This window comes from Pan troglodytes, chromosome 2, assembly GCF_028858775.2.
Source record: "Pan troglodytes isolate AG18354 chromosome 2, NHGRI_mPanTro3-v2.0_pri, whole genome shotgun sequence".
NCBI lineage: Eukaryota > Metazoa > Chordata > Mammalia > Primates > Hominidae > Pan > Pan troglodytes.
Window position 1 is genome coordinate 164,373,583 of NC_086015.1, and position 114,017 is coordinate 164,487,599.

General features: G+C 38.2%; 1 protein-coding gene and 1 long non-coding RNA gene across 6 annotated transcripts; both read left to right on the forward strand.

Moving 5' to 3' along the window:
* The first annotated feature begins 17,184 nt into the window (after nt 1–17,184).
* On the forward strand, nt 17,185–48,271 carry NMD3 (NMD3 ribosome export adaptor). 4 transcript variants are annotated; one of them, XM_516854.8, is made up of 16 exons: nt 17,185–17,357; nt 17,934–17,997; nt 20,868–21,002; nt 23,186–23,282; nt 29,357–29,437; nt 30,674–30,802; nt 31,069–31,159; nt 34,062–34,140; nt 34,679–34,775; nt 36,991–37,108; nt 38,449–38,594; nt 42,292–42,404; nt 43,215–43,287; nt 45,418–45,524; nt 46,220–46,290; nt 46,744–48,271. In XM_516854.8, the coding sequence occupies exons 2-16, from the start codon at nt 17,954–17,956 to the stop codon at nt 46,872–46,874; spliced, it is 1,512 nt and encodes a 503-aa protein (XP_516854.3). In that variant the 5' UTR covers nt 17,185–17,357; nt 17,934–17,953; the 3' UTR covers nt 46,875–48,271. The 4 variants fall into 4 exon arrangements, with proteins under 4 accessions (XP_516854.3, XP_009445049.2, XP_009445051.2 ...); XM_009446774.5 differs by having other exon boundaries at nt 17,185–17,279; XM_009446775.5 differs by having other exon boundaries at nt 17,263–17,671.
* A 17,483-nt stretch (nt 48,272–65,754) lies between these two features.
* On the forward strand, nt 65,755–93,691 carry LOC134809618 (uncharacterized). 2 transcript variants are annotated; one of them, XR_010155853.1, is made up of 4 exons: nt 65,755–65,850; nt 80,506–80,714; nt 80,878–81,025; nt 93,345–93,691. It is a non-coding gene; the product is annotated as an uncharacterized LOC134809618 (long non-coding RNA). The 2 variants fall into 2 exon arrangements; XR_010155852.1 differs by lacking the exon at nt 93,345–93,691 and having other exon boundaries at nt 80,878–82,452.
* Nucleotides 93,692–114,017: the final 20,326 nt, after the last annotated feature.

The following is a 114,017-nucleotide window of genomic DNA, read 5'->3' on the forward strand; positions in this document are numbered from 1 at the left end:
GGACTCAAGTGATCTTCCTGCCTTGACATCCCAAACTGTTGGGATTATAGGCATGAGCCACAGTACCCAGACTGCCAGTTGATTCTTAAAGATGTTTTTGTTGATTTTTGCTGAACCCTTGTGTCTGTATCTAAGGTTGCAATTCAACCATGCTTTTACAAATTTTTATTTATGCTAGCCACAACATATCAACTACAAACATGGCACTTTAGAGTTTAATCTGCATTATTAACATTTTCTGTATCACTTTCTTAAGTCTGCATAAATCAACAAAATAATAAATTAAGCCTTGAAATTAGTAGCATTTCATAGTTTCCGTGGTGTAAATACTCCATTGTGGCCATTGTCAAGTTAGCCACGTGACATTGCTGGAGGGATGCAGAACAGCACACCGTGGTGTGGCATTTCCACAACACAGACATGGTTGATGTAAGTAACCTTAAGAGCACAGATAATAGACAAATATAGCATGGAGGCGATGAATTTCAAATACTTATTACCTTTGTAATATATAATATATAATATAAATAAGTTGTATTATATATTATTTAACAAATATATTGTATATATATTTTGTGTATATCTATATTATATATAGTAACATATAATATATAATATAACTTATTTAAATTTATATAATTTAATTTTTAATAATGTGTTTAACAACCAGCTCACAGAATTCCTGAAAATGTAAGCATTGGTTCCTTAGGGCCAGTATGAGCCAACTCTCACACACCATTAAACCTACCAAAATGGAAAGATAGCCCATACTAAGTGAGGCCATATGACCTGACAATTCAATTCCTAGATATATATCCAACAGAAACATACAAATATATTCACCAACAATGTGTACAAGAATGTTCATAGCAGCACTATTTGTAATAGCCTTGAAATGCAAGCAACCCAGAAGTTCATCAATAATAGAATAAAGTATGATGTACTCAAAACAAGAATGAACAAACTATTGTCACATGTACCAATATGGATGAGTATCATAAACATAATGTTGAGCGAAATAAGTCAGACCCAAAGATATACATGATGTATGTTTGTATTTATATAAAGTTCAAAATAGGCAAAAGTAATCTATAGTATGAAAGTCAGGATAGCAGCTCCTCTTGGGGTCAGAGTCCAAGGGGGCATCCAGTGTCCTGGTTATGTTCATTTTCTTATTTTGGTAGTTACAAGTATTTCTAGTTTGTGAAAAATTATTAAACTGTAAAATTTAAGATCCGTGCACTTTTCCGTGGTTGTTACATTTCAATGGTTCACTTTAAAACACTTAAAGCACCACTGCTTAAATTTAAAAAAATAAAACTGACCTAGGCCGGGCACGGTGGCTCATGCCTGTAATCCCAGCACTTTGGGAGGCCGAGGCAGGCGAATCACGAGGTCAGGAGATCAAGACCATCCTGGCTAACACGGTGAAACCCCGTCTCTACTAAAAATACAAAAAATTAGCCGGGCATGATGGTGGGCGCCTGTAGTCCCAGGTACTCGGGAGGCTGAGGCAGGAGAATGGTGTGAACCCAGGAGGCGGAGCTTGCAGTGAGGCAAGATCGCGTCGCTGCACTCCAGCCTGGGTGACAGAGCGAGACTCCATCTCAACAAATAATAACAAAATAAAATAAAACTGACCTAAATGACAATTCCAAGCTTTTAGCTTGGAATGTTACTTTTTAAGCAAGTAAGCTAATTTAATTATATCTGAAGGAGTAGAAGAGTAGAAACCAGTAGGTTAAGTAACGGGGTACCATTATTTCACTGTGAGACCCAGTACAAAAAATTTTATTCCTTTCGTGACTCAGTCTTTTCTAACACAAAACAGCAGTATTGGTGGGCTATACAAACCAGAAAATGGTTGAAAGAAAAATCTTACCAAATATCTTCATTAATCTTAAAAATTTCAGTATAGAATTAATGACAGATAAAAAGAAAATAAAAGAAAAAATGAATCCAAAAACAGCTAAACTTTTCATGCATCTAAATTACATCAGAAAATAATGTATCTAATACAATTCTACATTTTCCACATACGAAATTAATGATAAGAATGAAATAGCTTTTTAAAAAGTTTTCAAAGACATAATGTCTTCATTTTTTTTCTTTCGGCCTGAAGCCACAGAGAGAAAACAGCTGCAAGCTAATAAAATGGCGAGGAAAGGAGTGCTTCTTAGTAAAAGTTATGGGTAAATGGTGAAATGAACGGTAGAAATGGAGTGAGGAACCCATCAACCATAAACTCAGTAGAAGGGAAGGAGTAGCTTTCTGCTGAGTAGGAGTGAATTTAACATTATATATTGCAGATAAAAATATTTTCCCGAGATTATTAATTCCCCTAGATCTAGACCTAGGTTTTCAAGTTAGTAACAATTTACTTCTGAAGGATTTCTCCCTTCATATAGAGCACACCAAAATATTACATACAAAAGGACATTAGCCACTGTTACCACACAAAGATCTCCTCTTCTAGAAGCTTTCTGCTACAGCATATTTCACATTTCATATATTTTATGCCTGTTTTGCCCTAGACATTCCATCCTATGTGAGTTACTTGGCAGAATTTAGTTTAAGGATATGTGGAAATGTCTAAAACAGTAATCATGTTAGATGGATGTGTAAGAAAGAAAGCCTTTCTTCAGGGTTAGCCTTGCATTTTGGTCAAGGATGAGAACCATTGCTGGACATCAGCTTGTCAATAAATCTACCTATCTCCTTTGAAAGGAGTCTTTAATCAGCAATCAAAGGTCATAGAATTATGGTAGATATTTGACTCAGCACATATAACATTTTGACAAATATAAAAAATTGGTTCAAATTGACTGAACGGCCAAAGACATTACTTGGGTAAATCAAACAAGGTTTACATATCTGAATGTGCAGCATGAAGTCAGAGCAGTTAGGATATGTAGCAAAGAGATCAGCTCTTAATCTTTATTAACAGACAGAAGTGCTTACACTCGAGAATCACTCCGATGGGCCACATCAGCAGATACACAACTGAGGATAGTAAGTTTGAGCAAGTGACGCTCACATTAGACCTTTTGAAGGTCAACTGCCCCTTCAGACCTAGTCTTACATGCATGATGCTAAAGACTGCGCCCTAGCCAGGTGTATCTAATTCATTGCAGAGTATACATGATATACAGTACACGTGCAGGAATAGGTAACAGAGTACTTGTATGCCTAAATAAACTTCTTAGTCTTTACTCTCAACCTCTCCAAGCTAAAGCAGCTTGGGCCAGATATGACCCTCAATACCATGCTATGAAGTTAGAACAAGCACCTATTCCCCAGATGGCCCTGGGAGTCATGGTTATGCACCCTTGGACCAGCTCTAAGACCTAATCTGCAGGCCTAGATTTACTCATTTTGGCAACAAATATGTATGAGAATCATGAGTTAGAAGAAGAACAAAAAAAGGTTGTGCAAAATATCTTCCCCAGTCATTGACTGTCCAATTACATAGTCACTTAGCATAAAAAGACAATTCTATATCATTATTTTGTATGCTGTTTTGTTGTGTTTGTTTTTACCTTCTAAATCTATGCATTGAGATATGAAGAGATTTATATCTAGCCATCTTTCATCACTTTAAGGCATCCTTTCATCAGGTGAAATGCTTATTTGCTTTGGACATGTCCTGCCTTTCAACCCAGTTTTGAATGATTGGATGCCAAGTTGTAGTGTCTCAGTGGAATCTCAACACTTCGGGCCTAACAATGGATTAATTCATAATATCTGAGCCTGCATAATAATGCTAGAAGTTACACATTTCTGCCTAAAGCTTAGCCTACCTTAACTACTCTTTCATGATGAAACTCTTCTGCATCCGGGGTCACTCTGCTGAGGCAGAGAGCTGATTTGGATAAGGAGACAGGCTCAAACCCTGGCTCTACCACCTGCTAGCTTTGTAATCTCTTTTAAGTCCCATAGACTTTGAGCTTTGCTTCTTTCATCAGTAAAATGGGATTGAATCTACCTCATAAGTTTATAGGACAGTTGAGATGTTTGTAAACTTGTGAAGAACAGTGCCTGACACATAGTCTATGTTCAATAACTATCAATTGAGTCTAAATCTGACAGATGTAGTCTGTTGAAATTTACCATGTGTAAACATTTATTGTCTATAATCTTTACTGCCAATGATGGCTTTCATTTAAAAAATCTCTAAATTTCAGCAATAAATTAATTGCTAGAATTTTAGAGGATGGGTTTGTTGTATCCTGAATAGAAATAAAAATTCTTGCAGCTAAAAGCATTTCCTTGTATGTGAAATTAAGGCTTGTGACTACATGCCAAGCAATTCACAAATAAGTATCTTATTCTGGGCTGCCACTTACTCTCTTGGAAGCTTTCTGAGAAAATTAATGAGTTTACCCCCAAATTTGTGGAATTCAAGTAAATTTTCACGGGGCTGTTTGATTGCTCACTCTGTTGGGTGGATTATAGTTTATTGGAGGGGGGCCATAGTTGACAGTGCAGCTGATGTACCAAGAAACAGGGAAAGAAAATCACCCCAAATAGGTATTAAGATTTTAATTGGTTTCACAAGGCACTCAGCAGACTCTATTCAGTAGCTAATGATGAATTTTAAAGAAATACCAGAAGAATGCCATCATAACCATTTAGGGATTTCTATTTTACATTCATAAATATTAATTGGACCCATTACCACTGTCTAAAAATGGTCTGATAAATATTTACGAAGAACAGCCGGCTATTAGATGTCTTAACCTAGTGCTTCCAACTGTGTTAATTTTGGCAATGAATGTGCAAATTACTAAGATTGTTTGGGGATTCTAAACTTCGAAAAGCAACGGTGGGGGAGTAGGAGGACATTATTTAAAAATTAGCAAGAAAGGGAGAGGCCAGCAGAAAGCACTGGCTCAACTCTTTCTTCATCGCTAGTTACTGCCCGTTCTCCTTCAACTGCTCATATGATCTAGGCCCTGCTGACTAGATCTGCATGCCTTGAACTTCTGAGCTAATGATGCAAAGAAGCAAGGACGGGGCACCATACAGTGGCCATATAGTGGCCCCAGTGGAGCAAGGGATGTTGTGCTAGCAGCAGTAGATGATGCCCGTGGTGCATGCAGTCTGTAGCATGTATCCTGCAAGGGTGATGTCTGCGTGGCCTTGACTGGATGACTTGGCTCTGCTGTGTGATTTTGGGTGCTATTCCTGGCTGCAAGCCCCTGAGTCTTGTTGTTCAACCCTTCTTAGGATTATGAGGGCTACCAAAAGCATATTTATGAATTCCTTCAGCTAAATAAGCCAGAATCAGTTTCTCTTGCTTTAACTAAGAACATTATGTGATAGAATGATTAACTAAACTTTTAAAAAGCGAACTGTTAGGCTTAAAAAATTCCCATGGATTGGATTTGATGCATGGTGCACCAAATTTGAAACCTCCCTGATAAATTATAAGTTCCTTCATATATAAAGTGGGAGAAGAGAAAATATAAACAGAGCCCATACTAATTAGGTTTCTTCATTTTTTTCTCCTACTTATCAAAGTATTACATCATTTTATCTTTTAAAAATGGTAATTTTAGCAGAGGAATTTTAATAAAGTAATTCTTTAACAGTATTATAGGTTCAGGGAAAAGGTAGGGATCAAGGGTGGAATGGCTAGTGCATAGGGCACATCTAGTTTGCCTTAGATCTTGACACACCATAGTACCTGTAACAAGCTGGCTGGAAAATGCATATTTCATAGTACCTAAGACAATAGCTCTCCTGGGGAGAAAGAGCAATGTCTTTCCTTCAGACACAAAGGAACCTTTTTCCTTTCCTTCTTTTAATACTCATACCAATCAGTAAATTTCTACTTTGGACAAAACATTGTGCCAGCAGTCTGGAGAAAATTAAAGAAGTGTGAGTCACCTGACTGACCTTAAAGAAAATACATTTGTTCATTCATTCATTCATTCATTTATTTTTCAAATGTTTATTACATTCTACTAGACCCTACAGATTGAAAGATGTACAAGGTATGTCCTTGTCCTCTGGGGCTTATGGTTAATAGGTATTATTACAATTTACCTGACTAAAGACCTATGTGGCCTCATGATACACAGGAGCCTATAAGATATGTTTATTAGATTATTTATTTACTTTTAGTTAACATTTTAAGCATGTACAAACAATCACCATAAACTATTGGATTTTTTTTTCTTAAAAAAATTAGTATTCACTTTTGTGTCTTGAGCCCACAGATATAAGCAGTATATAATCAGAAAGTTATAAATAAACTCAGATTATATAGGAAAAGGTGTGCTCCTAAAAATGACACATACATTAATTAAAAGGATGCATCTAAAATTATGACCAAACTATTTTTAGAAGGCAGAAATGTAAAATTATACCTTTAAAAATGAAGACATCATTTATATACTTCAAAAATAAAATGTGATATAGCAGAGATGAATGATCGCTATAGGATTGTATTGGTTTAAGAGAACACGATTTCTAAAAAAAAAATTATCATTGAAAATATATTACCTGTAAGAATGTGAAAGAAATCTAGTAAGAATTTAGGGGAAAAATTATGAAGTCAAAAGCCAATTACCTTAATATTTTTCTTATTCCTAAACAATAAGAACAACATTAAAGGAAAACTATCTTGCATTTTAATTGTCTATCTGGCATTAAGGAAGTTCTGCAAAAATGTAATACAACTGAAAGGCTTCAATTCCAAATTAAAAATCTTCTAGGCTCAGATGAAAATGTGGACTGTTCCATATGAAAAATAATAAAGATGTAATTGGCTTATTGGATAGAGTAAAAACTTTCTTTGAAGTTTGGAATGACTAAATTCAATTTCTCTGAATATTTCTTTGTATTGTTTTCTCCCAGTGATGCAAATTATATTAAATATAATAGCTTACAAAGTTATTGTCTATAAAACACTTGTATCTTTTGTAATTCAGATACAAAGAAAACCACCTTGTGTTAATGATATATGCATTTTCACTAACATTTAACATGACAGATATCTCATCACTTTTCCACTAAAATCAGTATAATATTTTTGTTCTATCAGTACTGAATTTAAAAAATCTTGGCTGGGCGCCGTGGCTCACACCTGTAATCCCAGCACTTTGGGAGGCCTAGGAGGGCAGATCACGAGGTCAGGAGGTCGAGACCAGCCTGGCTAATATGGTGAAACCCCGTCTCTACTAAAAATACAAAAATTAGCCGGTCGTGGTGGTGTGTGCCTGTAGTCCCAGCTACTCAGGAGGCTGAGCAGAAGAATCGCTTGAACCCGGGAGGCAGAAGTTGCAATGAGCTGAGATCAGGCCACTGCACTCCAGCCTGAGTGACAGAGCAAGACTCTGTCCCCAAAAAAAAAAAAAATATATATATATATATATAAAAAATAAAAATAATGACATTAGAAACAAAGAACCATGATTTTATTTAGTGATTCAATATATTTTAAACCTCTTACAAAAGAGAAGGCCTATGAACAGAATGTAGAATTTCTTGAAGTTTAAATGTTGAAGAACTCCAAAAAGTAAATCCAAGCAACTAATTTAGCAGCCTGGGAGGAGGTTAAAGACGCTTAACTATGTTAAGACCTGAGTCAGAATCTGGGCTTCCCTTTTTTCTAGGTACTTTACCTTTACTAAGTAACAACTTCTCTGAGCTTTTTCCTTTTTTGAGATGGAGTCTCACTGTGTCACCCAGACTGGAGTGCAGTGGAGTGATCTTGGCTCGCTGCAACCTCTACCTCCCAGGCTCAAGTGATCCTCCCACCTCAGCCTCCCCACCGAGTAGCTGGGACCACAGGCGTGCCCACCACACCTGGCTAATTTTTTGTATTTTTGGTAGAGACAGAGTTTCACCATGTTGCCAAGGCTGGTCTCGAACTCCTGAGCTCAAGCCATCCGCCCACCTCAGCCTCCCAAAATGCTGGGATTACAGGCATAAGCCACTGTGCCCAGCCTTCTCTGAGCTTTAGTTATTTCACCTGTCAAGTGGGGACTAATACCCACTTCCAGAATTGTTGTGAAAATTCAGTCATGTGTGTAAGGTGTCTGGCATGCAGTAAGTAACTGAACAAAACTTATTTCTTATCTCTTTTTTTCACTTTTTGAGCTCTAGTTGGGAAGATAAGCTATAAACCTATGAAAAGGTAATGAAAAATCCAAGCGTTAAGTCACAATTCACAGGCACTGAGGTGGCTGGAGAAGATGATCTCTAAAGCCCGTTGCAGCTCTAAACATTGATTATTCTATGACAGCTGTATGAGAAGCGTCAGGGGGCAGTGGATGATGAATTGGCAATTGGAAGGTGTGGACAGTAAGTGCTCTTAGGTCAAAGAGGGGAGCCACTGCCTTGGGCTGGAATGGTTTAGGAAAACCATTAAAAAAAATTCTGAGCTGTCTGAACTACAACAAAAACTCAATTCAATTAGGAGAGTGACTGGCAAGAGTCTGATTAGAATACAAATTCAGACCAAGCTAAGGAGAATAAGAAACAAAATACTGGTGAGAAAGGAAAAGGCAGAATCAGCAATTTGGTTTCTGAAACAGACAAAGACTATTAAGTAGCTATCATGCTTCTCACCCTTATAACAGTCTTAAAAGGCGGGCAAAGTATATTAGCCCTGCTGGAATCTCCTTTGAGTGTCAGCATCTGTTAGCAACAAATAATAGAAAACCTGGCCATCAGTGGCTTAAACAAAGTCTTTTTTTTTTTCCTTAACTAGAAAAAACCTAAAGGTAAACAGTCCAGAGTTGGTGCCTCTGCATAATGACACTGTCAAGGCTCTTTCTTGCTCTTTCTAGCTAGGCTCTTTCTGGGTCTCTGTCTCACCATTGTTAGAATGATGGCATTTGCACTTATATTTTTGTTGCCTTATGCTCATTTGATGGCTGGTATACCTCTGGGTTTGTACCCCATACTGAAAAGAGACAGAAGGGCAAAGGAGCAGAGAGTGTGGGCAGGTGGCATACCCATGAGTCTGAGCCTTTTTATTAAGAGAGTTAAAGCTTTCCTGGAAAGTTGCCCGGGAATTGCAAGACTTTCTCTTGAAATTTTCCTCTGGCCAAAATTGTGTCTCATGGCTGCCCACAGTGGGAGAAAGGGGATGTGGATAGGATTAATCAGCCAACCCACACTGGAGACAAAATTGCTGAGGCCTTGTAAAATAATTAGTACAAAAGATAAAACCAGGGAATTGTCTTCCTTAATCAGGAATTTTCAACTCATTTAAAAAATTAAACTTTTTAAAAATTTTGAAATAATTTTAGATTCAAATGCAATTGTAGAAAATAATATGGAGAGATCATTTTCCTCTAATAATAACATCTTACAAACTACAGTACAATGTAACTACTGAGATATTGACATGGACAGAGCTAAAATACAGAACATTTCCATCACCATAAAGATTCCTCATATTACCCATTCATAGATATAGCTCTCATACCTCCGTCCCTTCTTAATTTCTGGCAACCACTAATCCATCCCCCTTTTCTATGAATTTGTCTATTCAATAACTTTATATAGGCCAGGCACAGTGGCTCACCCCTGTAATCCCAGCACTTTGGGAGGCTGACGAGGGTGGATCTCTTGAGTCCAAGAGCTTGAGACCAGCCTGGACAACATGGCGAAACCCATATCTACAAAAAAAATACAAAAATTAGCTGGGCATGGTATTGCATGCCCGTAGTTCCAGCTACTTGGGAGGACTAGGTGGGAGAGTCACTTGAGCCCAGGAGGTGAGGTTGTAGTGAGCGGAGATTGCATTCCTGCACTCCAGTATGGGTGACAGAGTGAGGACTTGCCTAAACAAACAAACAAACAAACAAACAAAAGAATTCGTGGTAGGGATGTACTGCAGTTTGTTTAACCATTCACCCACTGAAGGATATCTGAGTTGTTTCCAAGTTGTTTCCAGCTTTTGACTATAATGGATAAAGCTGCCACCCTCTTCATGTACAGTTTTTTATGTGCAAGTTTTCATCTCACTGGGATAAATACCTAGGGGTATAATTGCTAGGTCATATGGTAGTTGCATGTTTAATTTTATAAGAAACTGCCAAATTTTTTCTAGAGTTGCTCTACCATTTTACATTTTTGCCAGCAGTGAATGAGTGATCCAGTTCTCTGCATTCTTGCCATTTGGTGTTATCAGTATTTTTTATTTTAGCCATTCCAATAGAGGCAGTGATATTTTATTGTGTTTTTAATCTGTATACCTCTCATGACTAATACTGTTGAACATCTTCATGTATGCTTGACTTCTATATACATTCTTCAGTGGAATGTTGTCATGTCTTTTGCCAATTTTCTAATTGGGCTGCTTGATTTTCTGTTAAATTTTGAGAGTTCTTTATATCTATTTTATTAATAGATACTAGTTCTTTGTTGAATACAGTTTGCACATATTTCTGCTACTCTTTAGCTTGTCTTTTTATCTTCTTAACAGGGCCTTTAACAGAGCAAAAGTTTTTAATTTTAATGAACTCCAACTTGTCAGTTTTTCTTTTGTGGATCTTGTTTCCGAAGTCAGGGCTTAGCACTCTTTGCCTAGTTCTAGATTGTAAAAATGTTCTTTTTTTTTTTTCTAAAAGTTTTCTAGTTTTACATTTTGCTTTAAATTCATGATCCATTTTGAGTTAATTTTTATCTAAGATGTGAGACTTAGGTTGAAGTTTATTATTTTGCCTCTGTATGTCCACTGGCTATAGTTGAAAAGGCTATCTTTACTTACTTGGCTTGGCAGTTTTGTCAAAATCCGTTGAACATGTTTTTGGAGGGTCTTTTTCTGGGTTCCCTATTCTCTTCCACTGATGTGTGTCTATCCTTTCACCAATTCCAAACAATCTTGATTACTGTAGTCCCATAATAAGTCTTAAAACTAAGTTGACTAATTTTTCCCACTTTCTTTTTTTTTAATTGTTTTAGGTGTTCTAGTTCCATTACTTTCCCATATAAATTTTAGAATAATCTTCTGTACATTTACAAAAAACTCTTGCTAGAATTTTGATAGGAATTGCATTAAAATGACATCAAATTTAGGAGAATTGACATCTGTGATGGTTGATATTAGGTATGAACTTGATTGGATGGAAGGATGTGTAGATGGCTGGTGAAGTATTGCTTCTGGGTGTGTCTGTGAGGGTGTTGCCAGAAGAGACTGACATTTGAGTCAGTGGCCTGGGAGAGGGGAAGAACAACCTTCAGAGTGGGTAGGAACCATGCAATCTGCTGCCAGTGGCTGGAACATAGACAGAAGAGGGATGAGTAGCTCGCTTGCTGAGTCTGCTTGGGCTCTCTCTCTCCCGCTGTGTGGTGCTGGACACTTGACTTCCTCTCCTCCTGCCCTTGGACATCAGACTCAACCTTCAGACTCTGAGACTTGCACAACAAGTGTCATTATAATCCTCCAGCACGAATGTCAACACAGACCTTAACTCTGATAAGAAACATGTACAATCTATTCTCTCTAAAGCCTGCTACTTGGACGCCTCATCTCCCTGGTAAAACCTAGGTCTCCACAACACCTTATTGTAATCCAGATATTCCTTTCTATTGATAAAAACTTTTTCAACCAATTGCCAATCAGAATATGTTTAAATCTACCTATGACCTGGAACCCCCCGCCACTGCCACCACCCTGCTCCCCACGACCTCTCTTCAAGTTGTCCTGCCTTACCAAATGGAACCAATGTAAATCTCACATGTGTTGATTGATGTATTATGTTTTTCTAAAATGTATAAAAGCAGGCTGTTCACCTTGTGAACATGTCATCAGGACTTCCTGAGGCTGTGTCATAGGTGCGTCCTTAACCTTGGCAAAATAAACTTTCTAAATTGAGACTTGTCTCAGATACTTTTTGGTTTAAAACTTACTGATTGAGAATCCAAAATCTGAAAACCCCAAATCTGAAATGCTTCAATGAGCATTTCCTTTGAGTGTCATGTTAGAGTTCAAAAAATTTCAGATTTTGAAGCATATTGGATTTTGGATTTTTGGATTATGGATTAGGGATACTCAACCTATACGTAGTGTTATTCTCCCCCATCACTAACATGTAAAAGTTAGAGGTTGTTCAGTGATTACATCTTTTAAAAATTATAATAAAATATTATAAATTCAGTCTCATATTTTGGAATTTGTAATAATGGAGAAATTGTACAAGTATTATTATCGTAATTTTATTTCATCTTTTCTATTGTATTTGCTGGGATTCTATGTTAACATATTATTTGTACTTTTAAAACTTTTTGTTGAAGGAAATACACAGGCAGAAATAGGCACAGATTATAATGTATAGCTGAATGAATCTGTTACAGTGGTAATTAGGCAAGAGCTGGACAGGAGAGGGCTTCCCCTACCCACCAGGAATGTCAGGCAACCATCAGGTGACGGTCTGGCAGTTGTCATATCACCTTTCTAAAAATAATAATTGGTTGCAGGCACCAGGGAGAGGCAATTTCCCAATGGATAAAAACACTTGAAATTGGTAATCAACAACTTCCAATAAAATCTCAGGAATTGGGCGAGTGGGCTTGAGTATGTACATTGAAAGGTAAAATGGCAGACTTTAAGTGGTTATATGACCTTCAGGGGGCATTCCACCGGAAAAGGGAAAAAAGCCTCAGGTGGCCATGCATACAACTTCTTAAACACACTGCACCTGCTCATCTCTCAAGCGCAAGGACAGCATCATGCATGTGGGCTGCCCACTCTAAGGGAAGAATCATGAAAAAAGGAATGCAGAGACACCCGAAATATGCCAATATATAAAATCCCAAGTCAAAAGGTCAAACACCACATTTGACCTCCACAGTTCTTGCCTGGGTCTCTTCCAAGTGTACTTTCCTTTCTTTCCTGCTCTAAAGCTTTAAAATAAACTTCTACTCCTGCTCTGAAACTTGCTTCAGTCTCTTTTTCTGCCTTATGCCCCTCAGTCAAATTCTTTCTGCCGAGAAGGCAAGAATTGAGGTTGCTGCAGACCCGTATCTATTTGCCACCAGTAACTCAGATATTCACTACTCCTAACAAATTTTACAAAGTGAACACTAAATTTTTATTTCATTTACTAAATGATGTCTTTATATTGTAAATTAAGGGTGAAGCAGAATCGCAGGTGTAATGTTTCAAATTTGATACATTGGCTGTTTCAGATACAAACCATTTCTTATTGCTTCACTCAATTCCTATTAAGGATCTTCACCAGAGAATAACAGGGCCTACAATCATTATAGTATTTTGCAGTTTACTAAACACTTCTATGTACCTTATCTCAGTCAATCCTCATAACAATTTTCTGAGGTAGGGATTATTACATAGTTTTAGAAAGGAGGAAAGGAGCTTTTAGAAAGGCTCAGAGTGGTAAAGCAAATCCTTAGGGTCACAGAATCTATCAGTCACAAATCTCAGACTTGAAACAAGGACTTTAGAGTCCATGTCTTCCACCGACTCTCCTAGGCATACTGCTTTCTACATGGCGCATGCTGTGGCTGTGAGGTACTGCCCAGATCCCCCTCAAGGAATGAAGTACTTATCCCACAACAGCAGGGAGTGCTGCTGGCAGAAAGCCCTCAGTTTCATCTACTTCTGGGACTGCCTTGGCTGAAGAGAGAAATATCACCCAATGCTATGTCCTTTTCCTGGGACAGTCACATCCAATGACTCATTGATGAGCAAAGTCCCCCTCGGGAAAACTCAGAATGGTCATTTCACCTTCAGAGCTTCCCACAGGGTTAGCTGAGGCTTCCACTAGACTGCACGGCAGCACAGCTCCCTTCTGCCCAATGGTGTTTCTGCCCTTCTATTCCACAGGTGTTGATTCTAAGAGGATACCCTAATACACCTCCCCTGCACTAATCTCCAATATTATCTTGATATCCCCAAATGTGCTATCACATTTGATAGTGTGAAAAATATCACAGTATGCATTTGAAAGTTCTGTGTAGAATTTCATTATTTCAATGATTAGCAGATTTTTTTTTTTTTTTTGAGACAGGGTCTCCCTTTTTCACCCAGGCTGGAGTGCAGTAGTGCAATCTTGGCTCACTGTAGCCTTGACCTCCTAAGCTCAAGTGATCCTTCTGCCTCAGTGTCCTGAGTAGCTACGACTACAGGTGCATACCACCATGCCTGGCTAATTTGATTGTTTTATATTTATTTTTTATTTTTTAGAGGTGGGGGTCTCAACATGTTGTCCAGGATAACCTGGCCTCAGTCGATCCTCCCACCTTGGCCATCCAAAGTGTTGGGATTACAGGCATGAGCCATCATGTTCGGCCAGGAATTCCATTTTAATACCATGGTTAAACACATAGAAATGAAGTTTGTAAACATATACTAAGGCTTAGATTTGAATACAGATAGATATCCTCAGTGCAAGGACTATGGGAGCTGAAAATAATCTCACCTATTATTTTCAGGTGAGATTTGAGGTTAAATAAAAAGTGCAAAGTGAGTTTCCCTCTGGTATTGTTTGCCAATATTATCCCACTCAGTCCAATCCTAGCAAGCTCATTCAGGCTCCTGAGAGAGGTAGTTGAAATCAAGAACTTAATTTTGACATCTGGAAATCTTAGTGGTGGGGGCTGGGAGATGAAGAGAGAAATATAGGTGCCTTCTACTACAGAAGTATTTCATTTATCAAAAGGTTGTGGATAGGAATAGACGGCCTCAGCCTCAGAAGGGGAGGTAGGCTGCTATGGTGAGGGTCTGGGTTCAGAAACAAACTGTATTTCACGTCGCAGTTCTATCACTTATTTGCTATAGGACTTTCAACAAATTGCCTAATCTAATCCAGCCTCATCTGTAATATGTAAGGTCCATGAGGGCAGGGACCATATCTGTGCTGTTATTATCATACATCAAGTGCTTAAGAAGCCTGGTATTCAGAGCCAAATCAAATAATTGTAGAAGGAATGTGTTAAAAAATGAGCAGCCTTTGACATTTAGAAGCTGGTCTGGTACTTGCAGCTATGCCATAATATTTTCCTATTAGACAGAAATAATTTCCCAGAATACTAAACTCAGACAAGATTACTCTGAAACCATGATAAAATGAGGCAAAGAAGGTCACTTCATAATTTTGTCTAAGCACAGACCAAAATAAGTTCACTATGCCACCCACAAAATACCAAACATTCCCTTTCTTCACCAAAATGAGTGACTGCTACTTCTTTGCTAATTGCAGCTTTATCCTCCTGCTTCCCTTTGTGTAAATAAGATTTACTGAGACATCCAATCACAGAATTGCCCCTGCTTTCTGACAGCATCCAATCTATAGAAAAACCTCTATTTTCTTAGGGCCTCCCCGAAAACACCCGCCCAAAGCCCCAATCCTATGATAGGTTTGTTCTAAACACCCTCTTACTGAGATACCCAAAGGGTATCCATGGTGCGTGTCTGGGCTCACTTCAAAGAGTAATAAATAGACAGAAGCTGCTTAACTACAGCTGTGTTCCTAGTGGAGTTTGGTTGAGGGCATAGGCAGTGTGAATAGAAAAAACGGGGAGAAAAACACTGTCTCTTCAGAGTTGTGGTGGGTATTAAATGGATAATTAATTTACCAACATATATTGAGGGTCTGTTTTGTGTCAGCTGCTGTGCTAGGTGCAGGGAATACCAAGAAGAACAAGACCCGAATTGCTCTCCAGGGTTTTGAAACTGCCGGGCATGCAGAGTAGAAAATTTATGATCCAATTCAAAGCACTATTATAGAGGCATATACCTCGTATAAAGGTGTTATCATAGAACCATATATACAGAAGGAGCATGTAACTCCTCTGGCCCTTAGGGACCGAAGGAGTCAGAAAAGAGAGGATGTATGGTGGACAGGATAATGGCTCTGCAAAGATGTCCTATTCCCTGAAATCTGTGAATATATTACCTAACACGGCAAACGAACTTTACAGATGTGATTAAATTTCTTGAGATGGAGAGATTATTCTGGATTATTTGGTTGGGCCCAGTGAAATCACAAGTGTCCTTGTAAGAGGGGTGCGGGGGGGTGTGGATGAGAAAAGGAGACCCTGACTGCAAAATGATGTGGGACCACAAGCCAAGGAGTGTGGGCAACGTGTAGAAGTTGGAAAGGGCCAGGGAATGGATTTTCTCCTGGAGCCTCCAGAGTCAGCCCTCACCATCTATTTAGACCTGTAGCTTCCAGAACTGGAAGAGAACAAATTTATGTTTTCTAAGCCAACTAAATCAGTGATAATTTGTTAGAGCAGCACTAGGAAACTAATTCAGGCTTAATCTTTAGTGCCGAGTCCCGGGTAGAAGCAAAGGAACACTATTTTCTGTGAGGACCTGCCAGTTGGTCTTCATGGCTTGCGAGTACGTGTGCTTGGGAGTAGGACAGGATATGTGGAGATCAGATCCTGAAAGGTCTTCTTTCCACACAAAGAAACTGGAAATAATGCTGAAGGTAATCAGAGGCCACTGAAGGATTAAAAGCAGGGGAGTGTGACAAAATCAGAACTGCATTTCAGAAGGATGAATTGAAGTCTACAAGTAGAGACAGCAGACGAGAGGCTACTTAAGTATTCTGGGCAAGAAATGATGAGGGGCTGTCTCTGATCACCCTCTACAAAGCGCCTTTGCTTATTCCTTGAAATTTGGGATGAGAGGATTTAGAAAAAAAAAAAATGGTTGTACTCTTCAAATATTTGAAAGGCTGTCATGAGACAGATTAGACACGGTCTGTGCTGCTCCAAGTTTGAGGGATAAATCAGTCATAAGAAGATATTAAATGCACTATCCGGAAGCACATAATTAATAATTTGTCTAAAAATCGCATAGACTTCTTCACAGATAATTATGCTTTACATTTCATTCTTTCAACAAATACTCATTTGAGCAGTTAGCATGTGGCAGGCATCAGGCCTGTATATGACGGTGAACCAGACAAAAGGCACTGCCCTGGATGGAGTTTCTTTGCATAAGGTACCGTTTACAGATAACTTTTATATAAAATAATCAATCAAGAAGCAAGCTCACAGTCGGGATAGCTGAAAAGAGACTAATATACGGGCGAGGTTGGTTTGGAGTGAACCCTGGCCTGGGAAAATCGAGACGATAACTGAAAAGCAGTCACTGACGGCAAATGAGCCCCTGGCACTTCTCTCCGCGAGCTTTCCCAGCCACCAGGCCGCTCCCATCACCCTTCCGCCCGTCGGTGCCGCCCCTTTCCTCGTCCCCACCCCGTCCCTTTTAATACGTCACTCGGGCCGCGGGATTTCGAGCATTTCCCTCGCGAGATCTTCTCTGTGGCGGAGACGGCCAGGTTGGCAGCTGACGGGACAGCCGGGGTCTATTTTGTTGCGGGTTTTCAGCAAATCCAGGGCTGGTCTGGAGGCGCGAAGTAGGTTCCGGGGTCCGAGACCTGGGCTGTCGGCCGCGGGCCCCTGAGTAGCGGATGGGGCGGGCTCCCCGGGCTCGGGCCGTGCTCAGTCTGCGTGAGAGCCTCGTGCCCGGAACCCGTGTGCGGTCGCGCCCCGGGGTTGGGGGTCGGCGTGGGTGGCCCTCGGGCGCCGGGACGCCGTCCGGAGACTCCTGTGGCGTGGGTCTGAGGCGCGGTGGTCTGGTGCGGTCCCTGGGCTGGTGGAGAGCGGGAGGGCCCGGGCGTCCACAATCCCGAGCTGACCTCGCCCTTGGTCGTCCAGGGTTGGAGCCCAGGTGAGATGGAGGTCAGCGGCAGAGCTGGGTGGCCCGAGGGTCTTGCAGCTGGGAAGCTCAGGAAATCCCATGGTCCTCATCTTAAAGTTCTTTTTAACGAACTTACCCAGTGGAGTTGGGTTTCCTTCTTTCCTGCTTTTTCGAAGTTCTGTGAATATATTAATTATTCAGAGAGACTGGAGGAAGACGTAAAAAGAGGAGATTAGGTAAAGTGATTTAAATCCCAACATTCCCTTTTTTTTTTTTTTTTTTTTTAAAAAAGACCTTAAGGCATTCAAAACGATGGAGTATATGGCAGAATCCACCGACCGCAGCCCTGGACACATGTGAGTGCGACACTTCTTCCTTCCCCCTTAAATGTGAAAATCTTCAATGAGCCTGGGAAACTCACTATGGAGAACGCTTGAGGGTGGGTGGGAAAGAGCGTATATTGTCATAAATGGGAAAAAATAAAAGTCTTATTTCTGTAGAAAATCGAATTAGTTTCCGGTTATAAAGCTTGTTCTAGTAAATATAAGCTCTAAGAGGGTTAAAATATTTACCATACATCCTTTTAGATCGGCACTGTCCAATATGTAGCCATTAGCTACGTGTGGCTATTTAAATTTACTTTTTACTTACTTTTTTTTTTGAGACGGAATCTCGCTCTGTTGCCCAGGCTGGAGTGCAGTAGTGTGATCTCGGCTCACTGCAACCTCCACCTCCCGGGTTCAAGCAATTCCCTGCCTCAGCCTCCCGAGTAGCTCGGGTGACTTCCTGATTTTTATTGGAGATTATAATGTAGTAATTTTTAAATTTTGAACATCTTAAAACTTAGTTATCAATTTTTAATTTCTTGCATTTAAGTTCAAATTAACTTTTTTTTTTTTTTTTGCTGTTAAATAGGTTTAATGATACAGTGCTCTTCAAAGAGATTACTACAGAGACTTTTAAACGATAATCCTGGAATCGTTCAGCACAGACCAATTAGCTAAATCTAAAATAAATTGGCTTCTTACCACAACTACCCTGTAAACATTGTAGTCCTTCTGTCTAGAATGACCCTAATCTCATAGGAAAACAGTAACTATGGAGAAACTAGCTTTGTGGCCAAAAGTAAAAACCAAAGGAAAAATAGGAATTCAGTGGTTAGTGAAAGCAGGAAATTTGGCCCCCTTCCCTGTGATGCTTTACTCTTCCCTTGTCCATCAGTTAGCTCAGTGGGTTTGAATAAGCCATCTGAAAATGTCTTTGGAACTCAGCATAGTGCTGATCTTCCTTGTTCTACCAGTAGCTTTTAACAGACACTTGTCGAAGGGCTCAAAGCCCTTCACAGAACCCTTTCTTGGAATGGGTTGTTTGACCATTATACTTCCCTGCCGGACAACCAGCACTTCTGGAAGAGCCTGGTTAGCTCTGTCAGGAACTGCTTTCTTTCCAGGTGGTACCGCTGGCTCCACTCTGTCAACATAAACCCCAAGCAGTTTAAGTTGGAAGTTTCCTAAATTAATTTAAATGGAATAAAATTAAATACTTGGTTGCTCGTTTGTACTAGCCATGTTGCCACATGTGGCTAGTGGCTACCATTGGACATGGAAGATTATTGAACTTTTATTTTGGACAATGTTGTTCTACATTAGGGGTTCTCAGACTTTTTCTGCCCCCAGTACATCTCGAATTATGATAGTTCCGTCATTTATACTGAGTCTCTAGATGTTGATAGACTTCCTATACTGTTAAAAAAAAATTCTGCTATGGGTAAATGTTTATATTTCAGCAGTCCTTATGCTTTTTTTTTTAATTGCCTTTGGAGTATATTGGTGTCTGATTCTGTTAGAAATGATTTAGATATTAGTTTCTATTGGTGTAGTCCAGAGATATACTTGAAGAAATGTTCATTAGAGATAAGTAGACAGCTGTAGTCTTTTAATGTAGTGACACCATACTGTTCACCTAAGCTATGGTCCTCTGTATGCCCTGAATAAATAGATTTTTGAAGACTTAGTATTTAGAATAAGGTGGTTGAATTAAAAAGAGACAAACTGATCTTACATATTCTTGATACAGGATTTTCTTTTTGGTTTTTGCCATTGACACACTATTGCCTTGTTAATTGATTCTTTCTTGGTTTTCCAATTTTCAACAAGGGATAATGAATAACAGTGCTTCTCAAATTTTTCCCAAGTTTGCTATTACACTTGTGGTTGGGAAGTTTATCTGTTTATTTGTAAAAGTTAATGTGAATGTTTGTGTCTGCATAGAAAATGTTTGGAAGGATATATACAAATTATTAATAAATGTTATCTTTATGGATAGTGTTGGTTGGGTGTGGTAAAGAGCATGTTAACATTTTTAATTATATTTCAGTATCTAAAATTAAAATTAGTGCAAGATTTGTATTCTTCATCAATATACCTCCATTTATTTTAATGTGACAATATATCATTTGCTTTTAATAAAAAAGACTTGTTTAGACCCATACTGGCTATTTAAATGTAAATTTGAATTAAAAAAATAAATTGAGTTTCTCAGTTGTGCTAGTCACTTTTCATGGCCCAGTTGCCACATGTGGCTAGTGGCTACCTTGTTGTACAGACCAGAATAGAACATTTCTGTCGTGGCATGGAATTCTGTTGGACAGTACTGACCTTCTAGAACCTTTAGGACATCGGCCTTATATTGAGGATTTTTAGAATTATAGCCATTTTTGGTGTTTTTGCCCCTGTATTACAGGGTTATTCTTTATCTACTGCATTTTTGAAGATTGCTTTGTTTCTTTTTTTTGTTTCTTTTTTTTGAGACATTGTCTTGGTCTGTCATCCAGGCTGGAGTGCAGTGGCATGATCTGGCTCACTGCAACTTCCACCTCCTGGGTTTGATATGCATGCCTCAGCCTCCCAAGTAGCTGGGATTACAGGCGTGCGCCACCATGCCTGGCTAATTTTTGTATTTTTAGTAGAGATGGGGTTTCACCATGTTGGCGAGGCTGGTCTCGAACTCCTTATCTCAGGTGATCTACCCGCCTCAGCCTCCCAAAGTGCTGGAATTACAGGTGTGAGCCACTGGCTGGCCCAGGTTGCTTTGTTTCTGTTATTTTTTTGAAAAGGGCACAGATGCTGTGGCCTAACTTGAAGGCTTTTGTTTGTTTGGCATCTAAAAAAAAATTTAGTGTATTTTAAAAATCTAATGTGAAAAATTTATCCTTTATTTATTAAAGCTTGTGCTGTGAGTGTGGTGTTCCGATAAGTCCAAATCCTGCCAATATTTGTGTGGCCTGTTTGCGAAGTAAAGTGGACATCAGCCAAGGTATTCCGAAACAAGTCTCGATTTCGTTCTGCAAACAATGTCAAAGGTACAGTGCAGTACAATTTTGCTCTTTTTAAAGTTGGAATTTACATTTAGAGAACCACCGAGATATGCTGAGATTACACGAAGGTATATGGAGTAAAGTGCATGCAATTAAGGTTTAAATTTTCTGTTGGTGTCGCCAAAGATTTTAGAATTTGCAATTTTATAGTGTACTTTTCTAGTGTGTCCTTCTAATCTGGTAAAGATAGTGTAAATGTATTTGAATCTGTTCTTCTGTTAAAGGATCTAATAGATTTGATGTATATAGTTAATAGGAGTTGATGTTTGTAAGGGTGAGAGCAGATTATTGAGGACATATTGTTATTATGAGGTTTTTTTTTCTTTAGTTATTGAAGCCATGTATGATAAAAGCTTATGTTTGGAGTAATTTAGTAATATGTTTTAAAAACTCATAACGTTCACGTGTAATTAAAATAACTATTGTTGATGGAAAAGAAGCTCAATAAATTATATCTGGAATGGTCTGAAATAAAGATTGGATTTGAAGGAAGAAGACTTCTTCTGAATGTTAATGTTTCATTCCTCTTGATTTTCTTTGTCAGCATAAACAACTTAACATCTATTAGGCCATTGAGTAACACAAAACTGCCTAATGAGTGTAAAAGTGTATGCCTGTGATTTCCAAAATGGATTAAGACGCTAACTTTTTGAGTGTGTATCTCTAGAGGGGTGGTTCATGGACTCCTTTGAGAATTTGAAAACAGTATCTCTTCCCCAAAATATTTACATACATGTATATATATGTGTGTGTGTGTATATATATGTAAAAATATATATGTGTGTGTGTGTATATATACATATATATACACAAACACATGAAACTGTGTACTGTTTCAGGGAGTTTACAGTGTATAAGCTTAGCAAGTGTGAGGCTTAATCTTTATTATAAATATTTGCTATTAAAAGCCTGGGGGAGTTGGAAAAGTACTGATAAAGAACTAAGCAGACTTAGTTTGTCTTGGCTTCCTCACAAACTAGCTGTTTGAAACTCTTAGCCGTTTATCATCTCTGGGCCTCAATTTCCTCATCAGAATGAAGGGTTTTATTAGGTGATATGTGAAGCCCTTTCTAACTCTAAACGTTTACTTATAGGCCAGGCTTGGTGGCTCACGCCTGTAATCCAAGCACTTGAGGAGGCTGAGGCGGGTGGATCACCTGAGGTCAGGAGTTCAAGACCAGACTGGCCAACATGGTGAAACCCTGTCTCTACTAAAAATACAAAAATTAGCCGGGCGTGGTGGGGCACGCATGTAATCCTAGCTACTTGAGAGGCAGGAGAATCGCTTGAACCCGAGAGGCAGAGGTTGCAGTGAGCCGAGATCATACACTGCACTCCATCCTGGGGGACGGAGCGAGACTCTGTCTCAAAAGAAAAAAGAAAAAAAAATACCAAATAAATATGTACTTATAAACAAAGGGAGACCTGTGTAATGTTTTTGATTGAACCTTGAAAAGTGAAAATCAAAACTTTCTGTTATTTAACAAGTATGGCAAAAAGACATTCACATAACATGTTTGGAAGTATTTTATATTTAGCAAGCATTTATTGAACACCTACTATAAGATGTATGTGGCATAGTGCTAAGTCCTGGGTAGGCGGGACTAAAAACCTTAAAGCACATACGTAAGAGATTTAAGTTTTGTTTTAGTCTGGTTTTACCTAAGATTTTAAATGTTGTTTTACAATTTACAATTTGAAAAGGACTTGAAATGTAGATGAATAGACTGAACTATTGCTGATTTATAGTGTTGTGAGGTACTAATGTACCTTTTTTTTTGTGAAAAATAAGCAGTTCTCAGGCATTTTAGAAGTACATAATAAACCATTTTAATGCCATTTTGAGATGATTCTCACCTGTTTTTCAGAGCATAGCTTTAAGAGACTCTTGGACATTTTAGTGGTGATTTGCTGATTAAAGTAATAAGATCACTTTAGTAGGTTATTTCAGATTGACTTTCTCAGTCAGAATTTTACCTTTTTAATTAAAGCTACTAGTCTAGTTGAAAGTTTTGGAACCATTAAAATATGTTTGAGTTAAGTGCTTCATATCATCCTTGGGTTTTATTATGCCTGGTTAATAATTTGGGTTACATCTGTATATTCAGATGGAAATTTCTGTGTTTCCTGACAGATGTTGGATTTCAGTATGTTATCTTCTCTTTTAGGTATTTTCAACCACCAGGAACTTGGATACAGTGTGCTTTAGAATCCAGGGAACTTCTTGCTTTGTGCTTGAAAAAAATCAAAGCCCCTCTGAGTAAGGTAAGTTAAACAGCTAAAATCAGTATTTATAGGTATGTTTTCATTAAAGGTCTCATTTTCAGAAAATTCTTGTGAGTAGGTTTTTCAAAAGGAATTTTTTTTTTTTTTTTTTTTTTTGAGGTGGGGTCTCGAACTGTCACCTGGGCTAGGCTAGAGTACAATGGTGTGATCTCGGCTCACTGCAACCTCTGCCTCCCGGGTTCACACGATTCTCCTGCCTCAGCCTCCCGAGTAGCTGGGATTATAGGCGCACACCACCACATCTGGCTAATTTTTTGTATTTTTAGTAGAGACAGGGTTTCACTATGTTGGCCAGATTGGTCTCGAACTCCTGACCTCGTGATCTGCCTGCCTCGGCCTCCCAAAGTGCTGGGATTACAGGCGTGAGCCACCATGCTGGCCTCGAAAGTAACTATTAAATGTTACTATTGTTGCCAGTAGCACCCCACTACAAACACTTTTTAAAGTTATATATATTCTTTTTATGAAAAGTAAAAATATCTTTTTGCTTTAAAAAGACAGAATTTAATTTTTTTCCTTTGTTATTTATCGAGAATCTCATGTATAATTTTTTAACGGAAATTTTTATGTAAAACCATCACTAAACATAATTGAGATTATAATATTAGGGCTATGTTATTTGGTTTCTTTTTATTGTCATTATTGATCTGGAAATAAAATATTTGTGCCTGTCACTGAAAGTCAGTGCATAAATGTATTAAAAAAGATAGTTTGTTTAAAGTACAGTTTATTTCCTGATATAAAATTGAAAGTGATTGACACTATGAGTTTTCTTTATTTTAAGCTTTATGACTCACTTCTACCATATTTTTAATTGAAATTGACTCTTTCAGATTGAAGACTTTTCTGATTCTCCTTTAAGCTCTAATAAAATTTCATGTAATAGTTCTTTGAAATTTCTGCCTTTATTTTCCTACTAGGTCCCAGCCAACCCCACAAATTTCTGATGGTCACTTTTTGGCGCTTCTGGCATAAAACTTTGTCTTTTTCCCTTCATATTTTAAAAAACCTTTTTGGTTTTTTTTCGCTCCCCTCTGTTCTTGGTGATTTTTACTTTATCTTCTAATCTTTCTAATGAATTGTTTTTTTCCAGTAGTAATGTTTTTAAGTTCCAGAGTCTTTCATGTTCTTGATGCATTTTTTTTTAAGTTTTTCTGAAGATTTTGATAATAGGACTTTTTTTGTTTGTTTCTTTCTGTTCCCTCATTTGTCTCTGTTTTTTTATGAAGTCAGTTTTTTGTGTGTCTTGGTTTTTTGCTTTTATACTTGGGGTTTTTTTCAAATGTCTAGTGAGTCTTAACAGTTCATTAATTAATTCATCAGATGTTTATTAAGTACCAACTCTGTGCCAAACTGCTTTTGATGTTGGGGATATGGCAGTGAATAAGACAATCCCTGTCTTAGAAAGCGTGTATTCTAATTGCACACTAACATGCCAGTGTGGAGCAGCATGTTAGTATGCAGTGATCAAAATAGGTGGATATATTACATGGTATATTAAAAGGTATATTCTGTGGAGAAAGGAGCTAGGAAGAGGATAAGAACTGTGCATGGAAGAGTTGAAATTTAAAGTAAGGGTGTTTAGGGGAGGTCTCACTGATAGGGTGACATTTGAGTAAACATTAAAGATTACGGTAAGGGAGGAAGCTGTGCAGAAATGTGGAGGAAGAGCATTAGGGGTAAAGAAAACAAATGTAGAGACCAAAAGCAAGAGCATACTTGTGTGAATAGAACGGAGTGGTGAGGGGAAAAGTAGTTGGGGATAGAGTCCAGAAAAGTCATGGAAGGCCACAGTGTGTCTGGCCTTGTAGGCCCTTATAGGGGCTGTTTCTTACTCTGAGTGTAAGGAGTATAGAGGGTGAAGGGCAGAGTAATGAGATGACATGACTTATTAGTATTCCTCTGGCTGCTGTTTTTAGAATGGTTGTAAGGGAGGTAAAGGTGTTTAAGTTTTTGTAATAATCATGAGAAATGGTTTTGGATCAGCAATGGAGGTGGTAAGAAGTGGACAGATTTTGGATCTATTTTTAAGGTAGTAACATTTACTGATGTAGCTGGATGTGTTTTTGTAAGAGACGGAAGAGTTAAGGATGCCTTCCACTGTTCGTGACCTGAGCAGCCAAGTCACTGGGTAGGGGGCATCAGAGTTCATCTGTAACTGGTATTTAGATGTCTACTAGACACTTAAGTAGAAATACTGAGTAGGCAGGTTGATAAATAAGCCAATGAGTGGTCCAGTCTAGAGATAATGAATTTAGGATATAGATAGTATTTAAGGTCATGAATTGGATTAGATTATTTCAGGAGTTTACATAGAGAAGGAAAGAAACTGGAGGACTGAATTCTGGAATCATTCCTTTAATGGGTAATGATGAAGAAATAATTGGGTAATGAGGAGGAATCAGCAAAGGAGACTGAAAGGAGCTGCTAGGAGGTAGGAGGAAAACAGGGTGAGTGTGATGTCCTGGGAGGAAAGGGAAGTGTTTTAAGAAGAAAGGAGTGAGTAGCTATGTGATTTGCAGTTGATGAGTCAAGTAATGAGTTCTGTAGATTTAGTAATGTGGACGACCTTAATAACATGGGTAATTTCTGTTTAGTGGTGGTGGTAAAGATGTCATTTAAATAGAAATTAAAATGGGAGAAGGAAGATAGACAGTTCTTTTGAGATTTGCTGTAAACGAAAACAAAGAAATGGGGCAGTGGTTGAAGGGGAAGTTTGGGAAGGGACACTTGTCTTTTTATGTTATTTTATTTTTTGGAGATAAGGTCTTGCTTTATTGCTCAGGCTAGAGTGCAGTGGCACTGTCATGGCTCACTGCAGCCTCAAACTCCTGGGCTCAGGTGATCCTTCTGCCTCAGCCTCCTAAGTAGTTGGTACTACAAACATGCACCACCACACCTGGCTGATTTTTATTTTTACTAGAGATGAGATCTCTCTCTTTCTCTCTCTTTTTGGCCCTGTAGAGCAGAGATCTCACAATGTACCCAGACTGGTGTTGAACTCCTGAGCTCAAGCGATCCTCCTGCCTCAGCTTCCCAAAGTGTTGGGATTACAAGCATGAGCCACTGTGCTTGGCCAGGATACATTTCTTAAGATGGTATATATAACTCTATTTGTAAGCTCTCTGGGAGTGTTAGAGTACGGAGGGAAATTTTTGTGAAATTGCAGGGAGAAGAATAATTGGCTGGGGGGTGGCCTCAAGAAGTGGAAAAGAGATATAGTACATAGTGAAAGAATACATTTATTTGTTAATTCACTCCTTCATTCAACAAGTATTCAGCACTTACTCTTCACCAAGCACCATTTTGGGAGGCTGTAATATTTCATGGAACAAAGTAAAGATCTCTGCTCTCTAGAGGGGCATTCTGGAGGTTGATCTTGATGGGAGTATGGACAATTCATCTGTGGTAACAGGAGGGAAGGTGTTGAGTGGGAGCTTCTGGGAATTCTCCTCTGGTTCCTTCTTTTGTACTGGAGAAAACAGAAGCGTGGGCAGTAGCTATGTGGGAAGAGCTGTTAGATAGATGTTTGAGGAGAGAGCGGAAGATATGAAATAGTCCTCTAGAACAGTTGGAGAGGAAATGCACCAGGACAGTGTTGGATGGGTGCTGGGCAGTGCTGAGGGTTACTGTTACAAGTTTAGACTAGTCACTGTGGTGTGCATCTATTTCTGTAGTTCTGTCAGCCACATAGTCAAGGCATAGAGCAGGCAGAGCACTGGATTTAACCAAATTTATAATTTAGCCTAGTGGCTAAGGTGAAATAAGAGAGGGAACAAGGAAATTGAGTGTGTACATGAGAATAATTTTGATTATTGATTTTGAAGCTAGTGAGGAGGAATGAGGAATAAAGTTGGTAGGATGAATGGATTGTCCATTATATTAGCTTGAAAGATATTTGGTGCCCAGGAACTAGAGGAAATAAGCTGGAAAGATGGGAGGTGGTAGTCAGAGAGTAGGATGTTTGGAATTGATAGTTTGGAGGGTTTGCAGTTACTGGTAATAGAAGCATATGAGTGACTGAGATAGGAAGGTGGATAATATTTTGGGAGAAGAAGAACTCAAAGAATGGAGAGAGAGGTCAGGGTATTGTGGGGATCACCTGTGTGGATATTGAAATCGCTAGGTATTAATATTGTTGGAAAGTGTGATGGTGAGCCAGAAGCTAAAATCTTTTGAGAAATGAAAACAAGTGATACAAAGATGAATAGATTACTATAAAAAAGAGAGTTGTGGGTGGTAGAGTCTAATGACTTTAGACTCAGAGCTGTATATTTGAGGAGGAGACAAGGAGAATGGTCTGTAATTAGCAATGAAGAGCAAGGACGATACCTGTCTGGTGCCTGGTCCAGTGATAGGAAGAAAATGAGAGAAATATCAGTCATCACTTTATATAGCTGCAGGGGAGAGAGAAATCAGGAGATCTAGAAGGTGAAGGGAATGTTCAGCAAAGTTGAGGATTTAGGAGATTTCATTGTTAATGAATGTTGAGCTCCGGAGGGCACAGTAGAAGGGTTTTAGGATTCGGGGAGGAATGTTAGATGGGGACAGAATAGGGAATATGCATAACCATATGGAAATTGGAGTATAGGAAATGAGGGGTGACTGAGGTGTCTGGGACTATGGTAAAGAAAGAAAGGGACTAATAAAGTTGATTAGTCGTGGTTGTCTGAGGACACACAGTGCAGTGGTTGTGTTGGGGAATGCCGAGCAGGATGTCAAGGAGACTCTCCATTCCTGCAGGTGGAGGTTGGAGCTTGAGGGGAAGATCAGTCTTATTCAGTGCCTTTGGGGCTTTTTTTTTTTTTTTTTAAACCACTGCTGATGGAGATTGAAGGAATAGGAATCTGCCTATCACCCTGTGTACCTGGCATCACTTGTTAACTACTAGGCTTTGCTTTAGGGAGGCCAGCTGTATGAGGAGGGTTTTACTCTGGTGTGTTGAATCTTTGCATCCACACTAAAAGTGGCTAGTCTACTTTTTACCAGACAGTGCTTGATAAAAGTATAATCTGCTGCTGATACCTCTCAAATCTGTTAACTGCAGCCCAAATTTTTTTATAGATCTCCAGACCAATCGTATCTTACTGTTCACTGAAAAGTCCTCTTGGGTATCTCACAGATACTGTCTTAAACTGAAATGTCTGAAATCAAATGTAACATCTTTTTCTCATTATATCCGTTGTTTATTTCGGTATAGGTAGTCACAAAAAGTGTACTACCTAGTTGTCTAAGCAAATACTTGAGCATCATTCTGGAGTCTGTTCTCTTCCTCTTTTCCATATCCAGTTACCATTAAATCTTACAGATTTTTTTTCTACATCACTTGGACTGTGCAGATAAATCTTACAGATTTTTATCTCCTAACTAGCCCTTGCATCTGCTTTTGTTATTTCCAGTGCCTCTCAGTTCAGATCATCTACAATCTGGCCCAGGTTATTACAGCAGCCTCCATTCTTGTTCTCCCACCCACCCCTTCTCCCCAAACACCCATTCTGGCCATTCTTGAGTTATATTCAGATCTTCACATATAGCAAACTGTTTTTGGCCTATGCAGATGCTGCAGATTTAGTAGTGAGTTATAGTTGTGGATTTAGTATTCAGTGCATGCAACTTCTCTAATCAATGTCACTTCTTAAAAAAAGTCACAGAATATAGAGAGAATAATCCAAGTGGAAACTTTTGTTCATGAGGTTACTAATAAATAATGAGGTCACAAGGTCTTTGCTTTCCTCCAAAAAATATAATTTCCTTTTAAAGGACAATGTACTTTTTTTTTTTTAAGGGAAAAGAATTTTTTTCCTATGCAAATACTTTAATTTTTGCTTAAATTATATCAGTTGCATTAATATAGTCATTGGGTTGTCCTTTGATTTGCTGCTGTTGTTACATAACCAATGATTAATCTTTTTTTGTGATGATGGTGTGTAGTATGCTGATCACAGATTCCTTAAGCATCATATGAAATCTGCTTATTGATGATTTGTTCTTTCGTGTTTTTTTTCCTCCTCAGGTGAGAACTTACGTTTCTTTTTGTTTATGTTTTATTGAAGGTACGGCTTGTAGATGCAGGCTTTGTTTGGACTGAGCCTCATTCTAAGAGACTTAAAGTTAAACTGACTATTCAGAAAGAGGTAAGCAGTACATAATTTTCTCAGCACGGTTAAAGTGCAGGTAGTGAAAATGAAGACCTAGTGATAAGTTATTTTATGGCTTGAACAGCTTAAAAGAAAAAGAGTACACTCAATTTTAGCTGTTTGTTTTCTTTTGAGCATCTGTACAAATAATTAGATCACTAGTAAGAGTAGTCATTGCTTCTGATTAGCAGACTTACTTTTCCAGAGTTATTTTTATTAGGAAAGGATTGAAGTAAAAACGGCTAAGGTACTGATTCTCAAACTTGGCTGATCATTGTAATGACTCATCGTAACTGAAGCAAAAATTCTCTGTATGTGAGGCCGGGAATCTATAAGTAGGTTGAGTATCCCTTATCTGAAATGCTTGGGACAAGAAGTGTTTCAGATTTTGGATTTTTTGGATTTTGGAATTTTGCATTATACTTAACTGGTGGAACATCCCTAATTCAAATACAAAATGTTCCAGTGAACATTTTCTTTGAGTGTCATTTAGAAACTCAAGAAGTTTCAGATTTTGAAGCTGAAATTTCAGATTCTGGGTTTTTGGATTTGGAATGTTCAATCTGTATTTAAAAAGCTTCCCATGTGATTTCTGATCAGCTATGTTTGGGAATCATTAAATTAAGGAATTTTTTTTTTGAGAAGTTTTCCTTATCTTTTTCTTCTAAGGATGATTTTTCTATGTAAACATGTGTAGGCTGGGCATGGTGGCTCACACCTGTGATCCCAGCACTTTGGGAGGCCAAGGTAGGCAGATCACTTGAGCCCAGGAGTTCGAGACCCCATCTCTACTAAAAATACAAAAGTTAGCTGGACGTGGTGGTGTGTGCTACTTGGGAAGCTGAGGTGGAGAATCACTTGAGCCCAGGAGGCGGAAGTTGCAGTGAACCAAGATCGTGCCACTGTACTCCAGGCTGGGCAACAGGCAGAGTGAAACCCTGTCTCAAAAAAAATTACATATATATGTAAAATATACACAGAATATTCTCACAACCACTTCAGCTAAAGGAAAATTTGAAATGCTAATCTAATAAATCTTAGGAATTAAATCTGTATACCGTTCTTGAAATAGTATAACTTGTTTTTATGACTTTAAATTTGAGGACATTTGATTGATGTCCTCAAAGCATTAATGGAAAAAGTTTTAAATTAAATATTAAAGGTTCTTCTTTAAAGAAAATATTTGTTATTAAACAAAACCAAAAGAATGAAGGAGTGTAATTGTTTTATCAGGTGATGAATGGTGCTATCCTTCAACAAGTGTTTGTGGTGGATTATGTTGTTCAGTCCCAAATGTGTGGAGATTGCCATAGAGTAGAAGCTAAGGATTTCTGGAAGGCTGTGATTCAAGTGAGGCAAAAGGTAATGAGAGAAGATGATGAGTGAGTCCTACATCTTATATTTCCTCTTTGTTAATTATAACTTTTCCTTCTTTCTAAATCCAGGGATAGTCTGGGTCCCTGAAGCATTCACCTTTGGAAATAGATCATTATTACATTTTAGATAATCTTTAAAGATTGTTATTGTTTGAAAAATCAGTATGCTCTATCTGTAGATAGTATGTGTGTCCTATACCTATAAATGGCTTTTTCGTGGGGCATTTATTGATCAAATAATTTATATTTTAGACTTTGCATAAAAAAACTTTCTACTATCTGGAACAGTTAATTCTGAAATATGGAATGCATCAGAATACACTTCGTATCAAAGAGATTCATGGTGAGTTAAAACTCAAAAGCATTTGAAATGATGTCAGATTTTTATTTCAACATACCTAAGTAATCTTATATTTACTGATAATATCTGGATTAGTACTGTCCAAAAGAACTTTCTGTTAGGAAAAAAAAAAAAACAACTTAATTCTTTATCTGCATTGTCCAGTATGGTATAGTCACTAGCCACATTTGGCTGTTGAGTACTTGAAATGTGGCTAGAGCAACTGAGAAACTGAATTTTTAATTTTCTGCTAATGTCAAACATAATTATCTTTTTATGTTTCATACCTAAGTATGATATTTCTTGAGGTTTCTGTTTGATACATATGCATACATACCTCTGTCCAATCTTGCTCTCAGTTAAGTGAGTGACATTGAAAAGAGTTAGAAAGAAAGCTTGTCTTCTTTCTACCTAGCATTTAATTAACCTCAGAAGTTTTTTAAGAACTTGCCCATTAAACCATCCAATTTGATATCTCCTAAGGGACGTCTTTTCAGTTTCTTTTATGATATTCACCTCTCAGGTATTCTACCCCTTGAGTCAATTTTAATACCATTTTCCAAGAAAAACCATTTCATCTAGCTTTTTAGATTCTTGGTATAAAATTGAGCAAATAAAATAAATCTCACCCGTAACTGTAGTTATGTCCTCTCTATTGTTCCTAATGTTTATCTTTTCTCTTTTTCTACTCACTTCACCTTAGACTAGCCACTTTTATCTATTATGTTAGTTTTTTCAAAAAACTATTTTTAGTTTTATTTTAAACAATCTTTTTATTAATTTTGTTTTTAACACTAATTCCTTCAACTCTATTTAGTTCTGTTTTGTTTTAATTAATTGAAAGTTTAGTTTATTTTTAATTTCTAATACATATATTTAAGATCATAAATTTTCTTCTGAGTACTATAATGGGTCTGTAGCTGGTACTTATAGCTACCTTTTTCCACTGCCCATTGCATATTTTATTTGCCCTCAGCAAGCACCTCGGCTGTTTCATTCTTTTGGGTACATACTTAAGTGTGGAATTACCAAGTCATATGGTAAATTTATGTTTATATATAAAAAACTACCAAACTGCTTCAAAGTGGCTGTACCATTTTACATTCCTGCCGCCAATATTTCTCTGTATCCTCCTCAACACTTGTTCTTATATTTTTGTTTATAGCCATTCTAGAGGGTGGTATGAAGTGGTATCTCATTGTGGTTTTAATTTCCATTTTGCTAATGACTAATGATGTTGAGCATATTCTGGATACAAGTCTCTTACTGCATATATGGTTTGCACATATTTTCTCCTAGTGTGTAGGAGAAAATTCACACTCTATATTCTTAATGGTGTCCTTTGAATTGCAAAAGTTTTAAATTTTGTTGAAGTCCAGTTTATCAAGTTTTTTCTTTTAATTGTGGTTTTGGGGTTATGCTTAAAAACTTTTGTCTAATCAAGGTCACAAAGATTTTCTCCTATAGTTTCTTTCAAGTGTTTTATAGTTTTAGGTCTTATATATTTAGGTCTAACTCTTGAGTTAATTTTTGTGCAGAGTGTGAGATAAGTGTCTAAATTCATATTTTTCTATGTGGATATTCTTCATCCCAGTGAAAACTCTGTCCTTTCCTCAGTGAATGCCTTGGGTCTTCTGTCAAAGATCTATTGACTGTAAATGTAATGTTTTATTTCTAGAATCTGAAGTCTGCTCCCATTGATCTATATATCTATCCTTATATTAGTACCATGCTGTCTTGCATACTTACTAAAGTTAGTGAGTTTTGACATTAAATGTGTAATGTTCATTTTCTTCAAAATTGTTTTGGCTATTCTGGGTGATTTTAGTATTGGCTGTTTTGGTAATTATATTTAGTTATTTGCAAGAATATCTTTAATATTTCTCAGCTAGGTAGGTTTGCTTTTGGCTATTCCTTTCTTGATTTCTAGTGCTACTGTTTTATGATGAGATAATGTTGTCTTTAGTAATTTCTACTGTTTAGGATTTATTGAAATTCTTTTTCTTTTTAAAATCTTAATACATGATTTTTAAATGAATGTTTTATGAATGTTTGATAAAATATGTATTCTTTCTTAGAACTGTGTTCTATAATCTCAGTTAACTTGACCTTGATAGTTGGTTATTCAAGTTCTGTGAATTGTTACTATTTTTTGTCAATATGATTATTTTGGTTTTGAGAGAGTCCTATTCTAGTCCTTCACAATGATTGTATGTGTTAATATTTGTTAATTTTTTCTTTTCTTTTTCTAGTACTTTTTGTTTTCTGTCTCTCAGATAGTTTCCTGTTATCTTCTTGGTAGATTATTCCATTTATTACATAAAATAACTTTCTTTTTTTTTTTTTTTTTTTGACATGAAGTCTTGCTCTGTCACCCAGGCTGGAGTGCAGTGTTGCGATCTGGGCTCACTGCAACCTCGGCCAACTGGATTCAAGCGATTCTCCTGCCTCAGCCTCCCAAGTAGCTGAGATTTGGCACATGCCACCACGTCCGGCTAATTTTTTGTATTTCTAGTAGAGACGGGGTTTCACCAGAATGGTCTTGATCTCCTGACCTCATGATCCACCCAGCTCAGCCTCCCAAAGTGCTGGGATTACAGGCATGAGCCACTGTACCCGGCTGTTCATAAACTTTCTTTGTTCTTTGTTTTTCTGTCCCCCTTGGCCTTGAGTTTTATTTTTTCTAGAATTAGAATTACGAGTTTTATTTTCATTTGCTGATTTATTTTGTCTGTCTTTTTGCCAAAGAAGTCTTAAGTGATATCTCTAATCTGTTGTGACTACAATAGAGTTTTCTAATAATTTGATTTTGTTTAAAACAGATGTAATTTATAATATAGTCATGTTAGTAGAGGAGAATCCTATTTTGCATAATTATTTTCATATGGCTTTTTTTTTTTTTAAGATGGTCTGGATTTTTATTATTCCTCAAAACAACATGCTCAGAAGATGGTCGAATTTCTTCAGTGTACAGTTCCCTGTAGGTATGTTCTGAACCTTGAATGTGACTAAATCTAAGGACTTGGGAATGGATGTGGATCACATATATTCTTCAGGCTCAGACAACTTCTCTTTATTTAAAATCGTAGTAGAAATACTTACACAATCAGGAAGCATATATTGGGTTAACCACCCACTCACAGAGGTGGTAGGACTTGTGCTCCAAAGATCGGGAAATTTTCATAGCTGGAGTTTATATTGAAAGGTACTATTAGTGTGAACAAAGATTTGCAGTGGGCGTTAGTATGACTTTTAATAATGCTATATAGAAAGTAGATTGGTTTGAGCCAACAGCATGTTCTAGAGGTTTGGTGGAAAAGGTTCAAAATAGGTAGGGCTTAGTTAGAATGGTGAAGGTTTTGACATGCAAGTGCAGGACAGTAGGTTTTACCAGAGGAGGCATCATGAAGCCATTTTAGACCTTGGACAATGATGGTTTGATTTAATGAAAATTGATATTCCTGAGTCCATACAGGTTAATGATCTTTGTGTTTATATTACTACTAACTTTTTTCTTAATAGATACAAAGCATCACAAAGACTGATCTCTCAAGATATCCATAGTAACACATACAATTACAAAAGCACTTTTTCTGTGGAAATTGTTCCAATATGCAAGGTACTTTTCTTTTTCATTTAATCCATATCTGTAAAAGAGTACAAGTAATTAATTGGCTTATATGTAATTTGTAGCCCCTGGTTTTCCTCTAGGGTTGGTTAAAAATTTAGAATAAGTTCCTTAAGTGACTTCTAACACATTCAGCCATGTTAAAAGATATATATTTTTTAAAAAGTCATGCTTATAATTATGAATTGACATGCCTTTTATTTTGGTGTATTAAAATGAAAAGACCTGGTTATAGTTGATAAAAGTCCATATTCTTTGAAATTTGTGATCCTATGAGCCTGTATCATATAGTTCAGTGAAATTGAATAAAAGAAATGACATTAAAATCAATATTAGTGAGCCACTTTGTGGAATATGTACAAACAAAATTTTGGCAAGAAATTAAAGAATATTGTGATAATGTGAAAATGAGATCATAGAATCATTTTTATGATTTTAAAACATAAGCTGAATAAAACATTTAAAATGTAGGTTATTTCATTTAATTATACTAAGATAAAACCCTGCTTCAAAAAATGTGAATTAAAATTCAATAAATAGTTATTGAGCATCTATAGTATAGAAGGCTGTGTACTGAGGATTGTATAACTACAGGTCTCTGCCATGTAAGAATTTATATGTCAGTATTAAATCACTAAGAATGATAACTGCCATTATTGTGACCGTTCTACATAAAGTTAATCTAGATACTTTAGTGTCTTTCACCTCATTCTCATCTCATAATAACTGAGGTAAGCCATATCATTTTGACGATGAGGAAATTGAAGTTTGAGGAGGTTAGATAACTTGCCCAAAGTTACGTGATCACAAAATGATGAACCTAGGATTTGCACCCAGGTCTGTGTCTCTAAAGCTTTAAAATTGCTATTGCTATTTTATAGTATGTACTAGGGATGAAATGATAGCTTAAAATAGGGTCAGCATACTTTCTCTGTAAAGAGACAGATGGTAAATTTTTTAACTTTCAGGTCATATAATCTCTTTTGCAGCTACTCAGCTTTGCTGTTGTACAAAAGTAGCATGGGTAATATGTAAAGGAATGTCAGGGCCGTGTTCTGGTAAAACTTTATTTACAAAAACAGATGGTGGGTCAGATTTGTCCTGAGGGTGGCATTTTGCCAACCTCTGGTTTAAAACAGTAAATGTTTCCCTGGTACAAATCTTGAGAAATATGAATTTAGGTGTGAGGGCATATTTAGGCCTTGTGTAACTGAGTTTTACACATGTAAAAATTAACATATGTATTACACTATGTAAAAAAGTATATTTGTTTATCTTTGGAAACTCATGTATTAAAAACCAAGGACTGAACTAAGAGCTGTTATGATTGTGAATAGATACACCTTAAAATATAACTCAGATATTTTTTGTATTTTAATTCAGTTTAAAAACAGATAATTACGTTGCTGCTTCATGTCTCCCAATATAAATGTAGACATGTGACTTTTTTGGGCTTCAATCTTTGATTGTATATTGGCACATGTAGCCATGTAAGAGAAATGTGTTCCTTTGAAGTTTATTTTTTAATGGAGATTGAAAGAAGTCACAGGTGGATTTATAGAATCGCTCTCCTGCTAATGTTTATAATACTCTGTTTAGAATGTACACTGTATTAACATATAGAGTGATAAGAGGCATTCACACTGCAATAAAATGGAAATAATAATAGCTTGGTGATTTGGGCCCTGGATTTTTTTTTTTTTTTTTTTTTGAGAGACAGTTTTGCTCCGTCACCTAGGCTAGAGTGCAGTGGCACCACCTTAACTCACTGAAGCCTCGACCTCCTGGGCCCAGGCTGTCATTCCACCTCAGCCTCCCAAGTAGCTAGGCCCACAGGCATGCACCACCACGTTTGGCTAATTAAAATATATATATATATGTATATGGAGACAGGGTCTCCATATGTTGTCCAGGTTAGACTTGAACTCCTGGGCTCAAGGGAGCCCTTGTCCTCCCAGATTGCTGGAATTACAGGAGTGAGCCAGCGTGCTCAGCCAGGATTTTTTTTTTTAAAGCATTTTTATTAAGACAAGATGCCTGTCATACTTAAGGTCTGATTCTTTTCTTTAGTCTCTTTGTTGATTGATAGAATTGAAAATAACGTTTTGGTTGGTCAGATGCAATTGGATTGGGTGTTTATTGATGAGTGTTTATTGGACTGTTACTTAGGATATGCCTCATTCTAAATGTTAGTTCTTATGCCTAGGATAATGTTGTCTGTCTGTCTCCAAAACTGGCACAAAGCCTGGGAAATATGAACCAGATTTGTGTGTGTATTCGAGTAACCAGTGCCATTCACCTCATTGATCCAAACACCCTACAAGGTAAATTCTGGAAATGATTTGCCTTGACAATTTTGTTCTGTATGACAAACAATAATAATTCGTGTTGTTAATTTTTCAAGCATTCTTGCTAATATTGTTTTGAAGGGTTAGTTAAAATTTGTGCTATTGTTTAATACAAAACATTGTGGAATTTGCAAGCTTTGATTAGTTACTTTTGTATTTTTTATTTAAAGAAACAATTCTGTTAATTTTTACATATTTACTGGTTTATTCCATTAATTTTTACTGAAATTGACTTTTTTTTTTTTTTTTGAGATAGAGTCTGGCTCTATCGCCCAGGCTGATGTGCAGTGGCGCAATCTCAGCTCACTGCAACCTCCGCCTCCCAGGTTCAAGCTATTCTCCTGCTGCAGCTTCCCAAGTAGCTGGGATTACAGGTGCCTGCCACCATGCCCAGCTAATTTTTGTATTTTTAGTAGAGACAGGGTTTCACTGTGTTGGCCAGACTGGTCTTGAACTCCTGACCTCGTGATCTGCCCGCCTCGGCCTCCCAAGGTACTGGGATTACAAGCGTGAGCCACCATGTCCAGCCTGAAATTGACTTATTTACCTCATTTAATTTTTGTGACTATTTACTTAAGTCCATTGCCAAAATTTGGTGTCTAGCAGTTATTTTAAATTTTGGAACATTTGGCTTTTTGTGGCCCATTGGAACATTTAGTTTGAATATGAATTTTAACCAATTTTGTTATTACTGTAGATCATTTTTTAACATTGTCTATAGAATAAATTATTTTTTAAGGAAGACCACATTTTGGTAGGTATCTTAGTATTTGGATGTATCTTCTGCTTGATCTTTTTCATGTATTTTCTGTAATATGTTTCCTTTATACAAAAAGTGAGTTTATTTTGATATTTTTCAAAGTCATTCATTATCTTTATCAGTTAGGATTCATAAGTTAAAGATCTGTTAGCAATATTGGGATGGACATTCTTTACCTATCTGGTAGAACTAGGCTTTATTTCCCATAAACTAAGCAGCTAAGATGACAGATACGTTTCTAAAATAAAGTGCCAGCACGTGAAACAGCTGTACCACTGATTGGCTCTGATCTTACTTAAGAGGCACTTAGCCCTGTGGCATTCTGGTTATAGTAACTATTTAAGATATGTTTGACATCTAATATATTTTTCTTGTGCTTTGAGAAGTTTGGGATTGGTTTATAGGAGTAATTGATGACCCTAAGGAGTGAGTTGACACTAGTTCTGTTGACCTGCCACTTCCCAGTTGGTATCTACCAGTTTCTTCTTAGTTAATACATTTGATAACTGAAATATATAATTTTTCTTATGTTTTTGTGTTCTATCCTTATTTTTAGTGGCAGATATTGATGGGAGCACTTTCTGGAGTCACCCTTTCAATAGTTTATGTCATCCCAAACAGCTAGAGGAGTTTATTGTGATGGAATGCAGCATAGTCCGAGATATAAAACGTGCTGCAGGTGCTGGAATGATATCAAAAAAGGTAAGCTACATCCTGCCTGCCAGTGTATTTTTTTTTCCCCTCAGTTATTATTGTTTCAGTCCCTCTTTTAAAAAAAATTTGTTGGTGTTTCCACAGTATGGAATCCAAACTTAGCACCACATTAGGAAAAAAATTCTTTTTTTTTAATCTTTTTAATATGTGGTCATTGTGGAAATTATTAGACTTAGACTGTTCAGTTAATTTATTCTCTTTTGTGTAGGAAAAATCTTTTAAATGTTTACTCCATTATATTTAAAAAAGGCATTTCTTTGCTTTATTTTTATAGAGGAGGACCTTTATTTTTGTAGTGGTTATCTTGACTTTTAAAAAGTCATCACCAAATACTAAATACTTCAGTGTGCATCTCTCACACACGGGAATATTTTTCTACATAATGAAAATGTTGTTACCATACCTATAAAACATATAGTCTACACAGTATTCTGCTCTTATCCATGGGGATACATTCCAAGATGCCCAGTGGATTTTTGAAACAACCCACAATAGTACCAAACTCTATGTATATTGTTTTTTCCTATACATACATACCTATGATAGAGTTTAACTTATAAATTAGGCACAGTAAGAGATTAACAATAATTAATAAAATAGACCAATTATAATAATATACTGTAATAAAAGTTGTGTGAATGTAGTCTCTTTCTTAAAGTTATCTAATTCTACTCCACCAACCTGTTTTTGGATAGCAATTAACTGTGGGCAGATGAAACCTTCGAAAGGGAAACTGTGGATAAGGGGGGGATTACTGTGTTCAGATTTCCTCATTTGTCCCAAAAGTGTCTTTTATGCCTTGTTCAAACAGGTATTCAATTGGAGACCACTCATTAAATGGGAATATTATACCTTTTTAGTCTTTTATTTAATAATAGTCCCCTTCTTTTTTCTTTTATTGGTTATGATACCAACTTCCTTAGACAACTAGTGCATTTATCTTGTAGAATACTCCACCTTCTAAATCTATCTAATTGTTTCCTCATGATGCCATTTAACTAGCTTCTTAATTCATTGTGTTTCCTCTAAACTGGAAAGTTGATCTAAAGGCTGGGTTACATTTAGGTTAAATTTTTCTTGCCAGAATATTTCAGAGATGATGCCATGTACTTTTTATTATATCAAGAGACAAGTAATGTCTGACTGTTTCACTTGTTAACATAGTGATAGTCAGATTCCTCCATTGTAATGTTATGATTTTTTTTCCTTCTGACCAGCAAGCAATCTGTGGCTTAATACTATAATAATATGCAAGTATTGAGTTCCTGTTACCTCTTTTTTTTTCTGGCTTTAGCATCTGTTGATAATTCTTGCCCATAAATTAATTATTTTATTCAGGGTTACAAAATGGTGAATTTTCTATTTCTATTCTACATTTACTAGCTGTCATTCTTAAAGAAGAGCTTTTCATTATTAACTAGGGGTTATGTAGCTTTCCTGAAATGCTCGCCTGCATACATTCTTTTAATTAATTAATTAATTTTAGACATGATCTTGCCGTGTTGTTTGGGCTGGAGTGCGGTATGGCTTCATAGCTCACTGCAGCCTCAAACTCCTGGGCTCAAGTGATCCTCCTGCCTCAGCCTCCTGAGTAGCTGGGACCACAAGTATGTGCCACCATGCCCAGCTAATTTTTAAATTTCTTTGTAGAGATGGGGTCTCCATGTTACTCAGGCTGGTCTCGAACTCCTGAGCTCAAGCAATCCTCCTGCCTTGGCCTCCCAAAGTGTTGGGATTACAAGCGTGAGCCACCTCCCCTGGCCTATGCATAAATTATTAATTCTTTTAGCAAATATTTTTAGAGTAAAGAGTTGATCTAGGAATCATTTCCAGTGGTGAAAATTAGCTTACATGTACAGGTGGTTCTCTCTTTGTGATTATCATTGTGATCTCCTGAAGTATAAGTATTGTATATTTACTGTATTTTCTTTTGTTTTCTTCTTTTCTCCTCCTCTCCCTTCATTTCTTTTCCTTTTTTTTTTTTTTTTTTTTAAAGAGACAAGGTCTCACTCTGTCTCTCAGAGCTGGAGTTCAATGGTATGATCATAGGTCACTGGAACCTTGAGGTTGTGTGCTCCAGTGATCTTACCACCTCAGCATGCTGCCACACCTGTCTCATTTCTATTTTTTAATTTTTTGTAGAGTCAATCTCACTGTTTTTTCAGGCTTGTCTCAAACGATCCTACTGCCTCCCTTATAGGAATGAGCATGAGTGCCTGCCCTTTCTTTTTTTTTAAATCCTCATATTGCCCTAAATTTATTCAATGGGAGCCCCTTCAGAATGGTTCCTATGTTGTTTTGACGTGACTCTCCTGGTCTTTGAAAGCATCCTTGATTTCTGGTGCAACACAGCATTCAGGTGTTCCAGAATCACATGTATAGTTTATCACCCATATCTGAAATCAAATGTTTCTTCAAAGATGAAAGTCTGGCTTCTTTTACTGTGAAATAGTATCTAGAGACTCCCAGGGTACCCTTGTGTGTGTGTGTGTGTGTGTGTGTGTGTGTGTGTGTGCGTGCTAATAATGCTTCTTGAGACAAAAATAACTTGTGATAATTTGGGAAAAATCAATGGAAATGGAAGACAGATGACATTCTACATTTTATTTATAAATTAAGGTAATGTACTTAGGGCAAACTTTTCATTTATAATAAATGTAGAGTATCATTTCCCCTCAGGCAGTTATAAAACCAGATACTATATTTTCTTGGTTTTTAAAAAATAGCTAGAAGAGGTTAATAAATTTCTTACAAGCAGAAGTCTAATAGCTAGAAAGTAAATCCTGTTAAATAAAATGTAGTCTCCCTGTTAATTGACTTTTCTTTTGCAGTTCTTAAGTTTGGGACTTGTCTTTTATTTCAGTTTCTCCTTCTGCTCTATTTCTTTTCATTTTTTTCATTTCTTTTTCTTTGACCAACTGCAATAAGAAACACTTGATTCTTTTCATAACTTTATTTTGAGATTCCTTAATTTTATTTATAACTCTTAATATTTTGCTCTCGATCTCACTTCAGTTGGTCTGTCTTTGTTAAAGGTGTTGGCATGTTAGAAAGGGAATTAATAGTTTTCTAGTTTAAAAATTGGGATGTTGTTTCTGCTATATATATATTATATATAGCAGATGTACTATATTATATATAGCAGATGTAGAGAATGATTGTAGTCTACACTAGTAGATACTTTAAAAATTAATTTGATAAAGATTTGGCCTCTCTAGTGGTTTACTACCAGGATTTCTAGGCTGTTTTGTCTGAACCCTGATTTTCTGAACCCTTGTGTCAAGCAAGAGTTTGCTTGGAATACGTTCTTGCTTTAAGATTCCCCTACCTTTTTAGTTATTTTGTTCACTCTGCCTATGTTGGCCCATCTTCCTGTGAAAACATTTCTTTTGAAAATTCTACATATATATATTTTTAGGGACATTATTAATGTTTTATAAAAGTCTTGAATAAAATCTTAGAAAAAGTCAATGATTTATTTTTATGAATTGTTTGTGAGTCTTTCTATACTCATGATTCAGTAATTTGTTAATTTTGACAGTGTTTCATACATCAGAAAAATACAAAAAATTTTCTGTCTTTAAAAATTAGAAAACCAAAAATCAATATTGTATTTAACTTTTCTCTGAGATGCTTTTAGAGTTATGTTTAGATTATTGAAGAGTACATTTTCTTTCCTCTTAAGCATACCCTCGGGGAAGTCTGGGTACAGAAGACATCTGAAATGAATACAGATAAACAGTATTTTTGTCGTACTCATTTGGGACATCTTCTAAATCCCGGAGACCTGGTGTTAGGGTTTGTATTATTTCATATTTTAAACTGCCAATTAGGATTGCAAATTTTCTTTGGGAACCAGCAAAACTACCTAAAAATACTAACATTGTTTATTCTAAAAAGATCGAAGGGTTCTTAGGAGCCTTATAACTCATTTTATTGTTGATAACTAAATTAAACTGGGTTGGACAGAAGCCCATAGTTACTCCATTTTGGTTATAATCTTAAAGAGTAATTTGTTGTAAGATTTTGTTAATTGAGCCTTGAAGTTATATGGTTGTATCCATATTTAGAACTGCTTTTGCAGATTGGGTCTTTTTTATTGTGCAGTTGCTACTGCTCAGATAACTCACTTTTAAGATATGACAACTATATATATACAAAGGGCTTGTAAAGGCATAGATCAATTCTTTCTGAATCAGAGCTTTTCAGTGAGTGTGTGATTAAACCCTCAAATATTGCTTTTGCTTTTAGGATTTCAGTTTCTTTTACTACAGAATGAGGTTTTTGTTTGTTTGTTTGTTTGTTTAAAATAAATTAGAAGGAAGCAACTAATTGAATTCTAAAGTTGGAATGATACGTAAGTCTGTTTTGCTTTTACAAATGTATGGCAAGGTGGACAATAATTGATTATAAGTGAAACTCAGAGTTCCTTATTGTCTTTACCAGCATCTACAGAAGCATGTTCATTGTGTAATAAATGACAGAACTTTTAAAGTGGGAAGCATATTAAATGTTTGATTTTTAGGAAGTTTTAGGTGATATCCATAAAATAAAAAGTTACACACAAAGGGTAAATGGTCACTAAGTTTTTCATTGTTTACATTTCAGGTTTGATTTGGCCAACTGTAACTTAAATGATGAGCATGTCAACAAAATGAACTCAGATAGAGTTCCAGATGTGGTAAGGCTTTAGATTTTTCCCTTTTTTCCTGTGTTAAAGAGGATGAATGTAACTCTTAGGGGTAAGAGGTAGGAGTTCACACTTTTGAAAATAACGAATCAATTTAGAGATTTCTGAAACTGCAGATAAGGTATAATAGCAAAATTTGTTTTTGGTTTTTTTTTAAAAGAAACAGGAGGCTGGGTGCAGTGGCTCAAGCCTGTAATCCCAGCACTTTGGGAGGCCTAGGCAGGTGGATCACCTGAGGTCGGGAGTTCGAGACCAGCCTGACCAACATGGAGAAACCCTGTCTCTATTAAAAATACAAAAAAATTAGCCAGGCGTGGTAGTGCAAGCTTGTAATCCCAGCTACTTGGGAGGCTGAGGTAGGAGAATTGCCTGAACTGAGGAGGTGGAGGTTGTGGTAAGCTGAGATTGCGCCGTTGCACTCCAGGCTGGGCAACAAGAACAAAACTCAGTCTCAAAAAAAAAAAAAAGAAATGGGAGTCTTGCTTTATTGACCAGGCTTGTGTGCAGTGTCATGATCACTCACTGCAGCTCAAAATTCTGAGCTCAAGTAATCCTCCCACCTCAGCCTCCTGAGTAGCTGAGACTACAGGCACATGCCACCACTCCCAGCTAATGTTTAAAACACGTTTTGTAGAGACGGGGTCTTGTTATGTTGCTCAGGCTGGTCTCGAACTCCTGGCTTCAAGTGATCCTCCCACCTCAGCCTCTCAAGTAGCTGGGATTACAGATGTCACCTATCATGCCTGGCTTCATTTTAAATAATTTTTCTTGGTGGGGTAAATCCAAGATTTATTGTGATTGTTTGTTCCTTTTCTAATCACATTTTCATTCTCGATCAAAATACCTGATATTATCTGTAGAGCAAAAATAAATTTAGCCGGGTGCGGTGGCTCATGCCTGTAATCCTAGCACTCTGGGAGGCTGAGGTGGGTGGATTGCTTGAGCTCAGGAGTTCGAGACCAGCCTGGAAAACACAGTGAAACCCCATCTTTACTAAAATACAAAAAATTAGCCGGGCATGGTGGCATGCACCTGTAGTCCCAGCTACTTAGGAGGCTGAGGCAGGAGAATTGCTTGAACCTGGGAAGTGGAGGTTGCAGTGAGCCAAGATCATGCCACTGCATTCCAGCCTGGGTGACAGAGCGAGATTCCGTCTCCAAAATATAAATAAATAAATTTGCAGCTAAAAATGATGACATTTAGCATTTTTTCAGGTTCATTTTTATTAGGCTCACTTCGTTTCACATACATTGTTCAGTTAAGAAGGCATTTAGAGTTAAGGCTGTTATTCAAAGCTGAATAAAATATCAGTGAAAAATAATCTTCACAGTATCAAGCCTTGGAAAAAAACTATTAATTCTGAAAAATCTGTTAAGTTCTAACATGATGAGGTTAAGAATCATGAGAAACTGAATGAAATTAGTGTGAAAGACCTTGTCTTCTATACTTGCTTAATCTTTTAGAATAAACATTGATTTCTTTAGCAGTGAGCAAAAAAAATAGAGCCATGACAAATCAAGGACTCCGACCACCTGCCCAGTTGTACTTTTATTAGTTGATAAATTAGGAATTAACAGCGTGGTTGGAGTGTAAGTCTAAATAGGTATTTCTAACAAGGTCATAAGAGGAGATCATGGCAATCTTACAATATTTTGTATTTTGTAAAATTATTTTCATTCTATAATTTATTAAACAAGCGTTCTAAGATACATTGTTGTGAAAGTTATATATAGTTCTGTAAATGCTTATTGGTGGGTATAAGAGAAAAAAAGTATCTACTTGTGATATTGAGAATGATTTATATGAATGGTAGCTGAAAACTGAAGTTTGAGTTAAAAGAAAACTACAGTTTTTGTTATTAAGAAAAACAGTATTCAGTCACTGAAAAATTTTAGCAAATTTTAACAATTGTACAAATAATGCTTGAATCCATTCTCATAAAAAGTTAAATACATGGAGAAAAATTTTAAAAGTCCTCTTGACACTGTCTCTCCATCCCTTCTCCTTTCTCCTGAGGTGTAACCAGTGTCATTAGTTTGGTCATTTTTTAGCTTTATTGAATTTTGTGGCCTCACTGTATAGTTCCCATTCTTTGTAACTTTACAAATATTTATCTTGCAGGTATTAATCAAGAAGAGCTATGACCGGACCAAACGTCAGCGTCGTAGAAACTGGAAATTGAAAGAGCTTGCAAGAGAGAGAGAAAACATGGATACAGATGATGAAAGGTCTCGCTTTTCTTTAAATCTCTTATGTTGTCTCAAAGGAAATCTTTATGATAAATACTTTTTATGTTGTAAAGAAATAGGCATCACACAATTGATCCTTGCACTCAATTATAATCTTGGATTCTTATCAAGGTATTAATGGAATCAGTATAAGATGATGTAAAGACATTTAACACAGATTTAGTAATTATTTCCTGGTTTATGACCTAATAATTGTAGTGTTAATGTAAACAATTCATTTGAAAAGTTAAAATATAGTCATACTTTGCTTAACAATGGGCATACCTTCTGAGAAATGCATCATTAGGTGATTTTGTTGTGTGAGCATCATAGAGTATGTGGCACATGACTTTATAATAAATAATTACATTATGAATATCACAAATAGCAGATGAGTACTTATGGCTTGAGATAAAAAGGAAACAGCTCATTGATGCCAAGTGTGTTATTCCTCAAATAATTTAAGCAGAAATGAAGACAGTGTTCTAAAACAGTTTATTGGATGATTCAAAAAGTGGCTTTAATGATGGTGAAGACACCGATGTCTAAAAAAACTGAGAGTTTATATAAAATTGTTTCATGAAATGTGAGTTGGAAACAGCAGTATGTCTACATAGTCCTTATAATGAAAGTCCTTAAATGAAGAAAATGTAACTATATTTTTGGTGATGAAATATTTAAATGTTTATTTAAAGGCAATACCAAGATTTTCTTGAAGATCTTGAAGAAGATGAGGCAATTAGAAAAAATGTCAACATTTACAGAGGTTGGTGTTCTAGGAGTGTTTAAGTCATTTGTTCTGTATATAAGTATAGTTCCTAGTATGAATATTTTGGTATCTTAAGCTTTGATTCTCATTAATGTCTTTAATTGTTTTTTCAACTACTCTAGTCACACTTCTACAAAAAAACTTGCAAAACAATAAATAAAACTTAACAAAATACTGTTTTGTATATTACAGTTAGTATTATTTGCATTCTAGCTTGATCCCTTAAGTTGCTCACTCCTATAGTGGTGGAAGTATATTCTTACAGTTACTCAGTTCATTTGTTCAGTGAATATAATTTGAATGACTGCTGTAAGAGACAAGAGCTTCTGATACAATATAGTTACATAATAATAATGATAAAGAAGGTAGATATTTGTATATTTTCAAATATAATACTTTGTATACATATAAATACTTTGTATTTATTTTATTCTCTTTGTATTTTTTTAGATTCAGCCATCCCTGTGGAAAGTGACACCGATGATGAAGGAGCACCTCGAATTAGTCTGGCTGAGATGCTTGAAGACCTTCATATTTCCCAAGATGCCACTGGTGAAGAAGGTGCATCAATGCTGACATAATGAGATGTTGTAGACTGTTTCCATACATGGGCTTAAGAAGTTGGACAGAGTTACCTTAAGTGTCTCTACTATCTTTGCCTCCAGATTTCAAGAGGAGAAATTTAGTTTTAAACCTGAATAAACATGATTGTTTTCAGTGCTCACTCAAACCACTAAAAAAGATGTATAGCTTTGAGGTTTTAGATCAGGAAAGATTATGGAGAATGTAGTTGTTATTGATTTTTGGCAATTTTACATGTGGAATTTTATCACTGTGCTTTTTTATATGAGGCACTGTAGTATTTTCACATAGTATAGTACTCTGGATGTAAAAGCTCAAAAATTATGATTCCTTGAACGTTCACTAAATCTTCAAGCAAAAACACATTTTTACATTATTTTTACGTTGATTATTTTAGTGAAAGACCATATGAAGAAGCATTTTTAATATTAACTTGTTACATACTTTGATCCACTTTACATCATTTTTATGTTGTTGAGGTAGGGAAATTAGGGTTCAGTTTATCACTGGACATTCAGGAGGCAAGTCAATCTTTTTTATTTCCTTATAAAATTAACTCTTCAAAAGCTGTTAAACAGAGAGTTATCTTAATTTTTATTGCAGTAGGAGGAAATATATTTAAAATATTTGTAGATTTATAGCAAATAGAGACTCGTTATTTAAAGGTTAAATAACAATTTGTTCTTTTGTTGTTTTTGCCAGTTTAGGGCAGTAGCTGCTTTTGTCATAAATATCTTCCTACCACATCAAAAATGCTGCTTTTAAAATTTTTGTTTATAAATTGAGAAGGAATTTTCTCTCTATAAGTTTCTGTCATTGAACAGATCACCATCAAAAAGAATATTAGAATCCAGCATGAAGATAATGGCTAATAAAAATGAGGTACTTACTTTATAAAACCATTAATCAGATTTGAATGAGGAATGCTTCCCACATCCTTGAAAGAAAAACTGTGGCTTACGTTTTGAAGTATTCTGAGAATGAAGTATTACGATCCAATTTCTATAAGCAAGATCAGACTTGTTAAGTATGCCGCAAGTAAGAGCTAATTCATTCATTCCATGTGTGCCACTAAATAAAGAGATTGAGCAAGTGCCACTGTGTGGAACATTTTTCTTTTTTTTAATATCGGACTTTCCAATTTTGAAATTATGGATAAAGTCCTAAATTTTCTATAGTGGCTTCTTTTCTGTCTGCATATTTTGTTAAAATTGTGGATCTAAAAGCCATATCCTGTCTTTGGTGGTGGCCTAGTAGGAATGGCTTGTCCTAGTTCTTCAAAGGTAAGATTGACCAAAGCAAGTTCTCATTGGTGGTCTGTGTTTACATCTTCCATGTCAAGATATTTTAAAGCATGAAAATAAAGCCATTCTTGCCCTTTTTCGTGTGTTTGAAATGGTCGCATCGGTGTCATATTTACATGAGAAAGTATCTTACGCACTTTTCCAAAGTAGAATTGTTAATGTTATTTAAGTACTTTTATAATCTTCCCACTGAAAAATATAGTTTCCCACCAACCTTATTTAGTCTTACTCATTTATTTAGTCTTACTCATTTTGATGTTCTATTAAGTATTGAAACTTCTTGGTTGAAAGGCTGTGACAGGCAAACGAATGTAGCTAAGAGAAAAGCTGTCATCCAAGAGCTTGCACAAAGTTAAATAACCTTGATAAATCTACCATACTATATAGTAAGGTTCCCATACTCAAGAGTCTTGTGGGTCCCCCAGTATTCTTAATCATGTCCCAAAGTTGTTATGGCTTGGGAAGGCTGGTATTAGTCAAATGCACAAGAACATGATTTATAACCAATTTATAAATATAATTTACAAGTCATTATGACCATTATTTTTTTGTAGCCAAATCTGCACCTGAAGCTGCTGATTTAGAGTCAGAAGTCACTGAGGGGCCAAGTGTGGTGGTTCACGCCTGTAATCCCAGCACTTTGGGAGGCTGAGGAGGGCAGATCACTTCAGGCCAGGAGTTCAAGACCAGCCTGGCCAACATAGTGAAACCCCGTCTCTACTAAAAATGCAAAAATTATCCGGGCGTGGTAGTGCACGCGTAGTCCCAGCTACTCGGGATGCTGAGGCAGGAGAATCACTTGAACCCAGGAGGCAGAGGTTGCAGTGAGTCGAGATCTGGCCACTGTACTCCAGCCTGGGCGACAGAGTGAGACTCTGTTCCCCCACTCCCCCAATAAAAAAAGTCTGATGAGCAAGAAAAGTTCAGGGGTAGAGTTGCTTGTGTAATTGAGATGTTTAACAGCATCAGGCTACTTCCTTGCCATAGTAGAACCCAGAAGCTCTGAGCTGTGTGCCAGGAGATGCCTCCCTGGTCAGTACTTAGTACCAGAGTTTTCCCTAGATTCCTTAATTTTAGTAAATGTGCTCACATTGAGTCAATCCTTACATAACTGGGTATGTTATTTCCAGCCCAAGGAATGTTTATTTTAAAAAATATTTTTAATTATCCATAATTTCAGACTTACGAAAATGTCGCAAGTATTCCCGGATACCATTTACCTAGATTTGCCAAATGTAAACAATTTGCCTCATTTACTTTCTTTCCCCTTCTCACTAATAATTTTTTCCTCAACATTTAAGAGTAAAATGCAGACATGATGCTTCTTTATCCTCTAAATATTTCAGCATTCCCCCCCGCTCAAAAAACAAGGAATTCTCGAATCACAGTGTAGTGATCACTATCAGAAAATTAACATTGACACAAAACTGTTATCTAATTGATAGGCCGTATTAAGATGTCAGTAATCTCAATAAAGTCCTTCATAAAAATAGTAAATCTAAGATTCTGTGTTGTATTAGGTTTTCATATCTCTTCAGTCTTCTTTAATCTGGACTAGTTCTGAGTGTAATGTTTTATGTAATTGACATTTTTGAAGAGTCCAAGCCAGTTGTTTTGTAGAGTGACCTCAATTTGGGTTTGTCTGATGTTTTCTCAAGATTAATTTTAGGTTATGTCCTTTTGGCAGGACTGTGCCAGGAGTGATGCCAAATTCTCAATGCATAGTATCAGGAAGCGTGTGCTGTTGATTAGTCCAGATGTTCCCAAACTTGGTTATTTGTTGGTTTTCTGTTGTAAGGAAGAGCTATCTCTTTTTTCATATATTTGCTTATTCAGTTGTTTTTCATGTCATTGTGGACTCTTGAATTTTTACTTTAATACAGTGGGATCTAGCCCTTTGCAATAGTTATTTTTACTTGATTTTTTAAAAATTTATTTTCAGTGTACAGTGAAATTTCTCTTTGATGTATAGATCTATGACTTTTAACACATAGATCATGTAATTACCACAGTCGAATTATAGAACAGTTCTATCACATCCACCCCAAAAAAATTCCATGTTTTTGTTTTGTTTTGTTTTGTTTTCAAATCCTCCCATCCCTAACCCCTGGCAACTTCTGATCTGTTTTCTAACTTCATAGTTTGCTTTGTCCAAAATATATAAATGAAATCACACAGTATGTAGCCTTTTAAGTCTGGTTTCTTTCACTCAGCATGGTGCACTTTAGATTCATCTAAGGTGTTGTGTAAATCAAAGTGGGTTCCTTTTTGTTACTGAGTAATGCATTATCAATATCACAGTTTATTCATTCCTATGTTGAGGTATGTTTGAATTTCTAGTATTTGCTGATTAGTGGTAAAGCTGCTATGAACATTTCCGTACAGCTTTTTATTTTACTTGGGTAAATAACCAGGAGTGAGATTGTTGCATCCTATATTTAACTTTGTAAAAACCTGTCAAACTATTTCCAAAGTGGCTTGTGCCATTGTGCTTTCCCACCAGCAGTGTATGAGATTTTCACTTACTCTGCATTCTTGTCATATTTTGATATTGTCAGTTTAAAAAAGCCATCCAGATAGGTGGATGGTGGTTTCTTTTTGTGATTTTAATTTGCCTTTCCCTAATGGCTAATAATACTGAACATCTTTTCATGTGCTTATTTGTTATGTATATCTTTTTATCAGTAAAACGGCTGTTCACATCTTTCATCTATTTTTAAGAATTGGGTTGTGTTTTAGTTGGGGTTGCTATAACAGAATACCATAGACTAGGTAGCTGAATAAAAAAGCAAACCTTCTTTTCACAGTTCTGGAGGCTAGGAAGTCAGATCAGGGTGCTAACTAGCATGGTCAGATTCTGGTGAGAGCCCTCTTCCTGGTTTGCACATACATGGCTGTCTTCTTGCCATCTTCTCACATAGCAGAGTGAGAGCTCTCTAGTATCTCTTACCTCTTCATAAGAGCACTCATCCCATCAATAAGGGCTCCACTTATGACCTAATTACCTCTTAAATGACCCACCTCCTAATGCCATCACATTAGGGATTAGGGTGTCAACAGATGAATTTTGGGGCACCATAAACATGCAGTCCATAGCAGGTTGGTTGTTTTCTTGTTTTTTATTTTGATGTTCGTATTGTTCCAGACTTGGCCAGTGGGTACCCCTCCAAGCTGGGGCTTACGTCCTTTGGACAGGTGCTTCTCTGTATTTGATCTTGTTCTTATGCTGATATAACTTTTTGGGCAGGATTTGAATTTTTCTTGTTCAGGCCCCACATATAATCTACTCTTAGCTTATTTTGCATCATGAGGAACCAATGTACTTAAAAATAGGGCAGTTTGAGTTGAGTCATCTGTGATTTAAGGAATCATGAAATGGCTTCATAAAAAAACACTGATGTCAGTGTTATGTATTCTCAGCTTATCAGTTCTGTCACATGTTGAAATAACTTGATCAGTGGGGTAGTGAGCCTTGATGACAGCAAGAAATCAGTCTAGGTATCTTTCTGTACTCAAAATAATGTGACAAGAAAATTGAATTTTAGTTGATTGACTTGATACATTTTGAAAACTGTGTTATTGTCTAGGGAAGAGACATGATTCAGGGTGACAAAACAAGATCTGTAATAATTAAAGGTTATTTGGAATAGGTTGGGCAGCAGTGGCTGTAGCAATGTTGCTTGTATTGTTTTATCTGATGGCAATTTTATTTTGTTTTTGTTGGAGTCAGCACTGCAGTGGTGCTTGTCACACATTTTCCTTCTGAAACAGTTTCATATAAATAAGGTCTTTATCACCTGCTTCACAGCATTTTTGTGAAGTACTTTAAGGTAAAATATGTACTAGAAATAGTTTATTAAGTGCTAGACAATTCTTGGGAGCTGTATGATGGAAATGAAAACGTTTTGGAATCAGCTTACCTGTCACTTATTAGCTATATGACTTAAACTTTCTGAACACCTATTTCTTCAGTTTGTTAAAAGGACATAATACTGTTGACTACATAAAGGATTGCTAAAATTCTTAGCATAGTCAGTATGCAACAAATTGTAATTCAATAGTATCTGCTTTCAAAATTTATAAACAGTTTTAGTGTTTAGTATTTAAACAAGTTGAGAAATGACTTGTTTCTTGTTGCATTTTGTATGCTTACACTTTTTAGAGCAGCATAGAGTCATAGAGTTTGTTCTAGAAAATTCATATGGTATAGGGAACCATAAAGACAAATGTAGAAATTACCCATAATCCTACCACAGGGATTCACTGTTAACATTTTGTCATTGTTAACATTTTGATACTTTTCTTTTTTAATAGGCTTTATTTTCTATTTAGTTTTACACTTAACAGAAAAATTAAGAAAACACTGCAGGGAGTTCCCATATACTCCATACCCAGTTTTCCCTATTAACATTTTATATCAGTATGATATAAAATATAATTATATGCTTGTTATAATGAGCCAATATTGATACATTATTACTAACTAAATAAAGTCCATATATTTAGAGTTCTTAGTTATTATCTAATTTTCTTTTCCAGGGCCCCATCCAGGGTACCACATTGCATTTAGTTGTCATGTTTCCTTATGCTCCTCTTGGTAGTGGCAGTTTCTCAGATTTCCTTTGTTTTTGATGATCTTAACAGTTTTGAGGAATACTGCTCAGTTATTTTATAGGATGCCCTGCTATTGGAATTTGTCTGATGTTTTTCTCATGATAAGATTGGGGCTATAGGTTATTGGGAGAAAAACTGCAGAGGCAAAGTACCATTTTCATGACATAATTTCAGTGGTGCTTGCTATCAATATGATTTCTCACTGTTGATGTTGATCTTGATCACCTGACTGAGGTAGAGTTTGTCAGGTTTCTCCACTGTAAAGTTACTCTTTTCCCCCTTTCCTTACTGTACACTTTGGAAGGAAGTCACTGCACAGCCCACGCCTAAGAGATAGTGAGTTACACTGCCCCTCCTTAAGCATGGGATATCTACGTAAATTATTTGGAATTCTCCTGGATGGGACATTTGTCTCTTTTTAATTTACTAATTATTTCAATCATGTTTGGCCATATGGAGTCATGAATACTTATTTTATACTTGGTGTTATAATCTGATACTATTTTAATTATTTTGTTCGAATTGTTCTAGCTTTGGCCATTGGGAGCTCTTTCAGTTGTCTCCTTTGGGTGTATGGTCCTTTGACAAACCCCCATCATTGTGTTATGGTGGGTGTGTGTTTGAGCATTTCCTTACATTCTGGTACTATAAGGTGTTACAGACTCATCTTATATATTTATTGCCCTAGAATTGGTCATTTTTTTCTAGGAGCTCTGGTTTTATTTATTGGAGACTGGTTTTAGAAACCAACATCTAGGTGCTAAGTATGCTTGCTGCTACTGAGGTCATTTCATTTAGTTCCTCTCAACTGACAGAGTAAAAAAAATGCTGTTTTACTAACCTATGTATTTATATATATTTATAAATACTTCTATATGTACCAAATCTATCTACACTAAAGTACACATGAAGTCATACTGATGTCTCCAATTATAATTAATTACTGCATGGGTCAGTCTAGCTTCCTGTCCTTGTTTATCTGTGAACTCCCATTCCAACAGTGTAAAACCTGATTTCCACCATCTGCCACCCATTTACTTAATTATTACATTCCAGTATACAAGTATAGTAGTACAAGAATTATTAATCTGCATCCTGTAAAAAATAACTTTGTTAACTACAGTAAATGTTTTATGTGCAGTTCCCTTTTGCCCTTAGTCTTTCAGACTGTACTCATTTCCAGAGTTATTTCGGTCAGCACCTTTAGTGCAATTGTTTCATATACTTGTAAAAGAGTTAGTCTTATCATAGTCTTCATTTCTTCCTGGGATCACCTGACCTCCTAAATGACTTTTTTAAATTTACTTTTTGTGTTGTAAATTTCTACAGTTTTGACAGATGGGTAATGTCTTGTATCTGCATTACAGTGTTAGAATTTTACCGCCCTAAAAATCACCTGTGTTTCCCCTATTCATCCTAAACCCTAAACTCTTAGCAACCACTAATCATTTTACTGTCTCTATAGTTTTGCCTTTTTCAGAATGTCATATAATTGGAATCATATAACATGTAGCTTTTCATACTGGGTTCTTTAACTTAGCAATGCATTTTTAATGTTGTATGTATTTTGTGGCTTGTTAGCTCATTTCCTTTTATTTGCTGAATTATATTCTATAGTATGGATGTACCACAGTTTGTTTATCCATTCATCTATTGAAAGACATCTTGAGTACTTCCAGCTGTTGGTGATTATGAATAAAGTTGCTATAAACATTCATGGTCAGGTTTTCCTGTGAACTTAGGTTTGAAAATCAATTGGATAAGCACCTAGAATCATGATTGCTGGATCTTATGGTAAGATTGTTTAGCTTTGGAAGACACTACCAAATTGTCTTCCAAAGTGGCTGTATCCTTTTGCATTACCACTTTCAATGAATGAGTGTTCCTGTTGCTCTGCATCCTTGTCAGCATTTGGTAGTGTCAGTTGTTTATAGATTTTAGCCATTCAAATAGGTGTGCAGTAGTATCTCATTGCTGTTTTCATTTGCAGTTCCCCGATGACAACTGATGATAAACATCTTTTCATATGCTTATTTGCCACCTGTATATCTTGGTGATGTGTCGGTCCAGATTTTTGCCCATTTTTAAATTGGGTTGTTTTCTTGTTATTTTAAGATGTGTATTTTAGATGATAGTCCTTTGTTAATATGTATTTTACAACTATTTTCTCCCAGTCTATGGCTTGCCTTATATATATATATATATATATATATATATATATATATATATATATATATATGGGCTGGGTGCAGTGGCTCATGCCTGTTATCCTAGCACTTTGAGAGGCCAAGGTGTGTGGATCACCTGAGGTCAGGAGTTTGAGACCAGTCTGGCCAACATAGAAAAACCCTGTTTCTACTAAAAATAGAAAAATCAGCCAGGTGTGTTGGAGGGTGCCTGTAACCCCGGGTACTCAGGAGGCTGAGGCAGGAGAATTGCTTGAACCTGGCAGGCGGAGGTTGCAGTGAGGTGAGATCGCACCACTTCACTCCAGCCTGGGCAGAAGAGTGAGATTCTGTCTCAAAAAAAATTAATAAAAAATAAAATAATACTAATATATATGAAAATAATTTATGTATGTGAATTATTTATATGTAATATATATAACTTACAGATGATTATATAGTGGTGAGCTCATACTGTATATATAGTTTTTGTGCCTTCTTTATTATTATAAAATAAACGCTTTCAAAGCCATTAATTCTTTGTAAATACATTTAATAAAACAATATTCCACTAGTAGATTACAGAATATCCCCAATTCATCACTCTGCCCTGTGTCTATGCCTTTTATCCTATAACTTATAGTAGGATCAAATAAATATCTAAGGCTTTAGAGGTTACATGGTCTCTATCACAACTACTCAGCTCTCCTGTTGTGGCATGAAAGGGCCATAGACAATGTGTAAATGAGAGTGGCTGTGTCCTAATAAAACATTATTTTAAAAAACAGACAGCAGGCCTGCTGACCCTGATGTCACTTTATTTTTTGTTTTTAATTTTTAATTCTTATCTGTGGGTATATAATTGGTATATATATTTATGGAGTATATGAGATATTTTGATATGGACATACAATGTATAAAAATCACATGGGGGTAAGTGGGATATCCATCACATCAAGCATTTATCCTTTGTGTTACAAACAATCCAATTATACTCTTGATTTTTTTTTCTTATTTCACTTAAAGTATCTTGGTTGTTTTAAAATGTACAATTATTATTGACTATAGTCACCCTGTTATGCTATCAAAACTACATCTTATTCTCTTTTTTTGTACCCATTAAAACCATCCCCACTTCCCCCAAACCTTCCCCACTACCCTTCCCAGCCTTTGGTAACCATCATTCTACTCTCTATCTCTGTGAGTTCAGTGGTTTTAATTTTTAGCTCCCACAAATAAGTGAGAACATGTGAAGTGTGTCTTTCTGTGCCTAGCTTAGTTCACTTAACAGTGATCTCCAGCTTCCTCCATGTTGTTGCAAATGACAGGATCTCATCCTTTTTATGGCTGAGTAGTACTCCATTGTGTATAAGTGCCACATTTTCTCTATCCATTCATCTGTTGATGGACACTTAGGTTGTTTCCAAATCTTGGCTGTTGTAAATAGTGCTGCAGTAAACATGAGAATGCAGATATCCCTTCGATATACTGATTTCCTTTCTTTAGGGTATATACCTAGCAGTGGTATTATGGGATCAAATGATAGCTCTGTTTTTAATTTTTTGAGGAACCATAGTGGTTGTACTAATTTACATTCCCAACAGCAGTGTACGAGGGTTCCCTTTTCTCCACAGCCTTGCCAGCATTTGTTATTGCCTGTCTTTTGGAAAAAAAGCTATTTTAACTGGAGTGAGATAGTATCTGATTGTAGTTTTGATTTGCATTTCTCTGATAATCAGTGATGTTGAGCACCTTTTCACCTGTTTGCCATTTGTATATGAAATGTATATTGAGAAATGTCTATTCAAATCTTTGCCCATACTTTGATTGGATTATTAGATTTTTTCCTATAGAGTTGTTTGAGCTCCTTATGTATTCTGGTTATTAATTCCAGAAGGATAGTTTGCAAATATATTCTCCCATTCTGTGGGTTGTGTCTTCACTTCGTTGTTTTCTTTGCTGTGCAGAAGCTTTTTAATTTTATGTGATCTTATTTATCCATTTTTGTTTTGGTTGCCTGTACTTGTGAGGTATTACTCAAGAAATCTTTGCTCAGACCAATCTCCTGGAGAGATTCTCCCATGTTTTCTCTTATTAGTTTCATAGTTTGAGGTCTTAGATTTAAGTCTTCAATTCATTTTTTTTATTTTTGTATGTGGTAGGATGGGTCTAATTTCATTCTTCTGCATATTGATAATCCAGTTTTCCCAGCATTGGGGAAAGAGACTGTCCTTTCCCCAATGTATGTGCTTGGCATCTTTGTCAAAAATGAGCTCATGGCGGATATATGGATTTATTTCTGGGTTCTCTTCTGTTTTATTGGTCTGTGTCTATTTTTATGCCAGTACCATGCTGTTTTGGTTACTATAGCTCTGTGGTATAATTTGAAGCAGGTAATGTGATTCCTCCAATTTTCTTCTTTTTGCTTCAGATAGCTTTGGCTATTCTGGGTCTTTTGTGGTTTCATGTAAATTTCAGGATTTTTTTTTCCATTTCTGTGAAGAATGTCATTGATACTTTGATAGGGATTGCATTGAATCTGTAAATTGCTTTGGGTAGTATAGACATTTTAACAATATTGATTCTTTTAATTAATGAACATGGGATATCTTTCTATTTTTTTGTGTCCTCTTCAATTTACAAAGTACATCAACTTTTTATAGTTTTCATTGTAGAGATCTTTCACTTTGTTTAATTCCTAGGTATTTAATTTTATTTGTAGCTGTTGTAAATGAAATTATTGATTTCCTTTTCAGATTATTGTTGGCTTATAGAAATGCTACTGATTTTTATATGTTGATTTTTTATCTTACAACTTTAGTGAATTTGTTTGTTAGTTCTAATAGTTTTTTGGTGGTCTTTAGGTTTTTCCAATTAAAATATCATATCATTGGCAAACAAGGATAATTTGACTTCTTTCTTTCCAATTTGGATGTCCTTTATTTCTTTCTCTTGCCTGATTGCTCCAGCTAGGACTTCCAGTGCTATGACAAATAACAGTGGTGAAAGTGAGCATCCTTGTGTTTCAGATCCTAGAGGAAAGGAAGGCTTTCAGTTTTTTCCCATTCAGCATGATACTAGTGGTGAGTCTATCATATATGGCTTTTATTATGTTGAGGCATGTTCTTTCTATACTCAATTTTTTTTAGGGTTTTTATCCTGAACAGATGTTGAGTTTTATCAAATGCTTGTTTTAGCATCAATTGAAATGATCATTTGTTTTTGTCCTTCATTCTGTTAACGTGGGGTATCACGTTGATTGATTTGCATATGTTGAACTATTTTTGCAGCCCTGGGATAAATTCCACTTGGTCGTGATGAATGATCTTTTTAATATGTTGTTGAATTTTGTTTGCTAGTATTTTGTTGAGGATTTTTACATCAATATTTATCAGTGATGCTGGCCTATAGTTTTTTTTTCTTTTTATGTGTGTCTGGTTTTGGCATCAGAGTAATAATGGCCTCATAGGATCAGTTTGGAAGTATTCCCTCCTGCTTTATTTTTTAGAATAGTTTGAGTAGGATTGGTATTAGTTCTTCCTTAAATGTTTGCTAGAATTCAGCAGTGAAGCCATCAGGTCCTAGGCTTTTCTTTGCTGGGAGACTTTTTGGCTTTGATCTTGTTATTTTTTATATGTCTGTTCAGATTTTGGATTTCTTCATTGTTCAATCTTGCTAGGTTTTATGTGTCTAGGAATATATCCATTTCTTCTAGGTTTTCTCATTTATTGGCACATACTTGTTCATTGTAGTCTCTAATGTTCCTTCTAATTTCTACAGTATTGGTTATAATGTCTCCTTTTTCACCTCTGATTTTATTTATTTGGGTCTTCTTTTTTTTTTCTTAGTCTGGCTAAAAGGTCACCAATTTTGTTTATCTTTTCAGAAAAACCAACCATTTGTTGATCTTTTGTATTTTATTTCAATTTCATTTATATCTGCTCTGATCTTTATTATTTCTTTTCTTCTAATTTTTGATTTGGTTTGGTCTTGCTTTTCTAGTTCTTTAAGATGCATTGTTAGATTGTTTTCTCTGATGTCACTTTGTAGTGCCCTTTTACTTTTATTCTGACCTTTGGAGATTAGAATGAGGTGTAAGTTCTGAGCCTGAGCCTCAGAGATTGCATGTTTCCTCTCGGGCCTCTGCCATTGCTGTGAGCACGTGTTTAGTTAAATCTGTTAGAGGAAGTGAGGGAGAACAAACCCAGGTTGCCGCACCTGAAGCCAGCTAACCCTCAGACATGTAAGCAAGCACAGCTAAAATCAGTAGAGCTGCCTAGCCAAACCCCAACTCATCCCAGACACATGAGCAATAAACTTGTATGCCCCTGAGGATTTGTGGTTGTTACAGAGCATTGTTGTGACATTAGACAATTAATATTGTGACATACCAACACTGAATTAACAATTTTTGTGGCTGGGCATTTCTAGGTTTTTTCTTTTTGTTTTTTTCCCATAAAAATTTGTTTCATTTCTCATTATTTTCTGAGAATATATATGTAAGGATGAATTTACTGTGTCAAAGAGCATATAAGAATCTCAGTACATAGAAAAATCCTTTTTAGAAAGATCGTACCTACCATGTAATGCGGTTTATGAGATTGCCTCTTTTACAATCTTACTGTTCTTGATGTTTGGCATGTTTTCTCTTTTAATGTTTTCTAGGCTCACTTTAGGTGAAGCCCAGTCTGTAGTGATCTGTTAGATGAACTTCTGTAGCAGTTACAATCTGTTCTACGTGGTTAGTTTTTATAAACCTCCTGAGTTATTATCATTACCATTTTTATATGTATGTCTTTCTCTCCAACTAGGCTATATATTTCCTTAGGGCAGCACAAATATAGCACAATGCATAGGTCCTCAAGTATGTAGTTAGTAGTACAATCTGATTTGAGCTACATTTTGAAAAATGAGTGGTCTTTTTGGTTGGGTATTGCTTTGCTTTAAATAACTCTTTGAGAGTCCACTCATGAAGCAAGAAGTCAAGCAGATTTTTAAGGCTTTGGAGAGGTGGTAAATAGAACTTATAGAGAGAGTTGTCCATATTGGTCAAGACTTTATTTTGTTTGTAGAAGCCAAATGTGCATCTAATCCTATACATTGTTAAATTTTATGAGTAGTGCTGTGTCTGGAGTTGTTTCCTTCTGGTGGGTTCATGGTCTTGCTGACTTCAAGAATGGAGCCACGGACCTTCACAGTGAGTGTTACAGCTCTTAAAGATGGCACAGACCCAAAGAGTGAGCAAGATTTATTGTGAAGAGCAAAAGAATAAACCTTCTACAGCCTGGAAGAGGACCTGAGTGGGTTCTGGCTGCTGGCTGAGATGGCCAGCTTTTATTCCCGTATTTGTCCCCTCCCATGTCCTGTTTCTGTCCTATCAGAATGCCCTTTTCTCAATCCTCCTTGCGATTGGTTACTTTTAGAATCTTGCTGATTGGTCCATTTTCCAGAGTGCTGATTGGTCTTTACAGAGCGTTGATTGGTGCATTTTACAAACCTCTTGCTAGCTACAGAGCACTGATTGGTGCGTTTTACAATCCTAGCTACAGAGCGCTGATTGGTGCGTTTTACAATCCTCTTGTAAGACAGAAAAGTTCTCCAAGTCCCCACTGGACCCAGGAAGTCCAGCTGGCTTCACCTCTCAGTGCTAATTAGTCAACCACAGAAGTCTGATATTGTAGTATTAGCACAGACTGTTCAGTTTTAACACACAGTAAATTATTTTCTTCCTCCAGAGAACTTTATTGTGTATAATGTCACATATGTTATTTATAAATAATCCTGTGGACAGACAACCACAAATGACCTATACAGAGAAGAAAAACTATTGGGAGATATTCAAGAACTAGAAAATATGTCTGGTAGTTTTCCTGTGTTTATGGATTTGGACCAGAATAATGCTAATGGGCTGACTACTCAACAAAGGACAAGATAAATCAGTGTACATGTGGATTCAAGAGTGTTCTATACTAAGAGAGTGCTGTAGAAGTCCCCATGGAATGTTACTAGATTCCTGGGATGATGATACTGAATAGTCTGGAATGTGGCATTCTTTGTGTCAAAGAGAGTCTTTAAAAAAATCTGTGTTCTGATGGTAGAGTTCCAATTTTGGCATTTTGCCTTCTGTGATAATAGATAGACTTTGACTCTAGGTAAATTTGTGGTGGAGCAAAAGTTCGTTTGGGGTTGTTCCACTTACCCCTTACTCTTTGCCCTCCCTAGTCATGTTTGTCCTCTTTTCTTTATAGGCAATGGCCTGATACTCATAGTCAGGAATAAATAAATAGTTATGGTTTAAAATATTATTCTTGAGAGTATTTTCATCTTTGGGAACAAACATGCTTATTTGTACTTGAGTTCTTGTCCTTCTACCATCATCACTGGAAAAACATCTCTGGGTAGTCACTGCCTCCCCAAACTGGACTCAGGATGGAACTTTTGAAGCAGTGTTACCTACCCCAAACAACTCAAACCCATAAGTATGAGAATAAATGATTCTTTTAAGCCACTGAGTTTTGGGGGTGGTTTCTTATGCAGCATTATTGGCAATAGCTAACTGATACTCTCTACATCTTTAAAATTCATTTCACTGTGCAACTTCTGATGGGTAATGCTTGCTCTGATTATAGAAGTAGGGCAACCCTCTTTCCCCAAACACCTACTAGGGTTAAAGTTCAGATGATAGTAGATGTACCCCTATCGATTCTTTTAAAGTAGCTTGACTTTTTCTGCTAGTGTTGTCTTGAGTGGGTTAGTTAATCCCCATACATTATTTCTACACATTACAGTAATATTGTAATATTACTGTAATCTATTACATTGTGATAGTAAGTGAGTTCTCATGAGATCTGACGGTTTTATAAGTGTTTGGCTCTTCCCCCACCCCCTTCTGCCACCATGTAAAGAAGGTGCGTGCTTTCCCTTCATCTTCTGCCATGATTGTAAATTTCCTGAGGCCTTCCAGTCATGCTTCCTGTTAAGCCTGTGAAACTATGAGTCAATTAAACTTCTTTTCTTCATAAATTACCCAGTCTCAGATTTCTTTATAGCAGTGTGAAAACGGACTAATATACAAGGAGGGATTGGGGAGGCTAAGAAGACATAACTCCAAGTGTTCTTAGTCTTACTTCAGGCTGGGCCGCCTCTTATTTCAGATATTGGCTTGTGGCAGTGTCAGTTTCCTAGTTTTGATCCTGTACTATGTTATGTGAGATGTTACCGTTGGGGGAGGCTGGGTGAAGAGTACAGTTGACCCTTGAACAACACGCATTTGAACTGTGAGGATTCACTTGTAGGTGGATTTTTTTTCAATAAATATATTAGAAAATATTTTGAAGATTTGCAACAATTTGAAAAAACAGACAAACCATGTAGCCTAGAAATATCAAAAAATTAAGAAAAATTAGATATGGCATGAATGCATAAAATGTATGCTAGTCTATTTTATCATTTACTGCCATAAAATATACACAAATATATTATAGAAAATTAACATTTATCAAAACTTAGGCACACAAACACATCTTATACATGGCGCCATTCACCATCGAGAAATGTAAACAGATCTAAAATTGATTTATTAGTCATAACTTCATAAAATTAACTGTAATAAAACTGTACTATTGTAATAATTTTGTGGCCACTTCCTGTTGCTATTGTAGTGAGCTCATGTTGGAAGTATCCATTTAAAATGCCATGTGACCCTAATCATCTCGGCATGAGCAGCTCATTTCTCTGGTAAATTGCTTATTACATTAAAAAGTGATCTCTCTTGGTTCTTGCATATTTTTTATTGTGTTCAATGCAATACTGTAAACTTTAAATAACACCATGGGACCCCTATGAAATGCCACTAGTAATGCTGGAAGTGCTCCCAAGAAGCAGAGAAAAATCATGACAAGAAAAAGTTGAGTTGCTTAATATGTACTGTAGATTGAGGTTTGCAGCTGTGTCCACTATTTCAGACAGATGATTCACCTTGTAAACAGATGATGTAAACTTACAGTATTGATAAATACAACACAGTACTGTAAATGTATTTCCTCCTCTTGATTTTCTTAATAACATTTTCTTTTCTCTAGCTTACTTTATTGTAAGAATACAGTATATAATATATATAACATACAAAATATGTGTTAATTGACTGTTATTGTGAAGACTTCCAGTCCACAGTAGGCTGTTAGTAGTTAAATTTTGGGGGATGATACGTGGATTTTCAATGGTGTAGGTGGCGGGCATCCCTAACCCCCATGCTGTTGAAGGATCAGTTGTACATTAAATTTTTTTTCTGTGCATCTATAATTATTTCAGAATAAAGTTAAGAGTTAAAAGTATTGCCATGTTATATAATGCTAATATAAGAGGATTATATATTGGCTAATATATATAAATATATCTTAAAAATGTATTATATATTTTTTCCTCTAATATTAGCTAGTATTACAATACTGTGCTTATATAATGTTTACAAGGTGAATAATATATATATACTAGCTAATATAAGCTAATGTTAGAGGAAAAGAGATAATTCTTCCTTTGTTACATGATTTATTTAAAGAAACTTGAGTGAATATTGACAGTTTATTGAGCAATCTATCCATCACTGATCTCTGAGGTGTTCTTCAGAGAAAAGTTAATGTGACAGAAAGAGTGTGTGTATGTTTATTCAGTTCCATCTAATCTAATTTAGAAGAGTTGCATGAAAGGACCCATTTGTTTTTTTTAGTTGTTATTGGTAATGTTAGCAAAAGGGAAGGAGATGATATTAGATAAAGAAAAAGAGAAAAGCAGATCGTCTTTTATGTGAGGTTATTGTTAGGGAGGTGGCACGTAAGAGAGGACTAGCAATTTTCAATTTTGGCAATCCAGAATGACTTCTGTCTTAGAAAATGAAAAGCAATTTATTTTCATTAGGAGTGTTTAGCACTGTGAATGTTCACAGAAACATGTTTGTTTGCTGTCAGATATGTGGGAATAAGCTGAAGCCCATAAAAGTTGGATGGAGACTTAGCAACTTGGGAAATAAAATATTCTGACAGTTTCTAGCTTTGGACTTCAACCTATTTCAGTGATAGTAACATCAATGTCCTATGCTTTTCCCCATGGTTCTGTGATTTGACAATGTACAGTGTAAGCAAGAATAAGAGAAATACTTTTTCTTTTTTAAAAGATATTTTTAAAGGTTGTGATATGGCTTGTCTTAGTACTTCTTTTGGTATTTCAAAATACCTTATGATAAGAGACAATCTAACATGGGAAATAGTGAAACCACCTTTGCAAAATTATAACTGAGGAAATTATGATAATGAAAGAAATCAGATATAACCGATTCCATCTTGCTTCCAACCTTTAAGCTGTCCTTGTTCATTCCTGGGCATAGGCTGAACTAACCTTGGGAAGGAATTCAGTTCATGGTTTGACTCTGAAACAAAATTGATAAAAATTTTGTTTCCCAAAAAGACCCCTTTCTCACCTGGGGGCCAGTCTGCCTTTGTAGGACTAACAAATTAGTTACAAGATTAGAAATCACAGTTCAGGGGTCATGCAACCTCTGGCTCCAAGAGTCTGAACCTCCCCAGATTGCTCCTGGGGAGAACATCACTACTGTAAAACCTAAGATCAGTCCTTGAGATATTTTTCAGACTCTGTACTTACTGGGTCAGCTGAGACCATCCAGACCGGTAATCTGGCTCAACCAGTTCTGCCATCCCACCCAGGAACAGAAGACAGCAAGAAAAACTCACTTCGACTCCCTATGATTCCATCTCCAATCTGACCAATCAGCACTCCCCACTTCCCAAGACCCTACCCGCCAAATTATCTTTAAAAACTCTGATCCCATACGGGGAGACTGATTTGAGTAATAATAAAACTCTGGTCTCCTGCACAGCTGCTCTGTGTGAATTACTCTTTCTCCACTGCAATTCCCCTGTCTTGATAAATTGGCTGTCTAGGCAGCGGATGAGGTGAACCCATTGGGCAGTTAGAATAGGTCTGATAATATCTTCACGTATTCTGGCACGCCGCACTAACTAAACTTTGGAAAGTTTAGCAGCAGATCTATGGAAACTTATTTAATTTTACCCCAGCATATGAATGAATTTATCAAGAAGGAAGCGAAATTGGTTATGTCACTTTATTTTATAATTATTTTGTCCACATTTTCCTTTTTCTAAGGAATGAATATTTACTTGAAAGGCCCACAAACATTATTTAGTTATCTTTACCATGCATTTGTTTCTTTTAATATGGCACCATGTGGAAGTGTAGTTTTGCTCTACTCATACGTGTGTGAAAGAAACCATAGTGAATATGACTAAGTGCATAGGCCCAGGAACCAGATGTCCTGGGTTTAAATCCCAGCTCTTACTGTGACCCTCAGGCAAGTGCCTTCTTTTAACTCAGTTTCCTCATCTGTAAAACAGGAATTTCATTGTTTAAAATTGTGGGGTCCAATTATTCTGAGGTTAATAGTAAAGCAGTATTTTTCAGGTGCCCTGGCACAAAAGGGCTGGAAGTGCAAAAAGAAAGACAAATGGGACTGGAGCAATAAAATGGAAGATGAAGGGGTGATATCCAGAGATCAGAAATTGGAGATGCCCCTGGGCTGGCTGCTGCACCATTGGAGGCACTGTTAGAGTCAAGCTTGGATCTGCTGAAGAGGTGTCAGTCAGCCAAAGGGTGCTGCCTCTGCCCTAGCTGGTCATCTGGATTCACTTCATTCACATAGCAGCAAGAGTATCTGCCACCAACTACCATACATTTGGAGTCAAGAGCCTTTCTCTTTTTTTTTTCAGCCTTCTCAGTTCCTTTCAGTGCCTAACAAGAGAAGCAAGAGAGCCTGGAAATGTAGTTTGATACCTCCCAGCCCTAGATGTTCACAGTATAGAAGGGTAGGTGGACTGAAAAACAACAGGTAAATAAGCTGTACAAAGACTTCATAATGTGCATATATCTTTTATAGTCAGTAACTGTGGCTGTCTCTAGGAAGGAGAACTCAGGGGCTGGAACATAGCAGTGGAGGGATACGTTATTTTTACTCCTGGTTTTGGGGCTTTGTTTTTAAGGCCTTTAGATCCATAGAATTGAATTGATTATTTTCAGTTCATTGCACACTGATTTTGGTCCTTGTAAGTCATTATGCTCATTCCTTTCTCCCATTGTCACTCATGCCATGGATGTCTACTTCCCATACTTCTATGTAGATACATTGAAATATATAAAATCTTCACACTGTTATTTATGGTTTAAATTTAAAGAAACACTGTTGTGCTATCCATTTTCCCACGGTTGGGCATCTAAGTTGCCTGCAATTATTTTGCACAATGCTGAGATAAAGAGCTTCATCTTGGCCGGGTGCGGTGGCTCACGCCAGTAATCCCAGCACTTTGGGAGGCCGAGGCGGGCGGATCACGAGGTCAGGAGATCGAGACCGTCCTGGCTAACACGGTGAAACCCAGTCTCTACTAAAAATACAAAAAATTAGCCGGGCGTGGTGGCGGGCGCCTGTAGTCCCAGCTACTTGGAAGGCTGAGGCAGGAGAATGGCGTGAACCCGGGAGGCGGAGCTTGCAGTGAGCAGAGATTGCGCCACTGCACTCCAGCCTGGGCAACAGAGGGAGACTCCGTCTCAGGAAAAAGAAAAAAAAAAGAGCCTCATATTTTTCTTTTCTTTTCTTTTAAGGCTTTGTTGAGAGTTTCTGGGATACATACCCAGTGTGGTAGGCAGCCTCTAAAACGGCTCCCATTGATTTCTGCCTCCTGATATTCATGCTTTTGTTTAATGTCCTTCCTTTTAATATGGACTAGGTCTAGTGATTTTTTTCTAACAAAGAGAATATGTCAAATGTAACGCGATGTCACTTCTAAAATTGGTTTACAGAGAGACTGTGACTTCTGTCTTGCTCGCCATTTCTCATTCTCTCTTTTTGGAGCTCTTGCTCTGGAGGAAGTGAGCTGCCATGTTATAAACTGCCCTATGAAGAGGTCCATGTGACAAGGAACTGATGTCCCTGGCCAACAGCCAGTGAGGCCCTAAGGCCTGCAACACTCTGTGAGTGAGCCTGGAAATGAATCTTCTGAGCCTACCAACAACCACACTGATCCTTAAAATGGCTATAGCTCCAGGTCCTTGATTGCAGTCTTTCAAAAGACTGTGATTCAGGGCATTCAGGAAAGTCATGTTTGAATTTTTGACCCACGGAAACTTTGAGATAATAAGTGTTGTTTTATTATTTATTTTTAAGCCACCAAATCAGGGAGTAATTTGTTACACAGAAATAGAAAGTACATCCAGGAATGTGACTGTTGTGTTGTAGGATGCATATGTAGGGGGAAAATAACTCTCATACGTTTGTAATCGGAAAAGATCCCCGTTACAAAAGACAGATTAACAAGAGAAAAACAAGTTTATTAACGTGTATTTCATATGTACAAGGGAGATATCAATGATTAGTTCTCAAAGAAGTAGCTTTGAATTCTAGCTTTTATTTTATTTTCAACAAAGAAGAGTAAATTTTTAGAGAGGTGACAGCACAAAGGAAAAGGACTTGGAGTCTCTACAAGCAGCAACTTGTGGGGAAGGCAAACAAATGGCAGATAAAGGTTAGTAAAGCTTGTGAAAATAAATTTCCTCTGGTATCATTTCAAGGCTGATGAGGGTCTAAAGCTGTCTTCAGTGGTTAACCTCTGTTGTCTGTGGTAAAGAAGGGGTGGCAGGATACCTTTTTTCTTATAAATCTACGTTCTGCTTTCAGGCAGGTAGAGGGAGGGCAGAGAGCTCTCCTGCATCTGCTCCTTCTTCTTCTTTTTTTTTTCTGAAGCCAGAATCTCGTCTGTCACCCAGGCTGGAGTGCAGTGGTGCCATCTCGGCTCACTGCAACTTCTGCTTCCCGGGTTCAAGTGATTCTCATGCCTCAGCCTCCCAAGTAGCTGGAATTACAGGCGCCCGCCACCACACCCGGCTAATTTTTGTGTATTTAGTAGAGATGGGGTTTCACCATGTTGGCTAGGCTGGTCTCAAACTCCTGACCTAAAGTGATCCACCTGCCTCGGCCTCCCAAAGTGCTGGAATTACAGGCTTGAGCCACTGTGCCCGGCCCATCTGCTGCTTCTTAATAATCTTTGGCTCAACAATCTTTTATTTAGGGGAAGCATATTCTGGTCTCTCACAGATAGCTAACTATAAGGACTGTCAAATTTCTTTCCTACCAGCAGTACATGAAGGTTTCTGTTTCCTCATAGTTTCACTAACACTTGATAATATCCGGCTTTTCCCCCCTAATTTTTGATAGGTATAAAGTGATATTCTAATTATATTTATTTGATTACATGCCGAGTATCCTTTCATATTACTCAATGGTTATTTAGTTTCCATCCTGGTCAGTATTTCTTCATATTCTTTGATTTTCCTTTCATGTTGATTTGAAGAAATTTCTTATATAATAGCCTTTGTTGGTTTTAGACATGGAAAATCTATAGTTTGTTAAGTTTGTGTATGATGTCATTTGCTAAGCAAATATTTAACTTTGATGTAGTTATAGCCATAAATTTCTTTCTTTTTTTTTTTCTTTTTTTGAGGCAGGTTCTCATTGTCACCTAGGCTGGAGTGTAGTGGCACCATCACAGGTCACTGTAGCCTTGACCTCCTGGGCTCAGTGATCCTCCTGCCTCAGCCTTTTGAGTAGCTGGGATAACAGGTGTGTGCCACCATGCCTGGTGAATTTTATTTTTATTTTTTGTAGAGACGGGGTCCCACCATGTTGCCCAGGCTAGTCTTGAACTCCTGGGCTCAAGCCATCCTCCTGCCTCGGCCTCCCAAAGTGGGATTACAGGCGTGAGCCACCATGCCTGTAATTCTTTTTCTTTAAGGTTTGTGCTTCCCTGAGTCTTGTTTAGGAAGGACCACTGATGCCATAATTTAGATTTTTTTAAATAAGTAAAGGCCTTTGCTTTAAAAACTGTTGAATGAAGTGCCTTTAAAAATATGAACGAGGGTCGGGCGCATTGGCTCATGCCTGTAATCCCAACACTTTGGGAGGTTGAGGCGGGCGGATCATGAAGTCAGGAGATTGAGACCATCCTGGCCAACATGGAGAAACCTCGTCTCTATTAAAAATACAAAAAATTAGACGGGCATGGTGGCACGTGCCTGTAGTCCCAGCTACTTGGGAGGCTGAGGCAGGGGAATCCCTTGAACCCAGTAGGCAGAGGTTGCAGTGAGCCAAAATCACGCCACTGCACTCCAGCCTGGGTAACAGAGCAAGACTCCATCTCAGAAAAAACAAAAAAAAATGATCGAACACTGATGATCTTTTATTGCTCATCTCATCGGAATTTTCTTTGCATTACCACTATCAAGTACTTATTTTACAAATAATGTGGTAACTGCTAACCTATTCACAAATCTGGATAAAGATGAGATATGGCCTTTTAGTAAGTGACCCGAGTCAGGTTGACTGGAGAATCTAGTAAGAGTGAATTGAAATATTGGTCCCTAAATTTCAGAAACTGTAAGATAAATATGTTGCAAAATAATAAAAATGTGTTTTCCTAATTTTTTTCCCCTCAGCGAAGGGGGAAAAGCTTCCAATTCTTTTAAACAATAATTTTAGGTTTAATTAAAATGGCCACCAGGTGGCACCAATGCCTGATAAGTACTTCTGAGAATCAGAAGCATTATTCTCATACTTAAAATCTGTTAAAATTGACATTATAATTAAGGAGATAATTCTGGTCCCCTCCTAATTAGTCTTCAAGAAACTCTTTTTAGGCTCCAAGTTAGATGAAGTGTCTTGTCTCTGTGATCCTATGGCTAACAGTACTCACCAATTACTCTGTAATTGTTTACCTGAGTCTGTTTCTACTCGAGGTAGAGATCAGGACATTTTCAGCCTCACTAGGCCCCGAATAACGTGGCTTTTATTTATTTTTCTGGTAAACATTTGGTTATGAGTTAAAGCCAGGTTTGGGAGAAGTAAAATCTAAAATGTAGACTTTCCAATTTAAATAGGTCTTTCAATACTTATAAAATCTACAGGCTTGGGAAAATAGTGAAAATAAACATTTCATTGTTTAAATTTTATATTTTGAATTGATAATGAAAAAAATAGTCAAAATTCTCTTCCTCATTCACCGGGCTGATCCACAAGTTCCCTTTCATTTTGGGAAATGGGCCTACAAGACACTTATGGCCCTTGAAAAATAAGTTTTATGAATGAGTATGTCCAAGGACTACAAGGCTGACTTCAAAGCAACAGTCTGGACTCCAAGTACGAAACTTAAAAAAAATCATTTATTCTAAAATGGCACTAATGAGACTCAGGCTGTGTCTGTATCTGAGTATACTAGAAAGTCTCTATCAGCTGCTTCCCTTTTATCTTCTTAGAGATGACATCTTTTCTGTATGGTTGGTGCATTGAGAGACTCAGCCAAGTATCAGGCTTTCCATCCATGGGACACATGTCTCCAGAACCTTCCAGCTGTTCACTTGTGACCAATACTCAGAATGCCTTTACTATTGAATACACTTTTAAAAATGATCAATACCAACATTCCCCAAAGTGTGATTAGTGAAGCGATAGTCCTTCAAGAAACTACCTGTACTTGGGGAAAAAAAGTATCCTATCCTTGTTTCTGTCTTTGCAGCTTGTATTATCATATTGAAGACTCTGAAGCCCTTCAGCAGTGGTTCTCATTGGAGTGGTACCGCCCCCTAGGGGACATTTTGTAAATTTGTGGGAGTGTTTTTGTTGTCACAATAATTGGTCAGAAGCCATGGATACATGCTAGGTAACATTCGGCGCATCTAACAATGCTATAGAAGCAAGAATTGTCCTTCAACCCCTGGGACTTTCATTTGTCCTGACAATCATGTAGCTAAAAATCTGTATCTAATTAAGCCTACTACTAATTGTGTTTAACATATCAATACAAAGTTATTAGGATTTTATAGTAGACACTTGAATGTCTTAGGAATACATTATAGGAATGACAATATAAATCAAGGAGTACTTAGGAATGAAAACATAAATCAAGGAAAGATTGTATCAAAAATAATTTTTTAAAAAGACATGGTCTTGAGGCCTGCAGGGGAAAATGGTGAATAGGAGGCAGGACTAACTTGTAGCTCCCACTTGGACTGACAGAACAGCATGTGGAGACCACATCATGAACTTTTGCTCCAAGAACTGCTGCAAGAACATACCAGGAAAACAGAAAGAATTCACAGACCCTTTGAAATAAGCGGCTTGCCACTGCAAACTCCAAGAAACAGCCGAAAAACTGTGAGTGCCCAAAGTGTGAGAGGGTGAAAGTCCACCTCTGAACACACATCCTCACCGAGGAGCTTGGAAATCTGGATCACGGGAGAGGGATTTAACCTTACCTAGAGCTGAAATGAATTTAGAGAGTGGAGAGAAATATAAAAGTAGAAGAGGCAGCAGGAAAGGCCTGTAGGCACTTCTGGCATCCAAGGAAGCCCAGGGAACCTATTTTGACTTTATTTCACAGGGGTCTCTGGGGAGGGCTGCCAGTGGAATTGCGGAAAGACCACAGGAAGAAGGAAACTTCCAGCTGAACTTTGTACTAATTTCGACCAAGTGTGAATTTTGCAGGGCAGAATCCAGGGTTGGGGGCAAACGGGAAGTGCAGACATAGGCACAGAAGCCACACCAGGAGGGGTGAAGCCTGAAAGCCCTGCTTGCTTTCTCAGAGGAGAGGCTTGTAGCCTGGGGCCAGTTCCAAGCCCTGCTCACCAGCTGCCTGGTTATAAAGTCCGTGTTGGGGGAGCACATTGGGAGTGAGACTGGCCTTTCTGGCTACCTGGGAGCTGGGTGAAGCCTGTCACAGCTGGCTTTCCCTCACTGACTTGGAGACTTGTCTGATGCAGCAGAGACAGCCATAATCCCTTTGGCATGAGAAACACACCCATATCTCCCACAGCAGGTGCAGCAAGCCCCACCCAAGGAGAGTCTGAGCTCAGACACGCCTAAACTTGCCCCCACCTGATGGTCTTTCTCCACCTGCCCTGGTAGCTGAAGACAAAAGACATAATCTCATGGGAGCTCTATGGCCTTGCCCACCACCTGAGAAACCTGAATACTTATCCAGGTGACCCTAGGGCAAGCTTGTATCCTCCCTATGCTACCACAGCTGATGCTGCTTTGAAAGTGCCACCTCCCGGCTGGAGGCCAACCAACACAGCAACTCATAAAATAACAATCCTTCCCCCAAGAAGGAAAAAACAGCTAACTCCACTGCCTGTAACATCTTGGCTAACCAGAGGTCCTAGGTCTGTCCATGTGACAACTTTACTGCCAGCACAACTAGCATTCATGAAAAGTCGCACACTAAACAAAACTACAACCAAGGCCCCACACAGAGTCCACCTTATTCCCCGGCTACCTCCACCAGAGCAGGTGCTGGTATCCACTGCTGAGAGACCTGAAGACAGATGACATCACAGGACTCTTTGCAGATACTTTCCAGTACCAGCCTGGAGCCTGGTAGCTCTGCTGGGTGGATAGACCCAGAAGAGAAATAACAATCACTGCAGTCCAGCTCTCAGGAACCCCCATCCTTAGGGAAAGGGGGAGAGCACCACATTAAGGGAGCACTCCACGGGACAAAAGGATCTGAAGAGCAGCCCTTGGGTCCCAGATATTTCTCTGATATAGTTTACCCAAATGACAAGGAACCAACAAAACAATTCTGGTAATATGACAAAACAAGTTTCTTTAATACCCCCAAAAGATCACACTATCTCACCAGCAATGGATCCAAACCAAGAAGAAATCTTTCAATTGCCAGAAAAAGAATTCAGAAAGTCAATTAGTAAGCTACTCAAGGAGGTACCAGAGAAAGGTGAATAGGAATTTAAAGAAATTTAAAAAAATTTACAGGATATGGATGGGAAAATCTCCAGAGAAATAGACATCACAAGTCAAAAACAATCACAGCTTCTGGAAATGAAAGACACACTTAGAGAAATGCAAAATACATTGGAAAGTCCAACAATAGAATTGAACAAGTTGAAGAAAGAACTTCAGAACTTGACACAAGGATTTTGAATTAACCCAATCTGACAAAGACAAAGAAAAAAGAGTTTAAAAAAATGAACAAAGCCTCCAAGAAGTTTGGGATTATGTTAAATGACCAAACCTAAGAATAATTGGTGTTCCTGAGGAAGAAGAGAAATCTAAAAGTTTGGAAAACATATTTGAAGGAATAATTGAGGAAAATTTCCCTGACCTTGCTAGAGATCTGTGGGAGTTAAGGCAGGCTGGTGGGAAAAATTTTCAGGATAATTATAAGAAATAGACACAAACCTTCTATGGAACCTGAAGGGGTTTGCATAACTTCAGTAATAGATCTGGCTGAAGGCAGCCTAATCCTCTTACCTTAAGTAAATAGCTTAAAGTAGGTACAAAGGAATGTAAGGGAGTTTACCTAAATAACTTGTTTACTCATGTGGTCCTAAAATTAACTTTTGATCATTCGCGGGCAGGATGGCTCTCTTGGGGGGAGGGGACCAGGTTAGTTACCCTCTAGTGGTGTTGACTCAAAGCCTTTGTCATTTAATATATGCTGAATAAATTCCAGCAGGGCCAGTTAATCAGGGTCTCGGCTGCTACAACTCTTTTGGTCAGTGGCCTCACCCCCTAAGCCCACTCTTTCACTGAATATCAGTGTCTGAGTACGTTATTCATCTGTTGTGCAGCTGGGGTCTGTGAGATGGACCCTGGCAGAGATCTGGACATCCAAATACAAGAAGCCCAAAGAACACTTGGGAAGTTCATCACAAAAAGATCATTACCTAGGCACATAGTCATTGGATTATCTAAAGTCAAAACGAAGGAAACAGTCATAAGAGCTGTGAGGCAAAAGCATCAGGTAACCTATAAATGAAAACCTATCAGATTAACAGCAGATTTCTCAGCAGGAACCCTCCAAGCTAGAAGGGATTGTGTTCCTATCTTTAGCCTCCTTAAACAAAACAATTACCAGCCAAGAATTTTGTATCCAGCAAAACTAAGCCTCATAAATGAAGGAAAGATACAGTCCTTTTCAGGCAAAAAAATGCTGAGAGAATTTGCCACTACCAAGCCGGCACTACAAGAACTGTTAAAAGGAGCTCTACATCTCTACATCTTGAAGCAAATCCTCAAAATACACCAAAATAGAATGTTCTTAGAGGATAATTCTCACATGACCTATAAAACAATAACACTATTACAAAAAAAAAGGTATTCAGGCAACCGCTAGCACCATGAATAGAATAGTACCTCATCTCAAGACTAATGCTGGATGGAAATTGCCTAAATGCTCCACTTTTTTTTGAGACAGAGTTTCGCTCTTGTTGCCCAGGCTGGAGTGCAATGGCACGATCTCAGCTCACTGCAACCTCCACCTCCCTGGTTCAAGTGATTCTCCTGCCTCTGCCTCCCAAGTAGCTGGGATTACAGGCATGTACCACCACGCCTGGCTAATTTTGTATTTTTAGAAGAGACGGGGTTTCTCCATGTTAGGCTGGTCTCGAACTCCTGACATAAGGTGATCTGCCCACCTCGGCCTCCCAAAGTGCTGGGATTACAGGTGTCAGCCACCGCACCTGGCCAAATGCTCCATTTAAAAGATACAGAATGGCAGAATGGATAAGAATTCTCCAATTAAGTATCTGCTATCTTCAAGACACTCTCCTAACACACAAGGACTCACATAAACTTAAGGTAAAGAGGTGGGAATAGACATTCCATGCAAATGAACACCAAAAGTGAACAGGAGTAGCTATTCTTATATCAGACAAAACAGATTTTAAAGTGACAATATCTCAAAAAGACAAAGAGGGTCATTATGTAATGATAAGAGTCTAGTCCAATAGGAATATATGACAATCCTAAATATATATGCACCTAACACTGGAGCTCCCAAATTTATAAAACAATTACTACTAGACCTAAGAAATGAGATAGATGGCAACTCAATAATAGTGGGGAACTTTAATACTCTACTGACAGTACTAGACAGGTAATCAAGACAGAAGGTCAACAAAGAAACAACAGACTTAAACTATACCCTAGAACCAATGGACTTAACAGATATTTACAGAATATTCGACCCAGCAACTGCAGAATATACATTCTGTTTATAAGCACATGGAATATTCTCCAAGATAGACCATATGATAGGCCACAAGGAAAGTCTCAATAAATTTAAGGAAATTGAAATTATATGAAGTACTTTCTCAGACCACAGTGGAATAAAATTGAAAATCAACTCTGAAAGGAACCTGCAAAACCATGCAAATATATGGAAATTAAACAATTTGCTCCTGAATGATCATTGGGTCAACAATGAAATCATGATGGAAATTAAGAAGTTTCTTTGAATTAAACGATAATAGTGATACAACCTATTAAAACCTTGGGGATACAGCAAAAGCAGTGACAAGAGGAAAATTCATAGCATTAAATGCCTACATCAAAAAGTCTGAAAGAGCACAAATGGGCAATCCAAGGTCACACCTCAAGGAACTAGAGAAACAAGAATAAATCAAACCCAAACCCAGAAGAAGAGAAGAAATAACAAAGATCAGAGCAGAACTAAATGAAACTGAAACAAAAAACAAATATAAAAGGTAAATGAAACAAAAAGCTAGTTCTTTGAAAAGATAAACAAAATTGATAGACCATTACAAGATTAACCAAGAAAAGAAAAGAAGATCCAAATAAACTCAATTAGAAACAAAATGGAAGCTATTACAACTGATACCACAGAAATACAAAAGATCATTCAAGGCTACTATGAACTCCTTTATGCACACAAACTAGGAAACCTAGAGGAGATTGATAAACTCCTAGAAAAATACAACCCTCCTAGATTAAACCAGGAAGAAATAGAAACTCTAAAACTCTGTTCAGAGTTGAAAAAAAATTCGCAAAATTTTTTTTTTTTTAATTTTTTGAGACACGGTCTTGCTGTGTCATCCAGGCTGGAGTGAAGTGGCACAGCCTGGCTCACTGCAACCTCCACATCCCAAGTTCAAATGATTCTCATGCCTCAGCCTTCCAAGTAGCTGGGATTGCAGGTGCATACCACCATGCCCTGCTAATTTTTGTATTTTTAGTAGAGATGGGGTTTCACCATGTTGGCCAGGCTGGTCTCAAACTCCTGACCTCAGGTGATTTGCCTGCCTTGGCCTTCCAAAGTGCTGGGATTACGGGCATGAGCCACTGCACCTGGCCATGCCAACAATTTAATTTTTTTTTCAAGATGGAGTCTTGCTCTGTCGCCCAGACTGGAGTGCAATGGTGCAATCTCAGTTCACTGCAACCTCTGCCTCTTGGGTTGAAGCGATTCTTCTGCCTCAGCCTCCTGAGTAGCTGGGATTACAGTCACATGCCACCATGCCCAGCGAATTTTTTGTATTTTTAGTAGACATGGAGTTTCACTATGTTGGCCAGGCTGGTCTCGAACTTCTGACCTCGTGATCCACCTGCCTTGACGTCCCATAGTGCTGGGATTACAGGTGTGAGCCTGGCTGACAACAAGTTTTTTAGCGAAAATTTGCCTAAAATTTTTTAGTAAAAAAATTTTTTGCAGCAAGATTGAAATGGCAATTAAAAAAAACGCCAAAAAGAAAAAAAGTCCAGGATTAGCAGATTCATAGCTGAATTCTATCAGACATTCAAAGAAGAATCAGTACCAATCTTGTTGACACTATTCCAAAAGATAAAGAAGGAATCTTCCCCAAATCAAACTAGGAAGCCAGTATCACCCTAATAGCAAAACGATGAAAGGACATAACCAAAAAAGAAAACTACAGACCAATATCCCTGATGAACATAGATGCAAAAAATCTCGACAAAATACTAGCTAACCAAATCCAACAGCATAAAGATAATCTACCATGATCAAGTGGATTTCATACAAGGCATGCAGGGATGGCTTAACATATGCAAGCCAATGAATGTGATACACCACATAAACAGAATTAAAAACAAAAATTACATGATCATTTCAATAGATGCAGAAAAAGCATTTGACAAAATCCAGCATCCCTTTATGATTAAAAACCTTAGCAAAATCGGCATACAAAGGGCACACCTTAAAGTAATAAAAACCACCTATGACAAACCCACAGCCAACATTATACTGAATGGGGAAGAGTTGAGTGCATTCCCCCTGAGAATTAGAACAAGACAAGGATGCTCACTTTCACTGCTTCTATTTAACATAGTACTGGAAGTCCTAGCCAGAGAAATCAGACAAAAGAAAGAAATAAAGGGCATCCAAATCAGTAAAGAGGAAATCAAACTGTCGCTGTTCATAGATGATAAGATCATATACATAGAAAACCCAAAGGACTCATCCAAAAAGCTTCTGGAACTGATAGATGAATTCAGTAAAGTTTCAGGATACAAAATCCATGTACATAAATCAGTAGCACTGCTATACACCAATAGCGACCAAGCTGAGAAACAAATCAAGAACTCAACCCCTTTTGTAATAGCTGCAAAAACAAACAAACAAAGAAAAAAAAACCTAGGCATATACCTAACCAAGGAAGTGAAAGATCTGTATAAGGTAAACTGCAAAACACTGCTGAAAGAAATCATAGATGACACAAACAAGTGGAAACACATCCCATGCTCGTGAATGGGTAGAGTCAATATTATGAAAATGACCATACTGCCAAAAGCAATTTACAAATTCAATGCAATTTCCATGAAAATACCATCATCATTCTTCACAAAACTAGAAAACACAATCTTAAAGTTCATATGGACCAAAAAAGACCTGCATAGCCAAAGGAAGACTAAGCAAAAAGAACAAATCTGGAGGCATCACATTATCCAACTTCAAACTATACTTATAAGGCTATAGTCACCAAAACAGCTTAAGTACTGACATAAAAATAGGCACATAGACCAATTAAACAGACTAGAGAATCCAGAAATAAAGCCAAATACTTACAGCCAACTGATCTTCAACAAAGCAAACAAAAACATAAATTGGGGGAAGGACACCCTGTATTAGTCAGGGTTCTCTAGAGGGACAGAACTAATAGTATATATGTACATATGAAAGGGAGTTTATTAAGGAGAGTTGACTCACATCATCACAAGGTGAAGTCCCACTATAGGCTGTCTACGAGTTGAGAAGCTAGGAAGCCACTCGGAGTACCAAAGCCTCAAAAGTAAGGAAGCTGACAGTGCAGCCTTCAGTCTGTGGCTGAAGGCCGAAGAGCCCCTGGCAAACCACTGGTGTAAGTCCAAAAGTCCAAAAGCTGAAGAACTTGGAGTGTGATGTACAAGGGCAGGAAGCATCCAGCAAGGGAGAAAGGTGAAAATTGGAAGACTCAGCAAGTCTGTTCATTCCACCTTCTTCTGCCTGCTTTATCTTGCTGTGCAGGCAGCCGGGGGGATGGTGCCCATCCAGATTAAGGGTGAGTCTGCCTCTCCCAGTCCACTGACTCAAATGTTAATCTCCTCTAGCAACACTCTCACAGACACACCCAGAAACAACTTTGCATCCTTCAATCCAATCAAGTTGACACTTAATATTAACCAACACAACACGCTATTCAACAAATAGTGTTGGGATAATTGGCAAGCTACGTGTAGAGGAATGAAATTGGATTCTCATATCTCACCTTATACAAAATTCAACTCAGGATGCATCAAAGACTCAAATCTAAGACCTGAAACCATAAAAATTCTAGAAGATAATGTCAGAAAAACCCTTCTAGACATGGGCTTAGGCAAAGAGTTAATGACCAAGAACCCAAAAGCAAATGCAACAAAAACAAAGATAAATTGATGTGACTTAATTAAACTAAAAACCTTCTGCACAGCAAAAGAAATAATCAGCATAGTAAACAGACAACCTACAGAGTGGGGGAAAATCTTTGCAAACTATGCATCTGACAAAGGACTAATATCCAGAATCTACAAGGAACTCAAACAAATCAGCAAGAAAAAAAGCAGACAATCCCATCAAAAAGTAGGCTAAGGACATGAATAGACAATTCTCAAAAGAAGATATACAATGGCCAACAAACATGTACAAAATGCTCAACATCACTAATTATCAGGGAAATGCAAATCGAAACCACAATGAGATACCACCTTACTCCTGAAATAATGGCCATAATTAAAACATTAAAAAATAATAGATGTTGGCATGGATGTGGTGAAAGGGGAACACTTTTATACTGCTGGTGGCAACATAAACTAGTACAACCACTATGGAAAACAGTATGGAGACTGGCTGGGCATGGTGGCTCACACCTGTAATCTCGGCACTTTGGAAGGCCAAGACAGCCAGATCACTTGAGGTTATGAGTTTGAGACCAGCCTGGCCAACATGGTGAAACTCCATCTGTACTAAAAATACAAAAATTAGCTGGGCATGGTGGTGTGCACCTGTAATTCTAGCTACTCAGGAGGCTGTGGCAGGAGAATCACTTGAACCCGGGAGGTGGAGGTTGCAGTGAGCCAAGATCACACCACTGTACTCCAGTCTGGGTGACACAGCGAGACTCTACCAAAAAAAAAAAAAAAAAAAAAAAAAAGAACTAAAAGTAGATCAGCCATCCCACCACTGGGTATCTACCCAGAGGAAAGAAGCGATTATATGAAAAAGACACTTGAACATACATGTTTATAGTAGCATAATTCACAACTGCAAAAATATGGAACCCGCTCAAATGCCCATCAATCAAGTGAATAAAGAAAATGTGGTATGTATGTATACCATGGAATACCACTCAGCTAAAAAAAAAAAAAAAAAGTCATTTGCATTCTAGATAGAATTGGAGACCATTATTCTAAGTGAAGTAACTCAGGAATAACAAACATCGTTATGTTCTCACTTATAAGTGGGAGCTAAGCTATGAGGACACAAAGGCATAAGAATGATACAGTGGACTTTGGGGACTCAGGGGAAGGCGGGGGCAAGATGAAAGACTACACATTGGGTACAGTGTACATTAGTTGGGTGATGGGTGCACCAAAATCTCAGAAACCACCACTAAAGAGCTTATCCATGTAACCAAACACCACCTGTTCCCCCCAAACTATTGAAATAATAATAATAATAATAATAATAATAATAATAATAATAAAAGACATGGTTGTGTTATGGTGTCTAGGCTGAATTGCAATAGTTATTCACAGGTGTAATCATAGTGCACTGTGGCCTCAAACTCCTGACCTCAAGTGATCCTCCTGCCTCAGCCTCCCCAGTAGCTGGGTGTATTTCGTTTTGTTTGGAGCTTTGCCAAAAATTGTTTCTTCTTTCAGAAAGGCATATCGTGAACAGACACCACTAGTTGTATTTGAGTAGCTGATACAGCACAACTGTGTAGCCTGTGTTTGTAAGCTGTCACATTCACAGTTATTCTGCATATAGATGCAAGCATATGACTACTTGTTTTTTGGTTTATACGTGACCGACATTTGCATATTAAAATACACATTATGTTGTTGTTGTCAGCCTTTCTGGAAATTACGTTTATATAGGACATATCTATGAATTTTGTTTCAGGATGGTAAAGGAGGTGGTGTTACATTTCTGTACTGCTGGTGCATTGAGAGACCCAAGCAAGTATCAGGCTTTTCATCCGTGGAACACATGCTCCAGAACCTTCTAGCTGTTCACTTGTGATGGATACTCTGTTAGCCTTCACTATTGAATACACTTTTAAAAATGATCAAAACCAACATTTCCCACAGTGTGAAATGTTTACAAAAAAGGTATGTTGGGTTTGTTAGGGCTAGACATTGTTATTCTAAGTAAAGAAACCTGGAGAATTTTCCTAACCCAGCTAAATTTATTCGACAACAGAACAGTTTTATTTGATGCCTGCTGCTAAGTTTAATTATTTGCTGGGTTTTCCATTTGTCCCTCTGATTTTAGTGTAAACTTATTACCCATCCAAGATGTGGGCCAATGCTTCTTTTCAAGCTTGCGCTAACTAATAACAGAGACCAGAGCTGGAACTTAGTCAAGGCAAAGCTACAAGCCAAACAGTGGTGGAGAAGGGTGGAACATGTCATGACTTGAGGTAATGATGAGCATGTGGGTGAAGTGAGGGGCAGTGAGACCATATGGGGAACGCTGAGGCCAAGTGGGTGTGTGTCAATGGAGGGCATGCGTGCGTAGGGTTGGGCACTGGGCACTCCCCGTATAACCACTAACAGATTAAAAACTCTGGTATTTTTGCTGATTCCTTAAATAAGGGAATATATGGAATTTTGTATAAGTCTCAGTTGTGATGAATTGTTCCTCAGTTGTGATGAATTGTTTCTACAGTTAACCAAATTGGGATTTGGAACATTTAAAAGCCTGATATACAATGTACAAAATTCAGTAGCACTTCTGTACTTCTTTTTTTGTTTTTTTGAGTCAGGGTCTCACTCTGTCACCAGGCTGGAGTGTAGTGGTGCGATCTCAGCTCATGGCAACCTTTGCCTCCCAGGCTCATGTAATACTCCCAACTCAGCCTCCCAAGTAGCTGGGACTACAGGCATGCATCACCACGTCCAGCTAATTTCTGTATCTTTTGGTAGAGATGGGGGTTTTGCTATGTTGCCTAGGCTGGTCTCGAACTCCTGAGCTCAGGCGATCTGCCTGTGTCAGCCTCCCAAGGTGCTTGGATTACAGGCGTGAGCCACTGTGCCCTGCCAAAAATCAGTAGCACTTCTAGATACCAACAACATCTAAGCTAAGAACCAAATCAAGAATGCAATCTCATTCACAATAGCCACAAGAAGAATGAAATACCCAGGAATACAGCTAACCAGGGAGTGAAAGATCTGTACAATGAGAATTACAAAACACTGCTGAAAGAAATCAGAGATGACACAAACAAATGGAAAAATGTTTCATGCTCATGAATAGGAAAAATCAATATTGTTAAAATGGACATATTGCCCAAAGTGATTTACAGATTCAATGTGATTCCTATCAAACTACCAATGACATTCTTTACAGAATTAGAAAAAGTTTTTTCTTATTTAAAATTCATATAGAAACAAAAAAGAGCCTGAATAGCCAAAGCAATTCTAAACAAAAAGAACAAAGCTGGAAGCATCACATTATCCTACTTCAAACTATGTTACGAGTCTACAGTGACCAAAACAGCATGGTACTGTACAAAAACAGACACGTAGACCAATGGAACCAAATAGAGTGCCCAGAAATAAAGCTGCACACCTGCAACCATCTGATCTTTGACAAAGTCAATGAAAACAAGCAATAGGGAAAGGACTCCCTGTTTAATAAATCATGCTGGGATAGCTTGCTCGCCATATGCAGAAGATTGAAACTGGACCCCTACCTTTCACCATATAGAAAAATTAACTCAAGATGGATTAAAGACTTATATGTAAAACCTAAAACTATAAAAACTCTCGTAGAAAACCTAGGAAATACCATTCCAGACATAGGCCCTGGCAAAGATTTCATGATGAAGGTGCCAAAAGCAATTGCAACAAAAACAAAAATTGGCAAATGGGACCTAGTTATACTAAAGACCTTCTGCACAGCAAAAGAAACAATCAACAGAGTAAACAGATAATCCACAGAATGGGGGAAAATATTTGCAAACTATGAATCTGACAAAGGTCTAATATTCAGGATCTAAAAGGAGCTTAAACAAATTAACAAGCAAAAACCAAGCAACTCCCTTAAACAGTGGGCAAAGGGCATGAACGCTTTTCAAAAGAAGGCATAACAAATGGCCAACAAGCATATGAAAAAATGTCCAACATCACTAATCACTAGAGAAATGCAAATCAAAACCACAATGAGATAGATACCATTTTCCACCAGTCAGAATGACTATTACTAAAAGGTCAAAAAATAACAGATGCTGGTGAGATTGTAGGAAAAAGGGAACGCTTATACACTACTGGTGGGAATGTAAATTAGTTCAGCCCCCATGGAAAGCAGTTTGGTGATTTCTCAAAGAACTTAAAACAGAACTGCCATTCAACCCAACAATCCCATTATTGGGTATATACCCAAAGGAATATAAATCATTCTACCATAAAGACACATGCATGCATATGTTCATTGCAGCACTATTTACAATGGCAAAGACATGGAATCAACCTAGATGCCCATCAACAGTAGACTGGATAAAGAAAATGTGGTACATATACATATGGAGTACTATGCAGCCATAAAAATTAATAAGATCATGTCCTTTACAGCAACATGGTTGGAGCTGGAGTTATTTTAAGTTATTCTAAGAAAACTAACCTAGGAACCAAAAACCAAATGCTGTGTGTTCTCACCTATAAGTGGGAGCTAAACATTGGTACATATGGACACAAAGAAGGGAACAATAGGCACTGGGACCTACTTGAGGGTGGAGGGTGGGAAGCAGGTGAAGATCAAAAAACTACCTTGGATACCATGTTTATTACTAGGTGATGAAATAATCTATACACCAAACTCCTGCAACATGCAATTTACATATATTACAAACCTGCACATATACTCCTGAAACTAAGTGTTTTTCTTAAAATTAATGTAAAGATAGTTTGCTTTACATTCCTCTTACCACACGCAACAGGTCACATGCATCATAAAAGAAATAGGCCGGGTGTGGTGGCTCATGTGTGTAATCCTGGCACTTTGGGAGGCTGAGATGGGCAGATCGTTTGAGCCTGGGAGTTCGAGATCAGCCCGGGCAACATGGTGAAACCCAGTCTCAACCAAAAAAATGAAAAAATTAGCCAGGTGCTGTTGCATGCACCTGTAATCCCAGCTGCTTGGGAGGCTGAGACAGGAGAATTGCTTGAACTTGGGAGGTAGACGCTGCAGTGCGCCTAGATCGCTCCACTGCTCTCCAGCCTGGGTGACAGAGCAAGACTTTGTCTAAAAAAAAAAAAGTTAAGTGCTTTAAATGCCAAACAGTCAGCTATAGGATTTTGTTACCGAAGAAAGTCAAATGGAAGCACCTGACAGATGAAATCTGGAGATGGCTAAATAAAAGCAGTGACTGTAGAGATTTTCCCAGTGACCATACTTGACCAGGATCAGAAAACCTCAGGATCGGGAATCAGGCTTTCTTGGTCTTGCCTCCTGCTTTGCTGTGAAACCTGGGAATGTAGTTAGCCTCTCTGTCTTACCTGTTTTTCTGTCTACCTCAATAGGGATTATGAATATCATACACAATGACAAATGGTAAAGTATCTTGAAAATGGAAACTTCTGTACTATTTAAGATGTTGTAGTTACTAATTAATTCTGGTTTATGATGCAGTTTAAATGAGGTTCTTTTTTATTGCAAATTGATTATTTCCTCTGTTATGATAGTATTCTATTGATAATATTTATTTAATCAAAACATCATTATTTGTCCACAGACAAATAGTAACAGTGCTGCCACTGGGGTCTAGGCAACCTGATTCACAACCTGGGGTACTTCCCCAGGGTCTTCAGGTCAACTGAATTTAGTGCTGCCTGGAACCCCACTTCCTCTTTAATTTTGCATAACTAGACTCTTGCCTAGTAGTGTTGCTATTATCTCTTCGAAATAGTGGAGAGACATGACTTATGGCTCTAATGTATTCTCATAGCTTCCTTACTGGTCATGGACTTTTTCTTCCCATATAGGCATAAGTATCTGGGCCCCAGCCTATATCCTAGAGATTATACAGATGGCTGCAGGTAAGCGGGTGTTCCCTAGTTAATGTCTACAACCATTTGTGTAGAATAGCCTGGATCTCCAGGGAAGCTCTCTTCTCTGGTGGCCTTGGGAGCTGGCAAAGTTACCACGGAGATCCTTGCCTGGAGTGATCATGAGAGCCAGCCACACCAGAGGCTCAGGTGGTTCCAGGTTTTTTTTTGTTTTTTATTTTTGTTTTTTTTTGAGAACGGAGCCTCACTCTGTTGCCCGGGCTGGAGTGCAGTGGTGGTATCTCAGCTCACCACAACCTCCACCTGTCAGGTTCAAGCGATTCTCATGCCTCAGCCTCCTGAGTAGCTGGAACTACAGGCACGTGCCACCACACTTGGCTACTTTGGGTATTTTTAGTAGAGATGGGATTTTGCCCTGTTGCCCAGGCTGGTCTGGAACTCCTGGCCTCAAGTGATTCGCACAAAGTGCTGGGATTACATGTGCGAAAAACCACACCCAGCTGGTTCCAGGCCCTCTCTAAGGCACCAGACTTTTCCATCTGCATTCTGACTCACATAGTCAGACTTAAATCCCCAGGGCCCACCAAGAATAGCCCAGAACTCCTTGAGGGAGCCCTAGAACTGACCAGTGTTCTGAGGCATCTTCCAGGCTGAGCTACATGAGCCATTAGCAGACCTTGGGTGAGAGCTAAAATTATCATAAGCCATGTGCTCCCCACTTATGTCCCGGGGTTCCTCTCGGGCATCTCCGGTGTGTTGTGGAGCATCTGTGATAGAGGACTGTTGTCAGCAATCAGCTCTGTCTGCCAGAGGGGCACCAGCAGCTCTTTTCTGAGGAGGAGGCTGTCCCTCAAAGAGTCTTAATTGTGAGGCCAATTTTATTCTCATCATTATACTTTCCTTTGAAATGGCTGTTTCCTATTTCAAGAGCCAGCTCAAATGCTACTTTTTCCCCTGTAGGCTCCCAATTTGAACAGAATAATTGACTCCATAAAGTGCTGTCTGTGTGCCATAGCATTTTTTTTATTTTGATATGGAGTTTCACTCTTGTTGCCCAGGCTGGAGTGCAAGTGCCATAGAATTTTATCTACATCAATAGTGAAACTAGCATTTTATCTACATCAATAGTGAAACTTAACACACAAGTATCTAAAATGTGTCTGCCTATGTGAATAACACATGTTTATTGGCTTAATTCCCTCAAAAAACAGTATGATGGAGATAAAAGACAGACATTCTATTTCTAATTATTTCCACAAATTTATTGAGAACCTACTAACAGGTTAGACACTGGCATGACCTGAAGATGCAATTATGAATAAGACACACATAATGCTTGCCTTCAGGGAGCTTTCAGTCTTTTCTACTTTCATGTCTTGGTTCCTCAATTCATTTATGCTTTCCCTGATAAATCAAATGTTGCTTCAGGTGGTGGTGAGCCAAGTCGGACTATTCCTTCTTGCTTACCTGAGAGGTGAATGAACATCCAGGGGAAGGGGCTGCTGCTGCTGGTGGTAGGAGAAGCAGCAGGTGGCTTGGCAGAATTATGGCCTCCTTCTGACTGCACTCATGATGATTGTAGCATGCCCAGTTTCTTCAGTTCTCTCCAACAGGAACCACAGATGATCTCAGTGGTGGCCTTGTGCATCTTGCTAATCACAGGTTGGGTCTTGTGAGTGTATAGGCTTGATCTCCTGGAGTAGGTACCCAGAATGGATAGAGCCAAGGGGCAACAGGAGGCCAAACCAAAAAAGCCAAGTCCATTTCAGATCCAATGGGATGAATAGTGAGGGGCAAATTTCTAAGTTTAGAGGTGATATTGGACAAGGATGAAGCTTGTTGTTGTAGGAGAAGCTGGAGATTAAGAGTTAGGTAGTTAGTGGATCCAAGAGTTTTGTGGTAAAAAGAACTGGGATGTCCAGAGCTCTCTGTTCTTGAATTTCTGGGATTACTTAAAGAGACAGGGCTATGGTCAGGCACGGTGGCTTGTGCCTGTAATCCCAGCACTTTGGAAGGCCGAGGCAGGAGAATCGCTTGTGCTCAGGAGTTCAAGCTCAGCCTGGGCAGCATAGCAAGACCTGGCCTCCACAAATAATTTAAAAAATTAGCTGGGCATGATGGCATGCGCCTGTAGTTCCAGCTACTCAGAAGGCTGAGGCAGGAGGATTCCTTGAGCACTGGAGGTCAAGGCAGCAGTGGGCTAATACTGTGCCACTGCACTTCAGCCTGGGTGACAGAGCAAGACTGTGTCTAAAAGAAAAAAAATACAAGGCTAGGTCAGACAGTGGTGTGTAGTTCTGTGGGCACAAACAAAGAATCATAAAATGTAGTCCTTGCCCCTTAAGGAACCTATATTCTAGCTGTGAAAGAATAATCACACTTTTAAAAAAAGAATGGAGTAAGATGAGATTACATTTAATCAAAGACTAGAGTACTAGAGTACAGGTGTTTGTAGAAGAGGATTGGGTCAATGTGAGCTAAAGGCTTGGGAAGGTCTTGTGGGCCTCAGGGCACAGGCAGGGTTCAGAGATCCTGGCTCATTCACAGCCAGCAATCCATGTCATATAGTCACCTCCCATGCTAGAAACCGCAGTGAAGTCTGTGCCCAGGCTACAATTAATGTGAACAAAGCTAAGGACAACAGTAGAATGCTCAGAAGAATGCCATCTTGACCTTAGTCAATTCAACTTTCTCTTTCTGAATACCGTACGAAGAAATCTCAATTATCATGAAAATATTCCCGGCTCTCATAGTTGAGTGTGGGAAAGCCAAGAGCTCCCCAAACCCTATTGTGTGGCAAGGAATGGTGGACAAAAATGGTTGCCTCAGATGCAAGGTTGGCATTTTGCCACATTTGGATGGCACAGGTGGATAGGCCTTTGGGTCTGGGCAAATTTCCCAGCTCCACCTGGGGTCTGACTCACGCTGCCTGCCTGCAATGCCCTTTCTGTGGCATGTTTTCTGTTCTGCTAGATTACCTTTCACTGGTTGAAAAGACAACCTCTCATCACTGAGATTGAAATGTTTAAAAAGACGACATCTCACCACTGAGACTGCAGGCATGCATCTCTTGATACTAGATGGAGCCCTGTGTCTCCTGGTGTCTCTCCTCAGAGCACACACCTACCCCAGTTGTGCACATTTCATTCTTGCACTTGTGTTAGGAGGCATGGAATTTTGAGTTTCTTGAGGCATGAAGGAAGATGTGCTCATCAATAACTGTCTTCCCTGCCTTTGCTTTGCCAGTAGGAGAGAGCTGGATAATAAAACTTGTGATTTATTTGGACCAACTGCATTAGGAATTAACAGTGGTGATTTAATTCCAGTAATGCTTGACCTCTTCTTCTGCATTTTGTCTGTTTCGTCAAGCTGTGCCCCTGCTATAAGTGACTGATAATCACTAATTCTAAACTTGCTTAAAGAGTATAAAAGGGGCTGTGTGCAGTGGCTCATGCCTGTAATCCCAGCACTTTAGGAGGCTGAGATGGGTGGATCGAGACCAGCCTAACCAACGTAGTGAAACCCCGTCTCTTCTAAAAATACAAAATTAGCCTGGTGAGGTGGCACATGCCTGTAATCCCAGCTACTTTGGAGGCTAAGGCAGGAGAATCGCTTGAACCTGAGAGGCAGAGGTTGCAGTACCGGAGATCGTGCCATTGCACTCCAGCCTGGGCAACAAGAGTAAAACTCCATCTCAAAAAAAAAAAAAAGTATGAAAGGGTACATGTCACCTGAAATCTCAATAGAATTTTATTTGTCACCACATAATTTTGTAAGACTTTCAAAATATTTCTTGAATTATTACCAGATGATTGGAAAGTCCAGACAACTGGCTGGCTCATTTTTTGACTGACTGACTTACCTTTACAAGTGTTTTGAGGGGACCTTGCAATTGTAAAGTGATGAGTTTGTTGGTCAATTAATTAATTCATTTAACACGTTTATTGAGTATCTATTCTGTCATGCTCTGTTCTAGCTGTTGGGAATAGAGCAGTGTATAATACGGAAACCTGCCCTCGTTTAGGGGAGACAGATAAATAGAAAACAAAGGAAAGAAAGTAACTGGTGATTTGAGCATGAGAAGTACTGTGGAGAAAAATCAGGGAAGGGCATGTAGGCTGCTTGTTTGGGAAAGCAAGTGGGAAAAACATTTCAGTTTTCAATATTGTTGTATGGAAAGGCATTGCTGAGAAAATGACATTAGAGCTGTCAACCTAAATAACAGAGAGGCTTTCTAAGAGAAAATGGTATTTATTTGGGAAGAGAGCATTGCAATGGGAATATAACTGCCATGGTAAACTATGTGTGCATTCAGGAGATAAAGACAGACATGGGTTTTTTAAAGGAAAAATGAGGAGGGTTACATAATTTTTTTTGTTTGTTTTTTGAGACAGAGTCTCACTCTTTTGCCCAGGCTGCAGTGCAATGGCCCAATCTATAAAGTAGTTATAACTACCTTATATCCTTTTAGAAATGGGGAGTGATGGATGAATACAAACACAATTTAAGAGAAACTGCAGTGTACTTAGTAGCTTGGAACTGGGAAGAAAGTAGCCATGGCTTTGGAAAAAGCCACCCTCCAGCTTGACCTTGCAAGATGAGGATTCCCATTTCTTCACTCTCCCTGCCGCAGCCTTTCTCCTCTTGCTTATATTCAGGGTTCCCTCTGGAGCTGGGGGAGGAGGAAAGAAGCAGGATTCTCTGAATCCTCAGCCCTGACTACTGCAACCCATGTGGCCACATAGCATGGTGGTTAGGAGCACGGACTGAGATCAGACAAACAGTTCATACCCTGACCACCTGGGGTCTGAGTTCTCAGCTCCATCTGTAAAATGAAGATAAAAAATAATAGCTACCTATTAAGAAGGAGGAGGATTAAGTAGGATAATGTTCACAGATAAAATGCATAGCACAGAGCTGATACATATAGACACTATGAATGTCTTGCCTGTTATTGTTATTTTTATTATTTGACATTCTTTAATTTTGAAAAGACACACTGGACTTGATTAAGATCTGGCTCTTCATTGTCTCCAGTCAAATGTCCTGTGGCGACTCTCTGTGGTACTGACCCTTCACATCTTGGTTTGATATGGCTTACTGCAAATAAAACAAAACCAATATGAATAGTGAATAAATCCAACAACCACAGCCAGCTTTCCACTTCCTAAAAACCTCAGTAATGCTAAGGATGGGGCCACACAGAGATGCAAGGAAGAGAGGACAGTGAGGAGGGAGCTGCATCAGGAACTACCTGTACTTTGTAAGCTCATCCCCCTCCTCCCAATACCTGTGAGCACTTCTTCAGGTTCTGTTAGTAGAAAATGATGTAGCCAAAGAGGATTGAAAAGTCCAATTTAATATATTTTACTTAATTGTGTTAGAATAAAAGAAAGGTTTTTTCAAAAAGCTCACGTGTTTGGTAATTTTTTTTTCACCATATAAACATGTTGAACCACTGACCTTTGTGCAGAGAGAGGGTACAGTGGAGGGAGTGTATGGCGGCGGACTCCCAGGTGCAGGCTGTATAAACTTTGGTCAAGTGTGAAGCTTCTACATGTGTAAAATGGGGAGAACATTTTCCTCACAAGGCTGTTGAGAGGATTGAGGCACGTGGTGTGTGGGAAGTGTCCTAGCCAGAATAGGTTTTTAATGATGTTAGTGTGATTTTTTTGAAGCCCTTTCTTCAATTTTTTCACTTTTTTTGCCACATCATTGGAACTGCTTAATTATTCAGGATTTTTATATCGAGTTTATGGATTATGGAAGCCCTTTGCTAATAGGTTTATCTCCTGATGACTTTTAAAACTGCAATATAACTGCATATCAGCATGTCAATTATGAGAAACAGCAAACAATTCAACATCGATACTGCTGAATGCCTTGGTAAAATGGTTTTTATAAAAAGGAGTTTGAAAGTATAGTTAAAATAAAACTTCATGTTTTTAATGTTTATTTGACCTATGGACATAGTTTGCAAGTTGATAGTTTTTCTCATTTTTAAAGTTTTTTTTTTCTGATTATGCACTTATCACAAAAATGTGAAGATCAGAATAAAATCACCCATAATCTTATTGCCAAGAAATAACCACTCGTAACTTAATTTTTTCCCTTTGATATGCATAGCTCTTTATATGACTTTTTCCACTTAAAAGTATATCTTAAGTATTTTCCCAAATTACTAACATTGAAATTGCTTTCATAATGGATGTACTGTGATCTACATAATTATTTTCCTAATTTAGACAATAAAGTTTGCCTAAGCTTCTTCACAAGAAATGCTTTTGAATGTGAGCTTTTGTCTGCATTTCTAATTAATACCTGAGCGTGAATTCCTAGGAGTAAAATTATTGGGACAATCTTATTTATTAATTGTGGTGTAACAAACCACCTTAAAACTTAGTGACTGAAAACAACACTAATAATTTATTTGCTCCCAATTTTGCAATTTGGGAAGGGCTCTTTGGGGACAATTTGTCTCTGTTCCACATAATGTTAGCTGAGGTGACTTCACTGGGGCTGGAGACCCACTTCCAAGATAGCTCACTGATACAGCTGACAAACTGATGCTGGTTGGTGGCTGGAGGCATTGAGTGCCCTCCAGATGGACTTCTCTACTGGGTTCCAGGAGAGAGGAAGTGGAAGCTGTTAGTTCTCTTAAAGGCTAGGCACAGAACTGGCAGAGTGCCTTCCACCATGCTCCATTGCTCAAAGTGGTCACAGGCCAAATTCCAGAGTGTGGTTAAAATAGGCCACACCTCTTTCCAGGGGATGGGTCGAAGAATTTGTGGCCATAATGAATTTACCACAAAGAGCATATTGTTGAAGGGTCTTTATGCATATTAGCAAATCACTTTCCAGAAAGGTTGTCTATCATTACACTCACCTACATTAAATATTAAAAATTTTAAAAATCTCTACTTATTCATTAGGTGAAATGTGGGATCTCATTGTTTTACTTTGAACTTACCTAGTGCACTTACACAGACTTGATAAAAATTTATATTTCTTCCTTTGTGTAAGAAAGAAATATAAATTTCATTTTTGGAGTCAATTTGTTTAAGTGTTAACAATCTTATAGAATTACAGGAGTTGTTTATATGTATTATTGACATTAAGAATGTGTCACAGTTGTTGCAAGTATTCCTTTCAGTTTTCTTAATTAAAAATAAAAAACCTCTTCCTCTTAATTGAGAAAAAATTAGACAAAACAATTTCCTATTAAATTCACATGATCTTATGAGTCCGGCTGCCGTGCATTGATCTCAAAACAATGATATATGTTTTACATTTTAATAGAATCTTTTAAGTCAATTTCAGTTTTACTCATCTAACATGTCACCAGAAACCCAGAAATTAGTATGATTTATTAATTATCTTTATTTTGGAGGGACTGAATCCAGAAAGTTTGGATAAGTTTATCAGAATAAAAATGGAGGAACAAAAAACTGTGTCATCATCCCTTAATTTGCTCTTTGTACCTTAACTGGTGGGAAAGCCTCTAAACCTCCCTGAGCCTCACATTTTTAAACTGTAAAGTAGGGTAATAGCAGGGACACTGTGAGGCTTAGAGAAGATATTTATGAGGTGCCTAACATGTAATGGTATGTAGTGGGCACCATAATTACTCACCTAAGTTCTCCGTTGTGAACCTAGGAAACGCCTTATTTCCAGAATATCAGAGTAAGTTCTACAGATGTCTTTCCAGGGGGGAATTTGGGTTGTGTGAGTGCTGTTATCCAGCCCACCTCAGTTGGTGTCCATTACTCAGTGGTAGTCGGCACCACATGGTGTGTTGCACAGGGATGCAAACTCGATGCCTTGCCCTAATGGCAGGCACATCACTAATGTCAGGCCACAGCTGGAGCAACTGTCTCTGGGATTGTATGATACACTCCTTGAGAATGACTCTTGAGGAGCTTCTTGGAAGAATTTGATGTCCAATCTTAATATTCTGAGAGTTCCATGCTAGTATTGTGACTAATTATACCTTATACCACTTGCGTGCCACTTGATAGTTTTCACAGGACTTTATGTGTTTTTGTCTTCTTTGATCTTCACAGCCATCCTGGGAGGCCAGCCATTCAGATATTATTTCCCTGTTTTACTCAGAGAAAGTCAAGGCTTGAATGGGTTATGACTTGCCTAAAGTTATAAAGTGAGGAAGTGCCAGGCCCAACACCAGATGGCTCCCACAGGCCCCATCCAGAGCATTTCTGTTTGATTGTATGCTGCCTAACTCCCCACCGAGGACATAGTAACAGATGGCCCTGAAATGAGGAGGTCTACAGGATGGATTGTTTTTCTCTTTTGCATTAAAATGGGTTTGCAGAGCGTAGTAGTCAGTGTGGATTCTGGAGTCATCTGGAGTCATTGTCTGCATTTGGATGCTGGCTTTATCACTTAGCTCTGTACCCTTTCTTGCAAAAGGAACTCAGATAAAACAAATGTAACTTTCTGAAGTTTTAAGACCAGAAAGGTCAATTTCTATGTTTATTCAAAAGAAACTTAACCTCTCTATGCCTCAGATACTCCATCTGTAAAATGAGAATAACACTGGTAGCTAACTCATAGGACAGTTGGGGGATTACATTAGAACATCTATGCAAAACAAAAGCACAAGGCCCAGAACCAAAGTAAACACTAACTAAAGCCTCAGTTCTTTCTTGGTATGATCTGTGAAACCTTCAAAATGTCTGTGCTACTGGCCTTTCACTATGCTTTGTACTTCAGGCACTGGCTTCAGGAAGGCTCTGTTAAAAGAGAACCATCCTCCATGAGACAAGACCTGTCCTTTCCATGGGAGAGGCAGTCATTGACAAGTGTCCTCCAACACATTTTCCCAGTTTATCATATTGGCACTGAAGGAACACTCAGGTAAGTATTAATTGCCTTGAGATTAAAAAAGGAATTCAGCTATTAACCACTCTTAACATTTTGTTGTATTCACTGCCCATTTTATATAAGCACTTAAAATTGGAATCATATCGTGTAAAGATTTTTTGTCACTTGTTTTCTTTACTTCGTGTTTATATTATCTTTACATCTTCTTACTAATAAAAAAAACTTGCTTTCACAGTTGCATTGGATTCCATATGTGGAGTTACTATTATTTATTACCAATTTGGTATATGGGACAGTTAGTTTTATTTTCCTGTTGTAAGTAATGCTATAGTAAACATCCTTCTACACACATCTTTGAGATGTTCTGTCTTTATATCCTTAGAATAAATTTCTAGAAGTGTAATAACTAATTCAAAGAGTATATGCAGTTTGAGAAATGTTGCTGAACTGCCTCTTAGAAAGTTTTAATTATTTACTACTCCCACCAACAGTATATGTCAGTATCAGGGAGCAATTCATTCCAGCCCTTCCACATTCTCTCATAACCAACTGTTCTTCCCACCCTTCATTCTAAATGTAGTCCTCTATGAAGCCTCTACTTTAGATCAGCTCTTGGTTCCAGCTACATTGTTTCATTTAGTGTCTCCTAAACATCCTCTGTGGGCACCCTCTCTAGGACTTTGCCTTTTTATTTTATTTCTGGAAATGTCTTCTTCCTCTTATCTCTGCATCATAGATCCTTAATTCAAGTCCTAATTCATATGTAAACTTTCCTGATTGTCTGACTTAGTAAATTACCTCACCCCTGAAATCTCTCAACCCTACATTGTACTCTGTCTTCATCAGTCATTTGATACTCATCACATGCTGCCTTATCTGTGAATTAGCTTTGTATGCATTCCTATATTGGTTTCTGAAGGACTTGTATAGTACAGAATTACACTTAAAAATTCTTTGTATTGGCCGGGTGCGGTGGCTCACACCTGTAATCCTGGCACTTTGGGAGGCCACCTGAGGTCAGGAGTTTGAGACCAGCCTGACCAACATGGAGAAACCCCATCTCTACTAAAAATACAAAATTAACCAGGTATGGTGGTACATGTCTGTAATCCCAGCCATTCAGGAGGCAGAGGCAGGAGAATCACTTGAACCCTGTTGGTGGAGGTTGTGGTGAGCTGAGATCACACCACTGCACTCCAGCCTGGGCAACAAGAGGGAAACTCTGTCTCAAAAAATAAAAAAATCCCTTGTATTGTTACTGAAATGCCAGAGGTTTGTTCTAGGTCCTACTGCTCACTGCACAGAAAGCCAGTCATTGAGACCGTGAGTATTGCCAGGGAAGAAGGCTTAATCAGGTGCTGCAGCCGAGGTGATGGGAGATCAATCTCAAATCCATCTCCTTGACCAACTAAAATCAGGGGTTTATATAACATGGAAGAAATGTAACTACATGCAGGAAAACATGAACTCAGGAGGCATAAAGAAGAGGAGTTGGTCAAGAGGCAGCAGGTGGTCAGTTAGGCAATCATGATGAGTGAAGGGACTGGCTTCTCATTGTTTGGCTGTGTTGATCTGGTAAGTGTCAGTTCCTTGATACCATCTGGGAGGACTTATGGTTGGTTTCTTGTGAAAGGAACTCAGATAAGACAAATGTAACTTTCTGAAGTTTTAAGACCAGAGAGTCAATTTTTATGTTTATTCAAAAGAAACCATAAACATAAGTTCTGTGGGGACAATTGGGCCGGTTTCAATATCACTCATAACATACATAAACGTGGCTTTGCGTATAACTACACTGTAATATATATGCATGTATAATGTGTATAATAGAACTCCAATGAGGGATCATAATGAAAACTTAAATTGCCTTTTGGTTAACTGCCCTACCAGATCAGACCCTTTCCATTGTTCCAGTCATCAACAAAAAACAGACATCTAGGAGGCTTAGATACTCAGTCTTCTTGAACTTAAACCTCCAGTGTATTATGCTTATCTAAATAAAAAATGATAGGGACTCTTTTTCACATAGCACTTAGGGAATAGCTGGATTCAATTTTAAATCATAAAATTGTAATAAGAATAATCTGGTCAATGTCTAGAATCAGGAATCAAAGCCAATTTGACAAAGGACATATGTACACAAACAATGAAACTAAATATCAATCTTATAAAATAACCTGAAAGATGTAGGAAATCTTAATACTGTTAGTGATCAAAAATGATAGCTCTTTCAAGAAATGCTGAGATTGGGCCAGGTGTGGTAGCTCACGCCTGTAATCCCAGCACTTTGGGAGGCCTAGGAGAGTGAATAACCTGAGGTCAGGAGTTCAACACTAGCCTGGCCAACATGGTGAAACCCTGTCTCTACTAAAAATACAAAAAATTAGCTGGGCATGGTGGCGTGTGCCAGTAATCCCAGCTACTTGGGAGGCTGAGGCAAGAGAATTGCTTGAACACGGGAGGCGGAGGTTGCTGTGAGCCGAGATCACGCCGTTGCACTCCAGCCTGGGCAACAAGAGTGAAACTCTGTCTCAAAAAAAAAAAAAAAAAAAAAAGGAAATGCTGAGATTGAACAAATGTTCAATAAGTCACATTATATAAATAAGTAGGTACATAATGCAAACATGCCCCAAGAAGCTAAAAATTCTATAATTCCATTAATTCCACAGTGCATTTAGAGATAACAATTGCTCTTCATCATTGGTTTTAAATGATCTAGTTAATATTACTGTCAATCTTATAAGATAAGGAATATGAAAAGGTAGTTATGTGACATTTACAATCTTACAGTTTATAGACACAGTTTATAGAGTACATCATCCCACTGGAGTATCATGACCATGCTTTCAGCTAGGCATTAATTGTACAAATAAATAATTGGAAATTCAAGGTGGTTAAAAACTTGGTTAAAGCCATACAACCAATAAGTGGGGTCCCCAAGTCTTGCACCTGGGTTTGTTTGGTTCTCAGTGTAGCGTGCACTCCACTGTAAGCTGTGCTTCTACTGCATATTAAGAGCGAGTTTCAGGTTCAGAAGCCTTGCCCTGCATCAGGGTCTTTACAGTGGTAGTTCTCTCTGCCTGGACTGTTCAGCATGCAGATGTATACATACTTGTCTCACTCCCTTACGTCCTTAGTTCTCTGCTCAAATGTTGCTTTATTTGTGAGTTCTTTCTTAATTAGTTACAATACTAATAATCCCCATCTCTCCACACTTACCTAAGAATTTCTTCACTTTTTTTCTTGCTTTATTTTTTCTCAAAGCACCTATCACCATATGACATATTATATATTTACTTGCTAACAATAGCATGTAAGATCCATAAAGACAGGAATATTTATTCTGTGCCCTACTGTATCTCAGCCCTAGAGCAGTGTGGGCACTTAGCAGGCATTCAGTAAATATCTGTAGGATATAAGCAAGTTAAAAAAATAAATCCATGTACTTTCAAGTTTGAATTTGTAGCAGAACATTGGTATTGGTATTGCAGTTAGTCAGGTATGAATTCAGAAATGAAGCAGCAATTGATCAGGGAGCTAAGGAGGTTGAGGGAGTGAGACAAGACATAGATGTCTGCATGATGAACAGTCCAGGCAGAGAGAACTGAAAGTGTAGAGATGCTGAGCCGGGATAAGGCTTCTAGGGCAGTGTAGTCTGAACTGCCTGATTTCTAGCTCTGAGTTCTTCATCCATCCATTTATTCATTCACCGTGCTTTGCTTTTCTTCATACCCCTTATCACCACCCAAAACTTGATTATATATGTATATATATAAATGATGTATTTATACATCATATATATATATGTATTCTTATTTGTCTTTCTCCTTATTTCATTCTAATATAAGCTCCAAGAGGGCAGGGGCTTTGCCTTGTAAAATGCCACACCTTCACATTGAGAACAATGACATAAAATAGGAGTCCAATAAATATCTTTTATTAAATAAATAATTAATATATTAATTTAAAAACATTTGTTGAGCACCTACTATATGCCTGGCATAAGCTTTGTCTTTAATTTCACGAGAGAGAAAAACGAGTCAACAGAAAATTGCAGCACAGGTAAGATCTGCCATGGAAGGGGGAACACCGCTATAGGGACTCCTAACCCAGCTGTGAAGGGTCAGGAGAACTTTAAAGGCAGGATTATCCTGAGCTAAGCTTGAAGAATGACAGCACTTGCAAAGGGGCCGGGCCAAGCAAGGACAGGCAAAATCTTAGAAGTGGAAACATTTTGATATGGTGGCAGGCTGGGACTCAGGGTTGGAGGAGAAGTGTCCAGAGGAAGCCGGAAAGCCAAGGGGTTCATATGACATGCAGGCCCATTGGACTTTATTCTGAGCTCAATGGAGAAATCTAAGCAGGGATTCGACATGAGCAGATTTTCTTTATTATCCCACTGTTAGCATTTGAAAGGAAGGACAAGGTAGCAAAAATCAATCTTCATATCAGATCCACAAAGTCAGTAAATTGTAGGTTTGACACAACGAATGAGCTCTTCAGTTGGTTAGGCACAGGCATGAGATGGGACTTTACTTCCCAATTAACCTTTAGCCTGGCTGGCGAAGAAACCCACTCCTAGGCCCAGCCTTCCATAAATGGGGACTGAAATGTCCTATGATCAGGTGGAGACAGCCTAACCCCTGTACAAGCTCTTGGTGACAGTTTGTGGGTGTCTTTGAAAAGCTTGACAGAGGCTTTCTCTCTAATGTAAAAAATGAAGTGAAGCTGTGAAATTGAAATATCTTGAAAAGCTAGTAATTCATACGCTAGATAATTCTAGAGTAACAGAAAGATAAAACTCCTCCTTTCTTAAATTATGCATATGATTTAAAATAATACATGCAAATATTACATTTAATACTTAGAATATTTTTTTTTTCTTGAGAGCCCTCCGTTGCCAGGCTGCGGTGCAGTAGCATAGTCTCGGCTCACTGCAACCTCCGCCTCCCAGGTTCATGCCATTCTCCTGTCTCAGCTTCCAGAGTAGCTGGGACTACAGACACCTGCCACCATGCCCAGCTAATTTTTGTATTTTTAGTAGAGAAGGGGTTCCACCATGTTGGCTAGGATGATCTCCATCTCTTGATTTTGTGATCTGCCCATCTTGGCCTCCCAAAGTGCTGGGACTACAGGCGTGAGCCACTGCGCCCCGCCAGAAGATTTTTTTAACCAGTAAGGTGGGTAAGCAGAAAACAAAAGTGGTAATATAAATTGACTTTCATCAAATGTCTAGTTTCTTGAGACCTTATGCCAAATATGTGTCAGCAAGGTCGACCTCTACTTGAGTATAATAGAGAGAGAAATATTAGGGGGCCTGAGAATGTATGTTAGGGCAGGGAGATATGTGCCTATGGGGGAAAACTCCAGCACAGTGAGAGAAAAGACCTGGTGAAGAGTAGGTATCCATTTATTCAGCTCACCTTTGGTTGGATGTTGGCCCTATGTGTGAAAAGCACAGTGTTAACTATATACCTACCAAGATAAAGGGTGTGTAGTTGAATGGTTGCATATATTTGTACATGCAACTATTTTTTTACATTCAACCTTTTTTTTTGATTGAGTGCAACTCACATAACATAAAATTAACTATTTTAAAGTGAATAATTCAGTGGCATTTAGAGCATTCACAATGTTGTACAACTGCCATCTCTATTTCCAAACACTTTTATTTCCCTAAAGGAAATCCTGTATCTGTTAAGCAGTTGCTCCCTATTCCTCCTCCTTACCTGGCCCTGGTAATCATCAATCATCATTCTATCTTTATGAATTTACCTATTCTGGATATTGGTTTGCCTCTGTGTCTCCACCCAAATATCACCTTGAATTGTAATAATCTCCACATGTCAAGGGCAGGGCCTGGTGGAGGTAATTGAATCATGGGGCAGTTTCCCCCATGATGTTCTCGTGGTAGTGAGTGAATTCTCACAAGATCTGATGTCTTTATAAGTGGCTTTCCCCTTTAATGGGCACTCATTTTTCTCTCTTGCTGCCCTGTGAAGAGGTGCCTTCTGCTGTGATTGTAAGTTTCCTGTGGCCTCCCCAGCCTTGCAGAACTGTGAGTCAATTAAACCCCCTTTCTTTATTCCACTGAATGGAATAATTCAGTGGCATTTAGTACATTCACAATGTTGTACAACTGCCATCTCTATTTCCAAACACATTTACTGCCCCAAAGGAAATCCTATAATTGTTAAGCAGTTGCTCCCTATTCCTTCTTCTCTCCCGGCCCTGGTAACCACCAATCATCATTCCATCTCTATGAATTTACCTATTCTGGACATTTCAGACAAATAGAATTACATAATATGTCACCTTTTGTGTCTGGCTTCTTTCTCTTAACATAATGATTTTGAGGTTCATTTACCTTGTAGCCTGTATTAGTACTTCATTCCTTTTTATGGTTGAAAATATTGCATTGTATGTGTATACCACAATTTGTTTTTGCATTCACCTGTTGATGGACATACATGCTGTTTCTACTTTTTGGGTATTGTGAATAGTGCTGCTATGAACATATGTGTACATGCACTTATTTGAGTACCTGTTTTCAATTCTTGCCAGTATCTACTGCCCAACTGATTTTTTTTGACAAAGAAGTGAAGCAATGGAGAAAGTGTAGTATTCTCAACTAATGGTGCTAGAGCAATTGGGCATCTATAGACAAAAAAAAAAAAAACATGACCTAACCATGATACCTCAATATTAATCCAAAATGGATCATGAATTTAAACTAACATGTAAAACTATACAAACTCCTAAAAGAAAACATAGGGAAAAATCTTCTAGACCTAGGGCTAGGTGAACAGTTCTTAGATATGACATCAAACACACCATCCATAAAAAGGCAAAGTTAGTAAATGGGTCTGTAAAAAATTTAAAATGTTTGTGCAGCAAAATAATCTGTTAAGAGTAAGAAAAGACAAGTTACATAGAAAACATTTACAAATCACAAATTTGACAAAGATCTTATATCTAGACTGTACAAAGAACTTTCAAACTCGACAGGGAAAAACCAAACAGTCCAACTGGAAAATGCACAAAAGACTAGAACAGCTATTTCACCCAAGAAGAGAAACAGATGACAAATAAGCTCATAAAAAGATGTTCAACATTATTAGCTGTTAGGAGAAGGCAAATTCAAACCACAACAAGATATCACTATTCACCTGTCAGATGAGGCAAAATAGTGATCCTACCAAATGCTGGAGAGAATGCAGAGAAACTAGATTTCTCATACATTATTAAGAATGTCTAGTGGCACAGCTACTGTGGAAAGATATTTGGCAGTTTCTTGTAAATCAAAACATGTACTTACCATAATGACCCAGCAATTGCACTCTTGAGCATTTATCCCAGAAAGATGAAAACTTAGGTTCACACAAACATCTGTAAACAAAAGTTTCTAGCAGCTTTGCGATAGTCTCAAACTGGAAACAGCCAAACTCTAGTACATCTATGGAAATGAACTGTTGATACATGCAACAATCTGGATGAATCTCAAGGGCATTATGCTGAGTGAAAAAAGCCAATTGCAAAAGGTTACTTACATACTGTATAATTCCATTTCTATAACATTTTCAAAATGACAAAACTACAGTGACAGGCATGGGGAGTGGGTGTGAAGATAAAAGGAGAATATGGGGGATTTCTTTGTGGTGATGGAACAGTTCTGAGTCCTGATTGTGGTGGCCATATAAATATATACATGGGATAAAATTGCACAGAACTAAACACACACACACACACACACACACAAATAAGTGAGCACATGTAAAAACTGGTGAAATTAAAGTCTATGGTCTAGTTAACAGAATTATACCAAAGTCAATTTCATGTTTTGATATTGTATATCAGCTGTCACCACTAGGGGGATGCTGGGGAAAGACTGCAATGACTATTTTGCAACTTCCTGAGAATCTATAATTATTTCAAAGTAAAGAGTTAAAAAGAAACATAAGTGGTGCTTGGGGATGATGGGATCACACTTGTAATCCCAGCATTTGAGGAGGCTGAGGTAGGAGCATTACTTGAGGCCATGAGTTTGAAACTAGCCTGGGCAATATAGTGAGGTCTGTCTTTATAAAAACAAACAAAAAACCAAAACAAACAAACAAAAAACAAAGCCAGGTGTGATGGGGGCACACCTGTAGTCCTAGCTACTTGAGAGACTGAGGCAGTAGGATTACTTGAGCCCAGGGTTTTTTTTTTTTTCTTTTTTTCCTTTTTTTTGAGATAGAGTCTTGCTCTGTTGCCCAGGCTAGAGTGCAGCGGTGGGATCTTGGCTCACTGCAACCTCTGCCTCCTGGGTTCAAGTGAATCTTGTGCCTCAGCCTCCTGAGTAGCTGGGATTACAGGTGCAGGCCACCACACCTGGCTAATTTTGTTTTTTTTTGTACCTTTAGTATAGATGGGGTTTCACCATATTGGCCAGGCTGGTCTCGAACTCCTGATCTGAAGTTATTCACCCCCCTTGGCCTCCCAAAGTGTTGGGATTACAGGCGTGAGCCACCGCTCCCAGCTGTGCCCAGCGGTTTGAACCTGCAGTGAGCCATGATTGCACCATTGAACTCCAGCCTGCGTGACGGAATGAGTTCCCATCTCAAAACAAAACAAACTAGAAATTAAGTGGCGAGTTAAAAATGCTCATGAGGCTGGGCGCGGTGACTCACATCTGTAATCCCACCACTTTGGGAGGCCGAGGAGCGCGGCTCATTTGAGGTCAGGAGTTGGAGACCAGCCTGACCAACATAGTGAAACCCTGTCTCTATTAAAAATACAAAAAAAAAAAAAAAAAATTAACCGGACATGGTAGCACATGCATGTAGTTCCAGCTACTTGGGAAGCTGAGGCAGGAGAATTGCTTGAACCTGAAGGCCGAGGTTGGAGTGAGCCGAGATTGAGGCACTGCACTCCAGCCTGAGCGACAGCAAGACTCCATCTCAACAACAACAACAACAACAACAACAACAACAAATTCTCATGAAAGTTCTAGGATATACCTGTATTTTATTAATACTTTGAATAAAGGCAACAATGATTTTGAACATAAAAACAGAAGTGTGATATTAGGCTTTGCTGAGCTTTCTTGGTAAGAGGAAGTCCTTGTCTTTTGAGTGCCTGGTGGAGTAGGGAAGATAGTTTGGTAAATGGCACATTGTCTACTGGGAGGTAAGGAGATATAAGCAAACACTTATGATCCCTGAATCAAATGAACTGAGTAATTCCAAGAAAAGTGTGGCAGGAATTTAGAGGAAGGAGATTTTATAGTGGCCTGAATGGCCAGGGAAATATTTCCTGGAGGAGGTGACTTTTAAAGTGACCTTTGAAAAATGGATTTGATTTAGAAGATGAGAAAGAGAATAGGGAAAGCTTCCATGGATGTCTTAGATTTTTTTGGGTTACTATTTTCTTAATCAAACTTCTATTTTATCTCAAAGCTTATTCTTTTATGCCTTTAGCCTCTGAAGCTGGATGTGTCTAGGCATACAGCTTCAGAGGAGGTGTGCAGGCATACCTTGTTTTATTGCACTTCACAGACATTGTGTTTCTTACAAATTGAAGTTTTATGGCAAACCTCCATTGAGCAAGTCTATTGGTGCCATTTTCCCAACAGTATGTGCTCACTTTGTGTCTCTGTGACAAATTTTGGTAATTCTCAACATATTTCAAACTTTAAAATTATTATTGTATCTGTTATGTTGATCTGTGATCAGTGATCTTAGATATTCCTATTATAATGATTTTGGGGCACCATGAACTGTGACCATATAAGACAGTGAACATAATTGATAAATGTTATGTGTGCTCTGACTGCTCCATTGACTGGCCCTTCTCCTATCCCTCTTCCTTTCCTCAGGCTCCCTATTTTCTGAGACAAAACAATAATGAAATTATGCCTGTTAGTAGCCTTACAATGGCTGCTAAGAGTTCAAGTAAAAGGAAGAGTCCCATCTCTCACTTTAAATCAGAAGCTAGAAATGATTACACTTAGTGAGAAAGGCATGTTGAAAGCCAAGACAGGCCAAAAGCTAGGCCTCTTGAGCCAAACAGTTAGCTGACTTGTAAATGCAAAGGAAAAGTTCTTGGAAATCAGAAATGCTACTCCAATGAACACAAACGATAAGAAAATAAAATGCCTGATTGTTGATATGGAGAAAGTTTCAGTGGTTTGGATAGAAGATCAAACTGGCCACAACATTTCCTTAAGCCAAAACCTAATTCAGAGCAAGGCTCAAACTCTCTTCAATTCTATGAAGGCTGAGAGAGGTGAGGAAGCTGCAGAAGGAAGGTTTGAAGCTAACAGAGCTTGGTTCAAGAGGTTTAAGGAAAGATGCCATCTTCATAACATAAAAGTACAAGGTGAAGTAGCAAGTGCTGATGTAGAAGCCACAGCAAATTACCCACAAGATCTAGCTAAAATCACTGATGAAGGTGGTTACACTGAACAACAAATTTTCACTGTAGACAAAATAGCCTTCCATTGGAAAAAGATGCTATCTGGGACTTTTATAACTAGACAAGAGAAGTCAATGACTGGCTTCAAAGCTTCAAAAGACAGGCTGACTCTTGTTAGGGGCTAATGCAGCTGGTGACTTTAAGTTGAAGCCAATGCTCATTTACCATTCTGAAAAACCTAGACCATTAAGAATTATGCTAAGTCTACTCTGCCTGTGCTCTATAAATAGAACAACAAAGCCTGGATGACAGCACATCTGTTTACAGTGTGATTTACTACATACTTTAAGTCCATTGTTGAGACCTACTGCTCAGAAAAGAAGATTCCTTTCAATACACCCAATACACCCAGTCATCTAAGATTTCTGATGAAGATATACAAGGAGATGAATGTTGTTTTCATGCCTGCTAATATATTTATTCTTCAGTCCATGGATCAAGGACTAATTCAACTTTCAAGTCTTATTATTTAAGAAATACATTTTGTAAGACTATAGCCGCCATAGATAATGATTCATCTGGTGGATCTGGGCAAAATACACTGAAAAGCTTCTGGAAAAGATTCACCATTCTAGATGCCATTAACAACATTTGTGATTCATGGGAGGAAGTGAAAACATCATTAACAGGAGTGTGAAAGGCATTCATTCCAACCCTCATAGATGACTTTGCAGAGTTCAAGATTTCAGTGAAGGAAGTAACTGCTGATATGGTGGAACTAGCAAAAGAACCAGAATTAGAAGTGTAGCCTGAAGGTGTGACTGAATGGCTGTAATCTAATGATCAAATTTTAGCGGATGAAGAGTTGCTTCTTACAGATGGGCAAAGAAAGTGTTTTTTTTGAGATGAACTCTACTACTGGTGAAGATGCTGTGAGCATTGTTGAAATGACAACAAAGAATTTAGAATATTACATAAACTTGGTTGATAAAGCAGTGGAGGGGCTTGAGAGGATTGACTCCAATTTTCAAAGGAGCTCTATGAGAGTAAAATGCTATAAACAGCAACACATGCTACAGCGAAATCTTTCATGGAAGGATGAATCAATCGAAGTGGCAAGCTTCATTGTTGTCTTATTTTATGAAATTTCCACAGCCACACCAACCTTTAGAAACCATCACCCGGCTTGGTCAGCAGTCATCAACATTGAGGCAAGACCCTTCCCCAGCAAAAAGATTGCTACTCAGTGGAGGCTCAGATGATCATTACCTTTTTTTTTTAGCAATAAATTATCTTTTAATAAAGTATGTACATTGTTATTTTAGACATGGTGCTATTGCATGTAGCACTATAATATAATGTAAACATAGCTTTTATGTGCTCTGGAAAACACAAAATTTATGTGGCTAATTTTATGGCAATATTCACCTTATTGCCGTGGTCTGGAGCCAGACTTGCAATATCTTTTGGGTATGCCTGTATGATAAAAATGGACCATGGGGACTGGCACAAAATGTGCTTGCTTTGAAGCTTAAAGAGAGTTTAGAGTTAGTGTGTAGTTCTTCCAAGGGAACTTCTCTTTGGAATGGAGAGTATGACTTTAAGTTTTGAGTCCTACTGCCATTTCCTGGGAGGTAGTAAGCTGAAGTCATATAGCTGGAAACTCTGCCAAAATAAGATTATTTCTTCCACTATAGTGTTTTGTCAGGAAGAACTTGAAAAATGAATTGAAACTGGAAATCAAGTACAACTGACAATAAAGAATATTGCCCCATTAGGAACACAACAAACCATTTGCAGTTAATGGAGTCTTGATTCTGTATTTTCTTGTGTTTAAGTATTGGGCTCTAGCCCAGAGAAGCCAAATTCAAAAAAAACTAAATGCCAGATATGAATAGACCCTTGATCACAAGCAATTTATTTCAACATTTGTTGTAATGATGGACTTACATTTTACTTGGTCCTCTTTGCTTAATTGGCAATTATTAACTCTCACATATTATTAACTAATAAAGTTATATGATCTTTGCAGTAACTAATTCATACTTTAGGAGAAGATTGAAATAGCCATTTAAACTGTCTGTGGAGAAAATATGGCCTCACTGAACCAACTACTTGGGTGCCCTTTCAATTACAGCAAGACTCCCAGCCATTTAGGCTAAAAAGAGCTCTGGAGATTCCCTTATTCAATAGCCTCATTTCACAGGTGAGGAAAACAAGACCAGAAGAAGATGCTCCTCTTTCAGGGAGTAAGTGGTTTTCAAGCTGTTCGTTCATTCAATTGTTTGTTACTTGTTCAATCTGAGCACCTATGAGCCAGATATGTATTGTTCTGAGTGCTGGGGATATTGGGACCTGCTCCCAGGGGTCTTACATAGTGTGTATGTGGAAGAGGAATTAGAAAAGACTACACTTTTGGATTAACTAGCAATTTCATCACAGTGGTAAGTGCACTAAAGAAAAGAAGAACAAAGAAGAGAATTCTGATTGGGAGGAAGGGGGTGTTCGGGGAGAACTTTTTCAAGGAGATGACATTTAGGCTGAGGCCTGAATGATGAAAAGTCCTCATCATCTTTGTTATGATAATGGAGGAGGTTCTCACAGGTCGAGGAAGAGCCAAGCCCTGAGGTAGGAGGATGACTAGTCAGTTCAGAGTAGAACACAGCTCAGTGTTAGGTGAGGGCTTGGCATGGCATATTCTGCAGGCCTTGTGGGCTGAGTGAAGACCCTCAGTCTATGAAAGGTCTACAGAGGACCTGAGGGATACAATTTATATTTTTAAAATGTTTTGTTGAATGTGATGTGGAACGGTGTGGAAAAGGTGGCTAGTTATGGGGCCACCACAGCCAGCCCATATGAGAAGGATATGGTCTAGAGTAGGGTTTGTGGCAGGGCTCAGCAAGAGAAGTGAATGTGTTTAGGATATATTTTAAAGACAGAACTGGCAGGGCTGTGGTTAAATTGGACGTGGGGGTGAGGGTAAATGAGAGAGTGATTAGAAGGACTGAAGCTTTTGGTTTAAGCACATAGGTAGGGCCATTTCCTGAAATGGGAAAGTCTTGAGAGGCGCAGGTTGGAGAGGGTACAGTGAAGAATCAAGGGTAATGAAGAAATAAATTGGTACTGTACAGAGACTGGAAAAAAGAAGAGTAGGCTTATTTTGATAGGGCAGTCGATGAAGGCCTCACTCAGGAGTTGACATTTAAGGTGAGAACTGAAAGGTGTGAAAAGTCAGAGAAGAACATTTCAGATAGAGGGAACCGCAGGTGCAGAGGCTCAGGGGAGGAAGTGGCTTCACAACTCAGAGGGAACCCAAAGGAGAGAGGTAATCAAAGGGTGGTTTCCGTGTTTCATATTATAACTTAGATGTGATGGAAGAAATGTGCCTTTTTTCTCTTTTTAGCTGACCTGATTTTTCTCATAGGAGTTGAGATTGAAAGAAGGTACCAGGACTTTAAACCTGCCAATGAATCCACCTCTTTCAGATGACTCCATCACCTTTACACCCATGGCTTCCTTTATCTGGAATATTTGGATGAATTGAAAGTCTGTATCTTAGATGTATTCAATCTAAGAGTTTGTCCCTGGATATTTGTACTAAAATATACTAAAACCAAAAGTCAAAACATCATATTAGTTAATAGAAAATTGTTCTGATATGTGAAGTAAAAGGGAATTGAAAGCATTATTTTCAAATTGACTGTGGCACATACATTTGGCCAAACATGAGTCCAATATATCTCAACCAACTCCAGTCATTGTCTTGCACTTTGCTTTACATTTGTTCCAATAGGATTACATGCTTTGGGTGTGGACGCCAAGAAGTGACAAAAAAAGGAAGCTGGGATCATTACGGTTAACGCAAGCATGTTGGAAACCAGAGAGAGGCTGAGTGCTATCATACACAGACCCATGAATCGGAGTAAGTTTGAAGCATTGACAATAATGGGTTGCAGTGTGTTTTGAAATAAACTTCTATCCATTGGGAGAGGTGAAATGAAATAAAAAATTTATCAGAAATAAAACTACTAAAAAGATTAAATTTGAATTTGACCTACAGGGATTGATCATAATTGAGGAATTTGACCTGTAGGGATAAATTGTTCAACTGAAGAAAGAATTAAAGAATTTGATCCACAGGAACATATTGGTCAATTAATCTGAATGTTCTTTCCTGGCTCTTCACACATTTTAGATCTCACCCTAAATATCAACTCCTGAGTGAGGGCTTCATTTAGCGCTGTATCAAAGTGGCTTTTTTTTTTTTTTTTTGAGACAAGGTCTTGCTCTGTCACCCAGGCTGAGAGTGCAGTGGTGCAATAATGACTGACTGTAACCTGCACCTCCTGGGCTCAAGCGATCCTCCTTCCTCAGTTTCCCAAGTAGCTGGGACTACAGGCACATGCTGCCATGCCTGGCTAATTAAATTTTCTTTCTTTTTTTTCTTTTTTTTTTTTTTTGGTAGAGATGATGTCCTCCTGTGTTGCCCAGGCTGGTTTCAAACTCCTGGGCTCAAGTGTTCCTCATGCCTTGGCCTCCCAAAGTGCTGGGATTACAGATGTGAACCACCACATCTGGCAGGATTATTTTTTTTTTCCTGATCTCCATATCTATTTATTTTTTCTTTCCGTTTTGAGACACGGTCTCACTCTGTTGTTGCCCAGGCTGGAATGCAGTGAAGCTATCATGGCTCACTGCAGCCTCGACCTCCTGGGCCCAGGCGATCCTCCCGCCTCACCCTCTAATGTAGCTGGGACCAAAGGCATGTGCCACCACATCTGGCTAAGTTTTTAAATTTTTTGCAGAGACAGGGTCTCACTGTATTGCTCAGACTGGTCTTGAACTCCTGGCCTCAAGCATTCCTCCTGCCTCAGCCTCCCAAAGTGCTGAGATTATAGGTGTGAGCCACTATGCCAGGCCTATTTTGTCTAATAAATAAATCCTCACCCTACCTATACTCTCCCCAACCTGTTCCTCTCTAGACTTCCCATCCTAGGAAATGGTCCTACCTAGTTGCTCAAGTTCCCTCCTTGGTCGTCTCTTCCTTAGAGAACTTTCAGATTTTTATCTCTTCAACTGCTCCTCTCCTAGATGGATTGGGAGGCTCATGTGACCTCAAGGTGGCAGAGAAGAGAGGCCAAGTTGTTCTATTGCACTCCAGCTGCACCAGTCTCCATGGTGATGCTATTTGTCTGTCTAGTCAGGTGGTGGAGTTTGGGGGTGCTTTGCTGCCCTGACTTTGGAGAACTTAGTCTGTTCTCTGGGCTCAGTTGGCCTGGACTTCCTTTCTGTAGACTCATTCTCTCCTCAGTTTTCTTGGTGCTGCTGTTCTTTCTTTCTAAGGTCTGAGGGGCCCTGGGACCCCCAGCTTAAGATTCTTCAGGGTCACCTCACTAATGATGGGTGGCATCTTTGCAAATGGAAATATCAGCTTCTTTCCACCACCTTCATGATGCAGGCAGGAACCTGTAGGTCTCTTCCGTGACACCCGAGAGCCAAAGAAGACTCTGGGTAAGCAAGCCCTCTTACTATCTACCCATACTGTGTTGCCTATTTTTACTTTGCTGTGGCCATTCATTGTTGTCCCTCTATGTGATGACATCTTTCCAGAGTGAATCTGAAAGTGGCAACAGCACCTCTACTCTTGGCTTTCCTCTTGACCCTTGTCCCACCTGATACTTCTTTGATCTTATGAGCTAAGGAGGTTTGGTAGTGATCCATAACACATACACATCTAACAATTTGCTTTCCCTAAATCTCCTTTCTCTCTTTCTAGCAAACTCCCTGAGCTGGAAGGGGTATATTCTTCTCTTTCTCCTTATGGTGGTTTTAAAACAAGTCTGAAAAATTTTTGAAACTAAAAAAGGTGCAGTCCATGTCACCTCCCTTGACCCTGGGTGGGCCTTTGTGACTTTCTTGATGAAAGGAATATGGCAGAAGTGATGCTGCATGCTGTGCTTTGAGTTTGTCCCCACCGAAACTTATGTTGGAATTTGGTCCCCGAAGGCCAGGCATGGTGGCTCACGCCTGTAATTCCAGCACTTTGGGAGGCTGAGGCGGGAGGATCACGAGGTCAGGAGATCGAGACCATCCTGGCTAACACGGTGAAACCCCATCTCTACTAAAAATACAAAAAAATAGCCAGGCGTGGTGGCAGGCGCCTGTAGTCCCAGCTACTCAGGAGGCTGAGGCAGGAGAATGGCGTGAACCTGGGAAGCAGAGCTTGCAGTGAGCCAAGATCACGCCACTGCACTCCAGCCTGGGCGACAGAGCCAGACTCCATCTCAAAAAAAAAAAAAAAAAAGAAATTTGGTCTCCTATGTGGTGGTATTGGGAAGTAGGGCCTAGTGGGAGGTGTTTGGGTCATGGGGGAAGATCCCTTATGAATGTCTTGGTGCTACCTCAAAGTAGTAAGTTCTTGCTGTGGTGATATTAGATTAGTTGCTGTGGGAGTGGGTTGTTATACAGCCAGGATGTTTCTTAGATTTTGCCTTTTCACTCATACCCACTTCCCCTTTGACCTTCCATGATGTTTTGACCTAGTTCAAAAGTCCTCACCAGAAACTGAACAGATGCTGAGACAATAATTCTTGAACTTCCCAGCCTAGAGAACAATGAGCTAAATAAACCTTTTTTCTTTATAAATTATCTAGCTTCTGTTATTTTGTCACAGCAACACAAAACAGACTAAGATACTGTGTGATGTCAGGTTGAACTAGGAAAGGCCCCGCCATTTCCACCAGTTTCTCTTAGGACTTGCTCTCAGAGCTTTCCGATCCCATGTAAGGAGTCCAGCTATCCTGAGACCTCCATTTGGGGAGACCACGTGGAGAAAGAATGAGACCTGAGGAGTGTGTGCTATCAGCTGTTCAGTTGCATCCAGCTCAGGAGCTGATGTGAGCTAAGAATCCTTAAAGATGATGCCAGCTCAGCCACTGTCTGATGGCAACCACAAGAGATACTCTGAGTGAGAACCACCTGGCTAAGCCATTCAATGCCCAGATTCATGAGCAAAATAAATGCTTGCCCTTGTTTTAAGTCATTCATTTGGAATAGTTTGCTAATAGGTGACTGAAGCATCCACTCTCCCTACAGCTCACATTCTTACCATCCTGCTTCATTTCTTAAGTTGTCACTATGCTATGACTCATCATTAAACCTCCAAGTAGGGTGACCAGTCACCTGATTTGCATGGGACTGAGGGACTTCTCAAAATTTGAGACTTTCATTGATAAAACTGAGAAAGTCCTGGGCAAATCAAGATGAGGTGGCCACTCCAGCTCCAAGATTTGCTTTTTTTAAAATAAAAAGGTAGCTGAAAGAATTTAGAGATTTCAGAATTATTACTTCACTATAAATTTTTAAAATAGGTAGTGTTGGGCATAGAGGCTGACCCTGTTTTCTAAGTGGTATCTGCCCTCCTAAAGGAATAGATGCTATGTAAATGAGTGGGCTAGCAGAGTCAAAGATAATTATAGGATGTGAAAATACACTTGAAAGTATTTCAAAAATATATCATAACATAGAGATAGGGAAATGATCCAGACAGAGTCACTGACTTGCCAAGGACAAACAGTGACAAGGTCATGATTTGGAATGCAGATACTGGAACTTCAGTCTGGGGTACTTATCTCCAAATTATATCAGTTCTCATTCTTACCAATATTCACCATGTAAGTAGGGTATAATATTCAACCATAGAGAATATTTAGACTGAGGGAGAGATGTCTTTGCTGTAAAATAGTTCACCATCTTCCCATCTAGGTAGCACAGGTTAGACTGAAATCCAATCTCAACCAAGACTGAGTAAACGAAGAACAAGAAAATACATCTTACTTAAAACAAAACCCCAAACCAACTTCACTCTATTTTTGAAATGGAGGGTTTGACAATTTCATTATAAATGTTAGTGCAAAATTGTAGGCTCTGGTACTGCTGTCTCAGAAGAAGCCCAGTTAACTGTGGGTTAACTTAGGGCTCTTCAAGGAAGTGAAGGATAGGGAGGCTTCCAACAAGCAGCAGGGCTGGTATAACTGGATACAGGCAAAGGAGCCTTCCTGGGTGTGGTTTTTTGGCAAAGAAACCCAGACTGCCTTGGCAAATGAATAGTAGGCTGGAAATTAGTTGGGGGAGTGGGAGGAGATGGGTGGAAAGGAGGGTGGGGAAGGAGAACATTACCTTGAGGTCTGATGTGGCAGGAAAGTCTACTACCTGCTTGCCCCACCTCTGTTCAGAAAATGTGTGTGGTGCGTTTGCGTATGGGTTCTGAGTGTACCTAAAAAATAGAGTAGAACTTTTCTCAAAGAAGACAAATTGCTTACTACTATTGCTGCAGTGCCATGGCTACCCAATCACCAAGCCCATCTTTTCCAAGAAGGCCAGGAGGAAACTGTCTGACCAGCACAGCTAATACGATGGTGAGGCCATGAGTCAGACACTGATTAGATTCAGCTGATATGTGAACAGCTGTGAGTTGCATTTCATATTATGATTAAATAAAAATTTCTATAATTTTACACAACCTTTGGACTCATTCATGCAAAACTGAAAGTTAAAAAAAACAATGAGTGAAAACTCTTGGGGTAGGATAACATTTCAAAATTTTAAACATTTGCTTTTATTCTGTATTTCCTCCTTTCCTTTCCTTCCACTCAAATAGGTAGTTAAGCCTGTTCTTTGCTTCCATGGAGGAATATAGCTGGGGCAAAAAGGTGAAATAGTCTACATGTTTTCCTGGCATTGGAAGAATAGGTGAGGCCAACATATTGGCCAGAAACCCGCAAGGGAAAAGATTCCTCTGAGACCAGGCCTGGAAGATTTCCCGGGGTTGGAAGGAGGAAACACAGAAGAACAGAGAGCTCTGAAGTTCTGGGGCAGAGAAGAAACATGCCCTTGTGAAAGTTGTCAGACTCAAAATGGAGTCACTAATGTTAAAACAGCAATAGCAACAATAACAACCCTGGCAAATAGAGGTGGGGAAGGCTGTGAGGAGAAGGTATTCGATCTTGTATGCCTGATAACAAAAGTATCATAAAAGACTGCAAAAACCTCGCACAGAGGTCATTGCAACCTTACACACACACAAATATTTTTGCAAGGACATCTGCCCAGCAACTGCCTGTTTAACCTTGGGTTGGTATCACCTTTTTGTTTGTTTGTTTGTGTTTTAGAGATAGGGTCTCACTGTGTTGCCCACGCTCAAAATCCTGGGCTTAAGCTAGTCTCCTGCCTCAGCCTCCAGAGTAGCTAGGACTACAGGTGCGCACCACTGAGCCCAACTAATCTTTTGTTATTGATCTTTGTAGATAAGGATAATTTTTTTTCAAAACAATTATGTAATCTTCCTAATTTTTTCCTTTAAAAATCTTTGTCTTCCTTTACCTCCCTGAATATACACATAGTTTACTATGGCAGACGTATTCCCATTGCAATTCTCTATTCTCAAATAAACATCATTTTTTCTAATAGAGCCTCTCTTAATTTGTTATTTAGGTTGACATTCTGAATCTTTCAACATTCATTCATTCAACTTTTTTTACACCAGGCACTGTTTCAAGAGCAGTGAACAAATAGATAAAATTAGAACAAATGCCCTCATGAAGCTTACATTTTAGTGAATATCAAAACGTATGAGATTCTTATGTCAGACATTATTCTAAATGCTTGGTATGTTTTCTTCTCACAACAACCCCTTGAGTTAGATACTATATTCCCAGCTTACAAATGAAGAAAGTGAGACAGAGAAAGAAGATATAATTTGCTGATCTCACAGCTAGTAAGTAGCAGGGCTGGAATTAGAACCCAGATAAACCGGCTTCATTTATTTTAACTGCTATGGTACTCTTGCTAAACTTTTAGGCAGGGTTTTGGGAGGGTGGCAAGACACTAGAGTTGCGAAGGCTGCTTGCAGCAGTTTTACAGAGAACTTCATGCCCCAGATAGGTCAGGGTAGGAGTGGAAAGACCCTGAAATTCCAGGGTCCTCCACTGTGGATGATAAATGTCTCAGAGGCAGCCTACCTTTCCCTGAATGTCTTCCACTGCCTGAGTCTGAGACAGCAGCTTGACCAGAGGGGAAGAGCCCTGAGGTCTGAGGTTGTGTTTCCTCCCTGCTTAGCAGGATGTGCACTCAAAATAGAAATTAGACTGTGTTAAAATAATAGAG

Coding starts and splice junctions, on each gene's coding strand:
- NMD3 (XM_516854.8), top strand. CDS start 17,954: ATGGAGTATATGGCAGAATCCACCGACCGCAGCCCTGGACACAT. Junction 21,003..23,185: donor TTCTGCAAACAATGTCAAAG/GTACAGTGCAGT, acceptor CTTCTCTTTTAG/GTATTTTCAACCACCAGGAA. Junction 37,109..38,448: donor TGATCCAAACACCCTACAAG/GTAAATTCTGGA, acceptor CCTTATTTTTAG/TGGCAGATATTGATGGGAGC.